At 42.4% G+C, this 136,165-nt stretch overlaps 12 protein-coding genes across 17 annotated transcripts; 6 read left to right on the top strand and 6 right to left on the bottom strand.

Annotated features, from left to right (window-relative positions):
* Window positions 1–6,491: 6,491 nt before the first annotated feature.
* Window positions 6,492–11,774, bottom strand: LOC112895249. The gene is made up of 3 exons (XM_025963190.1): window positions 11,667–11,774; window positions 7,970–8,082; window positions 6,492–7,838 (listed from the first exon to the last, which is right to left on the bottom strand). The coding sequence occupies exons 2-3, from the start codon at window positions 8,078–8,080 to the stop codon at window positions 6,573–6,575; spliced, it is 1,377 nt and encodes a 458-aa protein (XP_025818975.1). The 5' UTR covers window positions 8,081–8,082; window positions 11,667–11,774; the 3' UTR covers window positions 6,492–6,572.
* A 12,129-nt stretch (window positions 11,775–23,903) lies between these two features.
* On the bottom strand, window positions 23,904–25,511 carry LOC112894466 (RNA exonuclease 4-like). The gene is made up of 2 exons (XM_025962192.1): window positions 25,427–25,511; window positions 23,904–25,049 (listed from the first exon to the last, which is right to left on the bottom strand). The coding sequence occupies exons 1-2, from the start codon at window positions 25,450–25,452 to the stop codon at window positions 24,038–24,040; spliced, it is 1,038 nt and encodes a 345-aa protein (XP_025817977.1). The 5' UTR covers window positions 25,453–25,511; the 3' UTR covers window positions 23,904–24,037.
* An 11,688-nt stretch (window positions 25,512–37,199) lies between these two features.
* Window positions 37,200–41,185, top strand: LOC112891716 (serine/threonine-protein kinase HT1-like). The gene is made up of 3 exons (XM_025958652.1): window positions 37,200–38,063; window positions 40,008–40,463; window positions 40,578–41,185. The coding sequence occupies exons 1-3, from the start codon at window positions 37,680–37,682 to the stop codon at window positions 40,869–40,871; spliced, it is 1,134 nt and encodes a 377-aa protein (XP_025814437.1). The 5' UTR covers window positions 37,200–37,679; the 3' UTR covers window positions 40,872–41,185.
* A 946-nt stretch (window positions 41,186–42,131) lies between these two features.
* LOC112895649 (peroxisomal membrane protein PEX14-like) lies at window positions 42,132–46,716 on the top strand. Of its 5 annotated transcripts, none has more exons than XM_025963626.1 (11): window positions 42,141–42,289; window positions 43,476–43,669; window positions 43,770–43,969; window positions 44,058–44,106; window positions 44,575–44,753; window positions 44,839–45,022; window positions 45,121–45,273; window positions 45,491–45,522; window positions 45,617–45,662; window positions 45,788–45,855; window positions 46,062–46,716. In XM_025963626.1, the coding sequence occupies exons 2-11, from the start codon at window positions 43,636–43,638 to the stop codon at window positions 46,488–46,490; spliced, it is 1,374 nt and encodes a 457-aa protein (XP_025819411.1). In that variant the 5' UTR covers window positions 42,141–42,289; window positions 43,476–43,635; the 3' UTR covers window positions 46,491–46,716. The 5 variants fall into 5 exon arrangements, with proteins under 5 accessions (XP_025819414.1, XP_025819413.1, XP_025819410.1 ...); XM_025963627.1 differs by having other exon boundaries at window positions 42,154–42,289; window positions 43,473–43,669; XM_025963629.1 differs by lacking the exon at window positions 43,476–43,669 and having other exon boundaries at window positions 42,132–42,289; window positions 44,617–44,753.
* Window positions 46,717–53,908: 7,192 nt separating this feature from the next.
* Window positions 53,909–60,381, top strand: LOC112893013 (1-deoxy-D-xylulose 5-phosphate reductoisomerase, chloroplastic). Its single transcript, XM_025960148.1, has 12 exons — window positions 53,909–54,176; window positions 55,281–55,462; window positions 55,851–55,937; window positions 56,090–56,215; window positions 56,301–56,363; window positions 57,344–57,493; window positions 57,701–57,768; window positions 57,844–57,955; window positions 58,041–58,145; window positions 58,411–58,532; window positions 59,161–59,307; window positions 59,949–60,381. The coding sequence occupies exons 1-12, from the start codon at window positions 54,089–54,091 to the stop codon at window positions 60,115–60,117; spliced, it is 1,419 nt and encodes a 472-aa protein (XP_025815933.1). The 5' UTR covers window positions 53,909–54,088; the 3' UTR covers window positions 60,118–60,381.
* Window positions 60,382–60,885: 504 nt separating this feature from the next.
* Window positions 60,886–63,364, bottom strand: LOC112893014 (RING-box protein 1-like). Its single transcript, XM_025960149.1, has 5 exons — window positions 63,115–63,364; window positions 62,964–63,014; window positions 62,823–62,882; window positions 61,274–61,345; window positions 60,886–61,187 (listed from the first exon to the last, which is right to left on the bottom strand). The coding sequence occupies exons 1-5, from the start codon at window positions 63,272–63,274 to the stop codon at window positions 61,150–61,152; spliced, it is 381 nt and encodes a 126-aa protein (XP_025815934.1). The 5' UTR covers window positions 63,275–63,364; the 3' UTR covers window positions 60,886–61,149.
* Window positions 63,365–64,704: 1,340 nt separating this feature from the next.
* Window positions 64,705–121,361, bottom strand: LOC112891756 (serine/threonine-protein kinase ATM). The gene is made up of 79 exons (XM_025958700.1): window positions 121,152–121,361; window positions 120,958–121,072; window positions 120,717–120,860; window positions 120,021–120,158; window positions 119,746–119,941; window positions 119,214–119,373; window positions 118,985–119,115; window positions 118,825–118,912; window positions 118,565–118,668; window positions 117,810–117,908; window positions 117,174–117,230; window positions 116,835–116,910; window positions 115,437–115,520; window positions 114,601–114,642; window positions 114,343–114,413; window positions 111,916–111,964; window positions 110,997–111,068; window positions 109,919–110,056; window positions 109,727–109,816; window positions 108,868–109,055; window positions 107,726–108,332; window positions 107,582–107,650; window positions 107,333–107,497; window positions 106,021–106,146; window positions 105,798–105,925; window positions 104,383–104,539; window positions 103,984–104,030; window positions 103,814–103,877; window positions 103,636–103,710; window positions 97,203–97,325; window positions 96,794–96,979; window positions 96,114–96,238; window positions 95,950–96,019; window positions 93,986–94,113; window positions 93,230–93,371; window positions 93,007–93,147; window positions 92,789–92,887; window positions 92,664–92,710; window positions 92,332–92,530; window positions 92,019–92,237; window positions 90,020–90,091; window positions 89,860–89,929; window positions 89,032–89,140; window positions 88,807–88,930; window positions 88,378–88,509; window positions 87,725–87,790; window positions 86,055–86,102; window positions 83,850–83,954; window positions 83,663–83,749; window positions 83,106–83,402; window positions 82,906–83,018; window positions 82,133–82,199; window positions 81,979–82,053; window positions 81,786–81,899; window positions 81,302–81,466; window positions 81,114–81,215; window positions 79,339–79,490; window positions 79,036–79,237; window positions 78,919–78,966; window positions 78,750–78,833; window positions 76,537–76,620; window positions 76,324–76,404; window positions 76,156–76,242; window positions 76,019–76,081; window positions 74,589–74,729; window positions 74,435–74,491; window positions 74,289–74,348; window positions 70,863–70,957; window positions 70,668–70,776; window positions 70,266–70,355; window positions 67,662–67,741; window positions 67,497–67,575; window positions 67,357–67,403; window positions 67,132–67,231; window positions 66,906–67,037; window positions 66,661–66,795; window positions 66,513–66,578; window positions 65,378–65,518; window positions 64,705–65,302 (listed from the first exon to the last, which is right to left on the bottom strand). Exons 1-79 carry the CDS (start codon window positions 121,227–121,229, stop codon window positions 65,225–65,227), a joined length of 8,994 nt encoding a protein of 2,997 aa, XP_025814485.1. The 5' UTR covers window positions 121,230–121,361; the 3' UTR covers window positions 64,705–65,224.
* LOC112891759 lies at window positions 99,592–101,376 on the top strand. Its single transcript, XM_025958702.1, has 2 exons — window positions 99,592–100,271; window positions 100,436–101,376. Exons 1-2 carry the CDS (start codon window positions 99,611–99,613, stop codon window positions 100,477–100,479), a joined length of 705 nt encoding a protein of 234 aa, XP_025814487.1. The 5' UTR covers window positions 99,592–99,610; the 3' UTR covers window positions 100,480–101,376.
* Window positions 101,754–103,423, top strand: LOC112891757 (uncharacterized mitochondrial protein AtMg00810-like). Its single transcript, XM_025958701.1, has one exon. It carries the CDS (start codon window positions 102,146–102,148, stop codon window positions 103,370–103,372), a length of 1,227 nt encoding a protein of 408 aa, XP_025814486.1. The 5' UTR covers window positions 101,754–102,145; the 3' UTR covers window positions 103,373–103,423.
* Window positions 121,362–121,783: 422 nt separating the features above from the next.
* Window positions 121,784–125,287, bottom strand: LOC112895628 (mediator of RNA polymerase II transcription subunit 17). Of its 2 annotated transcripts, none has more exons than XM_025963605.1 (9): window positions 125,149–125,287; window positions 124,854–124,984; window positions 124,552–124,750; window positions 124,346–124,459; window positions 124,078–124,163; window positions 123,605–123,998; window positions 122,992–123,453; window positions 122,589–122,909; window positions 121,784–122,249 (listed from the first exon to the last, which is right to left on the bottom strand). In XM_025963605.1, exons 2-9 carry the CDS (start codon window positions 124,943–124,945, stop codon window positions 121,932–121,934), a joined length of 1,986 nt encoding a protein of 661 aa, XP_025819390.1. In that variant the 5' UTR covers window positions 124,946–124,984; window positions 125,149–125,287; the 3' UTR covers window positions 121,784–121,931. The 2 variants fall into 2 exon arrangements, with proteins under 2 accessions (XP_025819390.1, XP_025819392.1); XM_025963607.1 differs by having other exon boundaries at window positions 124,854–124,979; window positions 125,149–125,275.
* A 788-nt stretch (window positions 125,288–126,075) lies between these two features.
* On the bottom strand, window positions 126,076–129,555 carry LOC112894864. The gene has a single exon (XM_025962692.1). It carries the CDS (start codon window positions 129,171–129,173, stop codon window positions 126,345–126,347), a length of 2,829 nt encoding a protein of 942 aa, XP_025818477.1. The 5' UTR covers window positions 129,174–129,555; the 3' UTR covers window positions 126,076–126,344.
* A 1,808-nt stretch (window positions 129,556–131,363) lies between these two features.
* On the top strand, window positions 131,364–133,082 carry LOC112894389 (chromatin assembly factor 1 subunit A-like). Its single transcript, XM_025962086.1, has one exon. It carries the CDS (start codon window positions 131,536–131,538, stop codon window positions 132,733–132,735), a length of 1,200 nt encoding a protein of 399 aa, XP_025817871.1. The 5' UTR covers window positions 131,364–131,535; the 3' UTR covers window positions 132,736–133,082.
* Window positions 133,083–136,165: the final 3,083 nt, after the last annotated feature.

Genomic DNA, 136,165 nt, shown 5'->3' with positions numbered 1-136,165 from the left:
CCAGCCCACATAGGCACCATGTTGGTGCACCAACGGGCCTGTCGGCTGGCCCAAAGCCGATAGCCCGGCTATTCTGGATTCCTATATATCTTCCTGACGATATTTGTTTACACATCTTCCGCTTTAAGATTCGCAAGTAATGTTATTTTGATGGACGAGATGGAATGCTTAGGCAGATGGGTGGAGGAAGTACGTTCGTATGCGGTCCATGCACGCCAGTACCTAGGCGGAGGTGTGTATTGCTGGACGATTTGTACTTTTGCTTCTCAAATTTCAAAATTGATTTTCTCTCTAGTGATGCATCCAAATTTAATTAAAGAAATGTTGAACAAGATTTAAAGAAATGCTGAACCCAGTGTTTGAAAATCTTTAATATGATATCTCAAAATTTACACATGTTTTCTTTTGAAAAAAAAAGTTAAATACCACCCATCACTAGTTTAGTTTTAAGGATATGACAAGAGCGACAAAGAGCATTAAGAAAACGAGCGACAAAAAAAAGTACTACCTGTCCCTGTCCATGTGACGATGGGCCTTATATATTATATTTATTAGCCGCGGAAGTTCATGCATATTCTTTGCAGTGTCATTATATATTAGCAAACCATATTGTTTTTCATTGCCCACACAGAAACGGCATAGCAACTCTAATGTACTAGTGCTTAATGGGCCGTTATGGACCTGTTAGATGTATACTTGGACCACTGATGGATCAAAGATGTATAACTAATTATCTATCGGAAGATAGATAGGGATCCCCCGCTATCTGCTCAACAGTAACCGACGTGATACTAGAATTGCAATTTCGAGATATTAACATCTATTTTTACATTTTTATTAAAATAATGTTATTTTTTTAAAAAAAAATTGATAATTTAGATATGGAATAATTTATTTCGTTTAATGTCAAATGTTGGATATTGATCCGAATTCTAGTTGGGTTTTAGGGACGCCTTGGCCCGTTATGTTGTGGTCCAAGTAGGTCACGTGTTCCACCGTATAAATACATGTTGTAAGCCGTCGGGGAGAGGTGACGCCTCGTTGTAATTCCTCTATGTTCTGTAAACACTTTCCGATATAGTAGAGTTTTGCCGGCTGGCGCCCGTGGTTTTTTCCCGCAAGGGTTTTCCACGTAAAATCGTGTCTCGTGTTCGATCTTGGTAGTGCATTATTTGCTAACAAGTGGTATCAGAGCCAGTTACGAGATTCACGAGTTAAAAAAAAGGGTTTCGGCCCTGTTCGTTGCTGCCGCCGGATTACGTCCGCCTGCCCGGGCGTTCAGCCCAGGTCTCATCCACCTTGATCTACTGCGTTGCTGCTCCTGCATCGTCGATTTGATCTGCTAGATCACGTCTCGGCCGATTTCATTTTCCGTGCCGATTAAGATCGGCAACTCCCTGTCGAGTCCAAGGTGAAGTTGTCTTCCTGCTGCCATCGTCAGTTAGTTTTGTTCTGGGTTCTCGCGTCGGGAAGAAAAGTTACCAGAGCAGTTCCTCACGTGTTGTCGTGTCCTGTCGTGAGGAGATTTGCCTGAGGAGTTTGGGTGCTGTGCACGCGGATCGAGATTGAAGAGTACTCTTTGCTACGGGCACACATCTGTTCTACTAGGAGACTTGTTTCTACCTGATTTTTGCTACGTGCACCCAGGAAGTGCACACAGGAATTTATTTTCAGCTATTTAATTTCAGCATTCTTCTAGTTATTTTATCTAATGGCTTCTATGAAGTATGATATTCCGCTGCTAGATCATGATACAAGATTTTTGCTGTGGCAAGTTAAGATGCGTGCTGTTTTGTCACAAGCTGATTTGGATGATGCGCTTGATAAATTCGGAAACAAAAATTCAGATTCTTGGTCCGAGGAGGAAAAGAGAAGAGATCGTAAGGCCTTGTCTCAAATTCATCTTCATTTATCTAATAATATTTTGCAAGAGGTTTTACAGGAGAAAACCGCAGCCGCTCTATGGCTTAAGCTGGAGTCGATCTATATGTCAAAGGATCTTACCAGCAAAATGCATTTGAAGATGAAGTTATTTTTGCACAAGCTGCAAGAGGGTGGTTTTGTGCCAAATCACCTGACGGTCTTCAAAGAGATCGTCTTTGACCTTCAGGCTATGGAGGTAAAATATGAAGATGAGGATCTCGGTCTCATTCTGTTATGTTCTTTGCCTAGTTCATTTGCAAACTTCAGAGATACCGTATTATATAGTTGTGACACTCTCACGTTGAATGATGTTTGTGAGGCCTTGCAAGCCAAGGAGAAAATGAAACAGATGGTGTCTTCTAATGGTTCTGCTTCCAATGTTGAAGCTTTGGCTGCTCATGGTCGGACAGAGAAAAAGTCCAATAATGGCTCCAGAGGTAAAAGTTCTAATGGCCACCATAGCCGTTCAAAATCTAGAGGCAGAGGTAATAAATTTTGCCATTATTGCAAGAAGGACAATCATTTTATTTCTGAATGCTATAAATTGAAAAACAAAGAGAAGAGAACTGGCACATATCGAGAGAAAAATGAATCCAATGATAAAGGTAAAGCTTCTATTGCTGTTTCTAGTTCAGAAAATTCTGATGGTAATACTCTCGTTGCTTTTGCTGGATGTGCTAATAATGGTGATGAATGGATTCTTGATTCTGGTGCTTCTTTTCATATATGCATTAATAGAGATTGGTTTATCACTTATGATTCTATTAAATCTGGAGGTTCTGTTAGAATGGGTGATGATAGACCATGTCAAATTGTTGGGATTGGATCTATTCAAATTAAGATGCATGATGGCATTGTCAGAACTTTGACTGATGTTAGGCACGTTCCAGATATGACTAAGAATTTAATTTCTTTTAGTATTCTTGATAGCAAAGGGTACAAATACTCCGGTGGAGATGGAGTTTTAAAAGTGTCAAAAGGTTCTCTTATTGTGATGAAAGCTGATTTGAAATCTGCAAATTTGTACCGTCTTCGTGGTACTACAATTACAGGTGATGCCGCTGTAATTTCAAATTCATTATCTGATTCTGATGCTACTAATCTTTGGCATATGCGTCTCGGGCATATGAGTGAGCTTGGTTTACAAGTTTTGAGCAAGAGAGGACTTCTTGATGGACATAGCGTCAGTAAATTGAAATTTTGTGAGCATTGTGTGTTTGGAAAACACAAGAGGTTGAAGTTCAATACCTCAACTCATACAAGTAAAGGTATTCTTGATTATGTGCATTCTGATTTATGGGGACCGTCTCGCAAGCCTTCTCATGGTGGTTCTCGTTATATGTTGACAATAATTGATGATTATTCTAGAAAGGTATGGCCTTATTTCTTGAAAAATAAATCAGAAGCATTTTCAGCATTTAAACAGTGGAAGGTTATGATTGAAAATCAAACTGAGAAGAAGGTTAAAATTCTTCATACTGATAATGGGATGGAATTCTGTTCTAATGAATTTAAAGCATATTGCAAGTCTCAAGGCATTGTCAGGCATTATACTATTCCTCATACACCTCAACAGAACGGTGTAGCTGAGCGTATGAACAGAACTATCATCTCCAGAGCCCGTTGCATGTTATCTAATGCTGGCTTGAATAAGCGTTTTTGGGCTGAAGCTGCTTCCACTGCTTGCTATCTTATTAATCGTTCACCTTCTATTCCTCTTGATAAGAAAACTCCAATTGAGGTATGGTCTGGTTCTCCGGCTGATTATTTACAATTGAGAATTTTTGGTTGTACTGCTTATGCTCAAGTTGATAATGGTAAATTAGAGCCTAGAGCTATTAAGTGCATCTTTCTTGGTTATCAAACTGGAGTTAAAGGTTATAAATTGTGGAATCCACAAACTCAAAAGGTTGTTCTTAGTAGGAATGTTATCTTTAATGAAACTCCTATGTTATCTGACAACCTGTCTAGTGATGCTCATGTTGAGAGACAGCAAAAAACAAGTGTGCAGGTGGAGCATTTTATTGATGTTGATAATACACCAGAGAATGATACTGTTGCTATTCAAGATGCACAAATTCCTGATAACTCACCAATTGTTGATGATTCGTCTTCTGTTGAGCATTCTTCTCCTGTTGTGCAGCCTCCACAACATTCTATTGCAGCTGATAGACCCACCAGGGCTCGTAAGCCGGTTAGAAGATTAATTAAAGAATGCAATATTGCTTATGCTTTGAGTGTTGCAGAAGATATCGAAGGTAATTCAGAACATTCAAATTATTCTGATGCTATTACTTCTGCTGATTGCAACAATTGGGTGACCGCTATGCAAGATGAGATGGAGTCGCTTGAAAAGAATGGTACTTGGGATTTAGTAAAATTGCTTAAGGATAAAAGCCTGTCTGTTGTAAATGGATTTTCAAACGGAAGGAAGGTATTTTCCCAAGTGAGCCTGCAAGGTATAAAGCGAGGTTGGTTGCTAAGGGCTATAGCCAGATTCCAGGTATTGATTTTAATGATGTCTTTTCCCCAGTTGTAAAGCATAGCTCTATTCGCATGTTGCTCAGTATTGTTGCTATGCATGATTATGAACTTGAGCAATTAGATGTTAAAACTGCATTCTTGCATGGGGAGTTAGATGAAAATATTTATATGGACCAACCTGAAGGTTTCGTTGTTCCTGGAAAAGAAAACCTTGTTTGCAAATTAAAGAAATCTCTTTTATGGATTGAAGCAATCTCCTAGGCAATGGTATAAGAGATTTGACTCATTTATGCTCTCTAATGGTTTTAAGCGGTCAGATTATGATAGCTGTGTTTATTTGAAGACAGCTAATGGTTCAGCTATTTATTTGCTTCTATATGTTGATGATATGTTGATTGCTGCTAAAGAAAAATCAGAAATAGCTAAGTTAAAAGCATAATTAAATAAAGTGTTTGAGATGAAGGACTTAGGTGCAGCTAAGAAAATTCTTGGTATGGAAATAATCAGAGATAGAAAATCTGGTTTGTTATACCTCAGTCAGCGAGGTTATATTGAAAAGGTTCTTCGTCGTTTTAATATGCATGATGCAAAACTAGTGAGTACTCTGTTAGCTGCACATTTCAGATTATTTTCAGATTTATGTCCAAATTTAGATGATGACATTGAGTACATGTCTAGAGTTCCATATTCCAGTGCAGTTGGTTCTCTTATGTATGCCATGGTATGTTCTCGTCCTGATTTATCTCATGCATTGAGTGTTGTCAGCAGATACATGGCTAATCCTGGTAAGGAGCATTGGAGGGCTGTTCAATGGATTTTCAGATATCTGCGTGGTACTTCTAGTGCTTGTTTGCAATTTGGTAAATCTAGAGATGGACTTGTTGGCTATGTTGATTCTGATCATGCTGGAGATTTGGATAAGAGGAGGTCTCTCACGGGTTATGTTTTCACCGTTGGTGGTTGTGCTGTTAGTTGGAAAGCTTGTCTGCAAGCTACTGTTGCTTTGTCTACTACCGAAGCTGAATATATGGCTATTTCTGAAGCTTGTAAAGAAGCTATTTGGTTGAGAGGTTTATAGTCTGAACTTTGCGGGGTTAGTTGTTCTTGCGTTACCATACATTGTGATAGTCAAAGTGCTATTTATCTCACAAAAGATCAGATGTTTCATGAGAGAACAAAACACATTGATGTGAGATATCATTTTATTCGAGGTGTTATTGCTGAAGGTGGCATTAAGGTACGCAAGATAAGCACTCATGATAATCCTGCTGATACGATGACAAAGCATGTTCCTACATCTAAGTTTGAGCTGTGTTCAAGTTTAGTTGGTATTAAAGTTTGAAGTCCTAGTGACTTTTTTTGGAGCTGGTGAAATTTATTATTGAAGAAAAATTATTGTTGATTCTTCATTGCTGCAAGATGGAATTCATCTTAAGGTGGAGTTTGTTGGATATTGATCCGAATTCTAGTTGGGTTTTAGGGACACCTTGGCCCGTTATGTTGTGGCCCAAGTAGGTCACGTGTTCCACCATATAAATACATATTGTAAGCCGTCGGGGAGAGGTGACGCCTCATTGTAATTCCCCCACGTTCTGTAAATACTTTCCGATATAGTAGAGTTTTGCCGGCTGGCGCCCGTGATTTTTTCCGGCAAGGGTTTTCCACGTAAAATCGTGTCTCGTGTTCGATCTTGGTATTGCATTATTTGCTAACATCAAAGAATCCTCAAGACAATTTAGGATATGAAATAATTCATTCCTGAATGAACAACGTTGTCCATGATGAAAACCAAGCTCAAACTCAAGGATAATTAAGTACTCCCTCCTTTCCAAATTATAGGTCGCTTTGGTACTAACTATGCACCTAGAAATATCAAAACGACCTATAATTTGAAATAGAGGAGGACGTCATCTATTTATTTATTGATGAGACACTTACACGACGGAAAATGCAACACACGATTTGATTCCTCCGTTAGTTGATGTCTTCTTTTTGTATCAATAAATATCAAGCTTTGATACTATTGGAGAGGAACCAGAAGTGAGGCCAGGACTGGGATTGATTTGCAGAGGACATACGAAGGGTATGCAGGTGAAGTGAGGAAGGATCTTCTCTTCTTAAATATTGAAAAGAAAAAGAAAAAGAAAAACGATTGGTGACCTGAGCTAAGCCACTTTGAAGGTGCTCCTGAGTTGTTCAGGCTGCAACATCGCCAGGAGGATCAGTAAGAGTACCGCGAGCAGCATGAGGACAACCATGGCGATCCCCGTGACGTTGACAACCCAGGCCTCGTTCCCTTTGTCCTGCACCTCGCGCACGAGGACCATCCGCGAAAAGTTGGTCAGGTGTACGGCAAAGATGAAGAAGACGCCGGCCTTGTAGAGGGCGCTCAACCGCTGGCCGCTAAGAACCGCCGAGTAGGATGCCATCAGCGTGCCGAACATCACCGAGTGGATCCCCAGCCACATAAGCGAGCGCTCGCCCGCGGCGTGGCGACCTTTGGCGTCTGGCCAGCAGAGCGGCACATTCTCAGATGGTTCGCTGCAATGCACCATGTAGAACCAGAAGGCACCAACGGCGACGATCAACACCGTCGCGAACACCACGTACGTCTGCACGACAGTGGCCGCGGCGAAGAGCCCAGCCAGGCTGATGAGCGCGAGCGAGAAGTAGGCTGTCCACTTGAGGAACCTGTTCACGACTTTCTCCCGGGTGCTGCTGAACTCGAGCGCCGGTGGTATCGTGCAGACTAGCATCAGAAAGAGCCCCATGACGACGGCGTACAGGATGAACCCCTCGGTTGTCCTGAAACTGTTTCCCTGAAGGCACCCCGCGTTCTTCATGCTCCCGAGGAGGCTGCCCGACAGCCCCGTCAACGCGTTCTGCGCGACCTCGGAGGAGAGGTCGAAGAAGAATTTGAGGTCCGACTGCTGGCTCTCGTACTCCAGGGCACCCCAGGTGAACTTGTTCCGATGGCCGCACTCGATGAAGATGGCGAACATGACGAAGAAGACCAGCAGTAAGGGGCTCGCGAGAGCAGAGTACTTCTTGTTGACGACGGCCGCGAGGCACACCGCTGTGCACATCAAGAGGATGTTGGAAGCGTACGCGGCGTAGCAGAGCATCTCAATGCGCCGTTTGTGGTTGTCGAGCTGCCTCCTCTGGGCATCTGTTGTGTTGGTGCGACTGTCACCTGCTGGTTGCTTCTGCATCTTCCCCGCGAATAACAGCGGCACGACGGTGAACAGCAAGGAGAGCACGGCGAATACGCTGAAGGCAATGGCTGCCTTCGTGCCGTTGCAGGATGACAGCGGCAGGAAGCCGAAGAGCACCGGCACGATGATCCCCGAGGCCGATTTCTTGAAGTATTGTGCGAGTTGCATATCTAGGCTTGCATAATCTGACGGCGTGTTGAAGTCAGCCAGTCCGGACTACCAGCAGTAAAAGAAGAGAGACCGCTTAGTAGACTGTGTAGCTAGGCGCATGCATATATATTACTTCCGCATGCACTATGATGCGTTTCAAAAGGGGTGAGGCGATGTAATTGGAAGAAATTCATTACCTCAGAGGGTTTTACCACCGTCATCTTTTCTTCGAAAGATGCCGGTGACACCTGAGAAACTGGCGGTCCAAAATCCTTTTCTTGTGGCCTACTTACCTGTGCACTGTACATATCTATCGTACTTTTTAGTAGACCCCAAGACTCAGAAGAGTGTTTATATATACAGATAGATAGATAAATTGCATAGTGCATGGAAGTATGCCGTTGATCTTGGTTATTTCTTTGATAAAGACCTTGATGAATTCTTATACTTTAAGTGCGAATAATTTCTTTATGGATACACAATGGGTCAAATAATTTGCAGCAGGGGCAATCAACCCCACGTAAGGTTGAGCCACTTGCGAGATTCGATAAATAGTTTAGCAGGGTCTGCATGTCATTGACAAAGTTTGTGTTGCCAAAAAAACAGTAAGCGACAAGGACAATTTACTGTGGATAATGATTTCTTCAGGACTGGCCGTAATTTTGTCCATAGGTACGCACCAATGGTTAATGACAACCACTCATTTAGAGTGGCACATGCAAGCAATTTATTTTTTTTAAAAAAACTATAGTTCTTAAACTATCCATCAATTTCAAAATCCAATTGCACAACTGTATCTCTTTCGAAAAGATCTTCAAAATAAGGCCCTATTTGCATATATTTCGATAATATTTTTTAAAAACACATAAATTGCTTTATGCATAGTGGAAAAATATTAAAATAAATTAGTTAAAATGCCCAACTCATCTGCTAAAGTTGCCTATTATTGGTCATGCAATAAAACTTCACATACTCTAATAGACAACAAAGTTGTCTACCCTCGTCCAGTTATCACACCAAGCAATCTATCTTCGTAGTATCAACACTAATATCCAGTTAATTGAAGTCAAGCGTGTGAAGCAACATTTTGTAAAGCCATAAGAAAATTTTGTAAAAATTGTAAGCAAATAAATTGAGAACACTAAAAAGTATTTTTTCTCATAAAAAATATATCATTAAAAGATAGTGGTGTGAGATCTTATTTTGAAGCTCTTATTGAAATAAACACAAAGGTGTAATCAAATTTTAATTTCGATGCTTGATTTTGAAACTACAATCTTTTTATTCTGAAACTACATGCATGTGCACGGCTACCTGTTCTTTTTCTCCCCTCACACATATGCATGATTGCGCTTACATCATTCCTCCTTTTTCCTTCTCTTCTTGCCCCTCACATGCATGCAGCATGCAGACACCCTGGTGTATTGCCGAGGAAAGTTGGTCTGTAAAATTTTTCCTTGTAAAAAAGAGTAGGTCGTACAGATGGTCTATAATACGGCCGGCCGTAAATTATCCTTTACTGCGTGCTGTTTTTATTAAAAAAACATTTTTACAGAAGCAGGCTGGTAAGAAAAATTAAGAATGCAAGCAACTGTTGCTCTCTGACAATCTTCTAAAATTACTAGTGAGGAAACTGAACTACGATATCTAAAAGGCATTTATATACAAGATAACTTTGTTGCACGTATTATTATAAAAAATTGACATCCCATAGATAACTCAAGAAAACCTTACTAAGATAGTTTTAAATGGCGCATGAGATCTCACGATTTGAACCCCACCGCCCCCCCCCCCCACCCCCCCCCCACCCCCGAGTTATGCTTGCTTACCATCTCACTTGCCATTGATTGTTGATGGCAATAGGATTATTTGTTCTGTCCGTAACTTTTAGTGGTACTTTGGACACCAAAATGGCTTCAAATGCTATAAGGTTATAGATCTCCTCAACAGCTATAATTTAGATATTATACTTTTTTATCCAACTAATGAATATTTAGCAAATTTTCTAATACATCAGTACAATCGTACAAACGGGCACGTGCTAAGAGCAACTTAATCATTACATCTATTACTATTTCATCATGTAATTACCATTATTAGAGCAACATCAAAATCTCAATGCTGTTACATGATTTAATGACGTGCATTAAGGGGGTTAGTTTGCCTCTATGATTATGATCAATATAACCTATATATGTTTTTATGATTGTCATGTTTGTTTAAGATTCTATTATTGATCATACTATTTAAAAACCTCTGAACTAATTTTGTATTGAAAATTTTTACAATCTTGTCATAGAGAACTTTGAAAATCCTAATAAGCCCTATAAAAAAGATAGGACGGAGTAACGAGTAACAATGATAGCCCACAACATTGTAATGATCTATTAAGAGGTCGAGCTAGGGAGGTTGTTCATTTGAGATGGAAAAGTGATGAGTTGTAAGTGGAAAAAAAACACAAGTTTGTTCATAACACAAAACCATTTCCGAACACGCATGTTTACAAAAAGAATATCAGAAACTGTCCATGACAAATGGCAAACAACACGAGTTTGTCTACACAAAACCATTCCCATTTCACATAACATATTTCATTGTCATGATTCTTGATACAAGAACCAAATAGCGGCACATAACTTCTTTTTACTTATTATTATTTTAAGTTGTTGAAATAACTCGTGCTAATCATGCTAGGGGTGGTTAGGAAAGAAAAGCTTGGAAATCGAAAAAAACAATCATTGCTAATTGTATATATAGAATATATTATTATCGTAAATGGAAAGAATCTTGTAGTCTGAAAGCATTTTTTGTAACAAATCTATTAGTGTCAATCTTATGTTATCAAATAATTTCAGTAGATAATTTTGGCAAAGCACGATGGACTATTTAGTATAGGCAAATGTGTATTTGTAACTTTGGCCACACACGGACTCTTTACTGCTTCAATATTGCTTTCAAATGAGTTTAATTACTGTCGCTTGCATGTCTCCAAAGTAAGTTAACGCAATATAACTCTGTACAAACACCCAACCCCACACACAAACATACCCCCCCCCCCAAGGAAAAAAAAAATCACACATGCATGCATGCAAGGAGCCTCTACAACTGAACCACGCAGAAATCTGAGCCAATAATACGGACAATTTTCGCCCTAGGATTCTGTATTTTTGACATAGAGCCTAGCAATATCCGCGTAAACTCGTTTGAGAAGAAATCAACCATTTGACATTCTAAAGTAGATACATGGAGCACATGAATCACTGCCTGCTCATGAAATTCGTTCATGAACCGGTCCTACTCCCCTGGAAAAAATGGTTCCTATCTCATGCCGGACACAATTTCGATCACAGGCACGTCGGACTCTTTCTTAACCAAGTTGGCTAACAGATTAGATTTATCAATTTTTCTTATTTGAGGATGTTTCTTATGGAACATGGTTAGAGAAATTGAAACATGGCTAGAGAACTTTATGTAATTTTCTTGGAGACCTTTTTCGGTTCTTGATTTGTAACTCTAATTCTTTCAGTCCTTGTTTAATTTATAAATATACACAGTAGGGAGCAACCCCTCCTGATTACCTAAAAAATGTGTTGCTTATGTTATAGCTGGAAAAGGAACGAAGCACAGGTAGTAGAGATAAAAATCTTCATGTTGTAAATCCAATAATAACCTCATGAGAACACGTAATAGGAAGAGCGCGAGCATGGTGGCATTTGTGTCTACTGCGAGGCCAATTTTTAACATAACGATCTGCAGAAGAGCATGGCTGTGATCGATTTATTAGGTTCATGCCTTAATGGAAATGCAGTGTTTTCTTTTGCATGCCGCATCATGGATTAACCAGCGGACGATCTACGCTTGCATATGTACGAAACCACCGAGCGAGTCACTGACCTGATTTTGAATGGTTACGCTCCCGCCGCCGATCATCGTCCCCGCGAGCGCGAGCAGGCAGAACAGCAAAAAGCTTCAATTCCGTGGGGGAGCGCAGCTGGTCGGAGAGATTTGGGAATGGACTTGGAACCCTGTTACCCTGGCACTATTATTGCATTTAAGCCCCGCGCCTCATCCATTCAACGTCCAACAACAAAGAGACGACTTTCAATTTTTTTAAGCAAAACATTCTGCTGGCGTGCACGTCGAATGTACTTATTAAACAAATACTTTTCCAAGTTGAACTTTATGTTTTTTTATTATTTAAAACACAAGTGACGTTCATACGTACAAAGTATAAGACCTCCTCCAAAGATTAGAGCCAACTGCTAGCTCATATACATGTAAGAGATAGTGCAAGAGATGTGTGTTCCAATAGTTGACACTAGCTCATACGTTTAAGTAGGTCTACATATCAACCTCACTAATTTAGGGTGCATGAGGCTATCTATTGAACAAGAGATAGCTCTTCTTTCTCTCTATTCTACATGGATAAAAAACTGAGATGTGGCATAGTTATGAGCTAGCTAAATCAGTTTTATTGGAGGAGTCCTAATAAGTATACATCACATTGGACTTGCTCAACGGTTCTCGTGATTGGTTAATTTATTAGAGACGCCCTGATCGTTGACGAGCACATTACATATCACCGAATGACAGCGGCGGAGCGTGAAGCAAAATATAGAGAGGGCCAATTTACCAACTTCAAACCAATATATACAAAAGTTCCATAAAAATAAGTTTTAGTTAACGAACTACTGATAACTATATCACAGTTAATAAAATACAAGTATATAAGAGAGACATCTGGACTTGTATGTTGAGCGGATTGCACCTGGACTTGTATATTGAATAGATTTATAACAATCCTTCAGATAGATGTTTGGTGCCCAGGACCGCCGCATTTCTCGGACGTCTCATTTGCGCTCTGGGAGGGAGGTGCAACGGCAGGGTTAGTTCGTAGCTGAACCGTAGACTCGTCCTTCAACAGCATGTGCAGGCCTGCTACCATATGGCGAGTTGCCATGTTACCGGCTGTTGATTGCCAGGCTATATATGTATGATTCCGGAAGCAAGGAACTTGCCCCTCTCGGTTCCGGTCAGCGCCCGCGGCACTCAGCCGTGTGGAATATTGGAACGGAAATGCTTTGCTGAAGAGGTCCGATAGGGATAGCGCAGGTCCCGCCAGGAGCCCAGGAAACATCGGATGCTCCTATGGCCCCGCATGCTGTAACCGGACCCGAAATAATCATATGATGTTTCATTTTGTTGCCGTCCCAAGTCCGATATATACCGACGACTTCATGTCCACCAATGGCACCTGTTGCAGCTCCAAAATCCGCAAATATGGTTCGTTTTCTTTTCTCTCAAGCCCCCTGTCGCTCCCTAACCCTATCCTGACGACTCCCTCCTTCCTGTGTCTGCCCGTCGCCTCCCTCCCCTTGCGAATCCCTCCCTCCCCTGGCAGCGCGAGGGCGGGTGGTCCGGTGGCGCAGCGCGGGGAGGTGGCGGGCAGTAGGCGAGCGACAGCTGGCGTGGGGGCGAGGGAGCGGCAGCAGGCGCGCGATAGCCGGCGTGCAGGCGGTGCGGTGCAGGCGTGCGGGGGCGAGAGTACGACGGCACCGAGCAGAGCCAGCACAGGGGCAGGCGGGTAGCGCAGGGGTGGCGCTAGGCGCATAAGCAGAGACCGGAGGCAAGACGCGGGCCGGGCAGGGGCGAGCGGTCAGCAAGCGCAGGCGAGCGGCGGTCGCGGACGAGTCCCTGCAGAAGCGTACCAGGGGTGGGCGGCCGGCGCTCGAGTGAGCTTGAGAGCTCATCCGTCCACCCTCTATTGTGATGTGAGGAAAGGATAAGGCTCATGGAAAAAAATAAAAATAAAAATAAAAGAGGATGACAAGTGGCTCCCACAAATAACAAATAGAACGTAGTGTACATGATGATATGTGGGACCATAAGTTGGAGGTAATAATAGCAATCCTTCCTGAAAACCCTCTCTTTTGGAGCTGGAATTACTCTTGTAGCCAAACACCCAATCTAGACAGTTTCAACTCTACTCAGATCTAGCTCCATCTAAAGTTTTAGAGTAAAGCTGTTCTAAACAGAGTTGGAGCCATACCTAATACAATCTTAGTTGCCTGTATTCCTATAATCCCATCGGAGCCACTGAGCCACCCTCCACAGATGCAAAATGGAGGTTAGAGTCTGGCTCGCCAGAAACGCAGGAGCGAACGTTTCCAGCGAGGCTGGCTCGCACAGGGCGTTGATTAGCATAGCTAATGATTAAATTGATACGTAATTAATATGTATTAAGTTATATTAATGTAGTTTAAAGAATATTAGTCTATCATAAGATGCATTGAGGGCTATTGGAGTATAAGCATGCAAAATGAAAATCACGATGATGATTATTTAACAAATTTTGTGTTCTATGGGCAACCAAACAACATCTCTTATAGACCAAACTCAAAAATACAACCAATAATATAGCACACTCGCATACACTCAGCCTAGCTGAGGTGAGCTTGGCTCACACATACGAGCCATGTTGGGACATACACGCAACCAATCAGACCATACACGACCCATCAGCTTCATCTCTCATTCTCTCCAATCTCGCCCAACAGTTCATCGGTTGTCGCCTTATCAGAGCTTCCCATCCATCCCATATCTCCCTCCCTTTCTCGCTCTAATCCTCTTAATCCAGTCTTAGTACATAATTTTACTATATTATTACTAAAATTATCATATTAGCTTTACAATCAAATGAGATTGAAACGAACTGAATTCTCGAAGCAAGAATCCGACTTCCTGTACCCTTATAATAATTCTAGAATCAACGGTTATCACGTGTAGAACTCATCTCAACTAAATATCACATCCATACAATGGACAAAGCATCACAAAGATCTAATTATTACAAATCCAAAGAACTGTAGAAAGTTTTATAAATACCCCTTGTGTTAAACGATAAAAAGGAAAATCCAACATAGCGATAACCAAGCATCAACCTTCATCTTCATCTTGGCCACAACGACTCCACAGGCATCCACTTGAGCAAAGCATGGCACCCCTCGGTCGTGCCACCAGTCTTGGTTGTTGAACTTATGGTTTGAGTCAGAGCCTGCAACCTTACGAACTATCCCGAAAAATTAAGATTGGTTCACATCACCATTCGTAATGCGCAAACTATAAGTGTACTATTACTAATGAAAGAATGGATCAAGGTATTCCTATGCGGCAACATCATAAATAGTAATTAAATAAAGTTCAACTCCAATAGATCGGGCCATAAACATCCCAAGCTCCCAATCCACACAGCACCTTCAAAAACATCCGAAGGCGATGTGAGAGTTCCCATCCCTCACACCTCAAATGTCCAATAGTCAAAACCACTACAGGAAGATAGAAAACAAATAATGCTACTCTAATCAACGAAGCCAGTTGAAGGGGTGTCCATGAGCAAGGAAGTGCCTATGCATATAGTTCCTATTGCAAAGGTTGTACACTTGGACCTATTCGAAGCGAAGACAACCGAGATCAACCAACTTCATGATACCCCAACAGTCGAAGATACTAGTAGTTACTACATCATTCTATTTTTTCGAAATTTTGGTGTATCTCTTAGCAAAGAGTCACCCTGTGAAGCTCTCCTACGTGACCAGTTTAGGCCTAGCAAATTAGGGATAATGAAGTTAGCACCTCTTCCTGTTGCACTGATACTTTATTCTACTGCAGGCTTCGTACCACACTTTCTAGCCTCGGACAGGATATAGCCTCATACTAGATGAATGGTGTGCACGTTTAACATAGTTCCAGCACCCGATCCTACTAATTCGGTCCTTACTTGCCGAAGCGAGCATCATCGTTCCAAAAGTATATCCACCGGAATGGTCTGCTGCTGCAGCTTGTTACCACCAACTCCTCAACATCAGAACTAGTCATCAAAAATATACTAGCCACAATTACTCTATAAAATATGTCCAAACACACATTCCCAGCTGCCCAATCCAAAGATTGGGTTGAGTTATGCTCGTCCCTGCAAAACAAACCTATTCCACCGGCTCCTTCGTGAGTAAGCACACTATACTCGTGCCAAGAGTATTCCCAAACCAACACTCATGCAAACGAACTAGCATATCATTTCCAGCATATATAAAGTGTAATAGGATGTACAACATATAAGGTACAAGTAAGGCTATAAACGTTCATAGTCATCATACAAGTGAATAAGTAAAACGCTAGCATACCAATTTACAAGAGGTTTTAACATTTTTGCTCCTGTTTCGAAGTCAAATAGTGATTTTTACCCTTATTTTTTGATTGTGCGATTTTACCCTGCTGTTTACCCCTATTTTTAACCGTTAGTTGGATGCCCCCTAAAAAACTTAATCGAATTGGAAAAATATTTACAGAAATGGAAAAAAGACTATAGTACCCCTAATTTTATCCAAAAACTCTCCATATTCATCCCCGAACTCACACGATTCCTGCTCTCCCTGTTGGAACCCTAGCTACGGCAGCAGCAGCAGGCGACGACAGCAGGAGCGGGCTCGTGCAGCCTCCCAGCGCCGGCGCGGCAGCCCCGGCGAGGGCGCATGCAGCCGCCCAGGCGTGGGCGCGCGCGGCGACCCCGCGCGGCTGCCTCGGCGCAGCCAAATTTATCAAATTTCGCTCATGTTTGGAAATTATAAAAATTTGGTACAAATTTGCTTGATAAAATTCTTTTTAGACCTGTCAAAATGTTGTCTATTTTTTTCAAAATAAGGGAAATCATAAAGTACACATAATAATAGGGGCAAATCAGTATGGGCATACTAGTCTTTTTTATCGTAATTTTAACACTATTAGCTGGCCTTCATGGAACAGGAGTAAACGCTGCCTTCGTTTTTAAAAAGCAGAGGTAAAATCGCACAATCAAAAAAAAGTGTAAAATCACCATTTGACTTTGAAACAGGAGCAAGAACATTAAAAACCCTAATTTATAATGTAATAGATATTCAAGGTTAGAATGATGTGAACCCGACGGCCCTTCTTTTCTTTTTGAAAAGGAAACCTCGCGGCTCTTCAAGCTCCTCAAAGTACTCCTAGTAGTTTTGGTTCTTGGTCAACTCCTCATTGGCAGGTCCTTAGAATGTAAATACAATAAATAAGGGGGTCTACTTACAAAAATTGATGTGTCATAGAATTAATGATATAAAACCCTCTGATATCACCATGGGAAAAGCCCTAGACACAAGAAGCACAACAACAAGCTTGCTGGCTTCTCCGTGCCACTCGTATAAGATCCCTGGTCGAAGCATGCTGTTAATTAAGGTCGTTAGAGGCTTGGGCCTGTTACCTGGATCCTCTTCATCAACCACTTTACACTAGCTTCTCTCTCTCTTTGATTTCCAATCGAGGGCAATGAGAGCAGCCATGCGCTCCGCCGAGCAGCGAGAGACCAAGACGGCAGCAGAAGCTTTTTTTAGCCATGACATCAGAGATGACAACCTCAGCGTGTAGTTTGTGTTGCCAGAAGTAAATCAATTTATTGTGGTATTATTTTCTTATGTTGCGGTAGCTTCTGCCTCGATGTTCCAACAACAATTCGTATTTTTTGCAACATTTATTCTTAGATGTTGAAGTAGTTTTTTCTAGATGTTTTGTAAGCAGATCTGTCTTTTTCATTGTGCAAAACAATCGGATCTATGGAGAATGAGGATATTTTCTGAATGTTGCCGTAGTGTTTATAGATGTTGCGCTAGTTTTACCTGGTTGTTGCAATAAGTTTTTTCTTAATGTTGCAATAATTTGGGTGGCTCAAATTATGATTCTAAAATGGAGAACTCTCTTGTTTTGTTATCAGACTTTTATATAATTTTTTACATTATATAGGTTTGGAGTCAAGTTGTGTCGTCGATGTTCTTCTTAGCAAACGGAAATTTGCCCCTCATGTTACATGAGACACACAAAGATATTGCAGTGGGGTTTTCTTTATATTACCCTAAATATATTTCTAAAAATAAATTTTGGGAACAAACGAGAGAAAATGAGCTCCACAGCTGCCAAAACTGATGTCCAGTATTTTCGTCCGCCCAACACCGGTGGCAAATCAAGCCATATTTGCGCCGGTGGCTAGAGCTCCCAATCCCTGAAAATCTGCAGATGCCACCCAATTTCTTCCTCACGCGTGATTTAATCCCCTGCTGGCAGCGCAGTCGGTTGACCATGGAGCTACGACTACGAGCTCCTGTGCTTCGATGTGCAGATTTGTGTGCCGTGACTTGTGAGTTGTGACCTCGTCAATTCCTTCGTCGAACTGCACCGCGCCCCCATCTCCTCTGACCTCTGGTGAGCGTGACGTCGAGTCCTCGACTCTTCCGACAAGCTGAGTTGTGCTGGTGCCGGTGCGTCTTCTCCTCTGGCGAGTAGGGAAGCCTCACAGCTGCGATCTTGCCTCCTCCGGCAAGTGCGGCGGCCACGAGTGTGATGAGCCGATGATGATCCTAGAGAGATAAAAAATGAGAAAAATGAATGGTTTTGGACTCGCATGACCATGAAATGAAAGGATAAGAACAGGAACCTTCTTTCGTCCGACGAAGACTGAGCGACAATAATCTTACTATTACTGATCGGAGGCTTTTGAAGTCTCCACGTGAAGCCATCTATCTTAGATGGATACTTAAAAAATAGAGAAATTTTAAATATTCTCATAAAAATTAGAAATATCCGACCATCAATCCGACAATTCTAATCTAAGGTCATTGAATCTGTTATCTTTCGTAATAAATTATCCACCTCTACAATTATAAAAATAGACTAATGTAACCCCTAAACATGTATCTAAATTACCCACCTCTGCTATTATTAAAAAAAATTTAAAGTAACCCCTAATCTTAATGTAAATTACCCACCTATGCTATTATAAAAATAATGCAAATAACCCCCTAAATTTGTATATAAATTATCCAATTAAATCATTATTAAAAGTTAAAGCAACCTCTAAATCTGAATCTAAATTATATGATTATAAAAAAATTAAAGTGCACCAATATAAAATTCTAAATTACTATTTCTATTGTTATTAGTTTATTATTTATATAAAACACTATCCACAATACGTGTCACCATGCATTTATGTATGATGGAAGAGATAAGACTACCAATTCACAAACAAATGGTTCAATTAAATATCAAACACATATGGAGGTGTGATGCAAAATAAAATCTATTGAAACTAGATAATGATAAATATATATTTTAGAGTATGTGTTAGAACATTTAATAGATGAAAGAGGACGTGTGATAAAATAATTATAATTACTAGCTATAAATCTTATTTTTATATTTATTCTAATTAGTCCGTGCGGAAGCACGAGTTGATAGGCTAGTAAACAATGAGGAGAACTGCAGAAGCAGACTGAGCAGCACCCTCAAGAGCATTGGCAATTTACCAACAAAAGTCCCTGCGAGATACTTTAGGGCAAACTAAAAGGAGGATTTGTCCATTAAATAATGACCAGTGAAGGCTTTCTTACTTAAACCTTGATTTATAAAAGTTTGGACTTTTAACTTGAGCCTCAATTTGAAAGCTTACATATGCTTAGTGACAACTAGCAAGGTGGCCCGCGCTAATAGCGTGGCTAGAATAGTTTTTGTTATTGTAGTGACAGTTAAGGATATATATTTTTTATCTATGTATTTTCTCTTTTTATTCACAATTATGAGCTAAGTATAGGCTTTTTTGAGTTGTTATTCTCCCAGTGTCAATATTAACAACCGCATTAATGCATCATCTAATTCCATTCCACGCTGAAGACTATAATCTTAGTGCATGTGTAGTCCACGGTATCAATGAAATGAACCCACCCTTCTTCATATTGCAATAGTATTTTTATCCCTTTTTGCTCTACTTTCATAGCTTGTGGCCATCACTATTTAGATCCCCATACCTGTTATTCACATACTCTTTATTGGCTATGTTTATCTTAGCTTCCATATTGTAGTCTTGTGATTTCCGCCCCGCATTGTCCGTCGACACCTTCATATTGTTGTAGCACCTTATTTTTCCACTTTTCACCTCATGTTGTCCTCCAATGTCTCATTGTCCTTGGTATATTTTCTCTATATGGCGTGCACATACTCCATCTTGAATAGCATGGTATTCACATTCATATTTGTCATGAAAACCTTCATCTGTACCTCCATTGTGACGCTCACGTCCTTTTGTAGTGTTTTTATTATGACCAATAGGATTTCCATATCATTGAAAAATCAGCTGATCTTAACATGGTGCTTGGAATTGATCTTAAAGTGCTCTCTTTTGGCTACATCTTCCCCTGCTATTCTACTTCAATACATCATAGAGGAAATATCTAACCATGGTCTTGTTACTACTTAAAGTATCGAACTAGCTCCTATCAAAAGTCGAGTTCAGTCATTCAGACTCCCTAAATTGACTATTGTAGTCATCTGCTCATTTTGCAACTTTATATGTTGTTCTTGGGGGAGCAATGGTATGAGTGCCCCTATATCTTCCCTTCTCCTACCTCTTGTTGATGTTGTTGTCATGCATCTTATCATCTTATATTTGTGATGCATCAATCTCCACCTATCTAGATTAACTTCGGCTCCATGAACCAATCTCATTGAAGACTTTTCCACAGCAATGAATCAAACAACTATAGACTAAAGATATGGTAGGCGAACAGAGACGATAAATCAATAAAAAAGTGTGCCTCCATATCTTCCCTCCTCCTACCTCCTGTTAATATTGTTATCCTGCATCTCATCGTTTTATTGGTGAGGCATTAATCTCCACCTATCTAGACTAATTTCGGTTCCTTGAACCAATCTCACTGAAGACTCTTCCACAACAATGAATCAAACAACAACAGATTAAAGATATAGTAAGCGAAAGGAAGCGATAAATCACTAAAAAAAATCGGTATGCTCCATGGACGGTTTGACACACATATATATTTACCATACTCTTTTTCCTCTTTTAAAGCGGATATGTTACCGGGTGGAGTAGTATTAGATTAAATTATGTGAGAATCTATATCTAGCTATAAATCTTTGTATTCTCACAGCTTGATAAATATTGTCAAACTTATGTAAAGTTCTGTTAATTTTCTTATATATTCTGTCCGAATTTTCTTTTAAATGGAAAGCTGGCGGGTTAGTATATTTTCAACCTGTGCATCCACACAATAGCTCTAGTTGCCCTTTCCTTTCTCTGTTACCTTTTTGACTTGCCAAATATATATGAGTGACCATGGAACATGGGCAGAAACATGGGTTGATGGGTTAGTACTTATAAATATTTTCAAAATGATACAGCTAGATTTGTAGTTTCGTATTGACGCAGTTAGATTTTTGTCGGGCAGAAAGTGTTTTGATGTAAAGCCCACAATAATAATGCTTGCCATTTTGATGCATCATCTAGCGTCTCTGGTTGATTAAAAGCTGGAGTAAGAGAATTAATTCTCCCACAGTAGCAAGCAGTAGCAGTACGTGTAATCATCAACTCATGATGGCCTCTGCAACACTACCACCTAATCCTGATCGATCACTGAACCTCCCATTGTTCCTTGTTGGAATTTTTCATGGCGGCTGATGAGATTGGAGGATCCCGACGCATGGATATGTATTTGACACGGATACATACATACATACATACATACATACATACATACATACATACATACATACATACATACATACATACAATACTACGGATGGCTATCCTTTTAATTTATATATTTATTATTTGGATTAATCTAAATAGTTAGATCTTCATAAAATAAATCTGACGATGTAAATCCTTCTCTTTTTTAGATTAACGTGAGATTTTTAGACCCTCTCGACGAACGTGGTGCTTTTTTAACACTCCCTATTAATATAACTAGCAAGATGCCCCGCGCAATTTGCGCGGGTACCTAGTTTTTCCTCAAATATTTGAATTTTTTTACTTTAAAAGAAATAAATGCAAATAGTTTTATTTAGTTGTATCTTTGTAATAATTTTAATCTAATGGTCCAGATACGGGTGCAAGGTGCAATCATTATTTTTTCCTTTATTTTATTTTGTAGTGTATTTTTATAATAATTTACGAGAAAAATGAATGCTTTATATAGAAACACATCTTTTAGATATTTACTGAAAGTAACAAAATATTTATCTATTTAGTTTAACATAAATATTACTTTTTTAAAAATACTTGAGATGTACAATTTTTCTTGGGTGCTGTAGTTACCGTGCATAATAAACAAATTATCCTTAGACTTGAAGATTGAGGTAAGTGGTTCAATATATATATATATATAACACTAGAAGTATAATGTACTTTCTTTCATTATCCTCCAATCACCCTTTGATATAGTTTGCTCTTATATTCTATTATGTATAGCTATCTTTATTATGCTCCTAAGAATCTTTGCCCGCTATGTCACGATAATCGAAGATGCACAACCTTTCGTTGAACACCATCCGTGGCTTGCTATGGACGGGCATGCATGTCAAACATCGATTTTCAAGATACTTTATTCTAAATCTCGCATCATCACTCTACAATAGTTTTATCATCTAACGGCATCAATAAATGACAATGCTACGTAGCAAAACACCACCGTCACGGTGCTTTTCGTTGTCTCTAGTGGTCATCGTCATGCTTTGGTAATACTTTGGTAATAGAGATAATGCAATCTATATTAGAGTAATCATCATCAACTTGGTGATGGGGCTAAGAGCAATCACCAACTCAAATTTGCATTTTTATTATTTGTATTTGAACTATACTATTTATTTTGCTATTTTCCTTTCTAATTTGCTTCTTAATCACTATACAAATTAACTACTAAATTTTTATTATTTAAATTCTTGCATTTATCTATTTATTAGTCATATTCGATATGAACTCTTTGATCATCTGCTAATTTTATAATATGTTTAGTTTCGAATTTAGCTATTTTGCTATCTTTTTATCAAGTCTAATATTGATTTTTTATTTATATAATTCTAAATTTAGCTATTTACTAATCATATTCTACATGGACTATATGGTTAAGTTCTATTTTTTAAATTTTAGTTCTGAATTTAGCTATTTACTGATCGTATTCGGCATGTACTCTTTGATCGTATCTTCATTTTCTTTTATTTTTTAAATCCGAACTTAGCTATTTATTAATCGTATTTGATATGGATTCTTGAATTAGTTTGGACCGTTAGATCTTCATAAAATTCAACAGTGCAAATCCTTCTAAACCCTCTCAACGAACGTGGTGGCTTCTTTTAACACTCCCTTATTAATTTATTATTTGTATTTTACCTATACTATTTATTTAGCTATTTTCCTTTCTAATTTGCTTCTTAATCACTATACAAATTAACTATTAATTGTTTATATTTAAATTCTTGCACTTATCTATTTGTTAGTCATATTCGATATGAACTCTTTGATCAACTGTTAATTTGATTATATTTTTAATTTCAAATTTAGCTATTTTGCTATCTTTTTATCAAGTCTAATACTGATTTTTTTATTTTTATAATCCTAAATTTAGCTATTTACTAATCATATTCTACATGGACTACTTGGTTAAGTTTTAATTTTTTATTTATTTAGTTCTAAATTTTATTTTCTAATCGTATTCGCCATGTACTCTTTGATCATATCCTTATTTTTTTATTTTTTAAATCCGAAATTAGCTATTTATTAATCTTGTTTGATATGGACTCTTGAGTTAGTTTGGACCATTAAATCTTTATAAGATCTAACGGTGCAAATTCTTCTTTTTTCTAGATTAATGTGGGAATTTCTAGACCCCTCGACGAACGTGGTGGTTTTTTTTAACACTCACTCAGATAGATAGTTTGGTTCTACCTAAGACAGTATTAACAATATGGAAAAAAATTCCATATCTCCGCGGGCATTTACAAAGTATCAACGAATTGACATGAGCGCTGAAACAACCCTAATATGAGACTTTCCAATATCCAATTCCATACTGATTTTGCCTAAGATAACAGATTAACAGTGACACTCGTACTACTTGAACTCGATAAACGGGCTCGGGTGGCCGCGTACACTCTATATATACTGCTCGATCATACACGCGTATATATGGAATGGGTCCAAATTCAGTCCTCCATCTGCCCCCTCGATCGATATACGGATCGGATGGGTCACGCACACTTTATGAGTAGCTACTAGATAGAGTAATTCTTTGAGCCGGAGCTGACGCATGGCTGATCGGTGCAGAATCATATCCGTCCACGTCGGTCGTCGTCTTGGGACGACGTGATAACGATACGCTCTCGATCTGGCTCCGCCGGAGCCTAGCCATGGCTGGCTAGTCGTCGAGGCACCAGCAGTGGTAGTCCGGCGTGGAGAGCCGGAGCAGCTCCTCGGGCGTCATGCGCTCCAGCTCCCGCTGCCTCCACGCCGGGAACGCCTGGTCCGCGCTCGCCGCCGGTCCGTCGGCGCCGCCGCCGCTATTGGGGTGCTGCTGCCGCTTCATCCTGTGGTAGAGGCGCATGGCGGCGACGCAGTCCTCGTAGGGGTGCTGGTGCCCCGTCTGGATGTCGTAGCCGAGGTAGGTGTGCGTGAGAAACCTGAGCGAGTTGCTGAGCTTGCTCGTCTTCATCAGCGGCGGGTACGTGGCCGTGTCGCGCTTGAGGTAGGCCGGGTAGTCCATGCCGAGCGCGTCGAGGTCGTGGTCCAGGCCGTGGCCGACCAGCAGCCGGGCCCTGCCCCGGCTGGTGCGCGCCTTCCACGGCTGCTCGCCGTTGAGCAGCAGTTCCTGCACCCGCCGCTGCGCGCTCTTCACCGTCATGCCCTCGCGGAGGTGCTCCGGCCGGATCCCCGTCGTCTCGTACCGGTAGTGCGTCACCGGGATGAGCGGCTTCACGAAGGCCTCGAATACGAGGCCCTCCTGCTCGTCGACGACGCACACCCGGGCCACCACGTCGAGGGAGCCGTCGCTCCCGGCGCCGACCATCTTGCAGCCCAGCGCCAGCGCCCGCCCTCCTCCCTGCGGTGCCTGCGCCTGGTGATGCAGCCTCGCCATCGGCGGGGTGCGCGAGAGCTCGCAGCCGCGGTGGGCTCGGAGCGCGGCGGCGCTGGCGAGGACGCGGAGGCAGAGCTTGCAACCGCGCGCCGCGAACTCGCTGGCGCAGCTGGCGGCCTTGGGCAGCGTGGAGCCGCCGGCGCCGAGGTGGTCCCTGAGCGCCTCGAAGGAGCGGCAGTGCTTGCCGCAGACGCCGCAGCGGGGCTCGTGCGGCGAGTGCCGCGCCGCCCGCATGTGCTCCACCAGGTGCTCCATCTTGTTGAACTGCCGGAAGCACGCCGCGCACTTGTGACGCCTGCCAGGAGGACAATCACATTTTGCAAAGGGTTGGTTAGGCTGAGACACTGCACAATTAAGCTGTCTAATTGTGCCATCAAAAGCATGGATCGTCAGCATATTTTGTTGCTTTTTAAGATTTCACAGCATAGATTCAAAGCGTAGTATATACGTCACACATTCCGTGCCTGTCAGGCCATGGTAACGTTTGGCTCGAGAATGTGTCTATGACGAGTGGGCCATGCGCCAGATGTAGTGTTCCATACATGATGTATCTTTGGATATTAAGCAGATCCTAACCACACTTTGTTGAGAAACTAATGAAGAAATTCAGAGTGTGAAGATGCAGAAAACGGGGGCATGATCTGAAGAACAGCAGCAGCAGAAGCAACTCACCCATGAGCATCGGAGGAGCTATCCATTGTCAGTTCAGTCAGTTGGTCACCAACAAAACTCTCTGAACCGGTCCACTGGTGGTCGGTCGAGCTGTCGCGGTGAATGCTGCGCACGGGTGCCCGGCTATTTATACGCCGCAGCAGCCGGGTGGAATCGGATCCTCTCTCGCGCCAGTTGTGTTGTCATTGCGATCGATCTGCACATCATATCCGCCGATGTTCCTTGGCTGAATAATCTTTCTTTCTGCAGCGTGTGGCATGCAAACGTTGTTCTTGGACTGCCACAATGCTACCCGCAGCTGTGCATCACACTTTCCTTTCCATGAGATGTAACAGCATTAGTGCCGGCATTATCGAGAAAGTTCGGAGAAAGAATCTGATTACTTGATATCACAGCAGTTCTTTTTCCCTCTCTGTGTCTCTTCAGTTGTGTCCCTTGAATGAACGAACTTCACTGTTCCGGGAAAAGTAAGAAACATCTCTGAAAAATCTGCGCATGCTAGGGTGCACAAGGGAAAACACAGTTTCTCTGCAGGATTTCACGAAGGTAGCTGAATTCATCTGCAAAGCAAAGTGCAGGATACCATGTGTACCAAGCTTTAAGTAAGTGCTTTCTTTCTCTCAACTGAACTGTCGTCAAGAAAGCTCGAGCTGCATTGTGTCAGTCATCAGACATCGCCACCGTTCTTTTATCCTCTCCCTACTTTCTACAAAGCTGCGGTTGATGCTCAGCTACATGCAAAGATGATGAAGGATGCTGTGCCTGTGCACATACGAGTTCAGGGTTTCATACACGGGCTGACAGGCTTAAGTTCATGCATCCGTACTAGCCTTGCTTGTTGATTGAAGTCGTTTGTCTGCAAAAGCGCCCCGCTGTCAGCAGAATTCCGGTTACATATGCCTTTTATCAGTTACTACCCAATTCTCATTATCATGCTGCAGATTCGATAGGTAGTGACAGCTCCAGCTCATCTAGACAGGCAAGCTTCTTCTTCCCCTCATCAGATTGCAAGCTGCTAAATTCAGAACATAGAAGCTGTATTGTCCGCCCCGGCGGATGCATGCAAGGCAGCACAATCTGGGCTGGGAATTCAGGGAGCACAGATAGATCAGTCGCTTTGCCAAGAAACTAAAGGAGAGAGATTCCCCGGTCAAAAGAAGGGTTCGGAAAAAGCACGAACAGGGACGGATCGATCGGCAGATTCGGCAGATTCAGATGCGACCCCCATCGGAAATCCCTTTGGCCCGAAAGGAAAAGCACGGCGAACAATGCCGCTGCGAGAGAAAGAAATCGTTGCCTGGATCATTCTGGCGCCGAGGTAGGGGATATGCCGTGCACATACCCCTGGCTTTGTGACGGGCGGATGGATGAATCCGGATGGGAACGCGGCATATATCTCGCTGCGTGTGCATGCGCCGTGGGTGAGCGGCCGCGTGCGTGCGTGCTGATCGGCGAGGGTGGGGGATGCGATCGAGAGCGCCGATGCTCTCATCGCCCGCTCGCTGCTAGCTTTGCTCGATCGTGCCGTTAGGAATAGATTCAGAAAAGCAGCTAGCGGAGATGTTTTCTCTGATATGATTGCACCACGACGACGTACCCGTACATATTCCATGTCGAGGGACATGCCAAATCAGTCTGGGCATAAAACCCGAGCCCGAAGCCCGAAGTCCGAACTACCCGAGCCCGAACCCGAATAGCCCGATACCCGATACCCGATGGGCCTGCTCGGGTAGCAAACCCCAAAACCCGAACTTATTTCGGGCTTTTTCGGGTATCAGTGGGCGGTACCCGAATAGCCCGATCTACCCGAACTAATTTACTCGGCCCAATTAAGATGGCCGGCCCATGGAGGAATGCGGCAAGCCGGCAAGAGAGTGGTCCAACCCGGCAACCCCCAATCCCCTATCGGGCTATCCCGAGCGAGCAGGAACGCGAGGGCGAGGTCGCGACTCGCGAGCGAGTGGCGGCGCCCTAGCCGTCGCCCGTCTCTCTCCCCTCCGGCGGTGGCGGCGGCGCGGTGCTCGTCTCTCTCCCCTCCGGCGGTGGCGGCGCTCCTCCCTCCGGCGGTGGCGGCGCTCCTCCCTCCGCGGGCCGCAGCGCTCCTCCCTCCGCGGCGCGGCTTCGAGTGCGGCCCGCCCGCCGTGGCCGTGCCCTGCCCTCCGCCGTGGCGCCGTAGCTCTAATTATCATGTACGTCCTTGTTATTGTCATTTGTCTTTGAAACTTGAGATGGAATAATGGTTGATTTGTCATTTGTCTGCTGTAAAATGTTGCTTTGAGACATTGATATTCAGAGTCTGAGAGTCATGTAATGGAGTAATGGCTGATTTTGTTGTTGTTAAATGTTAGTTTGTGACATGTTTACTAAGTTCGGGTAGAACGGGCTACCCGAACCCGAACCCGAAATTTTCGGGTACCCGAAATTTCGGGTAGTGTTCCCAGATACCCGATTTCGGGTAGCGTTTGCAGATACCCAAAATCTTAAAAAGCCCGAAAAGCCCGACCCGAAATTTCGGGTAGCCCGAACGCCCAGACTGAATGCCAAATGCCAAGGCCAGGGCTATGGCTTGTAACTTCATCAACAACATCGGCTAGCTTTCTATGCATGTACTGTGTTTCATAAAAAGGAAGGATGGCACGAAGAGTAAAAAGTGCACCGCGTGTATGAAAATTTGAGTGTTTGTGTAGTATATCCACCAAATTTGAAAATAGTGAAAATATGTTCATTGATCTATTGTGGGTGTGATTTGGTGACTGCCGGTCCACGTGGCATTAATCAGCGGGCCGCTGCCAGCATGGCAACATCAGATGGCCTAGGGTTCATCTGCGCAGCCGACCGTGGGCCTCAAATTTTGCAACAAGGATAAACAAAACACTGTATTTAGCATCATTTGCTCGCTGGTAGGTAATGCTACTACCCAACCGGCCGGACGGAGGTGGAAATATCGGATGCAGGGCCCACACCATACCCTCCCACCGTTTCTCATCTACTCGTTCCCCGTGCATCTCTCTCCACTCGTTCCTACTTGTTCTCATCCACACCAATCTCTCTCTCCCCCCATCTCTCTCATGCGGGCTCGAGTGTCGGGAGAAGATGCTTCGGCCGCCGCTCCCCCACCGGGGGCGAGCCGTGCCGCTATGCGGGCTCGAGCGCCGGGGCGTGGCCCCACACCGACCGCCACTCCCCCGCAGTGAGGGTGAGCCGCGTTGGCCGCCGCTCCCCCACGGCTTTCCCGCGCTGGCCGCCGGAGGAGCTCCGGGCGGCGGGCGGCAGGCGGGGCGCACGCGGTAGGGGCCGGGCCGCCGCTCCCCCACGCCTTCCCCCGCCAGGAGCGAGCGCTGTGGTAGGGAAGCACAGAATGGTTATGTTGCAATAGGTATCTTATGATGTTGCAGTAGAGATTTTAAGATGTTGTAATGGGTACCTCATAACGTTGCAGTAGAGGTTTTTGGATGTTGCAAGTGTTATAGATGTCCTGGGTGTTGCAGAGGAATGCATTTTGCGATGTTGCACGATTGATTTTATGAGATGTTTCGATGTTGTAACAGTTAACTTTTGATGTTTCATCATTTGATTTCCCATGTTGCAATGTTTTGTTCCCATACGAGGCGAACCTAAACCTAGCATACAATGATTTTGTTTTAGAAATGTTGCATGAAACATGTGTTCGATGTTGCGGTAGAATTTTTCCTCGTGGATATGTATGTTTACCTTGAGCTATTTTTTTTTTCTTTCTTCCCATATTGCAACCATGCATATTTTCAATATTGCAACTGTTTTTTTTGTTGCAATAGGTATTTTATTATGGAGCTATTGTAGCCGCTAGATTTAAAATAGAGGGTGATGCATGCGTCCGATTGGAGTTGCTCCGCCGGACGTCCGGACACTAGCAGCTCCGAATCTATAATAGCTACGGCTACGGGCAACGCCACGTTATTATTGCCTGGTGCCCATGCACCAGAGTAATTTTTCTTCACTACTAGCTCACCATTTGCTGCTGCAAACTTTTTTATACTTCTTTAGGTGTGCACCATGGTAAATCTAGTGCTAGCTCCGCCTCTAGCTAGAGGAGGACAAGTGGGTAGGGATATGCATGCAGGGATGCGCGAACCATGAAAGGATGAAGCATGCCATTGCCATGGCATGGCTGGCGAATTTAGAACTGCAAGCGTGACATTGCCCACGGTATGCGCAGAGAGAGAAGCTGCACCATGGACTAGTGGAAAGGGTGTAGACGGGCTCGTTTAGAAATTCTCTGGAGAGAATGAATGGTGTGGAGGCCCAATACAGCCCATTTTCATTGGGCTGCGTACTCTGGACCCGGAGCAGCAAGACCAAGGTGCCATGGTAAGATTCCGTTTGGAGGGGTTAGCCTCTGCGGGAAGCCACACCAAACGTCCGCAGCGCTGCCGCGTTTCTGCGCGGCGTGCTAGAAGAGCCGGAGCTATTTTGCTTGGAGCTCAGGCGGATTCAACAAAAAAGTTAACAAGCTCCGCCGGCTCCAGCCTCGTGAGGAGCCGTTCCAAGGGTCCCAAGAAAAAGGAAAAAGGGATCCGAAAAGCAAATGAAAGGAGTCCTCCAGAAGAACAAAAGAATCAAAGGAAAAGCTAAAAAACACACAAAAAATGCAAAAACAAATAATGAATCCTCTAAGAAAACAAAAGAAAAAATAGGAGGAGCATCCCGGATGGCTCGACGCTGGGGCCGCCGACACGCGTCTCAGACCCCGACCGATCGACCGACACGGAACGTGGTGGCAGAGCAGGACAGGCGAGACGACACGGAGCAGCAGGCATGGCACGACGCATTGATCACTGCTCCTCCATTAAGCTAAGCTGAAGCTTTGCAAAGCTTCCCCGTGACCTCCACGTCAACCTTCCATCAACCCTCCTCCGTTCTGCCCTCCTCTGACTAATCCCATCAACTCGTCTCAAGATAACCAGTACGGCTGCCGGAAGAAGATTAGATTGTATCATCATTTTTCTCTTTTGAAAAGCTGAGATTGCATCATTGTAAAGGTGTTCACCCGACATGCCACAAGGGTGGCTGTCCCTGCCAGGCCATCTCGCTATGTCTCCCTGAACGCATGCGCCGGGCCACCACCTGAATCCGAATGAAATGGCCATCCTCATCACTCATCAGATGCACGTATCATCCAGATCGGCCAACCTAGCGCCGTACTGTACTTGTCGCCGCTGGCCCACAGGCCACACAGCCAGCCACAAACATCACCAATGGGAAATCGTTGAACGAAATGGCCTGTCGGAGTTTTGCCTGCCTGACGATTTTCAGAGTCCAATGCAACCGTGATGCACTTGCCGTGGTGATCGATGATGAGCACTGAATTTTTATTAGCTGCAGGATCACTCTTGCAAAGTTTCAGCAGTTCACATGCTCCGGCTTGCAGTGCAGAACCAAATGGTGGTTTCTTTTCTTTCTACTGGATGGAGAGCAGAGTAGCAGCAAGCTATCCGTGTGCAGCGAGATACGTGTCCTGTACGTGGTTTTCCTGCAGCTCGACCGGAGCAGCAGGAGACCAAACCAGGTGCCAACTATGCAGACATCTCCATCATCGATCATCATCACGGCCCGAGTACGGAGCACCTAGCTGCTAGTAATCAAGCATCAAACTAATAATTGATGATGATAAACAGCTTGTTTAAACAAACAAAAACAACCGACTCGATCGTTCTCGGTGGTGTAGCTATAGGCCGGTGGTGGCGCGTGAGCGAGCAGAGGCAGCAGAGCAAAGCCCCCGTCTGTTCAGTCCGTGAGCACTCCGTCCTCCGGGCTCGCCTTCCACCTGTCCACTTCCGTCTAAACGTGACCATCGAGCTGCGCTTTTGCACATGCAGCCGCCTGATATTCTGATTCTCTGCTGCCATTAGAGTAGTAGAAAAGTGATCAGTTTAGATAAATGTTTCATTTCAAGTTTAGCTGCAGGGAGGTCATCTCTGCAGTTGCCGACACGTTCATCTCCTCGGCCACGCACCGATCGCCATCGCCGTCGTCCCCGCTAGCTCCCTCCATTTAGAGTGCCGCCGGTCTTCCCGTGACCTCGAGCTAGCTACCATCATTCATCATGGGTCATGGATCCCATCCCGGCACCGTCAGCCAGCAGTAACACAACAGCTAGCAGTAGCATTAGCGGGGTCGCTTTGCTGATGATGAGAAAAGATCAGGCACCCCTGCACTTTTGCCGCTCCGGCTTTCCCTCACTCGGCGCGTCCGATCCGAAAGCGATCCGTGCGCGAGACCGTGACCGGGGCCCTGGTGATCGTTTGGCCTTTCTGGAAAGGGAACGAAGCGCGCGGCGCGATCGGTCGACAGGTCAGACTGGTCACACTCCTCGCGCCCCATGTTTTCTCGCGCCCTTTCCGCGTGGCTGCGCTCTATTCGACCGCTGTGAATCAGCCGATCGTGGTGTCAAATTCACAGCACCTCAGTACTGGTGGTTACTAGTAGCTCACAGAAGCTAGCTAGGGTGAAAAACAGTCAGCACAGGGAGCCGACGAAAGCATAGGATAGACTGATGGAGATTTTAGATTTACCATTTGTACTGTAGAACGTACCTCAGTAATTGCTAGTTCACACAAGATAGCTAGATAGCTAGGGTGAAGAAAATCAGCATAGGATGGAGACTACCATCTGCACTGTAACATCGCGCTGTGGCTAGTTTTACGGTTCTGATTGCTTCTGGGGAGGTATCATGCATAAAGTTGTACGTAATAATGGAGATAGAAAGTTTGATACCTAGCTGGAGCAGGCGCTAAAATTTCTCTACCTGTTTAGCTGTAATTTGGTGGTGCTCGCATACCTGATGGCACTTTTTCAAGGACCATAAAAGGGCTCGGTTGCTATTGTTAGATCTCCCTATATACAGCCATTAGAGAGTTTTGTGAGAGATCGAAGATTTTTTAAAATATTAATACCACTCCTATGCTAAAATTCTTCTTTCCTCGTTACATGTGGGCTGCAACTATTTTGATTCTTATTGAGGAAATCCGTTTTAAAACTTTATCACAATGTTTTAGAAGTTTCATTTGTTGGTAAAATGGCTTATTTTGTTTTAGGGGGTGCTAACCCCCACTTAAAAAATAATTATTTAGTTCAAATATCTAAAAAACTTTAAAAGTTCTGGATTTTGTAAAGATTGCATTTTTAAAAAAGTAAAGCTGTTCTACCAAAAATGTTCTCTAGTAGCGGTGTACGGTGGAAAACATAACATTTTACGTGCAATTCAAATGACGTTGTACCGTACCATTCTTGAACTGATAGGTTCTTCGCGTGATGGTATTTTCCAGCTCTGGTTCTTCTGCGATGATATTTTGCAATTTATGAAAGCTGCACATTAACGATATTTTCATCTTTTGCAAGGGAAAAGAATAATGAACCACTTCTCTCTTCTAGTGACATATAACAATGAAAAAAATCATCTGCTACTTTGAAGTTTGGAGCAAAATCATGTCACATGTTACCGTGCGCATACTTGAACTCAATTTGGTTTCTTCTGTAGGCTTTTCTAGTGACGGTACCGTCGGTGTTTTACCGGATGCACATCGAGAGGTATACTCAAGGTGATAAGTTTTAGGTGAGGAGACGTCGAGATCAGAAACTCGAAGGTGCAAGGAACACAAAATTTAGACAGGCTCGGACCGCGAGGTGAGTAATACCCTACGTCCTGTATGGTGGTTTGTATTCCCTTAGCTGTAGAAGTTGTGTTTTGAATGGGTCCCTGCCCCCCTTATATATCCGGGAGGTCATGTTACAAGAACCGTAGTCCAATACTAGATAAGGAATCGTAACCGAATACAACTCGAGTAGATTCCTTCTGTACCGACTAGTTTTATCTCCTATTCATACAGGATAAATAAGAGATAAATGAGGTAAATAAAAGATAAGATGAACTTTATCTCATAAGTCTGTTTAAACTACGTTACGTACACAGCCTCGTGGCAGGTACGTACAATACAAGCCCCTCCCACACTGTCCACTACTTGGAGACATATGTCCACTAGTTTTTAGCTATTTTAACTTTTGCATTGGTCCCCACGCAGCAACTAGTCATATTTGCTATCATTATTAGGTCGATACGTAGTACACTAAAGTTTTTTATTCTTCCGAAATTGTCATGATAATCCGGTTTACGCGCAAATCGTCCCTTTCAAATATTCTTAAGCCGGATATATTGTTTTATATTACGGAAAAGGGACTACATGACACACCCTGCATGTGATTGGTTGGAAGTTTGAAGAATGCTGCACATGATGGGTGGGGATGTCGCGCATCGAGGGATGAGAAAACGACATGCGGCTCCAAGAACTTGACAAAAAGAAATATTCTAGCAAAGATACACACCGGCAATATTGATTGATTGATTGAGAAAGAGAGGGGATTAACTTCTTTTTGGTAACGCATTCAAAAGATTATGTTTTTTAATAACAGGTGAACCCAGATTAAAGTTTAATAACTAGGCAATAAAATTACAACAATCATATATAATTTTTTTTGCAAGATATTATCAGATGTCAATATTCATATGCACGAACTCTACCTTTTATGAGTACGTCTATGAGACTGAGTTGGCATATTTTGAGATTAACAACGTCGTTACCCACCATATGATATTGTCAACGAGAATGTCCCTAATAATATAAAAATAACTAGCCACGAATACAATCACACAGACTCGAATGAAGGTGAATAGATTCCACCACAATGCAAGGAACCCAGCTAAGCTTTTTTTTAAAAAAAGAAACAGTAACATACAAAGTTGATCATCTACCAGAATAGGATCACGATCTCTTAACCGGACCAACACGTAGAAGGGCTCGAAACAAATGGTTAAAAGCTTATTACAACGACGAACCACCAGTGGCGAAAGGTCATTGAGAATGAAAAAAAAAGCGAAAGTAGGTAAGGTGCCTGACGAGGATTCAAAACCGCATTACCGGAAGTGGGCACGATTAATGATGGACCTGGTCAGAGACGGAAGCGTACGTCGAGTTCCGTCCCATCCGTATGCTACGGAGTTACGGACGGGTGGTGGTCCGAGTCCGACACCCGACAAGACAAAATCAAGGCCGGACCACCACCACCGCGAGCGAACCCCCTCCCGCTCTCGCTCTCCATCACCATGTGCCGGCCTCTGGCCCGGCCCGGCCTCGTGTACGCACGAACACACCTCGATCGGCTGCCTGCACGATCATTGATCCGGTCATTATCATATTGCCCCTGCTGTCACGCGCTAGCATACAGTAAGCGGTGGGCCCTCGCAGCTGCATCTTCTCGTTAAGACGATGATGATGACGATGATAATAATAATGATATATTCTTCGATCGATGATCATCGCCCCCACACGCCCGGATGCATGCAGGGCACATGCTCTCGAGTAATCGAGGAGTCCGTTGGGATCTATCAGGAGTTACATTTGTGGTAAGTCTAACTAAGAGTCTATTTTTTACACTAAATTTTAGTCCTATCACATCAGATGTTTGGTTGCATAAATGAAGACTAATTGATACGATGAATCTATTAAATTTAATTAATTCATCATTAGCATATTTTTACTGTAGCACAACATTGTCACATTATGGACTAATTAGACTTAATGGATTCGTCTAAAGAATTAGTCTCCATTTATACAATTAATTTTATAATTAATCTATATTTAATAATATCAAATATCCGATGTAACTGAAACTAGTTAGGATCTCTAAATACCCCCAGACATAAGATTTCGATTCCTGCAACAGTTCATACGGTCGTACCGGTCGTGCTCGATCTGCCTTTTTTTTAGAAAACACAATACAGACAAGATGATGATGACCTATGAACATCGACCATTTAAAGAAGAATTAGTCATAAATTCAGAAATTCAAACCGAAGAATGTGAAAAATCTGCGGTTTTATATTCCAATGGGCACATGCTTAGTATTGGCCGAAATTACCGTAAAAATGGCTTAGCAGAAATTGTTCTCCTCAGCAGGCGTGTGATGTAACCACAGCACCTCCGGGCTCCGGGCGCCACTGTCGGCGTCATCCATGCCATGCCATGCCATGCCATCAGCATGTGGCACTCGGTTTTAGGAGCTAGCTACCGGACAGCTGCAACCCTACCTGCTGCCAGTGAGGACTGGCCGAATGAGATTTGGCAGGGGCAATATAGGAAGTCATGGATGCCTGCCTTTTTTTTTCCAAATAAAATTAGAGCCGCAAAAAGAAATGCGGAGATCAATCATCAGAAAATCGGAAATCCAGCAATGGCAAAGTAGATGCCTATATGCATGCGCTCTTCGTCTTAATTCATACTCTTCCGTTCCAAATTGCACATCGTTTTGGCAAATATAGATATATAAATTTTGCTATGTATCTACACACAATTATATATATATAGATATATAGCAAAATCTTTATATCTACATTTGTCAAAACGACCTGTAATTTAGAACGAAGAGAGTAGCCGACGTCTACTTTATGTTTTACTCTTACCAAACAGATTTATATCTATTTATTTGGAATAATGATATTATTTGCGATAATGAATGCTTTTTGATGATTGGATGATCCTGTCATAAAAAGGGACTTGTTTCTTCTACTTTGCTTCTAACTGTCTTCTTGCGTGGCTCGCTTTCGGAATGACATAGAAAAAGGGGAGCACATAACAGGGCGTCCCTTTCACGTAGCCGTCGGACGATGAAACCAAGTCCTTTTTACACTGTTAGAGCAGTCAGGTTGGAACCAGTTTCTAAGTGCCTGCTAATCCGCATGAAGAAATACTAGGTAATGGAATTACACTACTTAAGGAATCAAATAGCCACATTTTGTGCGGGCCTACCATGTTGCCTTGTTGCTCGATGACTATGATTTGAACGATGTGGAAATATTTGTTGCTTTCATGGTACCTGCATTCTTTTTGCGTTGGAGGAGCTTCCACCTTTCAAAATAAAAAGAAGAAGAAGAAGAAGGAAAGCTTCCATGGAGGAGGTTAAATAACAGATGTCGAATTATTATTGCTGGATGGAGCTGGCTAAAAGTTCACCCTTGGAGTCAGTTTAGCACGTATGGTTTTAGAAAAAAAATTAGCCTAAAAAGAACGTGGTGGATTTGTACTAAAAAGAAACATAAGCACCTAAAATTACTTACTAAGAATTTGAACCTGGATGATCTTGCATTGGTGTACAACTACACTCTCAACCAACCAAAAGCTAGTTCGAATTCCTCAGCCCTCATGGTTTTACTCATATGTTTTTACTGAATTCACGTAGATATTTTTAGTGAGTTTTGCCGACGGCCTCGTAATTTCAAGTGGGACTATAAACTTCAAGCAAATAGAGCAACGGTATCTTTTAATTAAAGTGTGAGAAGAGATGCATTTTTCTTCTTTTAGATATCCATGGTTGTCAAATTGGCGCAAAAAGATCTTGTGTTTATTCGTCAGATATCCATCCTAAGTTGTAACTACGGGTGGTAATAGATCATGATCTTAGGACTCTCCTCACAATTCAACTGATCTTTATATATATTTATCTTAAAATTGAATAAAATTAGAGTCTCATCTTTTTATATCCGACTTCTAGGTTAAAATTTAGAATCCTTTGCCATCTCTAATTTTAACTGCCACCAAAAACAGCTCTGTGTCTAATGGCTGCCCCAAGGAGAAACCGTCACAGGATAATGATTCATCTCCTCCCTACGGTAGTGGCCGTACGGCAATTCAGCCGCAGCTGAGGGTCACTGTCTCTCTCTCTCTGTTCCATCTTCTTTCTCTAGCTCTCTCTCTCTCAACAAAACTCGCTAAATTGCATCGCATGTTATTCTCTCTCTCCCCCAAAACTCCAAACCCATCACTCTCCCTCTGCCCCCTCCTCAATTGCAACGATCTGCCTTGCATCTTCTCCTCCGTCCGTTTCCAGTCCCATGCGTAATCATCTTTCGGGATTGAATCTCTCGATCTCCTGCCGCCCTCAGCGAGTTCGACTCCAGCCAGTGAGAGAAATGTAGGCGCCGCAGATCGCCCCAAAATCCCTGCTCTATCGAAAATCCAATCTTTTTTCAGCCCGAATCCGACTCTTCCTGCAGTAAAGTTTGGATTTTAAGAAGCTTTTCCGACGTGCGAGATTTCTGTTCACCAGTCTCCAGGAAGCCGGTTCGTCTTCACAGACGTTTCGGTTCGTTCGCATTGCTTCAAAGATCCATCCAAACTCTCCGCGCCGTTCGCACCCCGACGAAGCTGCGGTCGCTTGGGGGGAGATGAAGAGTCTGCAGTGCTTCAAGCAGAGCAGCGGCGGCGGGAATGGTTGCGGGCCGGGGAAGCGGCTGGAGCGGCGGCTGTCGCTGGGCGAGTACAAGAAGGCGGTGTCGTGGTCCAAGTACCTGATAGCTCCGCCGGGCGCCAGGATCCGCGGCGGCGGCGAGGAGCTCTGGAGCGCCGACCTGTCCAAGCTGGAGATCCGGGGCAAGTTCGCCTCAGGCCGCCACAGCCGCGTTTACTCCGGCAGGTACTCCGGCCGTGAGGTGGCCATCAAGATGGTCAGCCAGCCAGAGGAGGACGCTGCGCTTGCCACCGAGCTCGAGCGCCAGTTCGCCTCCGAGGTCGCGCTCCTCCTCCGCCTCCACCACCCCAACATCATCTCGGTACGAACTTATTTCTGTGTTTTTTTTTCACTTTTCTAAATTTAAAATCATTCTCTTTAACTTTTACCGCACAATTATTCTTGTCATGGTCTCATGGATTATTTTTAAACCCGCCGACAGCTTTGCTGCCCGGCATGTATTTGATAGAGAAGAGTCGTCATGGATTTAGTTGAGTGCCAGATAACCAGCAATTTTGGGTCATGTCTCTTTGCCTTTGCCGCTAGTGTGACAAACTCTGTCCTGGGAAAAGTGGAATCTGGTGGGGACTCTGAATCTGAGGCATGGAACTATTTTTGTGCATTCGTTCAGCTGAAACTAAATTCATCGCCTGTGATGTATCCTGGTCCCATATGTTCATTTCTAGTGGAGTTTCTGCTTCCCACCCACTGCATGGTCCTCATGAGCTCTCTATGTAAAAACACTTTGTTTGGAAACTGAATTATGCGAACAGAAAAAAGGGAGAAAAAGTTAGTATATGAAGATGCTTGCTGAGTTTTTGCCTTTTGGTTTGGTTGGTTGTTGTCTCTACAACATGCTGAACTATTACTCGTCTGAACATGTTTTTCAGTCTAAATTGCATGTCCCACGTCATTGTTCCTTTGTTGATCCAATCCGTGCAGCAGGCTGTAGGAGTTGTTAGGCTAACTGATCTTCACATTAAAGTTAAACCCTTTATGCTGTGCTTGGATTGGTGGAGGGATGGAGGCAAATATAAGATACCTCTGGTGTGAGGCCATTTGTGCTTACCTACACAGTGACCTGTCAAATGGAGATAACTTTTTCTATGGAACAGTATGAAATTGATATTCGGGATAGTGAAATTATTGACAAATACGTAAAATTTGACCGTAGAATTGTTCAGTAAATACAAATCTTCCCTACTGTGTGTCCTTTGTCATCTTTTATAATCAACCCCTTCTATCCATAAGCAGTGCTGTTAGTTGGTAATAGCACTTCTGTCAAATGATGTCAGTTTGTTTTCAGAATGTTTTCTGGCACTATCTGTACTGCTATTTAGTGGAACCTTGCATCAGTTCACGTAAAAGTTAAGTACATCGGAAACTCCATAAACCCTGCTTCAACTATAGAAGTTGATTGACAAAAAAACTTTGATTTAGCTGTTGTTTGAAGGTACTCTGTGAAATCTCTTATGTCGATGGTGGAATATCTGAATATTTGTGCACAATTGTGTTGCAAAAAATGTCTAATTATTTAGATTAATTTGATTAGTTCAATCGCTATCTAGGGGTACCATTTTACTGGTAGGATGTGTATTGGCTTCAGTGTGATGGATGTTGGGTAAAGAGATCCATGGGCCAATGGTTATATTGAGATTGTTGTCCTTGCTTGATCAATCATGCTATTTACTGCACCATAGGTGATGCCATTAGATGCTTGGTTGGCAAGTTATTGAAACGATGGTGTCTTTCATTATATAGGAGGTGGACCATGGATAACATTAACATCCAAGCTTAGTTGTTTGCGCTTGTAGAGAAAAGTGTATCTTGCTAGCAATAAATAAGGGTGAATTGACACAGAGAGTGATAGTTCATGTACAAATAAGCATCAGTCTAACTTTTCACTTTACAAAGTGCCTGCCTTGTTCACTTGACCCCACAAGTCACATGGGAAAAGGTTTGCTTTATGAAGCCTACATATTTGAGTAAGCTTGAGAATTCAAATGATATATCGATGCAAGTTGCAAACTTGCAATTCCATGTTCTCCAATGGCTGGCTAATCTCTTCAAGTTCTTTTTCAATGAACCTATCATGAAAATACATTAGCTTATGTGAACTTGAGTGGCATGCTGCATATGATCACTTAAACATCATTTGTTTCATGATCTGTCCTATATTGCACCTTTAGTCAATTATGTGAGCTCATTTTGTTAAAACTCTATTGGATATGCAGTTCTGTCTAATATCTTAGTGTTTTTTTTCCAGTTTGTTGCAGCATGCAAGAAGCCACCAGTATTCTGTATCATCACCGAGTACATGGCAGGGGGCTCCCTTCGTAAATATCTGCATCAGCAGGAGCCTCATTCAGTTCCCATCGAATTAGTGCTGAAATTATCTTTAGATATTGCTCGAGGGATGAGCTACCTCCACTCTCAGGGTATACTTCATAGAGACCTGAAATCAGAGAATATACTTCTGGGAGAAGATATGTCTGTTAAAGTGGCAGATTTTGGGATTTCATGCTTGGAATCACAGTGTGGAAGTGGCAAGGGGTTTACAGGAACCTACAGGTGGATGGCTCCAGAAATGATCAAAGAGAAACATCATACTAGGAAAGTTGATGTGTACAGCTTCGGAATCGTCATGTGGGAGATTTTGACTTCTCTGGTTCCGTTCAGTGACATGACTCCTGAGCAGGCTGCTGTTGCTGTTGCACTAAAGGTATGGTTATTGATACACCACCACATTGTTTATCTTCATGTGTTTATGTATCCATGTGGAAAATCGTTTGCAGAAACATTGAAATTCATCTTCTAACTGATAAACCTTGTGCAGAATGCTAGGCCACCACTGCCTGCTTCATGCCCTGTGGCAATAAGCCACCTGATAATGCAATGCTGGGCGACCAACCCGGACAAAAGACCTCAGTTTGACGACATAGTTGCGATCCTTGAGAGCTACAAAGAAGCCCTTGACGACGACCCATCATTCTTCTTGTCATACATACCACCTCCACCGCACCACAGCCATCATCATCATCACCACCACCATCACCACCACCATCACCATCAGAGCCTTCTTCGGTGCTTCCCTCGCTCCATGAGACGATCTGCATCTCTGAAAGTATGAGGCTCGGATACGGCCTTTGTTCGTTGATGCAATGTACAATATGCACCTCTTTTCGAATTTCTTTGTTTCTCTATGCGCGCCCCAGCCCTCTATTATGCGGCATTAGCATGCTATGGTTTAGTTTCTTCTTTTCTCTTGTTGGTAAATTATTTCCGTCATTGATGCCTTGAGTAATGTAGAGATTAGAGGCAGGCAGGCAGCTTCCGGTTATTATCTATGGATGCCATTTGCTTTGAGTGATGGAAAACATGAAAGAGCCTCAGTAACTGTAATATAATTCAGCTCTTCCTTAAACTCTGTTTGTGCTTCTCGAATTCAGTTGTTATGGTACTCTTCGCACTTTGCAAATACGTGTGCAGGCAGTAAATGAGTAGTGTGTGTCTGAATCGATTGGATGTTTGTTCGGAACTGAAAAGCTTGAACTGAGAACACTACGAGAGGCTAATGTGATCTATCTGCCTTTGGCTCAACCACATATATCCACTCCAAAAAAGATTCAAAAAGATAGTGTGAGTATTCTGAATCCTGTCAGTCAAAGAATTTAAAATGAAGGTCCAAATCACTCTCAAACATCTTCACCAGTTCGGTCACTAACGAGTAACGATCGAGCAATGGGAAGTGGGTCGTCCCAAAGTTCAGGGAGGTAAGTTTTTATTTGACATGACCATGACAAATACTGTTGATGATAATGCGGCGTCCCGTCCCATTGCCACTTTGGCAGTTTGCCATCACAGATGCCCTAAAAAATTTGCCACCCAGACTACCAGTTCACCGCTACTATTTACAAGAGCACATTTTTGTCAGGTACACCATAAAATTAAAATGATTCAACTCATCGTGTTCTAAGTAGTCTCTCCATTATAAATAAGATGATTACAGCCCATTTTAAACGTCATATATTTAAAAACAGAGAAGCTTCTAGATTTCAAACATTTCATCTTTCGTTAGTTATCTAATTTATACGCAATGTTGATATCATTATATCTTCATAAGTTATAATTCACTATGTAGTTTTATAGATGTTGCTATTTAAAAAGTTGTATTGAAGAGCATGTTCATGTTCCAATGTTGCGTTAGTAGTCAAGTTGGTAGGGATCGGGGATGGCACAACAATAAAACGGCATAGGCAACATCAGCACGTGTGAATCCTAATTTTTATTTCCGAGAAGAGTAAATAAATCATCCAGTTTTTGCTTCGTTTAGGCGCGATGAATCCAAAAATTGCAGGGAAATATAGGCAACAAAAGATAAAATACATGTCATGAATACACAAGACCGACCTGACTGATACGCACGGTGTCGTCGTCGTCCTCCGACTGTGTGTCCCTCGAGTCGAGAGTTGCCTTTGTTCCTCCATCCGCCATCCACGCAGTGAGGTTCTCCGATGGCGGAGCAGCCTCCAAGCTCCGCGCCGCAAGGTCAGATCCTTTTCCCGTCGCGTCAATTGTTGGAAACAGCTCATAGCCCGTGCGATTCTTGTGCCAAGCCGTGGCCTTTCCTTGCCGTGGGGACTCTAGTGCCGGATTGATTTCTCAATTCTTCCCTGATTAATTAAGTAGTAACACCTTGTTGCGGATTTTATGGGCATCTCGTCGAGTATTAACGGCGGCGAGGGTTTGGTGCCTGTGGCGTTGGTGGAATCCGACAGCTGGGTACAGCGGCTGCCGGCTGGAGGGAGTAAAAGACTAGGGATTCATCGAATTCGTGGAATGGATCAACAGAGAATGGATTCCCAAGGACTGAAACTGTAGGCTAGAACTAAGAAATTGCAGAGATAAAGTGCAGATAAAGGTAGATGAACTAGGGTTCTATGCTAGAATAAGAAAGTAAGAACAGATAATAAGAGACCGTAATATTTTCATTGTTCAGCTTAGAAGACAAACAGTACATCCTGGGCTTATATACCCTAGAGGTCACAACAATAAAAAGGTAAACATAACGGCAGTAATTTGGTGATAAACATGAGTGCATTTTTCATCCCTTAACTATTATAAAAGTGTGATTTTCATCCCTTACATTTTAATTAGTGCAAATCAATCCCTTAAATAACTAAATCGGTGCACAAATCATACACACCTTGGTTTAACAATGGTTTAGTGTCCTCTGGTAGCCAGCAAGGATTTGGGTGGCAATAAAGGGGAAAGAATTTTTTTTACAGGAAAATTAACAAAACCTATTCCCACCGACTGTTATAATAGTTTGTTCAGCTCAACGTACAAACTGAATAAGAATCTATCCTTGTTTCTTATTAGTAAGTGCATGAAGAAGCTTATTTCACTCTAGCAATTATGACATGGTTAACCAGTGATTTTCAAATGATTAAATGTCCTAAACCATTGCTAGATTGCACCAAACAGTTGTTAAGCCTACATAGGAATGATTTGTGCACCGGTTTAATTAGTAAGGGATTTATTTGCACTGATTGAAATGTAAGGGATAAACACTTTGGCAATACTTAAGGGATGGAAAATACACCTTTTCCTAAACATAACTCCCCTCGAATGCTTCTCATATATCTTTATGTATCTGGACCATTGGATCTTCATCTTGATCCTCATATATATTTTCTCTAGTAGTCCTGACATGCCCTTTTGTGGACAGCAGCCTAACAGCTGCGGGTTGTTGCAAGGCTGAGAAATCAGATTGTAAGGCGTCAAACCAAATTGGAACCAGTGCATATCTTGGTCCTAAACAAAAATCAGAAGATGTCGGTAGTGGGACACGACTTGATTCCTGTTTGGAATTTGTAAGCAGCTTTCTGCAAATGGAATGCTGTGGAAAAAGTAGCAGCCCTGAGGGTTTGTGTTGTTCTCTTATTAACGGCTCACTGTGCTTATGCCTTATGCTTCAACTGCTCTCAAAACAAAATGGTACATTCTGTTTTTTCTGGCTCTGCAGATGGTTCTGGTGGGACTGAATCCTTCGACAATCTGGTAATTCAAGCTTCACAGCCGATGAGGGAGGATTACATACAGAATGCTGTTAAGTTTCTTTCACATCCGAAGGTGAAGGGTTCTCCAGTATTCCACAGGCGGTCTTTCCTTGAAAAGAAAGGCCTTACAAATGAGGAAATTGATGAAGCCTTTCGTAGGGTTCCTGTAAGATTTTATTTTCCTGCTACCCCCTACTGCTTACGGTGGATGAAAAGAGGATCAAGTGTTTCTGAACAAAGTTAATGCCTTATAGGACCCTAAGCCAAATGGAACTGAAACTGCATCTGCTGGTTCGCAACAAGGTATTTTATTGTCCTAGATACAGTGTGATCTGTATTGTTTGGATCTTCTGATTATAAAGAGTCCCAGTTATCAGTATACTATTGTTGTAAAGTTGATACCACAATATCAGATCAGATTTTGTTAGAAATCATATAGAAGCTTGATCTTGCACAATTTTCTTTTTCACCTGCACACTGAAGATTTACTTCCTGTTTTCTAAGCTTTGGCAGGAAAACTGACAAACAAATAACACTCGTGAAACTTACAGTAACTGTTTCTGCTTGATGAAGCTACTTCACTGTTATTTCATTTCCTCAATTGCAATTGCTCTTGTTTCCTCTTGATGTATCTATAGGCCTAACTATGATTATTTTTTTTTTGTTGATGATAGTTCATACATTTTACTCCAAACTTTTTGTTGAGAATCATACCATAGACTGAAAAAGTTCTGCTGTTAGTAACTGTCTTGTTTTCTTTGTTTCTTCCAGCAAACAACCACAACCAATCTGTTGCACTGCAACCTTATACAGAACCACAAGCTGCTACTGGCTCTATCACTGCTGGAACTATTGCCCCGCATACGAAGGCACAATTTAGCTGGCTCAACACACTCCTTGGTGCAGGTCTTTTTCTTGGTTTGGGGGCTAGTGCTGCCATAACCCTCAAGGTACATCTGGTGATTATGCAAGGTGCTAGCTTATTTAGAAAATTATTTCAGATGGTTAACTTATTTCCATGTAAATTTTTCACAGAAATGGTTCATTCCTAGTCTAAAATCTTGGACCCGTACAGTCGTTGCTGAAGAAGATGAGAATGCAAAGGATGAACTCACTTGCAAACTCTATGAAGAAATTAGGAAAGCCATAAATGTTTCTGCATCAGCCTATTCTGATATAGCTAGAACAAACCAAGAAGTGCTTGCTTCAAAAGTTGAAGGTTCCAGAATTTGTTTTTGATAATTTATCGTATTTGATGGTACAATATCCATTGTTATTTGAATTTTGTTATCTGAATGATTTATCTCTTTTTTACAGATAGGAAGGTACTTATGAAGTTAACAGAAGCATTTGAGTCACAGGCAGATGTGTTTAAGTCCTTGAACGAGACCTTATTAAATCATATCAGGGAGAATCGGTTTTCACAATACAACCTATTGGAAGAGCATGTTCAGCCTGCACCATGGAATGGTCAGTGTCAAACTTAATGACTGATACATCATACTGAACTGCAGAGATAGATTACTTATATTAGCATTTTGGGGAGAATCATTTGTAAATTTTGAGCTGGTTATGCTCATCAATCCCCTGTAGTGGACCATATATGAATAAACTATTAAATTTCAGGCTTTAAATAACTATGTGTAAACACGGCTCTCACCATGTTGATATTATTTTCTCTGTGTAGGGCTGATTGACTATCAAGGGAGAGCTTCTCAGGTACGATTTGAAGACTTGCAGTTACCAATCCTTTCGAGCAATATTCACAAACTTTATGTTATTTTCTTATCTCACGCAATGTTTCTATTTTTAGCAAACTAATATTTATCCAACACCACCAAACAGCAGTTTTGACCCAGGTAAAGAACTGTGTTGAGCTACCATCTCACCATGAACCCACCAAAGATATTTCTTTTAGCTCCCAGACAAAGGTTTTTGGTCTGTCACACTTGTTACATCTTCACTCATGGTTTATCTTGAACAGGGAGGCATTCATTCATGCCATTGCCTGCAGAACCCACTTATGGATCATATTCTGGATCTTACACTGAGGTAATCCCGGGATCATGCTGACGTAATTAGGAATTTCATATTTGTGTTTAAGTGTCATGCATCAGCTTATCCAAACGTAGATAAAACCTGTTGTCCCTATAGCAGAGTGACGTAACTAATTGGTGGCAAAACTACACTGACTCATGTGACATTTCATTCTTAGTAGAAGGTAGTTGCCTTAAATTTGAGATTTTGTGATCCAACAGCGTGGGCAGAGGCCAGGGTACGGATTCCAGCCCCAGGTGAGCAATGACCGACAGAACCTCGGTTTGCGGGGCAACTACCAAGGGGTTTCGTCGAATCACCACGCCAGCAATGCCATTGATGACCCCACCGCGGTTGCAGTGGAATTCCAGCGCCGCTGGGCTCCCCCACAGCCCCCGGGCGTCATCATGCCAGAGGCCGCAGCCGCCATCCGGCAGCCCAGATCCGTTCCAAGGCAGCAGTCGCAGCCAGCCGATGGTCACCCGAGTACCGATGTTCCGAGACCATCTGAGCACGCCGTGGCGACAACAGAGCAGAGGAACGGCACCCCTGGAGCACCCGGTGGAGAGTTGGCAGCTGATGGCGGTACCGTGACAGCCAGCGCCAGCAGCAGCGGTGGGAGTGAAGAGCAGCAGCAGGAAGCCGCTTGAGGGAATATTTTGGTGACGCCCTTGCATACCTCCATTGCTGAATGGTATATTTGGGTTTTTTGCTGCACCTATTTGTGTTTAGCGTACAGTAGATCTGAAAGTTTATCCATCTCATGTATAAAGTTGCAACTGTATGTAGATATACCACTGCCACTGATCAAGTTTACGTGTATACACTGAAAATAATAATTGGCTGTATGTCTGATCAGGAAATGGATTCGAGTGTGCTCTTGTTTTGGGCCCTGTTGAATTTTATTATCGCGAAAGGATGGGCCAGAGGCATGGGCTGGAAAACGCACTGAAATAAAATTCAGACTTTGCTTTGGTCTGAAACAAAAAGTTCAGATTTTTATTGGGGGCTTGGGGCAACACCAAAGATGATTTTCAGGGCTCGAAAAAAATGTCGCCGGCCTCGTTTTGGTCCCCGGTCGTATTCTCGAACCCTGCACGCAAAAAAAATGGAAACATTCTTTTCCTCTTGGCGTTGCTGCAGCAGTGGCGACTGGCGAGCAACTACTTCGGCACTTCGCTGTCTTGTTTTCCATGCGGATTTTCGTGCGCGCGGGGCGGCGGGGCAGCGCTGAATACCGGCCGTCACAAAAAAAAATACATGTGGCAGGTGAAGGAGGGACGCTCCGGATCGGCGGTCACGTCACATGATCATGAGGAGGAAGAGAATTAAAAAGCCAGCAGGGGCTTGGGATCGGCCGTCACCAAAAGGATAAAAGAAGACAGAAGCAGAAAACTCTGAAGACGACGAGAGGCGGTCACCCAAGGCCAGGGATTTTCCGAGCTCGTGGCACAGGAAGTCTCCGGCCTCCCGTGCCGGGAGACTGCAAGAAGTTCAGACTTCAAACCACATGAGCTGACTTGTCCCCGAGTTGAACATGTGCCGGGAACCGAGCAGGCCGGGCTCGGACTTTCAAACTCGTGGGAGGGCGGAGTCGCTTCGCGCCGCACGTGAATCATTTTGACTCTGGAGAAAGGTCGCCAGCTGAGCTGAAATCAAACCACGCGGACGACGAGGATCAGCACGTTGTTTGTCAGCTTATACAGCTGGATACTCCGACGCAGACTGACTGGATCAGGCCTTGTTTTACACGATGCAAAAAGGAGTACATTCCAAGCCTGAGCCTCTCCCAGCACATCTTCAGGTAGCAGAGTCAGACATGGTAGAGAATTGTTAGATGTTACAGAAACAGACACAGATAAAAATACAGACTTCCCTTGTCGAAAAAGAGAGAAAGATACAGATACTTGGTCTCTTCAGCTACTAGCCGTCAGATGATCTTCAGACGCAGCACCTGAGCCGGTCTCTTTCCTTCCCTCTTTGCCATCAACACTGCTGTGCGACCTAATTTTTTGCATTTTGACCCTTTTTTAAAAAAGTTTTACGTTTGGACCCCTAGGCGAAGTAAACTCAGGTTTGATCCCAGGGGTTCGGCGCCATGATTAATGGCGCCGACGTAACACGTCTTGGCGCCGTGACTCATGACGCCGAGGTGTGATCCCCTGCTGCACGTGGCTGATATGGTGGCGCCTACGTGGCAGGGATCTCGGCGTCACAGATATCGACGCCAAGCTCTTGGCCAAGATCCGTGGTGCCGAGATCCCTGCCATGTAGGCGCCACCGTTTCCTCCCTCGCTCAGGGCTCTCTCTCTTGCGTTCCTTCGCTCCGCACTCTCTTTGCTCGCCTGCGCCTCCCGTGCCCGTGCCCGCGCCCGCGCCGCGTTCTCTGCTCGCCTCCCCATGCCGCCACCGCCTCTCGCGACCGTGCCGGGGCCGGGGCTCGACTCCCCACGCGTCACTCGCCTGCACCACCGCCGCCTGCGCCGAGGCCGGGCTCCGCGCCGGCACCCGGGCCTCCGCTCGCCTCCCCACCCCGTCGCGCGGCTCGGCGCCAAGGCCTCCACTCGGCTTGGCACCCGTGGCCGCACCGCAGGTCGCTCGCGCCACCGCTCGATGCCCATGCCCGAGGCACAGCTCGGTGCTGCTGGCCGTGCCGCCACCTAGGCCCGCCTCCCGTCTCGCCGCAGGTCGTGCCGCCACCTAGGCCGGCCTCCCGTCTCGCCGCAGCTTCCCCTCGCCGTCCACCACCAGGGAAAGGTGAGGTATTTTTTAGTTAAATTAGCTTAGTTAATTTAGTTGTTTAGTTTATATAGTTTAGTTAGCAAATTCATTTGGATAGGTAGCAAATTTAGTTAGATATATAGTTATCCGCCGTAGTAGTCAGATAAGTTAGTTAGAAAATTTAGATTATTATAGATAGGTAATTTAGTTAGTTAGCAAATGTTGCTAGGCAATTTGGTTATTTAGTTTAAGTACTTTAGTTACGTAATATAGTTAGCAAATTCATTTAGATAGTTAACTGTAGTTCGGAGGATTTAGTTAGATATATAGTTAGCAACTGGAGTTAGAAAATTTAGATTGTTATGTAGTTAGATACATAGTTAGGTAATTTAGTTAGTTAACAAATGTAGGTAGTTAGTCAATGTTATGGGTTATTTTTTTATATTGTACTGTTATAACTTTCGTGTTCTGCATACCAACTAGACAGACAATGTAGTCACTAAAGTGTCGAGGAAGATGAGTTTGGGAACGTCAGTTTTGATGGAATGTACAGGGTCCCTCTGATATTCGATGATCGGCCGTTGTTTATTGAATTGCGATGAGCTTCAATGCAATTCAAATGAGGATGCCATATCAGTTTAAGGGGTACTTCACTATGGTAAATTGGGCTGAATTTTTAGGTGGCTGGTCCCAGTTGCATGTGAGGGTGATTGGGAGAAGTATATCAAGACCGTCATGAAGAATGAGTTTTAACGTTTGGATTTACTTGTGTGAAAATTATCAATTGATCGCACACCTCATGTCCATTCACCGTCTAATGGGCATTCACACCCTCGTGGGTCTTTGCAAGAATAAGAGAATATGACGGAAAAAGTTAAACAAAAAATAAAATTCTTACCATCAAACCTATACGGATCTGACGAGGTGTAGGGTTGGATGCATAATTATCACACATCCAATGCCTCTGATTATACGTTTTCTCTTCATCAGACTTGGCTAGCTTGCAAGGATCACCATAGTAGCACATCGGCACAGAAAGACCACTGGGCAACGGCAAATGGGTGAAGGTTGTTCCCGTCATCACCATTGGTTTATTAGATTTACCACGCCTTGGCATTCTACGGTAGCATTATAAATATGAATTACTAAACCCTAAGTAATGATGTACCTACGGTTCAATAATACATGAAATATAGACCAAATTAATGCATAAAAGTTGAGGAAGGGAGAGAGGTTACCTTGCTCATGAAGATCTATGGATTAAATCAAGATTTCCAAGATTCAATATATCGATTGGTGAGGTTGGGCGAGTTGGGGGAAGAGAAAAAAAGGACCCGAGAAGAACAAATGGAAGGAGCCTTGGGCAGGAGAAAGGGTTGCGCTTCTTGATAGGGAGCTCGGCGGCACGGTTTACGGCGCCGAGAGCCGAGCTCCTCCACGTAAGCGCCACGGTAGAATCAAGGCAAACACCTCAGCGCTATGAGTCACGGCGCCGATACATGTTACGTGGGCGCCACCCCGGGGTCCAAACCTGGATATACTTCATCTAGGGGTCCAAACATAAAATTTCTTCAGAGAAAGGACTAGAATGCAAAGAGTTATCGCCGTGCGAGCTCTCCATCTATATCTATCGCGTTGAAGCGAGTCAAAAGGACCTAGCGTAATAACGTATCCGGCATCCCCGTCGCTTTCGGTTGCTGCGCGCAGTGGATCCACCACCCAACAATCTCTCCCTAATCAACCCTCTAATCTGAATATCTGATCACGCTGGGAGCACTCCACTACTAAACGGCGACCGGCACGCAGGCTGCAGGCGCACACGTGTCCACGGATGCATGGAGCCCGAGAAGCAGAGTGGCGGCAGGAACATGCATGAGCCCCCGGATCGGCCACCTGTTAGGTAGCCGGTCGGTCCCTCTGGCCCAGCGCGGCCGACCACGCCTTTCGCCTGCCGACCAAAGGCGGCGGCATGGATGTTAAACCGAAAAACCATGTGTCTAGTGCTGTCCCATTTTATACTATCATAGTGTTAGTACTGTGCCGCATTAAAAAAACATTACCCTCTCTCATACCACAAGAAATGCAATCCTAAGATTCAAAGTTTATGCTAAAAACTACTCCATCCATTCTAAAATATAAAATATTTTAGTTTGTACTAAGTTGACGTAGTCTAAATTCGACCAAATTTATAGAGAGGACTATTAACATCTAACTCATCAATAAATATAAAATATATTTCATAATGGATCTAATTATTCTCATTTGACATTCAAAATACTATTACTCTTTTCTATAAATTTAGTCAAACTTAAAATAATTTGACTTAGGAAAAATCAAAATGCCTTATATTTCAGAACCGAGGGAGTATAATCATAGCTTTCAAACCAATTTAAGATCCACTTAGTCTTTAAACTTCTATACATATACAATTAATTAGAGACACTCTTTCCTCAAAGCATCAAGTTAATTGAGTTCTTTCCTTTAAATTCTAAATGCAACACTCTTCCCTAATAATTACATATGTCGTTTTTCTTCACCATTAGTGTTTTTCATAAGTTCTATTTTTGCATCCTTCATGGGACAGGTACTTTTTTCCTTGTAATGGTCTTCAAGAGCATTGTTTTCTATTAAAGTATATTTATGAATTTAATAAACTTGCAGTTACGGAAATGCCTATGTATCTCAGTTTTATATTTGTATACTAAAATTTTAAAAGTTGTTTGTATATAAAGTTTTAAAATTTTACCAAATAAAACCAAAATACCCAAATAAATTTAAAAGCATCTTGTATTTAAGAATGGGTATTCCTACTGTCACAAAATTATTATTGATACCACATCCTAAAATTCACTCATACAGCCATACACCATGCAAATAAAAAAAGTTGCGGATAACCTTAAATATATACATACTTGTTACTATCATTAGGCATATGGTCCCTTGTGGAAATATAGGGTATGACCCACCTAGAATTTCTCCATTGCCTCTTAAGCCGACAATCCAACTAAGGAGCCTCTTCCATGCCTCTTTGCAATACTCTTCACATCCACATCAATCCCCTTCACCATGTACCTTCCATTGTCAGTGTCAACCACCCTCCTAGGTTGCCATTGCTCCAACACCCTATTCATTGCTAGGCTATTCCTTCAAGTAATTTAATTTATGCCACTTGTATCCACACCCCTCTACCATGCTCTTGTTTAGCCATACTTCCTTGTTGGTTGCCACCACAATTCATGGTACACAATCCCAAGGCAACCCACCTATCATTGTTACCCAAGTCTTACTATCTCTTTGATTTGTTACCAACATCCATGGCTAGATCTAGCAGACCTAGCATGTCTAGCTCGATAGCCGAGAGCATTAGCGGCTAGAGTATCCTAACATTAGCAGGCTCCACTTGTCAGATGGTCCACCTCAGTATTTCTATCCAGCTCAGCACGCCACGTATACAAAATCACTCGGCAAAACCAGGAAAGGGGGCTAAGTGTCTGATTTCGCAAAGTTAAGTATGTTAAATATCCAGTTTTATAGTTTGGGGGGGGGGGGTGAAGTAATCCAGCTGCAATAGGTTGTGGGGTTATGTACACTTTTTTCTCTAGTAGTATTTCTCTATGCCTTAGATTTGTTGACATCTATTTCTATCATTCTTTTGCTAGACCATGTCTCCATAATATGTTGGAACATGTCATGTTATCTTCATTGTGGAAGATAGGATCATGCGTGAAAATGAGTCATTGCTGGTCTTTGCCTTGCGATATTGTCGTTGTTGCTTCACCTTAATTGGTGATTGATCCCTAGACTTACTTCTCGGACACCCACATCACCAGCATGTGTGTACCAATTAGGAAGTGGATGGTTAGTTTGGACTTTTGAGACACCAGTGTAGGATCTAATATTCATTGTCAGAATGGTTCTATAGTATAGTTGGCGGTGATCCTGAGGGTCATGATAACCCCTGATTGGCCTTTAGGGGCATTCTTCATTCTTCAACTAACTTGATGGGTCATTGTGTCGTGGTATGTCTACTGTATCCTTATCTGTTACCTTTGGTTTAAGGTTTCCCACTACCATACATAGTATTGTAAGATCTCGCATCCTTGCAACATCTTCACCTTTATCTTGTGGAGACCATCCTGGCATTAAACATTTCGTGTCATGAGATTTATTTATATCACAAGGTTGTTTAGTTTCTTAGTGTAAATCCTTTTCCTTTTTCGTGCTTTTGATGGTTCTTATCTAGATATCAATTGTTTGCTCAAGTGTTTAATTGTTTATGCCCCTTCACTTAATGAAATACATGCATTGCATATTCTCGAGGAAAAAAAGAAGTATTGAACAAAGTCGGTGATACTCTCTAAAAACACATGATGCTAATAGAGTAGGGTGGTGATGCCATCGATTTTACTGGTTAATTAGTCATATATTAGTATAACAACAATTAGAAACTAGGTACCTAGACTCGTTAGATTGTTGTTTCATGAATGCCTGGTGATGGCCAAAGAGAGATTATGTGTTTAGGGCATCAAGTTATGGCAAATTAGTATAGTGTTGAAAGTTGTGAATAGTAACGTATAGTAGTTAAAGGAGATAAAGGGATCTAGTTTTTTTAAGAGGGACAAAGGGATCTAGTTAATAGTGAGGCGGTTTAGGTTGTCAATAATATCACAAAAAGCCACACGATGCCTAAAGTTGGGATAGAAACGACACTTTGTATCCTTAAGGGAAACTTTTTTTCTCTCATGTATAAGAAAGTCTATACAATCTATGTCCCCGTTTTGATGCGTCATATAAATTATTCAAAATCAACGATGCAAATACTAAAAAAAGAATGATCGAAGATGTATGCTAGAGATTATGTTGATTTTAAACGGAACAAAATAAGAATTGGGAAAAGTACTTGATGCAGCAGTCCGCCCATAGTATCTCTATGTGCCGATCTAAATGTTCTTAAAATAAATATTAGGTTAAAAATAGTTTGACCGTATATCTACTAGCACAATTAATTTTATAAACATGGTATAAACACTAAGTAACCCAATAAGGATCTTTTGCCGTCCCACACACTAGAATTTAAATACTGGGATGTACCATCAGTATATGTACAACGAAAGTAGAAGACTCCAAAGTAGTATTTTTTGACGACTCGGTTATCCTAGTGACACAGTCATGAGTGGCGAGACGGCAGAGGCCTCTAGGCGACTAGCCACTACCACCAGCCCACTATTTTGTCCACACTATTCACAGCTCACAAAGCAAGCAATACAAAAACGGATGGAGAGCGAGAGGGAGAGCGCGAGCATCGGCCGGTTGCCGTGGCACCCATAGGACTCTCAGATTCCCACCTCGTCTTATCTCCTCACATTTCTCCCTCCTGTTTATATAACTCAGCTCAATCTCCCACCGCTCCCTCCCACGGACGACCTCAGCGACGGCCACCACCACGGCACCACAGCTCCCCTCCCTCTCCTCCTCTCCCCACTCCCCCCGCGGCCATTACCGCAGCCTCGCCAACAAGCCGGTCGGGATGGCTGCACTCAAGGCGTCGTTCCCGGGGGAGCTCAGCTCCGTCTCCTTCCTCGACTCCAGCAGGGGAACTTTCGGCCAGCACAAAGGTTGGATCTTTTCCTCTTTCGGTGCCTCCTCTTTCCCGATCGGTGCATGAGCTTATCTTCTTGCTTTTCCGGCCTGATGCCCTCGCCTTTGCTATCCCGTGTTTTCCGGTCATTTTGATGCTTTCATGATCCATTCCGATTGACTCAACAGATATTTTTGGGTTCCAAGAGGATTGCAATGGTAGATAGAGAAATTTTTAGTGTCAGTCAGCAAAGACTAGTCTTTTTGCCGTCCTGTTGTTCATGGTTCACTTCAATGGTCTATTCCCTCCTTGGCGTCTATGCGTCATCTGCAATTAGAAAACACTAATAGTGGTGCAGAAGGTTTGATGACTGTAAGCCTGCAGGATTGGGTTGGATTAGTATAGTTCGTGACTTCTTCTTTGGAGCTATTTTGGGCCCCGTCTCCGTATAGAGTGCATGGGAACTGCGAGCTTTGGAGGGTATAGTCATTGTAAAGTTGCAAACTTTGATTCTAACTGTTATGATTTTGACATCCTAAAAGGTAGAGTTTTTCGGTTCTGAGAAAAAAGTTATAACTCCTTTACTTTAGTTTGAGACAGCAGACGGAATTTTCTCCAACATGGCTTCCAAGGCTGAAATTTCCAGAATGTTATACGACCTTTTCTTGGTCGAGAATCGCTTCTTACGTGTGTCTGGAATCGCTTCTTTCGTGGTCACCTGGGTGCATTAAATTCTGAAATATCTGGGTCTCAACTTGCCCTTTGCTACTTCAGCAGTTGGAATATCTAATGTTCTTAGAATATATTCTCCATAGATTCCAATTCAGTTTATACTTTCTAGTGATTTGATATGATCAGTAGGTGGTAGCAAAGCTGTCGTCACACGCTCTGATAGGCTAATTAGTCTGGTGCACATGGAACTGATATTCACATGAATGAGCACACGAGCTGCATGTCCAACTGGAAGATAAATCGGTCAAAGTTGTGCAATAATTCATGGTTTAAATTTGTTGACCATATTGCAGTCATGCTTGTTTTGCAGTGGTCTTTCTTGGCCGTAGAGACTTATTTCTAGTGTGAATTTTGGTTACTAGCGCAGTTTTGTAGTCTTAAACTCTTACTTTGATCTGTCTCATTGTAGTGGATTTTACATTTCAAAGGAAGAGCAAAAGAGCAATTTCGCTGAGAAGGACATGCTGTTCTATGCAACAGGCTCCACCACCAGCATGGCCTGGGCGAGCTGTTGCTGAGCCTGGCCAGAGGTTGTGGGATGGCCCGAAGCCTATCTCGATTGTTGGATCAACTGGTTCCATAGGAACACAGGTAAAGCGATTAACCGAAGACTTACGGATGAAATTTGTTAGTCAATAACAATGTTCTGGTAGCTGTGCAAATAATGTTGGTAGTTGATACATCAAACATTGGTGAATTGGTGCACATGCATCTGTTTGAAACCAGTAGGATCAGTATTTTTGCATGTTACTTTAGAATATTTTCCCTTCAGACCATTTGTAGTAGTTCAATGTAACAAATTTCTCATCCTTCTGTAACTTGTGGGCTTTATTTAGGTTTCAAGTCTTATGAACCTGTGTTGCTAATAACATTTTATTTTGGAATTAGTGAACATGTCTTACATGTACCTAATGATAGCTATAACTAGGGACAGTGATATTCTGCAGCACTAATATTCCATCTTTTGCATAATGGAAAGACACTGGACATTGTTGCGGAGAATCCTGATAAGTTCCGAGTTGTTGCTCTTGCTGCTGGCTCCAATGTGACTCTTCTAGCTGATCAGGTACAGTGATCTTTGGAGCAGATCCTTCCCTTTTAACCTTTTCTTTTTATCAAACTTGAAAGAGAAAATTTTGCGCTCATTTGAGCATTCAACTTATAAGACAAAATTATGCACTTGTTTGAGTTTTCTGGATGTAATTTACTGTTTAATAGGTCAAAACATTCAAACCAAAACTGGTTGCTGTAAGAAACGAATCATTAGTTGATGAGCTAAAAGAAGCCTTAGCTGATTGTGAAGAGAAGCCAGAAATTATTCCTGGGGAGCAAGGTGTCATAGAGGTAAGACATTTCTAGTTATCCTATATCTGCGAATAACTAAAGGTTTGGTCTGGAAATTCTTAAATATTTAACCCTTGAATAATAGGTCGCTCGACACCCAGATGCAGTTACAGTTGTCACAGGGATAGTAGGGTGTGCAGGGCTGAAGGTAATGTCCCTTCTATTTAGCATATTTATCTTTGTGCTTTCCTTTATGTTGGGTATTCCAAGAATCTACTGTTGCTTGATACTCCCTTCGTTCCAAATTATAGGTTGTTTTGGCTTTTCTAGATAAATAAACATTTGCTATGCACCTAAATATACACTATGTCTAGATACATAGGAAATATTATGTATCTAAAAAAGCTAAAACGACCTATAATTTGGAACGGAGGGAGTACTTCACAAGTATTTCATGAATTTTTTAGCATATAAATGATATTTATGTGCTTGCATATAATATATCCATATTTTAGGTCAATAAATTTTTATCTGCACTAAGCTTTGCCATAGGAAACTTTTTTTTTTTTAGAAAAGAGAAAGCTACTCTGATGTCATTTTGTTGCATGAATGTTTCATTGGGTATAAGCTCAAATTAGTTGACCTCATGGCAAGTTAACTTTTGAAGTTAAGAAGTGTCTAGTAAAAAATGGTCTAGATATTTGAACTATTTTGGGTTGATATAGTTATACAGTTAGAAGGTATTAAAAAGGAGTACAGGTAAAATTACCACAATATCATATAAAATATGAATATGGAGCATTACTTTGTTGCCATACATAGATAGGTATCTTTGGCATCCCAAATTTGATGCAACAACTCAATTGGTAGTGGTCTATATGTCATTATCATATTACCTGTCATATTTGTTTTGTTCGAGAACCAAGTTCCATGGCCCCCTATTTTTATTATACTGCAGTATCAGGAGAAGTGGAGGAATCATAACTAGATGGTTTTACTTTTACTTTCAGACTGTCAAATATCTAAATATTATCTTTGTATTTCCATATTGTTTTGATTTTTTTAATTCTTACATTTTCTTTCTTCTGTTTTGGGTAGAGATGTAAATAAGTGAAGTGTACCCAAATAAAAGATAGCAAGCTAAATTATCAGTAAATCTGTCTGACTCCGTAACTTTTCTTCTCTTAGCCAACGGTTGCTGCAATTGAAGCTGGTAAAGACATAGCGTTAGCAAACAAAGAGACACTTATTGCAGGTGGCCCTTTCGTGCTTCCCCTTGCGCACAAACACAAAGTGAAAATTCTTCCTGCTGATTCTGAGCACTCTGCAATATTTCAGGTATATCACAAAATGATTACTTGTTGCTGCAGCTAGATTTTTCATTACTATATGCATGCTTGGTGTGAGATTAGGAAAGATATGTACTGGTTTTGGATGTTTAAACAAATTGTTATGCAATGGTGGTGTTATCTCTCTCAATGTGTTGTTACATTTTATATTTCTATGACATCCTTTGCTTATTGGAGGCTGCTTCTCTTGTGCCAGTGTATACAAGGTTTGCCTGAAGGAGCACTTCGTCGCATTATTCTAACTGCATCAGGTGGTGCTTTCAGGCAAGTCCATTCCCATATGTGTATATGTACTTCTGGAAACATACGAATCCATCTCATATCAATTGATCATGACAGAGACTGGCCGGTTGACAAATTGAAAGATGTAAAAGTCGCTGACGCATTAAAGCATCCAAACTGGAATATGGGGAAGAAGATCACAGTAGATTCTGCTACTTTATTCAACAAGGTGTCTTAGAGCTCCATCATTTTTTTTTTGAAATTTTACTGAACCTGTATTTTCTCCTATTAAAGTGACAACTTGATTCTTATAGGGCTTAGAAGTAATCGAAGCACATTATTTATTTGGCGCTGAATACGATGACATTGAGATTGTGATTCACCCACAGTCTATCATACACTCTATGGTTGAAACCCAGGTGAGCATCGTTATAAGCTTTACTTAAAAAAGCAAATGTTTAGGTATTTTGCTCAGATGTAGTACTTACACCTGTAACATATCCCTGCTTATTCCTTCTTTGGATTTTTATTTCCACCTGCCATTCTCGCATGCCAGCATCTGAGCATAATCTCAAGTTTATGATTGTTTCAGGTCTTTATGGTACATACAAAATTGTTTCAGTAATGGCTTTACACATGGCTTAAAATTGCTTTTTTAGCATTCATGAAGTTCTATTTTTGCAGGACTCGTCTGTCCTAGCTCAACTGGGATGGCCAGATATGCGATTACCAATCTTGTACACCTTATCTTGGCCAGATAGAATCTATTGCTCTGAGGTCACCTGGCCCCGTCTGGATCTTTGCAAGTATGACATCTTCACAACTCCTTTGCTCTTTGCAATACAGCTTATGCTTTTATTTGGAAATGACCTCCAAGAACTTTGAGTCCTATTTTTCTTGATTAAACTTGATAGATGTGTATGGGTCAGCGGAACCCGAGTCTGCTGTTGGTGTGTGCATTTGTGTGAGTTAAGACTCCTCCTGGGCATTATTCTAGGAAGGTGCCTTGCTTCGAACCCGGGTTGGGACAGGAGTTTCAACTATTCCTGGAGTTCAATGCTCTAAGCGGTCCAGGCGAGAAGCTTGGCTTTGTATGAGTTAAGAATGGATCTAAGTTGGGTTTTAACGAGCAAATATTATGACAGCCACAGAAAATAAATATGCTCATCAAGCTTGGACGTTGACTTAAACTTACTGCAATAATTTCAATTGATCATATGATTTGAACTGGTTGGCTAACCTATATCTGGTTACTACTAATAACCAAGTAGTAACCATGGTTAGGTTGCGAAACAACAATATGCTTCTTTAAGGATGTTGAAACGACAAAAGGTTAAGAAATTAAGGGAACTACAAACAATCAGTTAAATTGTAAGCAGGCCATGTTAACAATTTTTGAGCATTCAAGATTTAATTTCCAATTGGCTAATGCAGGTTGGGTTCACTGACATTCAAAGCTCCTGACAATGTAAAATACCCTTCAATGGACCTCGCCTATGCAGCTGGACGGGCTGGGGGCACCATGACAGGTGTCCTGAGCGCTGCTAATGAGAAGGCTGTGGAGTTGTTCATTGCTGAAAAGTATGATTCTTTCTGCATATTGTCAAGTTTTGTCTGCTTTCTTCTAGATGAAGTGTTGCATGTTTATTGCCATCTTTGGATTTGGTTTGTGAAATATTCTGCAACTTATAAGGCGAGATATGTTATGTTGATTGCTGCAATTGAAAAAAAAACTTTGGGCCAAACAAAGTCCAGACATCTGCTGCACTTTACTTTAAAAAATGTGAGTTGGAAGGAGAATGTATGTCCTTAAAGCTATTATTCTCAAGCACCTTTTGAGCCTACATTATGGATTAGAATAACTCTATAGAATCTTTATCTAAACTATTGTAACAATGGGCTGCCTGCTGTTTCTATTGCCAACCTATAGCCATTTATGATGGCTTGGCATTGAGATATATCGGTCATAGAGATGGGTTTCTCTGTGTGAAAATTGAAAATATATTGATTTACACACATACTCTATTAGGTGGTCATGCTCTAGAATTTAATAAAAAGAGTACTTGATCATGATTTAAAGTACATGGCTTTAGTTTTACGAAATTAGTTCAAATAGGAGAAATTCTGTTGCCGCATTCAGCGCTTCAAGAACGCATGTTTGCTATCATCGGTTTACATATGCATACAACTAATTCATTTCCCCTGTTTCGCATGATTTGCAGGATTAGCTACCTGGACATCTTCAAGGTGGTGGAGCTTACATGTGACGCCCATAGGAACGAGCTTGTAACAAGCCCATCGCTTGAGGAGATTATCCATTATGATTTGTGGGCGAGGAGATACGCAGCGAGCCTACAACCATCATCTGGCCTGAGCCCTGTCCTTGCATAAGTGGATAATACATACGCATGCCTATAGGTTGCTGTGATCATGGTGCACAGTGGGAGCTCTAAGATATGAAGTGTGGCTGGTAGCCTGGTAGGCGACGTGCCCACTGCTCCCGGTTTCCATGGTCAATTGGTCATTCTGGAGCTAGATGAAGCATTAGTGTCCATCTAGCTCCCCTCCGGAATGTAAATCATGCCTTCGCATGAATAAATTGCATGTGTTCCTTATAAATTTTGATGGCTGAAGCGTGGAAAGTCTGGGCCGAATCAGATGCGTCCCTTTAGGTGCAGTATGACGGTGCACAGAATAGCCCCGACGCTCGACCTCAACTCTACACCTTTCCATCTTTACTCCCTCCATTTTCTTCTTCACAAGGCGTATCAAGAGAAGTCTTTAGAAGTTTGCTTTCACCATTAAAAAGCTCTATGGAATGCCTATTGGTATGCTTTATTTACATAAGTTGAATGTGACCATCAATCTCTTACATTATATCATCTGTATTAAAAATTATGAGATACGGATATATAGATATACAAGCTTCATACAAAACATATATATAATTCAACTAATAGATTGTTAAAATTCAAAAGTTGAGTATTGGAGATCCTAGCACATCTAGGCGGCATTCGATAGCTACCATTCCACCGGAATCTGGTATCGTCCCTAAAACGAACACAATCAGCCGAAAATTAGCCGACCCACTTACTTCAAGTCAAGGTAATGTATACACGAATTTTAAGGAAGAGGCAGAAGCATGTAAAAGCACCAGACTTTAGAAATGATACCACAGCACAATTCAAGCTCAATTATGCAGATCCACATAACATTGATAAGAAGGTACTACTATAATATGGTCCTCAATGAATCATCCAAATACAAGCCCAGGATGGACATACTACCAGCGATAATTGACGGGCGATAGATGCAAGCATTGAAAGCAGCAAAAGAACGAGCTGTTTGGCAGACAAAAACACTTAGATTGCAGCAGCAGTGGCCAGAAACAAGCTCCAACGGCACATGCAGGTGACCCAGGCCCTAGTGGCCATATTTCTGGAACTCCCACTCACTGTTGTCTGCAAGATAGTGTGGTTTGTCAGTATGCGATGATCAGAAGAATGAACTACAAGATCAAATCATACACAGGAGGAGCTGCGGCTACCTAATGGGCACACTTGGCGAGTCTTAAGCCACCTGCTGATGCAGTGGAAGTGAAAAGCATGATTACAGACACCTGCAGCATGGAAAATATACCTTATTAGACCTAATGAAGCTGAATAATCAACTAAGCCAAATATCATCATCACAATATCACATAATGCAAAAACATGAGTAAAAAACTTCACTTGACATTAATAAGTAGGAACCATGTCGAATGTTCCAATAATTCATTTGTCCAGACAAAAATACAAAAGCTTTATACAAGCTTTCCACTTTTATTTTTTGAACCAGCATCAATTCTCTTCATGTCCAACTGTGGATATGGGTGAGACAAGTTTCTAACATCAACACTATACAGAGAAAAGTTCACTGAACAGGAGCTCAAGCGGAACATTCAAACATATGAGCAGAGGCTACAAGAGCAAAGCACAAACATTCTGGCGCGGATATTGTGATGGGCTTGCAACGGCCTTAGTTCAGAAAGGAGCGCAGTACATGCATGCAAAGATTGACAGATCCGAGTGTGCATGTTTAATTAGGCCATGTGTGTTGCAAGAAATTGTTGATATGCCATAATACTTTACCAAGATTATACTTCAATTTGAAAGTTCCCAACTAAATCAAAATTTCAACTGATATGCCATAATACTTTACCACTATGTCAGGTATCTAGCAATTTAAGAGATACACATGCTGCCTAGTGTCCAAACATTCGCAGCGTTTCAAGTAAGCTGAGCATGTTACATTAAGCAGCAGTAATTTACTGATAAAAGCCTGATCAGGAATACTAAAAAAAGCCTAATGAGGTTAAGCAACACATCAGCCACTTATCTAAGATTGTAATTAAATGAGAGTTCACTGCTAAATTATTTTTTTCCTAGTGTCCTACATTTGCAGCATTTCAAGTAATATGAGCTTTACATTTCTAAAGAGGCAATTGGGGATGCAATTTTGAGATTTGTCAAATTACTGGCATTGCTTCAGTATGACTATGGAACTAATTTATTGAATTGCACTATGAACCAAATTAAAGTAACCGAGTTCACATAGTAGACTTGTTGGAAAGAGCATTAAACATCTGCAGTTAAAAGGAGTTGAAACCATTTTGTCCAATGAGATTACTCATCAGCTAGAGCAATACCGTAATCATAGTTGTCAGCTACATAAATTGGCACACAAAACTGAGATCCCAAAACTTAGCACAATGAGACATGCAAGTAGTACTATGTGTAACCTACAATTCATTGCTAATTCTTCCACATGACGAGGGGTAAGGATAAGACACTATGGCTATATCCATGTCTTATATTAATGTAATGAGCCAATCCTCTATGCCAGTGTAAGCCTAAACGGTAACGGTAATCTATTTAAACGGGTTAAACGGTCATTAATTAAACGGACACAGCTAGCTATTGCGTGGCGTTTGCACAGGCGAAACGGCCGTGTAGGCGAACAGTGTTCTATACTCCCTTTTCTGTTTGTATTTCTATATTAAGTGGAAAAAAACATAAGCAAATAAAACGAAGGGGTATAGGAGATCGGATTCGTACCCCAAGCGACAGTGCACTCCTCGCTGGTGGCGCTGGCCTGGTTTGCCTGGCACTCGATGCCTGCACCCAATGAACGAAGAAGCTCAAACCCATAGACCCCTAACCCTGACTAACACGGTGCCGAAGGACCCCAGAACTTACATAGATCCATGATGTGGTTGCGGCAGATGGCGCAGTTATCGACGACGATATCTGCAGGGGAGTAGAGGCGACAAACAGCAGATCAGATTGGATCTAAATTCCAATCTACAGGAAGGAAATCCAGGGTGGAAGGAGGAGCGCGCGTGCAAACCCCATGCCCAGAGCGCGACGGCGTTCCACTTCTTGATCTCGAAGCGCTTGTTGGGCTTGCGGGAGGAGGATGAGGACGGGCCGGCCGCGGAGGAGCCCTCGCCGGCGGGGGCGGGGGCGGGCGGCGGCGGCGCGTTGATGTCGGTCTCCATGGCGGACATCGTGCTAGGTCTCGGGAGCCTTCGATTCGACTGGGGGCAAGGAAGGAGCTGGAGGGTGTTTGTTTGGTTTGCGCAATTTCTCTCAGAGGCCAGGGGTTTTATGGAAAAAGAAAATGAAGTGCCCGACGCCTTCCTTCTGAGAGTATGACTCTTCGATGTCGTCATCCCGAGTTGCGCGTCGCAACAGCCGCAGGATCGCTGGATCGCCAAGGTTAGTACTCCCTTCGATCATATTTCGTAAATGTAGAATTTCGACTAATATTTTTATGCATATTAAAAGAACAGTGGAGATCCAAATACTTATATACACGCACAAACATTTACCCCATCACAAGCAAATACGAGTAACTTCGAGAGATGTCAGTCGCAAAATCTGCCAGTGTTTGTGAGTCATTCGACGAAATAATAGGACAACCACAAACCTATAATAGATTATCTGATCTAGGATTTGTGGATTCTTCAAACTTTGATTGTACCATTGACTCTCTACCATTTACTTATTTGGGTTTACTACTGGATTTAAATAAATCAGTCGTTAAAAGATTTTCTCCCACCAGTAAAAAGGTGTGAAAATATAATGTTACTCAGATCAAACTTGTTGTCACAAGGTGAAAGATTAGTTCTCGTGAAGTCAATTCTCTCTTCCTTCCTAACCTTTTAATGTGCACCCTCAAGCTACATTCTATATTAATCAAGCAACTGGAAACGAACTGGATAAATATAGAAAACATCTCTTATGGAGAGGTGCTGATCTGGTAGACAAGAAACCACCGGAAGGCAGCTTGGTAGATGGTCAGCGTACCTAAGAACGAAGAAAGGCTTGGTGTTCTGTTCATAATGATGCTCTTTTGATGAAAAATTTATATAAGTTTTGTAATTAGCATAACATCCCTTCGGTAAAACTTCGGTGGGATAATTACTATATAAATAGCAAACTACTTGGTTTATCAAAGAAAGGGTATTTCTGGTAGGAGTGGGGCTAGGATTTAATATTAAGGGAATCAATAAGAATATAGACAATCATCTAGGAGGTAAATATACCTAGGCGAGCACCTTGAGTGCGCTCCAGCGAGACGAGGCCCTAACACCCTATAAAAGTCGTGCTTAAGATTTTTTATTCCAATTGTCGTGCTGAATGCTCGCACAAGCAGAAATACTTTGATGGGGCATCGTAAGTTTTATCGCTGGCACCATCCTCTACTCGTTCATGACTTCGGTATGCAATACTAGCTTGCTGGAGCCTCATGTAACTTACTACTAGCTTGCTGTAGCGGTGTACCCTGTAGCCAACAAACACTTCTAGCCATGATTAAAATCGAACGAGGTGAGCTTTTGTTGCTTTCCAAACAACCAATGCATATTCAAGACCTTTGAATAGATTTTAAAAAAAGACCATTTTAAATAATTATGGGCCATAATTCTCTATAATGCCATGATGGTACTGACCTACTGAAGTACAGCATCATTCATCAATGATCAAACGAGCACTTTCGATATCCATACCATGATAGTACAACAGTTACATGCATACGCTGCAAGACGGTATGTACAAGTGATGCAGCGCCTATCCCTATGGCTTTCAAACTAGAGATCTTAAACGAATGAAGTTTAGAAAAAAAAAGCGAGACCGTGGCCTCCTTTGCTAAGCAGGCTTGTCGAACTGACTTGGATTACCACCAGACGTCGGTGGCTCTTGAGCACAGGCCTTCAAAGTTCAAACTGCTATCAGCAGTGGTATAACCGTATAACTGTACAACCCATTGACCATCCAGATGTAATGCTTCCCTTCCCAACAATGCTCAGGCACTGAAGGCAGCAAAGTCGTCCCCGTAGAAGGTTGCGAAGGAGGGTCCAAGGGGTTAAGTGGAAAAACAGCCCATAAGAGTAAAGCTTCAAAAATCACAAATTGTTCTTGCCTTTGATCAAAATTTACATCCATTTTCATGGAGCTTACAACCAAGGTCCCCAACCAGGAAACATTTGGCACAATCGATCAACATCTACTGCATCCTGTATGAGTTGTTGGACCTAAAAGGCAAACATAAAGATGAATGTAATTTTGCATTGGCAAAAGTATAAAGATCTTAAGGCCAAGATGGTTACCTGGCCCTGCACGCTTCTCATCTCACCATCTTCGTACCCATCCAACTTCTGTTTAACACGGAGTATAGCACGAGCTGCATCCTTGTTGCCCTCGTAAGCCTCTTGAGAGTCATCCAAGCATGAGTCAGTATCATCTGTTTCCTGCAAAAAATGCATACTAGTTTAATGGGTTGCCTTGCATGAGGATTCTAATCTCTACCAACAGAATATCTGTGTTCAACAGCGTGCTCAAAGACCAGTGTGCAAATATCAGTGGCACAAAAAAAACTTGGGATAAAAACTTATTGTTTTATTAGGTTTCAGATCTTCGAATTTTCTTAGCTTTCAACAGTTCATTTGATTAGAAAAAAGTTACTCCGTCAGTCCTCAAAAGAATGCAACTCTCGCTTCTCGAGGAGTATCATTAGATTATATTACAAAATAAGTATCATTAGATTAATCATGTAATATATTTTCATACTAAATCTATTTGGAGAAATAAATGTTAGTAATTTTTTGTATAAATTTGGTCAATCTTGAAATTGTTTGACTCCTCGGGAAACGAGAGTTGCATTCTTTTAGGGACGGAGGGAGTACACGTCCCTAATATTGGCTGCTAGTGATTGTACTGGTTACCTATCTTAAGTCCTAACAGGCAGCTTCTGCAGAAGGTTAGCCTCCAGGCCTTAAGGCCTCAACCGGGACAACTCTCCTTTGATGACTGGTGGAGCAGAGCAAGCACCATGGCCAACGGCCAGGTGCAGCAAGGCCTCAACTCCATCGTCATCCTGGGGGCGTGGTCTCTATGGAAACACCGTAACCAGTGTGTTTTTGATGGCGCCTGCCGCCTCTCCCAATTTAGCAGGTGCGCTGTTATTAGATAGTGAGGAGATGCTGGTGGAGCATGGCTGGGGCTCAAGGACTTTCTTACTCGACTGCCCTAGTACCTGGTGGGTGATTTTGGCCCAAGGTTGAGGTCGTTTAATATTAGTCATGGGTGCGCTTGTAATTCATGAAAGGTTACCCCAACTCTTCTTTTATAATGAAATGATAGCAGCTCTCCAGCTGTTCGAGGAAAAAACGTCCTAACAGGCACCGGCAGCTTCCAGCTGTATTAACAGAGTGTTATGAAAATAAGTTAAGCAAATTTACTTACCTTTTGACGCTGTAAAGCTTTCAGTGGTGAGAGTGCCCATTTATATAGAGGATCATGAATGAAAACCTGATACATTCAATCCAGTCTTAGGAGGAGTTAAAGTATTGAACACCCTTAAAATTACGAAAAAATTTGGTAATATACATACTTCAATAATAGTGAGCAACGCTTCTTTATTTGCCCTCATGACTGAGAGTGTTTTCTCACAACATCTTCTAAACACACCTTCAACACCAGTAATGCCCATGCCATCTATAATGTCCCTTGTCAGTCGAAATGGAACCTACGAGCAGAGTGAAAAAAAAGAACAGGGTTTCACAAAGGAAGAACTAGCAGTCATTACTCACAGAGGCTCAGAACATACAAATGTAATGGTTCTGGTTCATTACATACCCGTTCAGGTGTTTTAAGCATGAGACCCTGTTCAAATGCAACACCAAGATCAATGTGTACAACCTCGGCTGTGTCTTGGTCAATTAGAATATTCATGGAATGGCGATCCCCAAGTCCCACGATGTATCCTACCTGAACGCATGAAAATAATAGGCAACATGCAGTATTCTTAGTAGTTATCCGAGACAATGATGTGAGTTGCATTTTGAAAACTAAAAGAAATTACCATTGAGCTTGCTGCCACACTTCTTGTGTAAGCAAGTCTACTTTGGAACCAATCAGCAGGCAGCAAGAATCTCTCAAGAAAGAAGTGGTGCATTACAGGCCTGGTTATTTGTAGGAAAGAGGAGAAAAGTGTAAGAGAAACGCATGATATGCTTTATATGTTCCCATCTCGCATCTGTGTACATATCAGATTCTTGGCAAATGGAAGTAGAGATCAAGAAAAGACCTAAAGTTGTTGCAGATTTTAAGAAACGCCCTCCTTTTGTCCTTTTCCTATAAAATATAAATCCTTCAAATTAGGTGTACATTCATCACGATCTATTAGAAAAAATAAAATTTGAAAAACTCCAGAACATTTCAACATACACTCATCAAGTACTCTCTGCATTGAAGATATGTCCAGTCCCCCGTTCCATATCGTCCATGTGCTCCACTGATTCTAGTACTGCATAAACACACAAAATAGCAAATAAATACCAAGTGTTCAGAATACAATTTACATGTTAGAACTGAGATCATGTAAAAAGAGACCTCCCCAGTAGATAATCACCGAGTGGAACAGTGCCATTTACCCATTCAACAACACCAGCACTTGGGGTAAAAGGAACAACCTAAGATACAGGAGCAAGTTGTTAGAAAGTTGTCATATCTCGCAAAACGAGCATGGCTGTATGGTTGGGTATGATTAATAAGGTTGTGATTGGTAGGGTGCATTAAGGGCTAGCCAGGCTTGCATAGTGCATGCCGGTTTGTTTGGATGGGGTGAATGGGGCCCTTAGCCAGGCTTATGTTATGCAAAACGTCCGGTACGGCCTGCATTGTGGGAGACGCATTTGAGCTCCGTCTCCGGTTATGCAGGCTGCATTGTGCCCTGCCTGGCCACCCTCAGACCACCGCGCTCCTGCCTCGCTCGTTCGCCGACACCGCCATCGGCCGCCGCCGTCGCATCTTGCGTACTGTCGAAGCCGCCGTCGCGCGGCGCCGCCCGCCGCTCCCCACCGCGGAGCTCAGAGGTGGCGTTGCCCAGTCGAATCCGGAGGACGGCACCGCGGGTGGCGCGTGCGCCGCGGCCAGCTTGGGCGGTGCCTCTCCGCGCGTTGTCGCCGTGCCGGTGGCTCGTGCAGCTCCGAGACGCGTACGTGTCGGCCATGCTGCGGCTGGCAACCTCCCCCGCCGTCGGGCGCAACGCCGGCGTGTCCTACTCCATCCCCCCGCGCGTGGACGGCCCGACCATGGCGGCACGGCTGCGTTCCCGGTGCTATGATGGCGAGCGACACGAGCTAGCGAAGCCATGAGGAGCAGGAGCTCACCGGAGTTCCGTTTGAGGGATTGGACAACAACGAAAAGGGCCGGAGGTGTCCGGCAGCGGTGGCGGGTGGAGCTCGGCTTGGGCGGCAATGGCGCCGCACGATCTGAAATTCACGGCAAGGGAGCGGCTGAGTTGGAGAGGGAATGCGTCGGGGAGAGAGATACGAAGGTTGCGGTGCTATGGGTGCAAGGGATTGGAGAGATGTGGCCGGAGTTGGCCGGATTTTGACCGCCGGCGGCGGTTCTGCTCGAGCTCGGGATGAACAGAAGGAAAGCTTGGGGAAAGAGAGCGCCATAAGCAGGCAACCAAACAACCCAGGTCCAGCTCCACCAATGCAGCCCAACTGCTAATGCAGCCAACCAAACAAGGCCCAACAGTACTAGCTAAGCCTGGCTTGGGCTGGTCATGCATAACTATAAGCCAGGCTAGGAGTAAGCCAAGTAACCAATCACACCCTAAGGCTTTGCCAAGATTACAAGTACCTGGCACGGTCACCAAATGGTGCCATTATACATTTATAATGTGATTATTCTAAACAGGCTAGAAATATGTAGCTAGTGAGTGCCTAGCAATGTGCTAAGTATATACCAGGAAGTTCAAAAATAAATGGAAACAAAGCATATCGGAACTCGAGAGTTAAAATTGCGAAAAAATAGAAAAAAAGAAAACAGTGTCGTGGAGTTTTAACTCTTTTGTGGCCTTTTGTGGCCTTTGTGTGGCAACATTGCAATGCCAAGGGCCTTGGTGTGGTCGCCCATTTGGCCATGTCAAGGGCCTTGGCATGGTCACCCACTTGGAACCGGTGGAGTGGTCCAATCCTTGCCACTCCAGCCATGTGCCTTGGTGTTGGAGACCAATTTCGCTATGACAAGGCCCATGGTTTGACAAAAAGGGGGATATTTTTTTTTAAAAAAATCTGGTTGGGGAGGGGCTACTAATAAAACATAAAACTAAAAAGTGTTAAAAATAAACAAATACTTCGCTAATAATGGTTGTTGATGGCTAAGAATTTGAGGAGCAAAAAAGTCAAAAACTTCTAGCATACAAAACATCAGGTATCCTGAAAATTCAAAAAATTCGAAGTATGATTGACAAAAGAGAATACCTCGCAAAGCATCTATCCAACTTTAGTTCCACATAACCACAGAAGAAAATAATTAGATACCATTATTGTTTGAATGAAAATTTTTTGATACTTTGTCTTTCAATTAAGGGGCATCTGTAGAAGTTTTGTGCTTTATATAGTGTGAATATGTTCCAAGTTCACAACAATGAAGTTTACGGATACAATAAGACTTATTACACTACCGTGGAGAGGGCCTACGGCTCAATGTACTATAGAAGATAGCGATGTTCCGAGTTCTATCTTTTCAAACGTAATAATTTTACTTCTGCAACCTTATTTCAATTCAACCACGAACCAGTTAGAAGCACATAGGTATTATCATGTACCAAGCAAGCTTTCTACCTGCCATTTTAAGACATCCTTAGGATCCTATATCTAATCTTTTTGGGTCAGAGGTCTTGTGATCATATGGATTCTCTTTTGAATTATAATTTAATCCTTAATTTCCTTGATATAGTCACTTCTGTATGTCTCTCCCCAACTTATATTTCATAAAAAGAACAAGCCATGCACTAGTGATGAGTCATTCACAAGTGCTCCTAGATTAAAGTTCTCACAATTTTCTAGCATTTTGGGTATTTCAACACTCATCACTTCAATGGATCACTAAGCAATGATGAATTTATGACAGACAAAAATATTCAAAAAAACTTGATTAGAAAAGAGAGGACTTTATAAAATTTATGGCATTCACTGCTACCTTATATGTACGGATTCTCAATCTCCTTTGAGAAGTATCTCTGTGATTTTGCAAGAAAGTATTTACCAAACTGAAAAATTGCTCCATCACCTGCAATTTCACATTTGACGTTACTCAGTCATCCCAAAATATCTGCTCTACAAAATAAATTCTCATTTAGCAACTCACTGAGATTCTTTCCTGCCAATTCAACTCACTTGACATTATTAGACAACATTCTAAGGGGAACAGTATCAGATTACATGACATCATAGAGAAGGCTAAGTGAACTTGATGTGACTAAATCATTGATTTGTATGAGAATCTAATAAAGTCAATATTACTTAAATATGCCAAAATAATCTTTATGCCAAACACATCTTGTAGAAATCTCATGATTAAAAATGAAAGAGAAGAACATACAGCATCCTGTCGCAGGTCATCATTTCCAGATTTTGCAAGTTGGCGGTATTTGTTACCATCTGAGCCAAAGCATTCTATAACTTTGGGAGCATTAATACCATTCATTATCCTGCCATAAGAATGGCAACAGTCAACAAAACCCAACTCATCAGGAGCAACGAGCAAGTCATGCTTAAAACATAAAACCCAACTTACATAATAGAGTCAGCCAACCCACTGAAATGTGGAAAGGAACCTACTTCATACCTACAACTAGGGTCGACTGGAACTGTAGCAGTCACAACGGGAACCTGATGAAGCCAAAAATGAAAGAAAGATGCAGACTATAATAATTTGAAATAGGGTTATGAGTCCTATCTAGTGAAATAGGGTTATAATTTTACGTTGGCCTACGACCTGCTGTTAGCGAATACCCTCTTTAGAAAGAGGGAGTCCCATCTAGTGATCTTCCATAGTGGACAATACTCGAGCCAAATCGATTTTTTCCTTGCTAGGAGAGAGGATAGACGTGCCTGCTTAGATTGTAAGATGATACCTGGGGAGTGTGTTGTCCCCCAACACAAGCTTGTGGTGGCGGATTTTCGTTTTCGGGTACGTACCCACCGGGACAAACGTGTCAAGATTGCGAGAACGAAGTGGTGGAAGCTTAGAGGGGAAGAGGCACAAACGTTTAAGGAGAGGATGCTAGGCGAGGGGCCTGGGAAGAAGGAACAGATGTAGATGATATGTGGCTAAAGATGGCGACATGTGTTCGGAAGGTGGCCTCAGAAGTGTTTGGTGTGAGTAGGGGAGGCAAGTAGGAAGTGAAAGAGAGTTGGTGGTGGAATGACGAGGTGCAAAGGGCTATTAAGGAGAAGAAGGAGTGTTTCAAACGCCTTCACCTCGACAAGAGCGCAACCAACATCGAGGGCTATAGATTAGCGAAGAAGTCTGCAAAGCGAGCTGTAAGTGTAGCGAAAGGTCAAGCTTTTGATGACCTTTATCAACGGCCAGGTACGAAGGAAGGAGAGAAGGACATTTATAGGATAGCTAGGACCCGCGTGAGGAAGACAAGGGACATAAACCAAATCAAATGCATCAAGGATGGGATAGATCGACTTCTGGTGAAGGATGAGGAGATCAAGGACAGATGGCGAGAATACTTCGACAAGTTGTTTAATGGAGAAAATGAGGGTCCTACCTTCGAGCTGGACGACTCATTTGATGATACCAACAGACGCTTTGTGAGGGATTCAGGAGGCAGAGATCGGGGAGGCTTTGAAGAGGATGAAGGGAGGTAAAGCGATGGGCCCCGATGGCATCCCCATTGAGGTGTGGAGATGCCTGGGCGAGAGGGCGGTAGTATGGTTAACTAAGCTTTTTAACCTAATTTTCCGGTCAAACAAGATGCCGAAGGAATGGAGGAGAAGTATATTAGTACCGATCTTCAAGAACAAGGGAGATGTTCAAAGTTGTACTAACTACCGGGGGATTAAGCTGATGAGCCATACGATGAAGCTTTGGGAGAGGGTTATCGAGCATCGCCTAAGAAGATTGACAAGGGTGACCCAAAACCAGTTTGGGTTCATGCCTGGGAGGTCGACCATGGAGGCGATTTTTTTAGTACGACAGTTGATGGAAAGATACAGAGAGGAGAAGAAGGACTTACACATGGTCTTTATTGACCTAGAGAAGGCGTATGACAAAGTACCGAGAGACGTCATGTGGTGGGCCTTGGAAAAACACAAAGTTCCAACTAAGTATATTACCCTCATCAAGGATATGTACAAGGATGCGATGACTTGTGTTCGAACATGTGATGGCGATACCAGTGACTTCCCAATTAAAGTAGGGCTACATCAGGGGTCAGCATTGAGCCCTTATCTATTTGCTTTGGTGATGGATGAGGTACATACAGGGTGATATCCCCTGGTGTATGCTCTTTGCTGACGATGTGGTGCTAGTTGACGAGAGTAGGGCAGGGGTTAATATGAAGTTAGAGCTGTGGAGACATACGCTAGAGTTGAGGGGGTTCAGTCTGAGTAGGACCGAGACCGAGTATATGATGTGCGACTTTAGCCTGACTAGGCACGAGGATGGGGACGTTAGCCTCGAAGGTCAAGTGGTGGCCAAGAAGGATACTTTCCGGTATCTAGGATCAATGCTTCAAAAAGATGGAGACATTAATGAAGATGTTAGACATAGAATTTCAGCCGGTTGGTTGAAGTGGTGGCAGCCTTCGGGCATTCTCTGTGACAAGAAGGTGCCATAGAGGCTAAAAGGTAAGTTCTATAGGACGGCGATTCGCCCGGCGATGCTATACGGTGCTGAATGTTGGCCTACAAAAAGGCGACATGTCCAGCAACTGAGTGTAGCAGAGATGCGTATGCTGCGTTGGTTCTGCGGGCATACAAGAAGGGATAGAGTCCGGAACGAAGAGATTCGAGATAGGGTAGGGGTGGCACCTCTCGAGGAGAAGGTGATTCAACATCGGTTGAGATGGTTTGGACATGTACAACGGAGGCCTCCCGAGGCGCCGGTGCGTAGTGGAGTTTTAAAGCGGGGCGATAATATAAAAAGAGGTAGAGGTAGACCTAGACTAACTTGGGACGAGACGGTTAAGAGAGACCTTAAGGAGTGGAATATCGCTAAGGAATTAGCTATGGATAGGAGCGCTTGGAGATTAGCAATTAACGTACCTGAACCGTGACCTTTGTTACTTTTTGTGTAACCCCTAACTCTTCCTTTGGCTTGTGCCCTTTTTGTGTTTCTTATTCTAAATAAATGTTTTCTGTGGGTTTCATCTCTAGCCTACCCCGACTTGCTTGGGACAAAAGGCTAAGTTGTTGTTGTTGTAGGGTTATGAGTCCTATAAGTAAAGAACAAAAATAATAAAGACATATGCTCAATTTATTGTCTTTGTGTAAGTTATGCACCCACAAAGTTTTTCAGGTAAAGAAAATTGTCTTCTTAGTTTATACTTGCTCAGTCCACTTATGTTGGTCGTATTTTATGTTTGAGTTGTCCAGAATGGTTAGGTGTGCTTTGATTCCCAGCGTAAATTTTGTGTTTTTGGTCAAAAATGCTCCTGTGCTTTACATGAGCATGCACGCACATGAGTTGGCCCAGTGAGTTAAACCAGAATGGGTGCTTGTAGGAAGGACAGATTGTGTGGGAAGATTTGCATTGAGCCTCAAAGATGAACATATAGAGTACAAGACTTGCCAGACAACTCCCCGAGATATTTCCTATACTACCAAATATACTCTAGCATAGCATTTGGGCCATTTTAAGAGGGTAATGCACTGGAGGAAAGACACACCCAACATAAGTATATTTAGGGAGTGCAAATTAGACAAAGTAAAATATTTCCACTGATTGAACAGAAACTTTTCTGAAATCGCTTGAGATGGTTTGTCTATATTGGATCGAGTTTTTTAATTACTACAATGTCTGGTTATGTCTTTTATGATTTTGTATCATTACTATCTTTTGGTGCATGTAGCTCCCGATTTGGATTTATATGAGACTACCCTAACTTGCTTGTGACTAAAGGAATTGCTGTTGTAAAGTCAAATGCTCCAATGGTTAGGGATGCAAAAACAAGTTCACAAAAGCATATTTCATAAAAGGTAATCTTACAAGTTCAAGCTGACAAATACTCCGGGCCTCCCTAGGCAGCGAAATTCTTTTGTTAGTGTCCTGACAATAAGTTGGATGAAAAATAATATGTTAACATGATGAATATGGATAAAGTTTTTAAGTTCCTGTTTGAAAAGAGAACTGACTTCCTTCTTGGTCTCCAGTTCAGCCAACTTAATGTAGATCTCTACCATTTGTTTCATCTATAAGATGCGCAAATGAACATCAGGTAACAGCAAATACTTGCCTCACTTCAGCGATAAGGACGTGTCAAAGTTTCAATAGAATAAGAAGTGGAACCTGACAAATCAAAGCTCCATGACAGGAAGATAGCTCCTTTAACAGATTCTCAGCAGCAAGCTTCTTCTCCATGTCTACAATGAAAGAACTTCTACTCCTTTGCTTGTCTTTAACACGATCACCATTTGACAGAGCCAAAAGCTGAAAACCAATAAATCACACAAGATCGAGGCACAACAAAATAGTTAGTTCTAAGTTCTAGAAAAAGGGTAACTGAGATTAATTTAAGACATACTGCAGTTGCTTCACACTACACTACACTAACTGGGGTAATCTGTTAGATCTAAGTCGAGATGTGCACTCTGAATATTTCAGCCTGAGCACATGTATCCTGTCCCACAAAAATACTATGGATGGAACTCAAGCTTATGGATGGGCTTTTTTTCTCAGTAGCCCTCATTGCAAATGAAAACTTATTCACTTCTACATTATGGATCCTTGTATCCTCACGATCTTATGGTGAGTGTTCACAGATATTACAAAAGCAAAACCCCACTTGCACAATACTTCCTGACGGTAGTAGGAGTTAGGACAGTAGCTACTCTTATCTTACATAAACAGAGCAACATACTCGATGCATAATTTTGAGATACAGTAGTTCCATGGTAAACTATATTTGTTCTTAGCAGATAGCCTAGTTATTGACAGTTTGACACTACTAGCAATATTATAGTCATTGTGAAATCGATGAGAAGTTGATTCAACATCGGTTGAGATGGTTTGGACATGTACAACGGAGGCCTCCCGAGGCGCCGGTGCGTAATGGAGTTCTAAAGCGGGGCGATAATGTAAAGAGAGGTAGAGGTAGACCTAGACTAACTTGGGACGAGACGGTTAAGAGAGACCTTAAGGAGTGGAATATCGCTAAGGAATTAGCTATGGATAGGAGCGCTTGGAGATTAGCAATTAATGTACCTGAACCGTGACCTTTGTTACTTTTTGTTTAACCCCTAACCCTTCCTTTGGCTTGTGTACTTTTTGTGTTTCTTATTCTTGTTTTCTGTGGGTTTCATCTCTAGCCTACCCCAACTTGCTTGGGACAAAAGGCTAAGTTGTTGTTGTTGTTGTTGTTGTGAAACTGAGGGAGTAATATTTAGTGATCATTTCTGTTGTGGACGCCTTTGTTGGGCGTAACTACAGGCATCGAGCCAAGTAGGCACTGGTCAGTTAGTTGGGCAGAGGATCAGCAAAGAGGTTAGCATAGTTGGAGTCAATCTAACAGGTTTGGTCTGTTAAGGTTTGTTGGTAGCCGGCAGTATATAAGCTGGGGAGGTCTTGGAGTCTGTATCAAGGAAGTTATCTCTAAGTTCAGAGCCTCTTCGGAGGGAGAACAAGGAGATATCCTTGCCCAAATTTCGATCAATAAAGCTGACCTCGTTAAGCCCATATCAATTTCTGCCATATACATGTAAGGTCTGCAACTAAGGTACCTGAAATATTGTATGATATGGGTGATCAATAGCCATTTTCTTCAGAAGAGAAGCTAATGCAATCTGCTACAGAAAACAACATTGTTACTTGAGAGATTCAGTTAAACCAGAAAATGAATTATAAACCATACATGTACCTGGAAGTTTGTTGAACCCTGAGAATTGGAGCTTCCAAGTCTTGAAGCAATTTGGTAAACTAATGGTATGAATTTGTAGGATTGGACCTATACACCAAGAATGTGACTCTCTTTTTAATGAAGCTGAAAGAAGTACAAATGCAATAAAGAAATGGAACTTAAAATTACGTCTTTTGTTGTTTTCATCATTGCTTTCACAACTTGATCCCTTGAAGAAAGACTAAACCACAGCGAGACCAGCCGGAAAACCTGAAGAGCAAGTGTTCAGGTAAAGTAAAATAAAATTTAATTTCCAGTGAAAATATAGTTTGGTTGATACAGAAAAAATGAATAGTAATGATTAGCACGAGATGTATCAATATCTGGATACAAATAACATACCACTTGTAGGTCGTATTTGCCACCAACAACAAGGGAATGTTGGTACCCTTGAAGCGCTAGATTTAAGAAATTGTCCCGGTCATCCTAACGAGCGAATTCATATTTAGCAAAAGATCAAAAAGGTAAATTGGAAATAATAATGACAAAAGATTAATATTAATTGGGAGATTCTGCAGAGCATTTAACATGTACACAACTAAACAATAAGGTTTAAAGTATGTAATTGGTTTCTTCTTCGATATTCAGTGTTCAGATTATTTGACATCTAAATACAAAAAGTGATTGAGAATTTGGTGCCCAAGTGGAAACTGCATGGCTGCACCTCACTCATAAAAACTGCATAATGCAATGTTCTACAAAATATCAATAATTTTCCTTTCATGTGGTACTTGTAATGTTATGCTAATGCTATCAAGAAAAGTTCCACTCCTGCACCGCAAGAAGAAGAATAAGAAGTCCAGCACAAGTTCAGGTTGATGGCGCAAGTCTGGTCGTTCAGATAAGTTAGCTTGTTAGGTTCATTTGAGTTGAAGTTAGAGATTAGGCAAAGGAAGGTAGTTAGTTAAGATTTGGTTGCTTCAAGAGGCTGCTAGATAGCCAATTGTTGTTTCTTGAGCGTGGGGCAAAAGCCATCAGCCTATAAATATAAAGGCTGTGTAATTGAAACATCAAGCAAAACATCAATCTAGTTCCTCCTTCCTATATTCTGTCAAGCGTGAGAGCATGCGAGGCAACCACCTCGTCCCTTGATCGTCCCTGGTGGCCGGGCTCAACCCCTGGTCATCACAGAAGTGCATTGTATTTTCTGGTACATAGCCTGGAGTAAAGTGACAGTAGAATTTGGCATGTGCCAACAACATGACGTGATATATCTATGGTTTTGTACAAATTTTTAGAATTGTGAAATTATGCACTTCTCAAAAACAAACCATAAATGGAACAATTATTCCCAGTTGGCAGCACAAAATTTTGCCATTTAACTTTGGATATGGTAGCTAAGGGCCTGTTTGGATGTTACAGTTTTCAAAACTACAGTTTCTGTAAACCACAATCCTTTCTTTTTCTTCGAGCACGCAGGTGAGCTGCGTATCTTTGTATTAAGGAGAAGAAAAGGGGGTAAAAGAGCCCCCAAGAGAAAGAAAACCAACCCACACAAACAAACTCACACACAGTTCTTGAAACATCATGCACAAAATGCCACAGTATTTTGCAGTGTTGCGAAAACAACAATATGTTTGGCAGTCACAGTGTTTTAATATATGTTTTCCATATTAAAAAACCCATTAATATTTTGTGTTCGTGTACACTAGCTATTTCAGTTAAGTGATTGTCACAGAACAATTGAACTATAGTTATACTTCTATAATTGATGATCAAGCTTTCTAATAAATTTTTGAGAAAATATCCTCAAGATCCTCTACAAAGTCATCATTACCAAATACCAAGGAAGTGGTTAGTGCAGATAAGTATCTCATGATGTCAATCAAGGCTTCCAGGTGAACGAACAACACACATGAGATCTAAAAGTACCGAGACAGGCAGCATAGCTTCCGTACAGAAAAAACAGGGTGAGAGTGGTCAATTAGAAACTTCAAAACACCATGGTATTGAAGATACTGCACTTTGCAAGGCTATAAAATCTATTGTAACCAAAGTCCTCAAAGTATTCCATACCACGGTATTTTTACAAAACTATCATGTTCCTCAAGATGTTGTGGACGCTTTCTTTGGTCGTCAACACCAGCGCAAGAAGGGCCAAACGTCCACCAGTAGTTAGGCTTTTGGTTTGTTAAGATATTTAGAGATATAGTTGGTTTGTTTTAAGTTGTTGTTTTTTTTTTGGGGGGGGGGGGTGCTCGTTATATAAGAGACCCAGTGCAATAATAGGAGTCAGGGAAGAAGTAGTAGGTTCAATCTCAGAGCCTCCAGCGTGGGGGAGAGATATCTGCCTACCTCAACCTGTATCATCTGAATAATATAGCCATATCACAAGACCCCAAAATTACTTTGCACCGAAACAGGGCCTAAATTATACATGAAGCAAGGATTGTGACAGCATCTGTTACTCTAAACTGGAAGGCAGGCCTTAAAGTTGGATATCGATCAGGTAAACATACAAAAAAAAAGGGGTGTGATATGATTGTATTTATTATTGGTCATGGAAGTGTTAATTTGGTATGCATGTTGAAGCACAGGTAAACCTATGTGCACACCTGAATCTTCTCTGCTTCTTCTCTGTCTAGTGCAAGTTGTTTCTGCAACTCTTGGATTTTTACTGAGTAATCAGTCTTTACACCCTGAACAATCAAAAGAGCATGTGAGTTATCACTAACAGAAGGATTGGAATTTGAAGGACCTTAAAAGTTATGACCAACTACTTGCCTTAGATGAACTTTTCAGTCTTTTAATCAGCGTCTCCAACTCCCTAGTCTGTATTAAGTAGAACCTGTGTTAACAGTAATACAGTTTCAAGTCAAATATTGACGGATAATAGGTTACCTTGTATTTCCTTAGTCGCAGAGCTGCTTGCCACTCATTAGATGAAAGTCTTTCTTCATAGCTTTTGAATAAACTGTATGTATACTGTGCCATATGAAAATGTGTTCGACACTGCCTGGACATGTATCTTTTGTCCGTGGTCGTCTTAAATTCAGTAAGATCCACAGAAGGTCTTAAATAATCCTCAATGATGGTTCTCGAGCTAGTAAATTATCAAGAACATTCAGATTATTACACATGAAAAAACTGGAAAACAATTTTAACACAAAGACCAAATGTGAGCCTTGAAGTGTCAATAGTTACTTGCTCGATCTTGTTTCAGCCAACCACTTGCCAACTAGTCGATAGACATCTGATATGTCTTTCTTGTCAGAATGCTTCTGCAGTATGTATTTCCCAAGACTAATAGCCATATCATGCTGCCCTTGAGCTCTCAGCAGTTTAGCCTCTTCAAGCTGAAGACCAAACAAATGTTGGGTTATCAGAATACAAACACCAATTTTCTTTGTTTTCTTTGAAATGATAATATGAACACCAATATATCACAGACTACAACCACTCACAAGGAGGTGATTAATAAACAGCACAATGTCTAAATATTTACATGACAAATCAGAAGACTTCAAGTTGGAACATCAATCTAAGCTATTGCTTTAGAATGGTGAACAGCAGAATAGAAACACAGCGATTAGTCAAGCTCAAACAAAGATGTAGATTCACTATTTTTCAAAAATCAATACGGTGCATTATTATTAGTACAAAATACAAAATCTCAGAAGTGCTGCTTAGCCCATTCACAAAACTTCATAATGACACAAAAAAGAAAGAGTATATTAAGATTCAAAGAAACTGCTGGAGCCACCCAATGCATGGGTTGCAGTACTATTGAAGCAATATAATTCTATGACTAATCTGGATTTGAAGTCACCATTTAGCTGATTCTCTAGAATTCCTATAAAAAATTAAAAATTCCTTTGTAACATATGGGAGCTTAGAATTAAAATCTATCAAAACAACAAATGCTAAAACAAGTGCTGGAATGGCATCAAAGAAGGCAACTAATAAGAGATTATTTATTGATCTTTTTGCCCCTGACATGATGTTCCTCCAGCGTATCTGCATATTTTGACCATACACTAAGGTTAAGAAAGTTAAAATTTGAGTACTCTATATAGTAAAATACCTTAACCACCATGTATTTCTTTATAAGTGCTTGGGAATACGAGAGATCATATAATGTGTTGATCATGTATAAAATTTTAGGGTGGAGCATGAAATGAATAAGGAGAAAAAATATTTTTGGTAAAATATTGAAAAGAAAATATATTATTACTATCACAGTACCCCCCCGCCTTCCGCCTCTTCTCTTTGACTGTCATTTATTAATTTATTTTGTGCCTTATGTAGGTTTGGCCTACCCCAACTTTCTTGGGAATAAAAGGTTTTGTTGTATAGAAAAGTAATATATTTGGGAAGCCACAGAAAAGAAACCAGTGGGAGTATTATTTAGAACATTGCACTTGGACTCACAGAACCTCAATATAGGAGACTGTATAGTTGTTAGCAGTAATCCTTGTGCCAGTTATCTATCCAACTAGTGTTAGTTTACTCAGGTTAGTGTAGGGTCTTTTCTTCCTTTCCTTAGGCAGCAAGTCTAGTTTCCTTAGGGAGTAAGTTTGGTCATGGCTTGGGCTGCAAGCTTGAGTCAAGTCTTTCTTGGTAAGCAAGCCACTAGGGCTATCGTATATAGTTCCCTTTCAGCTATAAATAAGAAGCAAAGGGGCAGCCAGCTGTAACTCAAAACAAGTCTCTCCTCTCAGCTCCTGCAGTCCAAAAAATCAGCAAGCAAACCTCCCACCTGTGTAGTCCTATAGTTGCAGCTACTCCAACAATAGTAGCATAGACAGACACAATTTGCAACCAAATTTTTCACAACGCTAGGAATAGAATTATAACACAATCCTGCTTTTCTTTTCATGATGAAAAATATAGACAACTGTATCAGCATGGACGCGGGACAATTCAAATAGTGATGTTACTGAACGAGCAGTTTGATGACTGAATGGTGAAGTCTGTACCCTAGAAAGGAAATAAGTATTTGGCATGGTGCCCCCATCTTGGTGAAAACAATGTTCTTTCAGCTCATATAAAGCAGCCGCTGCCAAAGAAAACCTTAATCCCTGTATCCAGAAAAAAGAATCATAATGAAGACTGAATTAAGAAGTACAGTGTGAAACAATGGCCACAATTGACAAAATGAGACTACCTTTCGGAGTGCAGAAGCAGATTGAAATAAATGTGTTACAAGATGTTCTTCACAACCTAAAACCTTAAGCAGGGCACGCCTGAATGCTAGGAAAGGTTCAAAAAGATCAAGGTTATGTTCTGTTTGGAACACAATGAAGTTCCACTCTTTATCCAGCAACTCCAGCTACATAGCAAAAATTTTGATGAAATTAGCCAACCAGGAAAATAGAAACAACTAATAGAGGTATTATAGTAAAGACTATTTCTTTGTAGTTATACAATTTATTTGTTTCTTCAGAGGAAAAGGTGCTTAAGTTTGGCCAAACAAACAGTATCTTGAAGGTACGAATGAAGCAGCTAACGGTAACAAACTGCTAAGTTCGACTGAATCTATGCCCCTATTCCAAAATTCCTGAACTCATCATCTGAAGTGTTAATATAAACTGAATTGCATGCATCTGAAACAGAATGATGGAACTGGCCAAGAGAGATGTTAGTAAAACCTGCATCCCTGTAGGTACAGGAGAAACTTTCTTGGTTTTTGGAAAAGATTCTGATGTTTGATTGTGACAAAGGTTCCAACGCAGGTCCCAAACCATGGTAACATGATCAAGCATCTGTAAAAAACAAGGTCAGGCATAATGCACCTGAGTGATCCACCGACATGTAGACCATCATACAATAAGAAGGTCTAACCTGTAACTTAAGGATGGTAGAATGTATGTATTTTGTGCTTTCCTTGCTAGTATTTGACAAAGCCAACACAAGATCCTAGCAGGGATAAAGTAAACATTTTAAAATAACATCCACAAAAATTTCAACTTATGGCCACAGAAGTTCTGAACAGTACCATCTTGGCTCGAGAAAGTTTTGCATGGAACTCCTCAGAATCACCATTCTCCAGAGATCTTAAGCAACTGAAGCATTTACCAAATAAGTCAACAATATTAGAAGCTACCTAGCAGGTTCCTATACATGATCAAAATGAAGAACATTAACCGCATTTGCCTAGCCCAGCCAGTTTTGGTCCTCACAGAAGTAGATTGTTGAGACTAAATAAAATAAAATTTCGCTACTGTAGTTTTAGGACTTAGTAAGCTTCTGTCCTCAGAACTAGACTGCAGAAATTTAATAAAATAACATATAACTTTTCTTGTAACCCAGAAATAAATAATCACATTTCTTTGTGCATGTTTCAAGAACAATTTCCTACAGACATGAAATAATGAATGAGTTTTAAAATAGGAAATTATAGATAAGAAACAGCCATGCACTTTATGATATAGCTTCTGGAGAGTAATGCTTAAAGCTTAATGTCTACAAATATTCTATCTTAAGAATAGGGCGACTTTTTTATGATGAGAATGATAATGACACCAAAAATATGAATATTTTCTAGTAATTACAAAAATTATACTTGGTCCCCGAGCCTGTCTGGAATGTCAGTTAACTGACGCTTAAAGTCCTCAGTTAATTTTATTCTAGAAGGTCCATTGGCTTGATCAATAATTAGTTAATAGAACTTTAAATTCAACACAATGCTACAGATACTTTTGCCCTTGTTTCAGCTCAAAAGTGTAAAGAATGTTGATTTCAAATAAAGTGTTAATGGAAATTATGAACCTGTGTAAATTTTCATTGAAGAGACAATAACTTTGGGTGCGGGTGGAAGAATGAGATGAATATGGAATGAAAAAGGAGAAATCCCAGTTTCCTGCCCTCCAAGCAGCTTCATACTGCACGGTACATGATAAAACATGGAACGAATTAATAACAAATGGTAATATAATATAACTATGTCATGCGAGACATACTACACTAACTTGTATATCAATGAACTCTGCATCTTGTTGAAGAGACCCTTTTTGGTGCGTTAAACCTTCACAGTAGACATCTAGCACATGACTACATCCAGTTTTCTGCAAGGATCTCATCAGACCTTTGTGCATTTTCCAGTTCAGCATCTTATCTTCTGCTCTAAAAGCAGATGGTCCAGTCATCAGCGAACCCGTTAAATTGCCAAGATGCTCCATTGGCGATGACCTTACGAGTAAATCATAATATTCAAGAGCGCTACTCCATTCACCTTCGTGCTCGTATCTGATGATCTGAGATGTTATCTGCAATGGGACAGCAAAAATAACAGCCAAGTTTTAGATGCATAACTTTCTAATCGTAAAACATATCTGATGAAAATTTAGAAACAAGAAGCATAGTTTCCTAGCTTTGCAGGCTGCAAATATCCCAATTTGTAGGGGATGCATGAAAGGTTATAACAGAAAACGTGCCAGCAGAAATGTCCATAGCCACCTTAAGCATGACCAGTGCTCATGCATAAATATAAATATGAAAATTAACAAAACAACAGTTTAAAGACAACCTCATTGGCTAGTGTGATCCCATAAATGCTGTCGGGTTCATTTATGCGAGTAAATGCAGCAATCAACAAACCAACATGTGGTGGCAGCTGAAAAAAGTGAAAATTATAAATCAACAAGTGACAAAATGACAGAGGTAAATCAAACACATAAATCTTAAACAATGGAGGCATGAAAAAGAGGGCTCACCGACTCTTCATGTGAAAAATCTGGAGGTCCTATTGCCAGCCTGTTGAATTGTTCCTCACACCAAAGTTCGACATACATTAGTGCAGTGAAGTCACATGAGCATCTCTGTGAAGATTCAGAAGCCACCGTCAACACAATCATAAGTAGTTTTTTTTCTATTCAGATTAGATAAGAGTCCGACTTGAAAAAAAAATAAGCCTAAAGTGCAAGCATTTTGCTATTGTTGCTGCAACTCGATCAGGCTGCAGATGATAAGCTTCAAGTCAAACCACAAAGAACATTTTAGATCCCACAGGAGATCCATCATGTATTGTCTATCAGTTGATCATCAGTGTTTGCCAGAAGTGAAGGCTTATTTCTTTTGTGTGTTACCAGTGTTCCTTCCATAGGAGTTCCTTCAGTTACATAGCAGGAAATATTATTCTAATGATTGCGGTATCCTGTGGCAAATGGCCACATTTCACAGTGCCCATCAGCTAAATACAACAGGTGCTGGTTGTCTCATAATGTTTCGCACTGTACTCATTGCGACCCCTATCTTCCTTGTAATTTTTGGATCTGCCTAAATGGCCCATTAAAGCAATTGATAAGATACAGCATGGATTTTTATGGAAAGGACAAGAGAAAGCTAATGGTGGTAACTGTCTTGTTTCCTGGCCAAGGGTCTGTCAACCAATTGAGCATGGCGGATTGGGTATTCACAATCCAGAAATTATGGGCTGGTCTCTCCTTATTCGTTGGTTGTGGCTAGATAAGACAGATCCTGAACGTCTGTGGGCTAGATTGCAGGTGCAGGTCCCCAGCAAAGCCCAGGAGCTCTTCCAGATGGATGCTGATTCTATTGTAGGGGATGGAAACGGCAATATGTTTTGTACGGATCATTGGCTGAATGGACAGACAGTTTCTGGGGTGGCACCCAGCTTTCGTCCTCAGAGATTGAAGGCTATCAAGCAGCAAACTATTGATCAAGCTCTGCAGAACCGTCAGTGGGTCAGGGTCATATTACTGTGCAAGTGCTGGTTGACTATTTGAAAATTATGGGGACCTGGTTGAGGGGGTGGTGCAACAGCCGGGGCTGCAAGATGAGCATGTGTGGAAGTTATCTAGGACTGGTCAATACACCTGCAAATCTGCTTATAAGGCTTTCTTCTCTGATGTGGCCAGATTTGCACCTTGGCGTCATATCTGGAAGACATGGTCCTTGCAGCGTTGAAATTTTTTCTATGGCTTGCAGTCATGAATAGGTGATGGTCCGCGGATTGCTTAGCTAAGCGTTGCCTTCCCCCACCCTGCTCCGTGTCTTCTATGTGATCAAGCGGATGAGGATATCCAGCATATTCTTGTGTCTTATGTATTTGCGAGACAGGTTTGGTTCATATAGAGTTGCAGGATGTGGGTTTAGGGCAGCTGACACCGAGATTGGACACTGCCTGCTTTTCCAGTTGGTGGTGTGGTACCAAACAAGTCCAGAAGAAGGTCAGCAAAGGTTTTCACACTCTTGTCACTCTCATCACATGGGAGCTCTCAAAACACAGATGTGACTGGTTTTAGTGGGAGTGCACCAACAAGGGCTCCCTTTGGTGTATGGCCGGTGCAAAAGGACTTGCAAATCTGCTGTCCTGGGCGCTCACACAGAATTCTTAGCTCTCGCTGGTTTGGTCACTTTAAGGTGGTGTGGGGCGCGTTGTATAACTTTTTTGTTAGAATTATGGTGTGTGTTAGTGTGTTTGGGTCAGGACATCCCTCCTGACCTTTTTTGTACTTTATTTCTCTTCTCCTTAATAAAATAACAGGCAGTTCTCCTGCAGAGTTCGAGGAAAAAAAAAGGGATGTAAAACACATGAGTATTGGTGGTGCGGGACCATAAAAGCCAAAACAGGGAGCAAGCCCTGTGGGGAATCCAACAAATATTAAAAAAGCAAACTGACCGCCAGTTAGCTATCTAGTGGTTGACCACTAAATATCAAACTCCCACAAAACAGCATCAAGGTTCCCAATGATCCAGGCATAAGTTTAAAAAAAGAATAGGAATATCAGTGTAGAACTTAGGGGTCCCTTAGTTTCAAAAAATAAGTTCAATGGAAAGTATATAGACATGTGATGAGCTATAATATGTTGAGAACGGCATATAATAATACAGGAAACAAAAACCAAAATGAATCGGCAGATAAAAATTGATAGTAGCTGAAAAGGGAGCACACTTACACTAGCGGCTCTGGCAGCAACAAGATAATCAACTGAAAGCCAGTACACCTAGAGAATAAACATGTTAGAAAATGGACATTGTATGCAGAAAATCTTCCTAACTACAATTATAGCACCAGAGCTATAAAGAAACAAACATTAGTTTGCATCTGTCAATTGACATAGGAATATAGCACATGCATGTACGAATAAGACATTAAGACTCCATACAAGAGAAAGGTAATAGGACCCCCTTAGCGTGCGCGAGTCGCTATCCTCTAGCAGTTACCGAAGCAGCAGATCTCCTGTTCTTCTTCCTCCTCTCCTCCACCTTCATTGATCATTTATTTCTTCTTCCAACTTAAGTCCTCTCTTATTCCTCCTGTCCATCGTCAAGTCCCCCCATCCCCGCGCCGCACACCTAAGCACTCCTCGGCCCTGCCGATGGCACGGCCAACCAGCTGTCCTTGACCACCCTGTCTGGAGGCGCTCTCGCAGCCTTGCCATGCCGCCCTCCACCGCCGCCGCCCCAGGCCCTAACTCTAAGCCCAGTGGCTATGGATACATCCCGACAACTCCAAACCCTGAAAACCCTAACCCCTCTCTTCTTCTCCATCTCTGTCTACGTGCAGCGCTGCACACGCTTCTTCCGACAGCATCGTGACAAGCACACACTGCTACTACTCCCAATGTGTGCGCACCATATAAGGATTTTGCCTCTGATCTCCTTTTGCTAGTCAGTTGGGACGTTCAACAAAACTAGTTGTTTACATCAATAGAGCCTCCAATTTTCATATTTGGCAATCACTTCTCATAACCTTTTTTCTCTAGATGACAAGCAAATGGTCAAACATGTATGTCCATAATAAATCTACTAGCACCAATTTCATGGGCCAAATCATAATTTTTTTGTGTATCAGTGGTCAACGTATTTATTGACCGCATGCATTCTAAAACAACTATTTGAGAGCGGAGTAAGTATTCTATGCCACCCGTCAGAGAGTCTAGCCTTATATATGCATGAGAAGTCTCATCAGATTATTTTTTTGGAATATCAGACATTGCTGTGGTCTATGTATCACCGATACGCGATACGAGTACAGCGATACGGCGATACGTGGGTTTGAAAAATAACACAGTGGTAGTATAGAGAGAGTATCGGAGTATCGAAGTATCGAAGTATCTGATACGCAAGCATCGGATACAGGTACGGCAGGGTTAGTGAAGTCTCGGTGATTCATAGGCTGTGGTGGACCCCAGTAACAACATTGAAAGAAACAACACAACAGGATAACTTGTCTACAAGTTAGCAGCAGCCAGGCAACATAAATTTGCCACAAATATAATCTTATGTGAATGCTAACATGAACGGATGCACAGTCATCATATGAACACTCGCACACCTGACCCCTTTAAATGTCTAGAAGGCAATACGGCAACTGATCTTAAATTGACAAAGTCCCTGTATGCGACTATGCGTCTCGCTGTTGATGGACATGTCGTCTATCAGGCTACCATTGAAAGAGTAATTAGGCAAAATGGATAGCTATATCCCAGACAACTTGGTGTATCCCTTAAAACATGGATGGCCCATACCCTTGCATGATTGTAGAGAACATGCGCAGAAGTCTTAATTAAATGTGCTATGCTCATTACTGGAATAAAAACTAAATTGTGAGCAGAATGCTTGCCTTCTTCCATGACGATGATGTAGTTGTTGCTGGTGACCGACTTTTTGATCTAACGGATCTACCATCCTGTGAAGATCAAAAGGATTTCAAAAGGTGAAACCAAGAGAAACAACTGTCTCAAGTTCAGAATGTTGTTCTTAGGTAAATTGGCAAATAGACATCTAGGTTAAGGTAGTGACAACTAATAATACCATTACAAATATTACCCGGTCTCTGTATGATGTAAAAAGGTTACATATGCCCCTTTCCTAACAGAGAGGGTCATTAGAAAGTGCTGAGTATACCAAAAAGAATCAAAAGGGTTCTCCTAGAAAATAGTCAAACCTCAAAAGGTCATAACAAGAAAGTATCACAGATGAGTTTTATATTTCCTCCTTGGTGTAAAACATGTCAGGAGTACAATGATGTCTTGTTGATGCTCACATCAATTTCATATTAAATTTTAAATGAACCTACGACTTCACATTTTTTTAAGGGCATCTACAACTTCACATTTTTTTAAGGGCATCTACAACTTCACATTTGATTGTGGTACAAGAAATAGATCATTTAAGCAACTGATTCACTGTGAAACGCTATATGCAATACAAATATGCAACACAAATATAAAACGCATCATATCACTTCATTAGAAATCAACAGTAACAGCATACCTTGAGAGTATTAGAAGGGCAAGTTCTGGATTTTTCAGCAACATAAAAGGATCTAATGACATTCAGTGCATCCAAAAACAGCTGGATTGACTTCAGCGAATCATTGGAGTCAGAAAAAATTATTTCCTCAGCCTACAGAACATTCCAGATCATCAATTGATTGAGATTAACCCTTAATTGTAACTTTGAAGTAACAAATACTCCTTCCATTCACAAATATAAGGGATTCTAGGGTTCAAATTTTGTCCACAAATATAAGGTATTCAGGCCTTAAGGCATTAATTTAGCCTTTAATCGAGTCAATCAGGAGCTCGCCCTAGGGCATTAACATGGGGCATGTGAGTCTTTACTATCCCCTTTAATCTTTCATAAAAATCGCCAAATCCATTATATTTGTGGACAGTGGGAGTATATTCGGATCTAACAAACCTTGGTTGAAATTAGTCTGCAGATGGCAGCATTGGAATCAACATTGCCAGCGATGTTTACGAGAGTGCTTGCAAACAAAAGCTCAGCAGCCTTAACTTTGAGAAAAACAAGACTCCTGCAAAGTCTATAAGAAGAATATAGATGTAAATAAGGGAACAACTTACGGTTTTATTGAAGAGTATAATATTTAAGCTTTGGTCAGTGTTGTGATCACTTTCGTGATACCTCAAGATGATGTCATCGCAATGGCAAATGAGTGAGCTCACTAAGGTGCACAACCATTGCTTGTAAGTTCGACCATCAGTTTGCCACGTGTCTGAATCTTCAAGTGAAACTACAGAACCGAAAACGAAAAGCAATTTAACTTAATCTGGAATAAATGGCTTGATAACACAAATATCCTCCACCTATAAAAATGGCCAATTTTCAAAATATATATCTGATGCACCTTTACATAAGTCTCTTCATTGATGTAGAAAATCAAAGTTATGTTAATACAAAGTATCAAGACCAAAATTCTGCAGATTATATAGAGCCACAAATTCCTAAACAGTGCAGGAGGGACAGCTTGTTCTTTGGTATTCTAATGTACAGATGAACAACCCATGAAATTTGGTGTGTGTACCAATAGCTGAATAGAGAGCACTTTGATTATAAATATCCATCGTCTATGGAGATCAGCAGAGTACAAATCGCAAGTTTTTCAAAATTATAAACTCCTCGTGCAACCTGTAACCAACTATAGTCTCCAATCTCCAGTGGAAAATGCAGAATGTATTTTACCTTGACATAAATAGCAATCAGTCAAACTTTTCTTTACAAGATATTCTCAACAAATTTCAATTCTCAATATATGGGTGGATATTTTATTTTGGTACATCTGGCATAGATCTTCAAACATGCATTTAGGAGGCTACTTTTCTGTAGTGTAGCGAAACAAAGATAGCAAACTTTTATGTCATATGCATACAATTGTGCTGTAGAAAAACTAATGTCACTGAGGAAATTAAAACACAAAGCACCAATATATCACGCTTCAAAACTATCACTCACCACCAGAATACTTCTCCATGCCCAATATACTCTGTTCAACTATCTGGATGTTTACACCTCTAGAATGAACCTGCATGTGCAGCAATTTTGGAGCAGAAACAAGATTAAAGGAAAAGAATGCAATTAACAAAACAAATGAGATACAGAAATTCATGCATACCATCAGTAAAGACCTATCAAGAGAATCAAGGCTCTGCAGAGCATTGAGCCCCTTTGCTGTTGACAGAATACCCTGTGCACAAAAAATGATATTAAAGGAATTGCAGGATACTGATGCCTAGAACCAAAAAAAGAAGCCCTTCAATTTAAAATTCTAAAATACAAGAGTACTTTGTGAAACATAATGATTCTGCTTCATCCAAAAAAAGTAACAGGCAGAGGAACCAGAAACCTTTCCAGGTATATTTTTCAAATAAGAGCATTCAAAACATTTCCTCTCAGTAGTTCCTTTGCGTAAAACAAGAATTTAGGGTTGAAGGCTAGGATGGTGGGAATTAGGATTGGTCAATGAATGATAATTTTTTGATAGCTATTGGTTCACTGTATTTGTCTTTAATTGATGGCTCCTAAATGGAATCGGCATGACCAAAGGTAAGGATGGCAATGGTTCGGTTTCAGGTCGGATATCCGCGGGTTTCGGATCTAGCGGGTTTGGGTTCGGGGATGATTTCTCACCCACGGTTTTAGGGTTCGGGGCCCCGAAACCTATCGGGTTCGGTTTCAGGTTTGGTTTTTCACCTGTGGATACCCAATGGATATACGTTTGGAATAAAAACTCATGTTTTATAGTATACTAATAATAACTTTGTTTACTTAGACTATTAAATTTATTCTAAGTTGACTCAGGAAATTATTTACTATTTATTGCCTCTTGTTTATACATGTGAATGTTATATATATCATGTATATGTTTATAGAAAGTACTTATTGCCCTTACTATGTTGCCATACAAAGCGGGTTTCGGGTATCCAATCAGGTTTCGGGTATCCGTGGGTTTCAGTTTTGGGGATGGATTTTCACCCGAATCGGTGTTCAGGGTGGATTCGGGTTTTAAGTTCGGGTTTTGGTTTTGGGTGCCCAGACACTCCACCCGATCCGAACCCGCGTCGTTGCCATCCTTAACCAAAAAGGAGAAATAACAGGGAATAGCAGATCAACTTAGAACACAAGCAACAAGGTGTTCAACATGTTCACGCACGTAAGTTCAAACTGAGCAACATGTGGAACAAGTTTCGCTATTGTAGATATTTCGGGGATAGTAGAATAGGAGTACTAGTCCTATGAGGCAAGTCAATGTATAAGTGTACTAGAAAATGGAAGAATATTATGCCATATATCTCCCTTTGAATTAAAACAAGAAGAATAAATTAATCTTGTTAGGCTACAGCCCTTCTAGCTAGATGTTTTATCAACTCTGGTTTCTGCTGATCATCAGCCTCGGTGCCATCGCACGACCCCAGGCCTCGAAAAACATGTAAACCCCCCTACAACCAACACAAAAGTGACTCGAGGGCACATCTTTTTTTTCAATTCTACCTGTGTGACCAAGCTTAGGATCAATCATGCAGGATCACATGTATAGAATATCAGTAATGAAAAATTTATTTCAGACACCAAATGAATGAGCACTCAAGGTTTCAATCCAGTGCCATACCGGCACCAATGGGTAAGGTGCTTTAGCAGCCAGCAGAGAATAGCACATAGGCTCTGGTCATTCATGAAATTTAAAACAGGCACGAGTGTAAATCTAGAAACAGGAAGGACAGCTGTAACAAACAATTCTATCTTCTTATTGCAATGACACACAATTCTCCTGCGTGTTTGAGAAAGAAAATGTTTCAGTTCCAACACACACATTAAATGCTCAAAGGGTAAAAAAAAAAAAACTCAAAACTATAAGCTGATCAGAAGAGGGTTTGTGTACCTACAGTATATGGCATTCTAGGGATGCTAATTTATATGACACTACTCAACGTGGTGTTGGTGCACATTAAATCACCATACCACACATTTGATTAGATACATTTTTATGTACAAGCTGAAAGAAAAGGTTATTCTAAAGTGGTATGAAGGCCTAAAATGGTGCGGTGACATTGATGCAAAGTATTCGTCAGAACTTTGCTCAACAATTAACAGGAAATGCACAATTTGATACATACCCTCAATGTTTGTGAAGCAGCATCTATTATTTCTACAGATTCATCAGATAAATAAGTCTTCAAGAGTTTCAGAAGGTCAACTAGAATATCATCAGAAATACCATAGTCCGAGCACAATTTATCATCCTTGGAAGAAGAGCCAATATGTAATTGTACAGGATGCTTTTGAGTAAGGGTTGGCAGATGGAATATTACTTGATGTGCATCAGACAAGCCAGCCTGTATCAACATTAATGAAATCAAATGACTGAGAAGAGAAAAATGCACATAAACAACATACTGCAGCATGAGAAAGGACAGACTGAAAGCACACCCTAGAGATAAAATCAGCAACCATCGGAGAAGCTTCATTTGCTACAGGAGATGAACTACAAAGATCAACAAGAGTCCATACAGCAGAAACAATATCTGGGTCGCGGCACCAGCAGCTAACTATGTCTATATCAGCAGCAGAAGGATCACTTCTACCGATGATATCTCCCAACAATAGCTTGCTGTGATACATACGAAGACTGAAAGTACAAGAACAACGTGAAAGAAGTGATATTAGAAAAATGGTAAAGAAAAAACATAATTTGCACATCTCCAGTTGACAGAGCGCATTTTAAGAAGCACTAAATGCAGAGACGATTAAGTAAATATCACCTCAACAAGAATAGTTCCGGTGGCAAATAAGGAGCCCTATTAACAAACTAGAGGAAGTCAGAAGTAATGAATCAGCTCATAATGAACATTAGAAATAAAAATAAGAAAATAATAACAAGAGAAACCTTTAAGAATTGATCTCTCGAAGCATAGGAGGCAAAAAGTGAAGTGTGAAACTCTCGTATATCTTTCAAGCAATCAAGATCAGGAAGTGGTTCTAACTCCTGCAAAGACATTGAGAACAAAATAAATCGATAAGGAAAACGATCATCAGCTAATGAAAAGAATAACACACAGCTAACAGTAAGAATGCAATTAGATACATAGAGGAGATGAAGCATACTCTTATGTAATCATAAAGCAGAGGATCAGCATCCACTGTCAAGTGCCGAAGTAAAGAAAGAAGCCCTGATGAATCTGCAGTACCACTTCTTTCTTCTTTTTCATTAGTTAGGCAAGCAGTGATCAACTTCGGAACTACGACCTGTAACAGTTCAGTTGGAAGCACCAGTAATCAGAAGTTCATCAAATAGAATTGATATCGGAGAACTGTTTGTGAAATCCACCTGAAGCTGCCTGCCAAGCACTTCCACAGTTCCAGCAGAGGAATTTCCATCAAAAGAAGCCAACAATTTAGACAAAATATTACAGCATTGGCCTTGCAATGGTTTTTGCTGGACGTAGTTCCCCACTATACAGATAATATAGCTGCAGTTGAAACATACAATATCTCAAACGTTCAGATGAAAATAAGACCAGATAAACCCACAATTATCTCTAACACATAGTTACAATGCGCCGTATAATACGGCAATTAATAACTGCACATATTTTTATATTAATCTGCTTGTAATAAAGAAAAGGAAAACAGAAGAGCGGGACCTGCTAAGATGATATTTTTTTTACAGAGGAAAGTGTTCTTGCTTATCTTTCAAAAATGATAATCATTACTCTGAAAGCACTAGTAAGTCATTAAACTAAAGCTCATAGGATGGCACTAGCTCACTGAAAATAAAGTTGAACTAAGGTAGAAATTAGAACATAGAAAAAATAAATGCTATTATATGGCAAGTTACTTGTCCTCAGAAAGCACTGAACAGCATATTTCCGATGGCTGTTAACATGACCAGAATTATAGAGGAACAACATAAAATGTGCAGGGGAGGGGGGCTTGCATTTGTTGATTTTTTTACCAGGGTAGCTGCTACGTGTTTGTTTAGGCAGGTAATTGCATAGTTGTTGTACTAACTGCCAAATCAGCAAATATCTTGCAATCAACTGGCACAAATATTTAAACAGGAAACAGATAAAGAAACACTCACAAGCAAGTGCTCTCAAGAACCACTCTGTGTCCAAGTACATCTATCAAAACTTCAATTGCGCAAAGCCGATGACACATGTGCCTGGGATGGCAAGCATCTGCAACATGCTGATGTATTGCCAGTAGGAACTGCATGAAATTAAGCGGACAGATGGAACTTAGTCACAATCACAGAACAACGCCACAGAAATTGCATGCATGTATCTTTGTAGTATTCATGAGCACCAGCAGGGTACGGACAAGAACATAATATTTATTGCCACAATGTTTGTGAGAATAAATAAGAGACAGTAAGGAAAACACCCTATACCCACAAATATACCAATAGATGCTGAAAAATTATGAAAGATTCATTTTCTAAGAGAGAACAAAATGTGTTTAGTATTCTAATCGCGGTGAAAGCAAATCATACAAATACAGCAATGAATCCGGCAAACATATAAGTATAGAAACAAATTGGATAACAATGGATATGCAACTAGCAATTATTATTGAATCTTATACGAAGAAATTTCATTTCATTGTTCTGAGTTTATCATTAAAGTATGATCTATCTTTTATGACAATTACATATCAGAAATAGCTATACACACAATAGAGTTGTACTACCAGTATTACTGTGTGGGGCAACATGTGACCAGACTGTACAATCAAACTGTATGATAGGTTTGAAGTAGGGATGAGGTTCACACCAGACCCACACAACACTGCTGTCATACAGTCTGCTGTATAGCTATTTCCATCTAATCTTTGCTTTGAACTAGGCCTGTCTGGTCATATGTATAGATGGATTCTTCTATATCCCCTTTTTGTACCAGATAAAAAAATAATTTTAAGGCACAGCAAGGACACTGCAAAAGAATCACCTACATACATCCATGTAACTTACAAGATATGAACAATTATATTTAAGAAACACAAAGTAACTGGCGAACTGCTCAACGGGAAGTTGTCTATGTAACCAAGCCTAACATCAACTAAACTATGAAGTCTAAATCTTGTCACGCATTCCCACCAGTAAGCGACCGTTTGGCAGCGCTCCCTCCGCTTCGCTCCGCGCCAGATTCCACGGAGCGCTGCCAAACGGGAAAAATGGCACCGGCTCCTCCCTTGAATCGGGCAGAATCGATCCACCTGATTTCACGTCGAGTGGGGAGCGGAAAAAACTTGCTCCCCACCGATTCTCTTCCGCACCCCGCATCTGTCCACTCGCGCACCAGCCCGCCTCCGCCTGCAGGGCCGCCGCTCGCTCCCCCATGCCAGGGCGCCGCTCATCCCCTACTCAGAGGTCCGGCAGCCACTCGTGGCCCACTGCAAGCCCGCCGCTCGCTTCCCCACACCCGGCGGCTGCTCGCCCCCGCCTGCAGGCCTACTGCTCGCTTGCCACGCCCGGCGCCACCCACCCTCGCCCGTAGGACCGGTGGCCGCTTGCCCCGCCCGGCGGCCGCTTGATTTGCTGCTCGATGAGGTCGATTCATGGAAGGAGAAGCTCGATTTGCTGCTCGTTAGATCCACTGCGGGCCTGGCGGAGCTGGAGCCACAAGGAAGCGCCAACAAACAGGCTATTCGAGGTGCTACAGCGGCTGGAGAGGCGTGAAGCTGGAGCTAGAGCGGCGGGGAGCAGGTTCAGAGCAGTGCCAAACGCACCCTAAATAGGGTCCCACTTTTCAGTTTTGGGGTAAATTCCAGTACCCAGTGGAAGCATTAATAAGGCTTGTTAGTTGTTACATCTGGTTTTCTGGTGGACGCTAGTAAGACAAATATTATATTAATTTCATTTTCTATTCTTAATTTTCTCATATTTTGCTATTTCCTTGATTCAATAACAGCATTAGTACCTGCATATATGATATCAGTTTTTGGAAACCTTATACTTACAACAGAAGATAAAAGGCATTGCAGCATCTAGGGGCTAGAGATGCATTATCCTTTGGAGATTCCGTATTGAGAAATAAAACAGAATACCTTAAATACTCTGTCAGCACGGAATATATTAATTTTATCAATAACAACTGTGTTAGCCAAATCATCATCCCTGAAAAGTGAAATCAGTCATGAAACTACAGTTCATTGCATTAAAATGTAATGTAGCTATTAGAAATGCACAGGACCAATGAATGAGGATGTACATGGTATCCACAAATCCATCAACAACCGTTTTCAGTGAAAGTGCAACAATCTCCTTGGAGAAATATGGGAATTGTGGCCCATGAGCAGATGATGAAACTGAGAGCAAAAAGGCAACAATTGAAACCTAAAAATAGAAGAATGAATACAATAAGAGGTCAAAGCTTGAAACAGCTTTACACAATCGTAGATAATAAAAAAACACCAGGAAGTTCTGACAGTATGAAAGCCAACCATATCATAATTAAGAATGAAAACAACGAATCAAGAATACACCAGCATTGAGCACAATTTATGCCTTTGTGGTAATGCAAAGATCATCCATTCTTGAAACTTCCGTTTTACACTTTTAGTCAGTAATTTTCAACGATGATAGATGTCAACGGCCAGAATAATATTATCCTAGTAGCTATGAAGATTTGGCTATCCTGATTCGCAGGCCCAGAATGACCTCAACAATTCCAAAAGTTCTGTTCTACTTGCTACTTTTGAATAGTAAATTACTACCATATCAATGGAACAGTACAACACCATAATCAAAAAAAGGATCATAAATAGTGCCACTTCAGTGTCACAGAAATATGATGCAGCATATAACATTATTTTTGGGTGGTTAAAATACTTCCAAGATATGATGACATATACAAGATAAAATACAAGATGTTCTACTCAAGCAGCATACCATATGTTTTTTAATGAGATCATCACGCTCAAGCTCAGAAATTTCCCCAAGCTGCAAAAGCGATTCACATAAGGCAGTTTCTGCTAAGTCCTTCTCTGGCCCTGTGCCACATCTGGCAGCAATGGACAATCCAAAGATTGGAACAAAGTATCTCTTGATAATGACAGACAAAGGCTGCGATAAAATCTGAGCCACAAATTATATAGATAGGATTAAAGCATGGAGACAGCACCCTAAACACAGGAGTTGTAAAAAGCATGGTGAAACTTATTCAGAGAAATATGATTGAATAAAAAACATACTTAAGTCTCTGAAATATTCTTTAACAGGAAAGAGGTGTATCATGTAATTTTAAGATGATGCTACCTCAGTACTAACTAGTCCTTCTGGAATAACAGTAAACATTCACCTTCGATATCCAATTTAGGTCAGCAGCATCACCCCTTAGAATAAGGAAAGGCAGAAGCCATGAGCTACAATGTTCAACGAAATTCTTTGGCTCAGACGAACTATAACCAAACATTTCTTGCACCTATAAAAGTTACATCAACAATATAGGGCATTACAAATTGAAAACAATGAAGTATATTAAGTATGGTAACAACTAGAAATCACTAGCTTATGGACAACATCATGGCATCAAGCATTCAAAACTTAGTTCTCCCAATTCTAAAAGTTAGTAATTTAAACCAAGCAAAAAAAGAAAAACAATGCAATTCAGAGGTGATAGAAAAGTGCAGCCAGGAAAAGTGAGTGGGGAGCGATGTTTTGTAAAACAGCTAAATGTGCTTGTGGATACTAAAAAACGTGACTTGTGACTTGCCAGAATTCTAAAATGTTACACCCAGTTTGGATGTAGATATTGAAGCCCAGAATTTAGAATTGGTATTGGGTACACCTAATATCAGGTGTTTGGATGGATTAGGTATTGGTATTGGAAACTCAGCCCAATACCGAGCGGTATTCGCTGTACAGCCACCCGCTCTCCTGCAATTCCGACCTCCCTTCCTCTGTATTGTCCTGCAATCGTCTTCCTTGTGTCTTTCTCGCGTCTCTCCGTCTCTCACGGGAGCCGCCGGACCCTCACGCAGCCCCTCCGCGGGCGCCGCCGGACCCTCACGCCACCCCTCCGCCAGCTCCTCGCACAGCCCCTCGCGCCGCCCCTCCGCCAGGCGCCGCCGGCCCCTCGCACAGCCCCTCCACCGGTCACCGCCCGCCCCTCACGTCGCCCCCCTCGCGCGGGCAGCCACTCCACCGTGCACGCCTTCGCTCGGTCACGATAAAGAAGAGGAGATGGCTGTGGGCGAGTCCCAAGCTCAATTGCCAGAGCCCTTGCGCACGGAGGAGTGGTGGAGAGGAGTTGGTCGATTCCAAATTGGACAGTATGCACACCAAACACGAATTGGTATTTTCTACCCAGTTGAATTCCATCTATCAATTTCATCCACATCCAAACAATTGCTTTCGTATTGAGTCGATTTCCAAAAGTAGTCTGATTTGGTATTGAACCCAATTCAATGCCAAACCCTCCATTATCTACATCCGAACGGACCCTTAATGTCTTTCAATATTCAGTCCCTGGTGTGGCAAGACAAATCAAACTGCAGTCGATACAGAACATAAGAATAGGAATCTAGCAGGCAGTGCGTGTTCAAGAAAAAAAAAATCTAGCTTGCTGTGTGTAATGCTAAGGTAGTCATAATTGTTTAAGTATGTGCTTCATAAGTGTACTTAGATAGGGGCATACAGGCTTTGACTCTTTTCACCTACAGTGTCATGTATATATTTCCTTACACTATCAATTTTACGTAAAAATTGTTAAGCAGCTGTTCACTTTACTTTAGGCCCATGGCCCATATTCTTCTCTGCATCTTCTCTACACATATACACAAGACTCCACTATTGGGAGCCGTCCCTCATCCACGGTAACATGGAATCAGAGCAGGTAGGGTTAGGGTGAGGAGCGTCACCTCCACATCCACCCGATCCGGTTTTCTTTGGCCCGCCGCCGTCCGCTAGCTGCCTCCCGTGCGCGCGTCACCTCCGCATCCACCCGATCCGGTTTTCTTTGGCCCGCCGCCGTCCGCTAGCTGCCTCCCGTGCACGCGCCGAGCTCAGGGCGCCGCGCGCGGGGGCTGCCTGTCGCGGCCCTCCTGTCCACCGCTCGACCCTCCTGTCCGCCGCCCGTCGCGGCCCTATCATCCGCCGCCTGCCCGTCACGGACCGGCCCCTCCACCCGTCGAGGTTGTGCCGCTCCACCCGTCGCAGACCGGCACCTCCGCTCGTCGCGGACGCGCCGTTCCGCCACTCGTGCCTCCGTCCGTCCGCACGAGCTGCTGCTGCTGCCTGCTAGTTGGCTGCATCCTCTGCTCGTCTGCTGCTGCCTGCTGGTGGGCTACATCATCTGCTTCCCGTCTGCAGCTGGATCCAGGCCGTCCACACGTGGTTCTGCTCTGTTCTGGGAGTGTGCTACTGCCCTGCTCTCTTCTCCATGGCTCAAATCAGTCCCATTGTTATTAATATCACTCTTGATGGTTCCAATTATCCGGAGTAGTCCTTTTGTGTTGAAACTACTCTGAGAGGTCATGGTCTTTACTCCCACCTCACTGATGATCCACCTAAGTCTGATGGCAATAATGCTAGTATTATCACCACATGGCAAATCAATGATGGGAAGGTGATGGCTGCCATGGTTAATAGCATTAAACAGTCCATGATTATGAGTCTCAGAAAGTTTAAAACAGCTAAGCAAATATGGTCTGCTCTAAAGCAGCGTTATGTTCAGGGCAGTGGTGCTCTTCTCTTCTCCATAATCTCATGCAGCAAATTCATGTCATTGAGCAAGGTGATATGTCTATTGATGACTATTATTCTGCTTATGACCGTTTGATGGGTTCATTGACTTCCATGGTGAATGAGTGCACAACAGCCGACTGCCCAGCCCACAAATTCATTGAAAAATTTCTGACATATCGTTTTGTCATGGGAGTGAAGCCAGAATTTGATTCCATTCGTACTCGGCTGCTTCATAATTCATCTACTTTAACCATGGACCAAGCCTTGGCTGAATTACTTGCTGAAGAGACACGCCTGCAGTCCATGTCTTCTTTATCCACTGTGACAATGCCCCATAGTGTGCTGGCAGCCTCTCAGCGGATCACTGTACCTAGAGGTACATCTTCAGAGCCATGTAAGCATTGTGGCAAGACTACTCATCTATCGGCAAATTGTTTTTCTGCATATCCTGAGAAGCTAACTGAGTATCGTGCCCGTCGAGCTTCTCGTGCTGCTCGTGGCCGTGGTACCTCTTCTACTGCTCGAGATGGTTCTGTCTCTGTTGCTGCTGCTTCATCTGTTGATGCCTCTCAGCCGGCTTGGGTTCTTGATTCCGGGGCCTCCTTTCACGTGACATCTGATCAGTCTCAGTTGGTTACTTGCAAGCCAATCACTGACGGTGCCTCTATTCAGACAGCTGATGGTACATTCTGTTATATTACTCACCGGGGTTCTCTTTATAATACCAAATTTTCTGTCCCTGATGTCTCCTTTGTACCTAAGTTGTCCATGAATCTTCTTTCAGTGGGCCAAATTGCTGATCATAATTGTTTTATTGGATTTGATGACTCATCCTGTTTTGTTCAGGATCGTCAAACAGGGATTGTGCTTGGGACTGGCCATCGCCGTAGAGGTACTTCTAACCTCTACATTTTGGACACCTTGCGTCTTCCTTCTTCCGATGCTCGTGTGTCATCTGTTTCATCATCATCTCCATCATCCTTCACGAAGTGGCATCATCGACTTGGTCATCTCTGCGGGTCTCGCTTGTCCACATTAGTACATCAGGGCTATTTAGGTCATACATCTGTCGAGTCTAACTTTCATTGTAAGGGTTGTAAGCTTGGAAAACAGATTCAACTTCCCTATCCTTCTAGTGTCTCTCACTCTGCTAAACCCTTTGATCTTATTCACTCAGATGTATGGGGCCCAGCTCCTTTTGCTACTAAAGGTGGCCACAGATATTATGATATCTTCGTTGATGATCACTCTCGATACACTTGGCTCTACTTTATGAAACACCGGTCCCAATTATATTCTATTTATCAGTCTTTTACTCGCATGGTTCATACTCAATTTTCCACCTCTATCAAAATTTTTCGTTCTGACTCTGGTGGAGAATATATGTCTGATCTTTTTCGCCAGTTTCTGGTTTCTGAAGGCACTCTTCCTCAGCTCTCCTGCCCTGGAGCTCATCCTCAAAATGGTGTAGCTGAACGCAAACATCGCCATATCATTGAAACTGCTCGGACTCTTCTAATTGCCTCCTTTGTTCCCTCTCACTTTTGGGGGGAAGCGGTCTCAACATCTGTTTATCTTATTAATAGACAACCGTCATCCAAACTATCTGGTAAGTGTCCTGGTGAAGTTCTTTTTGGCAATCCTCCTTGCTATGATCATCTTCGGGTGTTTGGATGTACCTGCTATGTTTTGCTTCCATCTCGTGAGCGAACTAAGTTGACAGCTCAGTCGGCTGAATGTGTTTTTCTAGGATATAGTCCTGAGCATAAGGGTTATCGTTGTTATGATCCTTCCACTCGTCGCATGCGTATCTCTCGTGATGTGACATTTGTTGAGGATCGTCCTTTCTTTTACAACCCTTCTACCCATTCATCATCTTCTTCTACAGAATCTACATCTTTTCTTTACCTTCCTCCTATTTTATCTAGTGATGATCCACCTTTGTCTACACCAGCTCCTCTTGATGACACTCCACCACCTTCTAATGACCCTCCACCAATCCCATCTCCACCATGTAAACCACCCATAACACGTGTTTACACGCGTCGCTCTACCACTCATCTACAGCCTCCATCTAGTCCATCTTCCTCGGCCAGTCCTGATGCTCCTGTTTTGGTTGATTCTAATGCTCCTGATGAGTCACAGGTTGGGCCTAGCTACAATCTGCGTTATCGCGCCAATCTTCAGCCACCTGATAAATTGGGATTTCCACGTGCCAGTGCTATTCTTGATGAGCCATCCACTTATCATGAGGCTTCTATCATTCCGGAATGGCAGGCTGCTATGTCTGAGGAGCTCGCTGCACTTGAGCGCACAGGTACTTGGGATATTGTTCCATTACCACCTCATACAGTCCCTATCACATGTAAATGGGTCTTCAAAGTTAAAACCAAATCTGATGGTTCTATTGAGCGATATAAAGCTCGTCTGGTTGCCCGCGGTTTTCAAAAGACTCAAGGCTGTGATTATGATGAGACTTTTGCTCCTGTTGCTCACATGACCACGGTTCGTACTCTGATTGCCGTGGCTGCCTCTAAGTCCTAGGATATCTCTCAGATGGATGTTAAGAATGCCTTTCTTCATGGTGATTTACATGAGGCAGTTTATATGCAGCCACCGCCAGGTGTTAATGCACCTCCAGGATATGTTTGCCGTCTTCGTCGTGCCTTATATGGTCTTAAACAGGCTCCCCGTGCTTGGTTTGAACGTTCTGTATCGGTGATAAGAGCTGCTGGTTTTTCCCAAAGTGCACATGATCCTGCCTTATTTGTTCATCTCTCTCCACGTGATCGCACTTTGCTGCTTCTATATGTTGATGATATGCTAATTACTGGAGATGATGTTGATCATGTTATTCATGTGAAGCAACAACTTGCCGAGCAATTTCAGATGTCTGACTTGGGCCCCTTCAGTTATTTTCTAGGAATTGAGGTCTTGCATTCTTCCAAGGGCTATTATCTCTCTCAATCCAAGTATATCCGAGACCTTATTGCACGCTCTGGCATTACTGACAGTCGAACAGTTGCCACACCCATGGACCTGCACTTGCAGCTTCGTCCTACAGAGGGTGCACCTCTTGAGGATCCCTCTCGATATAGGCACATTGTGGGCAGTCTTGTTTATCTCACTGTCACCAGACCTGACATTGCTCATGCCGTACATATCTTAAGCCAGTTTGTGAGTGCTCCAACTTCAGTTCACTTTGGACACTTGCTTCGTGTGCTAAGATACTTGAGGGGGACATCATCTCAGTGTTTATTCTATGCTCATAATAGCCCGCTTTGTCTTCATGCCTATTCCGATGCCACTTGGGCGAGTGATCCAACTGATCGCCTTTCTGTCACTGGTTATTGTATTTTTCTTGGATCATCTCCTCTAGCATGGAAGTCCAAGAAGCAGTCAGCTGTCTCTCGGTCTAGTACCGAGGCAGAACTTCGGGCCCTTGCTACCACCACTTCTGAGATTATATGGCTTCGATGGCTATTGGCTGATTTTGGTGTTTATTGTGATGCTCCCACACCTCTTCTATGCGATAATACTGGAGCCATACAGATTGCCAAAGACCCTGTGAAGCATGAACTTACAAAGCATATTGGTGTTGATGCTTCCTTCACTCGGTCTCACTGTCACCAAAACACGATTGCTCTTCAGTATGTGCCTTCCGAACTGCAAGTGGCAGATTTCTTTACTAAAGCACAAACTCGAGAGCAACATCGGTTACATATGCTCAAACTCAATGTTCGGATCCTCCACCTCCGCCTTGATTTTGAGGGGGGGTGTTAAGCAGCTGTTCACTTTACTTTAGGCCCATGGCCCATATTCTTCTCTGCATCTTCTCTACACATATACACAAGACTCCACTATTGGGAGCCGTCCCTCATCCACGGTAACAAAAATGATCAGACACTCAAAAAGTTCACATGATTAAAGGTTGGTGCATGGCACCATGAGGATCATTTATAGAACTCTATAGAGACCTCAAAATCATATTTAGAAGCCATGCTGACATTGGAAACATATTCCGAAGCATTAGAACAGAAAGTTACCTCAACAAGTGAAACTAGACTCATCTCGCAAGCAACCCACCTAAAAAGAATTGGACCAATCACTTGGTCCAGATACTGCATACCAGAAAGGTAACCAAATATGTGAACTGTAATTCCAGCAAGTCATTCTCTTTTAGAAAATTATAAGCAAATTATTTCAGAGTCCATGTCCAGTCACCTTGCTTCGTGAAGCATAACCAAGCTTTCTTGAGATGGAATCAAATAAAGCATAAGCTAATTCTCTGAAAAGGAAGTAGCATAAAAGTAAAGGAAGCGTCAAAGCAGTTCCCAGTTATCATTAAAAAATTGTGCATCGTCATAAATACAACTCATAGGTTGTGAAAATACCGCTGAGAAGGCTCTATAGCAGCAGCAGCAGAAATCATGAACACGCTCTACAAAGTCAAAAGTCAAAGGACATAAAGCTCAGTTGAACAACTAAAATATGAATTGAATACATAATATAATAAGCATCACACACAACTGGAACCAATGATTCTGAAACTAATCAATGTCAGTTACTTTGGAAGACCGCACATAGCCAACAAAAAACCCACACATTAATGTCCGTTCTAATACAACATCATATATCAAAATAGGGATTACCATTAATGTTTTTCTTCCACACTAAAAACAGTTGGTACACAAAAAAACATTTATTGTTATCCAAGAACAATCTGTACAGTCAATTATACAGGACAGACTAACATATATTCTGCTGAACAAAACAAGAAGTCAAGAACATACCTCAACTTCAACATCCTCACTATACACAGACAAATGAGCAAGTGTAATGAGGGCTGTTTCAATTACAGGAACAGATTGTGGTCCAACAGCTAAGACTTCTCTAGCTGTAACTGGAGAGTCAATTGAGAATGCTACCATCTTGGCACCAATATTTGAGCTGATATCAAGAAAAAAGATTTGGTAAGTCAGCAATCACACTTATAGTGCTATATCTGGAATTCTGGATGTCAACTATGATTCATGCATATTAACAAATACTCCCTATATCCCAGAATATAGCTACGTTTACGTTTGGCCTAAGTCAAACACTGTTAACTTTGACCAACAATATCAATAAAAATAATTTATTTCGAATAGAAACAATTGCATATTACAACAGTTGGTTTCATGATGAATCTGCTAACATCATTTTTATGCTATCAATCTTCCTTTTTTTTTTGCAATTCATAGTCAAAGTTAAAAGCTTTTGACTTAGGACAAACCTAAATGTAGCTATACTTTGGGACGGAAAATATCACTTTTTCAGTAGTGATTGAACAAAATAGCATGGCATGGAAATAAAGAAAATCAGTCTTGTACAGGGAAGTAGGATAACCTAACCTACTATTGGAGTCTTATGTCATCAATATGGGAAAATATACTGGATCCATGGTACTATTTTTCAGTGGTGCGTATGTATATCTGAGAGAGTCTGGATTGTTTGCTAAAACTTTTTCTCCTTAAAGCAATGACATGCAGCTCTCCTGCGTATTCGAGAAAAAGAATATACTAGATACAAGGTTACACCTATTCCTAGCCAGTTCAATGTTCATTGCAGATAATGATAATATCTCCAGCAGATTGCCAATCCCATTCCAAATGCCAAAAAACATGCAATTTTAAGGGATAAGAGTGCTCCAGCAGATTGCCAATCCCTTCCCCAATGGCACAATATCAAATATTTTTTTGGTAACTAACAAAAATACGCACCCCTCTCCCCTAAATGAAGGGGATGCATCCCCCTCCCCTATTAACTGTTATCCTAGCCACCAGGACATTTCATGTCAGAGAGAAGAGAGAGGAAGAAAGAAACAGGGAGGAAGAGGGGCGATAACCACACTGCCATTGCAGTAGTAGTGAATTAGCTGCAATATAGTATCAGGGAAAAAATAGCAAAGCTCCAGTCATGTAGCAGAGCAGTCAACTATAGAGCCATCTGCTATCGGTTCATATAGTGATCCCAACTGTATTAGCAAATTTTTTTAGCTTAGGCTTAGGTGATGATTTATGGTATGAAAAGCTATAGCTACATCTAAAATACATGTTTAAGATGACTGATAATGAGCTAAAACAGTAAGAAATCATATCAAATATTTATTTAATTCATTTCAGAAATTTGACTCAAGGCCATCAGACAGTAGTCGTCAAATACCTACCGAATATCATAAAATAATTCATTATGCCCTTCCCACGTTTGGAATAACACAACGATTTCCCTGGCCAAATACAACCTGACACGGTAATCGGTATCATGCAGCATGTCAAGCAAACATCCAATCAGAACCTGCAATCATAATAATGGAAACACATTACTAGTAGTCTAGTATATGAGTACATTTCAAAAGGCAGTTCTGATAACAGAAAGAAAATATAAATCACCTGGGCAACATCAGGGAACAGGCAAATAAAGGATGAGATGCAATCAATGAGCTTGATTCGAGAAAACCAATCTGTATAACCTATCTCTGTAGCCTTGTTTACCAAGTCTAATAGGATATCCTGGCTCTGCAGATGATAGGAACATATCTAGAAGTTAACACAAACAGAAATACATATTGCACCAAACATGAAAATAACATTGCAATGATGTTATAGATAGCTATTGCAGGCTTTGCGCAAATAATAAACATATATCTTAGTACCAAATAACACAACAAATATGGTGACTACTACTTCAAACAATCTACAAGAACATATCAGCAACCTGAGTGATTATCTATTGTTACTATAGGTTAAGGTGTTACCAAGTTACTAACCACCTAATGCATCCCTAGCATTATATTAGGACTCAGAGATGAAGGTTACAAAGGAATTAAGCTGCTGGTCTCATGGACACCAGCCGGATGATTGAAACGTATGGCAAAAAGAAAACATTACATTTGTTTGAGTAGAAACAACATGCTTTTGTTGACAAAAAGGGATTATATTCTTATATGCATATCATTTTCTTTTTTCTCGAACACGCAGGAGAGCTGTGTATCTTTGTATTAAGAGAGGATATGCATATCATTTTCATGTCTACATACTGGACACAATGTTGGTCCATCCTACAGACGGAGAGAGATAGACAAAGTATGAAATGGGCATGTCGTGTTCTGGACATAGCTGGACATAGTGGCAATGTAGATCTTCGTCAAGTATGGCTGGCTGTCTTCTAATAGACTTCGCATTTAGTTTGCAGTTTGAGTTTTTACACAAATAACTAGTTAAAATTGCAGGCTAGAAGGATCAATCCAACCAGGGTCCAGAAAAGAATATTCAGAAATGGTGCTGTAGTACAGAAATACATCATGTAAAAATTTAAAACGCCTATAAAGAAGTTGAAGAAGTTCAAAGATAATCAGAAGAAAAAGTGAATAAATTGTACCATAAATAATTGCTCTTCCTTGATTAGAAAGTATTTCATGATTAAAGAAATGAAGGACAGATTCATGACATGATTTATTGTGACTGCTACATTTCTAATGGCTTAGTCTCAGAGATTTTGGTTCAACTAATCAAAATTCTCATCAATACAAAATTAAAATTTGCAGCATACAAAACTGATATTCACTCGATGAAACCTTAAACATTAAATAAAATAGTACAAGACAAAAGCTACAAAATTAAATGTGACTCAAACAAATAAAGTGTGGCATTTAGCAGAAAGTCAACAAGGCATGTTAAATTATACCGCATGTCAAATACCAACCTCGCTGAAAATCCCTTTGCATCCTTGAGGCTGTCCATCGATATTTTGCCCACCATCACGGAGAGTTACCAATGTTCTTAGCAAAGCATGCACACAGGCTAAACACTCTGCAGAGTTAAGTAATGAACATGCACATCTGTCCCTCAAATCATTTATAAGATGGACCTGCATGACCAAAATCAACATTTTAAAATTAAACTCATAAGCCAGACAAGTATAAATTTGGTATAGTTACAAATCAGACAGTACCATGGAAGATACAGTTTTAGATGAACCAGGGATATTTCTGCAAAGATTAAGCAAGATGACCTGACGAACCTGCAAAAAAGAAACCAGATGTTACAAAATAGCATTGCAGTGAAAGAGCATAAGAAGCATGTTAGAAATGTGTACCTTCACATCACTTTCTTTCTCCACCAAGCTGTACAAGATTTCCCATGTATGAAGCGATAAAACAGAGAAAAAAGTTGAAATAGTTCTAACTAGTTCTAGCTTCCACTCCAATGGCCGTAAGAAGTTACCCATATTTCCACTCCCACTAGTCGTGACAGAATCTACTTCACCAGAGTCCATCACATCAAGATCCATATCAGCAACACTACTTTTGCAGTCAACAATAGGATTTAGATCCTCTGAGTTTACACAAGATATTGGCAACACTTTACCGGCATTCTCCCCATCAAAATTGTTAACTAAACTAGAGAGTTGAGAAAACAGCTGAGAAATTGCCACCAAGAGTTCATCAAGTAATTCAGTAACACCCTTGACAACCAAAGAACTAACTCCATTATCAACTCTTGAGAGATTAAATATCGGAGAAGACAGAAAGCTCTTGAATGAGGATAAAGTGGAGCCCATTGTATCCAATGGTAAACTTAGGTTAGTGACACCATGAGAAAGTTCGTCATTCTTCTTCATAACAAATGACACAATATGTTTTAGAACATTCGTGATATAATTTAATACTTCCTGCAGAAGTGAAGATTTATCTCCCATTACCCTGAAAAAACCTCACAGAAAAACAAAGAGATGTTAAGCATAATGATAGATAAATAGTACAAGAATCATGGGTGTTACATGATATTCAAGGTATAGCTTAAGCCATTAAAACAGATCAGGCCATCAGCCAGGACCCATCAGGGCACTACCCACGCATGTGAATCAGAATAAACTGGTTGGTGCCAGTTTTACATGGAACCACTGGAAACCAGCCTATTGAACAACCCAGTTCACCAGCCTGAGAGCCACGTGGACTCAACCAAGGCTGGCCAAGAGCCCAACACTTTGGGCAATAGATGGAATAGAAAATGGGAAGGATGGAGTTCGAACCCAAGATCCTACCAATGGGGCATTACATCCCTAATAAAGTAAAATTATGAATTCAAAGGCAAGAACTATATTGCTATTCAAGGCAAAACAAAATTAGATATGGTACTCAATGTCATCTGGTCCAAGATTTTCTTATAGATGTAAGCATTGTACCAATGACATATTAAAGTATAAATGTGATGAAGAGATGAAAATTAAACATATACCTTGATAACAATGAACAATGAATCAGATTGCAGAGAAGAGAACAGACAAATACAAGAGTAGATAAGTCCAATTTCTCAAACTGATCATTTGAGGCCACAAATCCTTTGATGAAGTCCATGAGCTCAAGAAGCATTGGTTGCTGGATAGTCCCAGGAAGGTGTATGCGGTGGCATTTATCAGAAATAACCTGTTTACCAATTAACCATATTCTGTGACTTTATGGTGGAAGCAATAAAACAGAAATTGCTTTCATGATATTGGTAATCTATCTACAACTACCAAAGTCTGAATTACTGAGACAACGAACCATGGGTTCAACTCTTGCTAAACGATATTGAACTATTCAAAATACCAAACATTTAAGATGGAATGCACCAGTATGCTGGCACTTAACTAATATGCCACAAATAAGCACTGCATAGTTAGATGAACACTCTCAATTCAACTGCTTCCATACTAAATTGCACAATGTGTAATTAGTGCCATGTTTAGTCACAGGTCTGATGGGCCTTTGTGTGAAGAAGGCGGTACAGAAAGAACCCTCCATGTAAAGAGAAAGAACCCTCTAACTCCCAGCATGTACAGAAAAAGTATAAAAAAAGGCATGCAGCTCAAAGCATGCTTCATTTTACATCAACATGTGTGAGGGCTACGTATCATTTCATTGAGGAAGGATATGCAGTTCTAATTACAAATATGAAAAAAACTATTTGTCTGAAAAAGCTTCAACCTCAGGTTCAAACCAAATGGACGAAAATAAGACTACATTGCCAGGAAAAGTGTTTTAACCAATCATGAAGTTTCAATGAACTACTAGCAGAGTAACTCGGAAACAATAAAGGACTAAGAGTAAAGCACCTTGACAGAACTATCCAGAGTGATTTTTGATAAAGCTTCAACTGAGTAGAGCAGTTCATCTTTGAGAACCCAGGTCTTGTCCTCAAGAGACTTTATGACAATCAAATTGGCACAAGGTCAACAAAAGCATAAGCTAAATATACTCAATGTGACCTGGAAAAAAAACCTTGTGACGACTAACTAATAGCATACCTTAGAATTAATTTTACAATCACCAAACAGTTGTAAAGTATCTGATGAAATAATTGGTGATGACGAAAAAGAAGCACACAGTGAGAAAATAGCTTCAGGAATGAGAACAACATTTTGCTCATTCAAGAGAGAGAATTCCTGCCACAAAAAGTGAACCATTCCACCTGAGTTTATAGATGGATATAGTGGTGCATAGCATAATCACAAATACATTATGGAGTCCTAAAAGTGAATTAAAGTCCATTTAGCACTCTTATTCAACATATTGTTAATCCATGTAGCAAATTATAACATTTTTGGGGCAATTACAAGGAAAACACTCATGCACACCCACTACTTCACATCCACTACAAACTCAAAAACCCAGGTGTGCCCTTGTCACACGCGTACAGGGTTAAGTGTTTTACCAGCACCAGCATGTGTGTAAGGGTTCACCACCAGGATTTGAACCTCAGTAGATGGAAACGTACTACCATAAGTTCACTACCCTACCATGCTTGGGTTCGCAATAGCAAAAATATAATCATCACAGCAGCATATAGTGAACAATAAGCCCAAAACTGAAATGCAATGAAAATTAACAGCATTGTATACATATGGCATCATTCATCTGTGTTTTTCCTCGATGCAGAAGCTACATCACAATGAAGTTGTGACGATGCTTATATGTTGTTTATAAATGTCAAAAAATCAAGTTGATGACGATGCTTATACATTTTTTATCCCTTGCCTAAATGTGCCACTATGGCAAAAAGTTCGTTTATCTATCACCCAAAGACAACATGTACCCACATTCTAGGGCATATATGCGGCAAAAAAAAAAAACCCTCGAACACACAGTGGTAGAGACTCTCCACTTGTGGCCTGGAGGTCCTGGGTTCAAACCAGCCTCTTTGCAGAATTTCAAAGGAATTTTGCAAGGTTCAGGCTGTCCGGAAATTCCCTTCCCCAGACCCCACCTTGTGTGGGAACTTTAGCACTGGGTATGCCCCCTTTGGAACACGCAGCAGAACTGCATGTTATTGCATTAAGAAGATAGAACGTTTGTTACATATGCCCTTGCAAATATAAAGCTGACCTTTGAATGAACTAGCTCCAAAGCTGATCTTAGCAGATTCTTCCGAATAAAAATAGAACTGGACAAGTCACCCTGCATAGCAGGACATCAAAGAAAAGGATCATTCTTTTTTGCGTATTTGAAATAAAGAAGATAAATAGCAACTACTTCACAAATGACTGCTGTTGGAACAGCAAAATGTGATCAGAACTAGTGCAAACGAATAAGCTGATTTGGCTCGTTTATTGAACAACACAGGAGAGTTGTGTGTCATTTCATCCAGAAGAAAGTGTACCAAAGAGTACAAAACCACACACTCCAACGCATTCCCAACACATTCACAAGTTCACATGCTCGCCAAACACATTAAAACACAATCGAAATGAACTTTCAGTTGGTTATCAATGCACATTATTGCACTAGCTATTATGGACTGATTTACAATAATCATTTCGACATTGTAGTCTCGCAAAACTCAAGATTAGAATTCTCATCTTTTACTCAAGTTTAATTGTTGGATAAATGTGCAGAGGATAATCAATTGCAGCATAAGTGTCATTAATAACTATGACAACTACGCAGATGATCGTTCTCAAAATAACCAGCAACATGTTGCATGTGATCACTGAGCCATCCGTAAACAAAAATATCAAAAGAAAATCAAGCATCCGCTTGGGGACAGCTGATTCGACTACATAACCAAATCAATTGAAATTATTTTTGAAACAAACTACAGGACTGGGAAAAACGATCTCAGAACATTCTCTCCTGTCTAGTCCTGATGCCTTTACCCTAATTACAGGAGTAAGATATAGGACAACTTATACTTTCAAATAGAACAGTTGCAGTAACATTACGCTAACAATTACTAGCCTAATTTTACCAACGAACCACGGAGACCCAACAGAGTAACAGAAGTACCATAAGATAGCAAACATACCTGAAAGCCTATCCTTGAGAAGTAACAAGCAATGAAATACAAAGCAGACCTGAAAGCACCAATAAGGAGCAATAAAGCCTGTAAGCATAACTTCTGTAGTAAGTAGTAACCAACATGGCATTCTAAGAATTTATTATCACAATAAGCCAGAACATTGCAAATGACTATATGCTACAGCATCCACTTAAGTAAAGAATATTGAAGAAAAGTCAAGACCAAGATGCCGAACATATCCAAAAAAATATATATAAAAATGAATTGCCAGAACTATGCCACCATGAAGATGACTTCAACTAAGAGTGTCAAGGAATCATTGGTTTCCATGTTACTTTTCTGCTCTTGGTGCAAGCAAACACTTGATCACAATATGTTTGCAATTTTAATGTAGGTTCAAATCCTTAAACTTCACTTAATATATAAATGCAAGTAGATGGATTCAACTTTCAGTTTCAGGTTTATGAGATGAAAAAATTCTCGTTCAGTTCCCGTAAATAAAAATATACCCCATTACATACTTGCATTGAACAGCCTAAACAGCTGATATATTAGGCAAGAATTACTTCCTGTTCTCAATCTGTTCCTAATAATAAACTGCGGGATATTTCGTCCGTCTTTGACCGTTTGAGTCGCTATCATGGGCCCGTCTGCTATGTGCTGCATGCTCCCATGAAAAGGCTACGGCCCGGTTCCTCCTGCTGTATTGCTGCCCCTGGGGCTGCCTAGCCGCTACCCACGCTGGCTTCGCACCAAACGGCATCTGCTGGTGTCTTAGACCATGCATCGTCCGCGAGCCAGGCCACGCCGACAGCAAGCAACCAAGCTGCTCCTACATCTGCTGCATGTTAGTGCTGCACCACCGGAACTCATCCGTGTGAGTATGCATGCAACATGTGCACGCAAACACATGAAGTCTTGAACCCGTACGCATCCATCGCCAATTGCATGGCTCGTACGAACACAACAAGCCTGGAGGGTTGTATCTGCCAAGTTTCACACACGATGTGTATTACATGTTCGTGCCACAATTACGAACATGTCATGTCTCCGGTACAGTGTCACCTCTGTATGCATTTTTTTTTCTGTAGGCTGACTGTTTTGTTTCACATCCTTGACCATGTTCCTCCATGATCTTAGTCCCAAAACCTCGGTTTCTCGTGTGGCCATTTGTGAAACGAGATCCTCACGACTCGTATCAGATATAAGAATTAGAGATATGTCGTGTTGTACTCCGGCTATATGAACTCTCTGGCTAAAATAAGAAAAATATAAAAATATAATAAATACTACTTGAGTAGATGGAAATGTACATATTAAGTCAAAATTGTATGAGTTTTCTAGCAAATTTGTGGAGATCCACTAAGTAAAATAAGAAATATAACCATAGAAATAAATAAACTTCACGATAAAGGGAACTGTAGTGAAATCTTTCTTCTTGATTAGCAGCACAGCTATCCCTACTAGATCTCCTATAGTTTGAAGAAAATAGAATATCAAGCCACTTTGTTTGGCACTGCTCTCCAAAGTAGACGTGTTCCTGAACTCTACCTCGTTTGTATTCTTCAAACAACAAGCCCGGGTATTTTATTTCGATATAAATTCCTATATTAATTCTTGTCAAACAGCTTGCGTAGAAGAATTAAATTAAGTGTTTATTTTAGCCATCTTGGTCATATCATCATAAATTTGTGCATGCCATATTCCAATATAAAGTTTAACTGTATTTATTATTCTTTTATTTGTGCAGCGTAAAAAGATAGGTATAGTGTATAATATATCAAACTTTTACAAAAATCATATTTAGAATTATAATGTCGTAATATATACATATGGCCTTCGCTCATAGCAACGTGCAGGAAAATTTGGTAGTCCAACTATAAACACAACTCAGTAGATGTACATATCCGTAGCGATTGGAGGCCATTTTAATCTATCCTTATGAAATGTAAAAGGTAATTCTACAATCTACATAAATGGCTTAACCAGCACAACAATTGTTCAAAGAACTGACATATATTGCAGTCAACATGTAAGCAATAGCGACCACCATTTCTCTAAATTAATGGTCATAAAATATATCTATGTATGTATGTTCAGCAAGTTCACACCATTCTACAGCTAATTAGCTTCAAATATTGTGAACTCATTTGTGTAAAATTTCAATAATATCAGAGTGACTTAAAGCAGTCAGTTTGGACTTTTAACAAAGTGAGTATTATTCAAGAAGTGGAACCCTTCTGCTCCTTTTTTCTATCTGTATATGTCATCATCTATCAAAACAAAAAACAAAGGTGCAGCCCATATGTTATAAGAAAAATCCAATCAATGAAAAGCATCAAAAATGAAGTACCAACTAAGAAAAGTTGTAGCTAAGATATTGTCAGGATTAAATCAATTGATAATAATTACAAAAAAGGACAGAAGGCATACGGCGATGGCAATTGTTTAAATATTTGCAGGTTCCATGTATCTTCTGATAGAAATGATGCATGAACTTGGTCCTGGAAGAAGTGAAAAAGAACACAATATTAGAAACACCAATGCTAGCTACAAGTTTTTTTTTTTGAAAGATCTGGAACCTTGCGGTTCAGCATATATTAATAAGAAGAATGCTAGCTACAAGTTTATTCACAGGTAGTTAGAGCTTCTGTTGAATGGTAAATTGGTAACTGAGGGTGAGAAACTAACCCTTACAATCATTCCACCCAGCAAAATCAGCGCTGAATCAGCCTACAAAAGTACAGTGTACATAATCAAAGGGTAGAAGTAGACAAGTGCCACATGCTGTAATGAGTTAAGAACTGTGTTTGTAAGATGGGACAGACAGCAAAAGACTGCTATTGTACATAAAGAAACAGTTCTGCCTAGAATTAGGCAAACAGCAACTCAAAAATAATGCTCTAGAAGCATCATAACACGTCAAATCTTATAACCTTCCAACTTGTCCCATCAAATAAGCTCATAAGAAAATAAACTGATTATGGTAAAAAGGCTATCAATTGCAGTCCTGATTGGTCTTTAAAAAAACAATGCAATCGACCATGGGTAAATCAGGTAAAGGTCGCAATACAAATGCAGTTTAAAGTAAAACAGTTGTGGCCGAATTTTCAAAGTTTCTAAATTCCCAAATATTCAAATGCAATACCAGTAAAATTTAATTGCATTCAAAAGCAGTGAGACATCATCAGCGTACATAAGCTACGAATACATAACAGTCCATCCAGTATGCGGACTAGCAAAGACATCATTGCATTTGAGACTTTTGAATCCTGAAAAAGTGGAAAATGAAAGAGATGCAAATAGAATACAATAACGAAAAAAAAGTCAAAAGAGCCATGTTACTCTTTCATTTAATTGCCAATTTAATTTATTAGAGTTAAATGCTTGTTCAATAATTCTTCTTCAATAAACACCACAACCTATGGATAGTTGCATACCATTTCGTTAGACTAAGTAATGTTAAAAATATAGGAGCAATACAGCAATATAAGAAAAAGTTCAATATAGAGATAACAGGTGCTCACAACAAGCACAATGCTGCTAAACAAAGGGAGTGCATGAATAAGGGAATTCCATATGTCTTGCCAGCAACCTTCAACAATTGACATCTGCAATAAACAGGTAAATTATTGCACGACATTATCAACATTTTAAGTTCACATTGGATTACAAAAATGGCAAGGCTTGGTTGGGAAAAGCACTGAAGCATGTTAAACATCATGTCATCTTCCAACAAGCTGACAACAATAAGCGAGAATATAGATGATAACCAAAGATGATCAGAAAGTAAGCTATTGCTGAGTAGTTGCATCAAAGAAGAGCTACTATGGGTGTCCAAAATTTAAAATGAACCAGTTGGAGAGCAGTAGTATTTACGTTATCACACATAAAGGGCAGACCCCATTCATGATATGTATAATAATTAAAGGGATAATATGTTCCTAGTACAATCTTCATAAGTTAGATGGTGCTGTTGCAAGCAACAAAAGTTGTTCTTTCAGCTAGATCAAAAATCAAAGGCAAGGGGATATATAGATGAATGTAGTCTAAATGAGGTGCATGCGACTCAAAATGCATCAGCAATATCACTTAAACTTCAGAAGTAGCACCTCTTAAGTAAGCATTGATCCTTTCAAGAACAGATATTTGGAGCAGTTCTCCCTACAAATATACGAAGAAAAATTCCCAACCTACATAGCATTGTGTACAATCTTGCTATCACTCAGTGAATATGTCACCGCGGATCGTGGATGGGTAGTGTCTTGGTCATAGATTGTAGTGGTGGGTATATGAAGGTCGCAGACCCGAACGCTTGAACTTGTGCGGCGCCGTGTTGTGTCGCGCACTCACGCCCAAAGACGAGGCTCAGAATATGTTTGGGGGTAAATTCTTTCTTGATTAACACGAATAGTTTAGGAGCATTATATAGCCCCGGTAAAGACTCCTTACTTGACCCCAAAGTATCTAACAAACTCAAATCTCCAATCCAATCTCCTAACGAACACAGACTTCTATCCTTAACAGACTCAAACTCCTATCTCTAGACCAATCCGGACTCAAATGACTCAAACTCAACTAGATGCTCGACTTCAACTGGCTTGGTGCTCGGCTCCTTGATCTCACGGCGTCGGCATCGCTGATACGGGTGCCCGACTATGACAGGATATTCCCAGACCATTACAGCTTTGTGACTGTTCTCCTTTTGTACATTTACAAGATTGCAAATGATGAGGTGAACTTTTTTAGAGCATGCTTATAGCAATTAGTAGGTGATAAAGGCAGATTATAAGATGAAGATTGATCTTCCGTATCCTTAAGCTAGTTGACTAATGGTTAAAATTCAGACGATTAAGGTAAGCACCAAAAATAACCTGAAGTTCAAAAGGCACATACAAAACAAAATGTGGATTTGAAAATTTAACCTCGCTTTTTGTTAAACAAAATTGTGCCTCCTCCCTAGGATTGAACATGACCACCATGGAGAACTCCTTGAGTGCCCTGTTAAGATCAATGTCAAGTTAACAAATTATAGTGAGGCATAAAAGCAAATATTGCAGCAGTGGATGATCATTTTACTTGGTCTCCATTTACATTTTAAAAATACATTAATGCATATCCATTAGGCAACATAAAACAGCACAAGATGTTGTAAGTCATAAACACCCTCCCCCCCCCCCCAAAAAAAAAAAAAAGACACACCCAAAAAAGGGGGAAGGAAAGCAAAAAGGATGAAACGAGGTATCAATACAACCAAAACAAACCTGAGAAGCCAGAGTATCGAGTCCTGAAACCGTATGGCATTTGCATGGCTCAAGACACTGTACAAACATAGCAGCAGTCAATGAATCATATGTTGCACAACGACCAAAATGATAGAATATATCACTACAAAATAGTAAAACACAACATTCAACCAAGAAATAAACCAATTAACATGACATCTTCTAGGAACCTAGTAACTAATGAAAGCATGTAAAAGTAATCGAACTTTAGACTTTAGAGACATCCACCATTTATTGTTCAATTCAAAATTCAAAGATGTTAGCCATGTTCAGTTAGCACGTTTCATCCATGTTGAGCAGGAGAAACAACGCAAGTGTAACTTCATTCCTTCAGCTTTAATAGAGAAGAAAAATCATGCATACACTGGAACTTATAGCCTCATTTATGAGTTGGTATATTTTTCTCTATACCATTGTAGCATTAACATCAGCCATATGATTTGGAATGCAACATGTCTGGAATGCCTAAACTATACATCTGAAAACCACAAGATCGTAACAGCAGAAGTATTTACTACAAGCAGGCATCAGAAAGCATGAACCAAAGCAAGCATTCACTTTACTAGCTATGGCAAATTATCACGTAAGGGGAAAAAACTATGAAAGTAAAGTTACCTTCTCAAAGCTTTGCAGCTTGCTTCAAACCAACTAATTAGCAAAGATTTGTCCACTCGATATCCATACTTGTGGATCAGAAAACAAACAGAGCCGCTCCTGTGGGAGACCAACATAACAAAAGCTAATAACATGAGAATAAAGAGGAAGAGTTGTTCTCACCACTTAAGCACCACGAAAATTCTTGATAAGTTCTACTACATAACATATCATTGTAGCAGCAAGGTTATCAATTGTAAGGACCATGGAAAACACACAGGCCAATTAAGAGACAGCGCATCACATGCTGGGGTGTGCATAGACGAAACTACCCCAAAATACCAAACTTATAGCAGTTATTGGAACATAATAGAGCCGAAGATTTAGCTGAGGATTCAGGTTGTAACACTGAAATAGAATGACTTTATACATGATGGAACATTTTCTGTTCAGGGAAGAGAGTCTTGCATCAGCTTCATGAAGGGAATAACAAAGCATTTGGTTTATACAGATATATGTGAGAAAATCATATGTTGTTCTTGTCAGAAGAAGATATAGCCACCACACAAACAAGGAACCAACAATTTAGAGTCTTGGAGAAGTACAGAAAAGGAGGCATTTATAACAAGCGGCTCTTGGATCTAGGTACTTACAGCTGTAAGACGGTTGAAGCCTGGAAGGAAGAAAACTAAGGGTGCACACCTTAGATTGCATAATTGACAAGATAAAGTATGTTTTTCATTTGAGGGGGTACAGATGATGAGCGATTAACTAACCAAAACAGAGATCCTTTCGAAAGGCCATCAATGATGAGGTTCAGAATGTTCTCTGTCTTCAACCTTTTCTCCCTATTTGGTGTCTTCAGTGTGCATTTGTGGGCCTAAATGTTTGTAACACGATGATTGTAACCGTGCAAGGATGACATGATGTATTAAGTAAAAGACTCACAAATCTGATTAGTGACTAGTGAGTGATTGCATGATGGCGGTGGGGAGGTCTGTACACATGTGCAAGCATGGGTTGGGCAGATTCATACCAGATAAAAAACAGTAGCAGATAGATCCATCCATTCCTCTTGGAAGCATCTTAAGGACACAGCTTTCTCATCTCGAGGTGCCTCACACCTGCATTAATTGAATTTGATCAATGAAGAACTCAAAATCAGAAAGTGCTGTCAATAACAGAAGTTGCATTACCACAGAAAACCAGGTCCGGTGTTAACATTTTTGTCCAGTTCCTTAATGATGATGTCAACAAGTTTTTCCAAAATCTCTGGAATAGCCCTGGCAAGCTTCAGCTGAACTTTTGCGTAGGTGATGAACAAACTCTGGAACCAGAAATCACTATCAAATAGATGAAGCAGAAAAATGTAACAAAGTTGCAATCCAAACAAAGTTACAACAGTGCAAGTCAGGTCACCAGAACCTTCAAAGCCTGATCAAGAGTCGCCGGCCAACAACGAAATATAAACTCTTGAACTGCATTATGAATCTTCACACATCCGTAACCCAGGTTTGGCCCATCCTTCAGTAAAAAGGTGTTAATGCATTCGATAAGTTTGCGGGTCAGTTTCCCCTCCTCCTCCCTGATTTCACAGAATCAATTTACATATTAACTCCTGCTGATTATTTGTGGTTTATGATGACCAACCAGTCTCCAAAACACATCTTTGACCATAATAAAGTTTTCTATATATATATATATAGTAACTCAAAAATATTATAATCAATACTTAAGTCTTCTCTATGATGAAGTTGTTAATATGTGCAGCGGTGGCCAAAGTTTTAAAGCTGGACTGCACCCATTATAAGACCAAAAAAAAATGTACTTTGGATCAGAGATGGTAATTCACAATACGGAAGTAAAAAAGAGACAGTACGACCAAACAACCATGCTATCGTCTTAGGAAGTGGATGTTACAAAAGAGAAAAGGAAAATTTGGGCACAGACTACTCGCCTAATATGTGGGAAGATTGCACTGAATCCGTTAATAACCTCCTCCCTCATGGTATCAGGATAATCGCCTGGTGGGTTTTCGAGTAGAACATGAAGTGTTAATGTACAACGGAAGGATTCATCCTTGGAGCTCGCCTGGTTGCTGAATTTTGCATCAAGCACAGTAGTGACCTTCTTCATGTAGTGCACTACAAAACCTGAGCAGCATGTGGGAAATATATAAAATAAACGGGTGTTATTATATGAGCACACAGCACCTTGGATAAGGAAACTCACTGATATATGTTCGAGGTTTCATCTGATAGCGGTACTCCTTAACAGCTAAAAGTTGTCTGAGAATCATGCTGTACTCTAACTGAAAGCTGGGGCCATCTTTTACGACCTCCCATACATGACTGAAAAGTTGCCTAGCAACTGAGATCAAAAGTAAGGAATGCCCTGCAATTACAGGTAACCTCTTCTTTAGTGAAATGCAGAATATATTTTTCTTCAAAGATATTAAAAAATGAGAACGTGTGCACATAAGGCGTCTGGATAACCCAGGAACATGATGCTAGAAAGTGGAAAAATATACATCTACAGAAAGAATTTAGTCACCTGCCGTTTCTCATACATTATCTGACACAATTCATGCATAACATGGTTAAAAGAAAATACACGTGTTTGTTGTGTAAATCCATACCATGATCCGGAAAAAACTGACATTCAAGCATGGTCGGGAAATGGTTTTGATCTGAAGTGATAGTGACATGCCAGAATTCAGATCATCACATACTGACATGCAAGAATACCATACACACTATAATATACTGGGGAGATAAAAATCAGAAGCAACTACATATAAGACAGTCACATCATCTCTACTGAACTACAAACACATGTTGGTGAAGTTCAACCAATCACAGCATGGTAAAACACCAGCAAATTATACAGCACTGCAGAAGACGGGAAGCCCTTCAAATCAGAGCAAACCTGATAGCTTGACGTCCTCGGCGCACTGGATGGCGACACGGAGCATCCGGGCAGCGGCGCTTTTGGTGGTGCCGCGCTTCTTACCCGAGATGTCCTCCTTGACGCAGTTGAGGAGCGCCAGGATGAGGAATGGCCACGTGGCGGCTGCAAACAAACAGCATCAGCGATCGTCAGAAACAAAAGCGAGAGGTCATCAGGCAATGATGCGACAAAAGCGAAGGGAAATGCACGAAGTGATGACCTCCCGTGAGGTGGCCGTGGCCGGGCTTGACCCTGGCGGTGTTGCGGCCGAGGAGGCGGCAGAACGAGGCGGCGCGGTCCCCCTGCAGCCATGTCCCCAGCAGCTTCACCCCCTCCTGCAGAACACGACGGAAGCGGTCAGCCGGAAAGTAGGCCGGAACAGTTGTTTGTTTCTGCGAGAGGAGGGGTACTCACATCGCGGACTCTGGCCCGGTCGGAGTGAAGCTTCTGGATGACCTCCTCCACGTCGCGCGCGGTCGCCACGCCCGCCATCGTGGAGGGAGTCGGAGCTAGGGTTTCGGCGGGGAGGCCGCGGCGGATGCCGAGGGCATGGGGGAAGCGGGAGCGGCGAGAGGGGATGGAGATGGCGGAGAGAGAGAGGAGGAGGAGGAGGTTTTGGTTGGGTTTTGGGGACGCGAAGGAAACTGCCGAGAAAAAAGGGGGAAAGCGATCGAAATCGAAGGACACGGGGGAGTGGGGACGTGTGCTGTCGCTTTTACGAAATTGTTATTCCAGGGAAATGTTTTAATTGTTCTCGCTTTTTTACGCGACGATCCCTGAAATTTTGACCTTACTGTAAAGTCTTTTGTGAAATTTTAAATTTTTTCTTGAAAGTCTTTTCTGAGTTCCGTTGGCATTTAAGGATCTTTGTTACAGTTTTACCATTTTAATTAACTGTATTTATATTCGATTTATTGCAAGTTCTTGATTATCTATAATTTCTTAAGGTTAAATATATTTTCGGGTAAGACTGCATCAAGAAAAACACATCGTGAAGGGCTCTTCGCTTTCCTCTTCATTTTCCAGTTGACTGATACCACGTAGCATAAAAAAAGGCTAACACATTATCATTATCACTTAACAAAGGCACACAAAATCCCGAAGATTTACATGCTCTCAAATACAACACGAATACACATCATTTAATCAGCTTAAGTAGATCAAGGGGCACAAATCTGATCGGACCTAGCTGTCTTAGTGCTGGACACCTGTGCTGCACATTTTTATCAGGTCCATCAGGGTAGAGTACAACACTTCCAGAGAAAGGTACCCCAAAAACCTACGCTTATCCAACTCCTGATTATCAGCTGGCATCTTTCCCTCCTCCGTCGGGTGATCAACGGTGAGGTACCAGGAGATGCACCCATAGGCATCATCTGGATCAACATGTGCCACTAGGCCAAGCGTTTCGCCTTGGTCAAGATCGAAGTAAAGGCACAGGAAATCTCTGGTCACATTCATCCCGAGAACCATAGCTTCTTCATGAAGCCAGTGGATCACTTGGCTGGCAACCTGCAGACACAAAATAAGTTATCAAACTGTTCTTTGCAAAATAAGGTTCACTATAGCACTGGAAATAGATTACAGAGATTGGCATGATACTGACAATGGATAACGATTTTCAGATGGGGCATAAGGTAAGATTTTAAGCGCCACGATTCAATACTGCAATTATGCATTGAGTTATGTGGCAAGAGTTTGATCCTGACTCATGGGCAAATGAATCACTATCTGTTTTTTTTAGCTGCTCAACGGTATACAAGTCCAGTGATACTCTACAGGATAATTTCATCACACGACTCTACAAGAAAGAAAAAAGGATGGCTCAAAAGATTGTTACCACACGTTTACCTGCTGCAGAAGCATCATTGGGAGGTCTTCCAAGTCACAATTGTAACAATTTATTAAACGTCCATCAGATGGCTTCCCAGTCAATGATCCAGCAATGCTTGGAGAGCCCTCACCCATTAAACGAATTTGGCCATCTTTCAAGATCACCTTTGTATTAAATTGCGACCTGGATTTGTATTTAGGCTCGTTATTATCTGAAGGCTTTGTGATTTGATCAGCAGCCAGGATAGGCTGAGGAACTTTCAAGCAGAGAGACCAGGAAGATGTTCGAGAATGCCACGTAGGAAGAGAACACAGATGAAGATAAGGAACCCTACTAACCTGCATTAGAGAAAGGAAGTTAGAATGCCAGTCTAAACCCAAACTATGCCACTACTAGTTAACAACTGTAGAGTAGTCGTACCACACTCTCCAGCTCCAAATGTACTTTATTAGAAAATATCTTGTGAGCCACTGTCATGCAGAAATGACCGAGCAGGCCACATTCTTCAGGAGCAGCCAGAGCAGGACTCTGGTAGCGAACAACAAGACGTGATTTCTCCCTGATTTTTCTTACAATGTTCTCATGGAACATATGTAACAAGTAAATTTCTAAACTTTTTGGGTTAGGAAATCTTCTCAAATCCTTGTTTAAAGAATCATGCTTCCCATTTACAGTGGCTACTGCAAGATCTCCAGAATACTCCGTGTCCATATGATCTTCCTGACCTACTGTTTCTGAATCGCTGTTCTGTCCAAAGGGCACAAGTGAAAGACACAATGAACACTCCTGGCCAATTGCTAACTGGAGAAAATCTTCGCACATTCCAGTAACATTGATGCCTTGAGATTGGGTAAATGTCTCGCGGATCACCATATCAAATACCTACATGACATATGTACTAAATTAAGTATGATGGTACAGATACATAAATGAAGCCAAACAGCACAAAGGAGATTCAGTGATTCTTTTCTATTCATGCTGCTCCAGTTAGTCAGAAGATGAATTTGCAAGAACTCACAGGCATTTAACCCACCTGCTCCTCAAATATGGTCTTGTGGATGTCACGAAGGATGGAATGTGCTTGTTTAACAGACTTATTGACATCATCATTCTCCAAAGAATCCTTTTCGGCTTCAGAAGAAGTGCTGCTTAAAGTGCCTTCTTTCTTTTTACTAGCACTGCTTTCTGCGCTATTGGTGCTATCTCCATAAAATTGAAGGCTCAAGGAACGGAAAGACTTCTGTGGAATTTGTACAGACAAAGTGCCTGTAGAGTCTTGATCAATTGGAACTAAAGATAATGGTGATATTCGAGGCATTGTTGTTGTGTCTAACTGATAACTATCGACTAGATCAAACAAGAAACCCTCACTTCCTGGACCACTCCCAACAACCCGTTGCCGCTTCACTTTCCAGTTCTGCTGCAGTCTGTGGACCATCAGCACGTATGTCAAAAGCTTCAATTTTAAAGAGTTTTTAGATTCAAAAATTCAACAACAATATGTACCTTATCAATGAATTATAGAACCTAGTCTCCTTTTGAAATTGTTGCTCCATCGTCTTGGCTGATTGTTTGAAGTACCTTGACAAATGCTGAGAGATCCCAAAAGGCACAAATGAATATTGCAGCAGTAAGCACAATAATAAACAGCAGATCTTCAAATGTCAATACAGAGACATTCTCTACTACAGTTCCTTTCAACTCTAGTTTTGTTATTTGCAAAAGTTGAAATATGCTATCTAATTACATGGGATAGAGATGGCACGGAGCGTACCCGAAGGCGCTGGAGCTTGGTGGCGGCAGAGACTGCCATGTCAACTAGTATTTCATTTGGCTGCGACTTGGGCTTCGTTGTCGAGGCGACAGCCACAGCATCATTTGCCTCAACCTGCAGCATAATTTCAAGCATTGTCAGAAACAGTTGCATGCATGGCATTCACAGAGACTGAAATTGGAATTTGCGAGTATGCATGTATCAACCGTGCCAATGAGGTCAATGACAACAGAGAGCTCCTGCTGTGCCTGCTGCAGGCTCTCCATGAGGCCCTGCCACGGCCATGCCTGCTGAGCGGTGTCGGCCTCAGCTGCTTTCTTGGCCTTCTTGGCATCCTTCTCGATGACCCAGGAGAAGTCAATCCGGCGGATGGCTGCAAGGCGCTGCTCCTCGTTGCTGGTATCCCTGCAGCAGCAGACACCCCCAGCAAGCACAGAGCAATGGGAAAGCGAGTCAATTCTAGAGTGGATTTGAGCGGAACAGCTGAGGGGTTGGCAGGCCAGCTTACGGTGGATAGTGCTCGTTGCCAGCCTCGTCGATGGCCTCCAGGCGCTTGATGGGAAGCTTGTCGAGGTCCACTAGCACGTCCCCTTTCTCCATGGCGCTCCCCCTTTTCCTTGCTTCCTTGAACTTACTTTACTATTCCAACAAAACAAAATGGGACAGATCAATCTCGCGAACTGTAAGACGGGCGGACACAGTATAGGACATGGCCAGATCCGAATACAAATACCAGACGTTAGGGTTTTGGGTGTTCGATTTCGGAGAGAAGGACAGGATGGGAAAGGAATGGGCGAGCATACCCCTGTCGGATGCCCGTCGCCGGCGAAGCGCCCGAGGAGGAACTGGAGGGCGGCGCCACTCGCCCTGTCGTCGCCGCTAGGAAAGGTCGAGACCGAGACACAAAGAGAGAGGAGGGAGAAGAGCGTGGATGGGAGAAGAGAGCGCCGGCCGGAACAGGATGTGTTTGTTTCTACTTCGGACAGGCCCACGGCCCGCATATTCGTCCGCATTCAGCTGGAGCAGAAGGCCCAGTTGGCCAGCGCGCGACAAAGGAGGCCTAGCTTAGTTTTGTTCCGTCGTCTTTCTTTTTTCCATTTATTGATTTTTGTTCCATCTTTCTTTTAGACACCTTTCTTTTAATACTTCCAAGTATTCATTATTTCATAAATATGTGCCTTTCAAAAACTTCGAATGCTTGATTAAGAATTATGTGATAACTGTTTCGACAATTTTTAACATATGTTATACATCTCATGTTCGAAATGTTGAAATTGTAATGTCAAAAATGCTGAAATTGTAAATTCCAAAAAAAATTGACAAAAAATTCCAAATGTTGAAATGAAGATAGATATAGATAGAATAGACTCGAGGGTCTTTTCTTCGCCACAAACCCCTATTTATAAATGTGGAGGGCGCAACGCATTCTATACTATGTGGCATACTGGAGACAAATTCAGAGGCAACCAGAACATTACGACTGCAGTAAGCAGAAATTTTCAAGGTCTAGGACTTTAGACACAAAGTAAAATAACCTGCAAGAAGATGAAATTACTATTGAAATACTGAAATGCATTTTCCATTCAGATGATCGTTTCAGATGCTATACTTCAGTGGATATCATTGTGTTCTTTCGCATTCTGTTCACCCAGATCAACGGCTCCGATACAAATGAACTGTTTCAATATAGCGGAGTGAACTCTTAGGTTGCGACCACAGCAACTCCGATAAATAATAAACACGTGGTACACTATTAACAGAACACAAAATCTGGGCACCAGAAGAAGCTGTGACCTTATTAGAGCATATACAGTACACGAAGCAACGCCTACCATTTACAGGAGTTCCGAACCACAGCTGCTGAAATGGCCAAACAATATAGTTCATCATAAACGTAAGATGCAGTAGCTACAACTAACAGCACAGCCAACACAAACACCCGGACACTAAGTTCTCTAACTACCAAAAGGTTACAGCCATAATCCTCAGAGTGGCAGAGCTAAGGAGCAGTATTAGCAGATGGTTTACTAAGCATCTTGTCAACCTTTGCCAAAAGGCCGTGCATCTCCCCCAGAAGCTTATCTGGGACAGGATTTAGCCCATCTGATGAGGTTGCCTTGTTTAGAGCTGAATGACGGGCTGCAATCATCTTCTCAAGGTTCTTCCTGATATCTGTGAGCGGAGGCTTCGAAGCAAGAGATGGCGAAGGCGAAGGCGATGGTGAAGGAGATGGAGAAGGCACACTCAGCTGGATTGGAGGAAGATATTGGAGGCTTACTGTAGCAAACGGAGCCCCAAACTGGCCAAGAAGTTCCCGGTCACGGTATGCTGCCTCAGCTTCGGTGCTTTTCCCAAACACAACACGAGCATTGCGGGCAGCTTTTACAATTTCAGTTCGAGACTCTATCAAGTAGCCATACTTGCCAAACGTGGAGAGTAGCTCCTCTCTGGAAGGGACGACGACACCTTGTGTGAACTCCACGAGAATGGCTGCTGGATTATAGAAGTCCTGTGCAGTTTTCTTCTTCTTTTTATTAGGAGTAGGATTAACAGGATCAGGGTAAGTGCCATTCACAACTTCACCAGGGGAATGATTTGATGCAGCTCCAGCAGGTAGCTTCACCTTCTGGACAGGTGCTTCGTCCTTTGGACATTCATCTTTGAGTGTGTGACTCAGAGCGACTACATCTGTGCCATTAGTGTTCTCTTTCTTAAGCATTTCTGGCACCAGGGCTTGTAGAGAAGCATAAGATTGCTGGACTGTACGCATTTCTACACTTCCAGGCTCTTTATTTTCATCAATGGGCTGGGCCATGTCTTCATGCATAGGAGATGGTCCACAGCCAATGGGTGCATCTGCAACAGCACCTCCCAGATTCTCAACTATGCGAATATTAGCTTCCAACTTTGTTGCTTCCTTTGAAACACTTCTGTCAGGCACACCTGCAACAGCACTTTGCACAGTCTCATCTACGCTAGCATCAACTTCTGACTCTGTTGCTTCCTTGGAAATAATTCTTTCTGGAACTGCAACATCACCTTGCACATTCTTGTCCCTGTGTACACTAGCTTCTGACTCTGTTGATTCCTTCGAAGCACATCCGACAGGGATGTCTGCATCAACACTTTGTGCGCTCACATCTATGTGAATATTAGCTTCTGATTCCATTGTTTCTGTCTGAACACTTCTGACAGGCACACCTACAATAACATTTTGCATATTAGTTTCTGACTTTGTTGCCTCCAATTTAGCATCATCATTATATTTTGCAGTTTCTTCAGGCAGCGTATTGCCCACGCCCTGAGATTTCTCCAGAACAGATTTATCATTCTCTTGGACCTGCTCCTGCCCTGGTTTTGTTGCCCCAGGAACTGCAGCTGAAATAGGACATTTGAAAAGTGATGGTTTGCTCTTCTCATCCTGAATTATACCCCTTGTGCTGCTTCCTGCCTTCATTAGGGTTCTTATATCTTCTGCTTTCACTTGCCTGATAGGAATCGCAGGGGTAATTGATATACCAGAGCCAAGTGTACCAGCAGGAGAGGTCTTCTCCCGCTTCTTCCTCTTGATGGAAGAGCCACCGCTCCCATCTCCATCTTTTTTTCTGCCCCTCTTTGACACTCGCTTGTCTTGTTCCAGAACAGGATGTGTATCAGAAACCAGACCCGGAGCAATATCCATGCTGGCATTTCTAAAGGGATGCGCCACTGGACACTCATGCGCCTTATAAGACGCATTGTCATAACCCTCTATGAATGTTGAGCTTCTAAATAAACCGAGAAATCCCTCTGCAGCCTCTGGAAAAATGCCCATATGGTGGGGGTCCTTCCCTAAGCCCCGCACCAGCAGCAAGACATCTTCCACAACAATGCTGTCTAGAAATGGCAATACCTTACTGTCATCTTCCGCGGCTTTGGGCACAGATGCCTTTGGCGTATCAACCGGCTTACGGGGAAGCACAACCACGCCCAAGTTGGTGTACGGAGGCGAGAGGTACTTACTCTTCTTCCGCTCCCGCTTCCTGGACGTTACAGGCCCAGGGCTGTCACTCTTGTCCTCATCCTCCCCCACATCCAGCTCCTTCATCAATGAGGTGACGCTGCGCTTCTTCTGCACTGGTGTCTCCTCTGGTCTCTTCAACGGCAGGTTGTCATCCTGAGCGAGCCAATCATCAGCATCTCTGTCTTCGCCGGCGGGCACGTCAAGATCAATCTTGTCCACAAGGTCATCGAGCGGGCGCCGCGGGTAGTGCTGCGCACCATCTGGACCCCATCCCTCCCCGAACGCGCGGGCCCAGCTCTTAAGCCTGGCTCGGTCCACCAGGCCGACGGGGGAGGCGCGCGCGCCCAATGCGGCCGCACGGAGCGCCGCGAGGAACTCCGCGGGCTCCAGGTTCGCGACCCCAACGACGGCGCAGCGCTCCTCCCCGGGCGGCGGGGGCGGGACGCAGGCGCAGGTGAGCTGGGCGCGCAGGGCCGCGACGGCGCTCGCGTGGGCCTCCTCGACGGCCGCGAGGAAGCCGCGTGCGGTGCTGCCCCGGGCCATCGCGTCGGCGTCGGGGTCCGCGAAGCGCCGGACCTGTGCGGGAGGGGCCGGCGTCGCGCCGGAGGAGGCGGCGGCGGGGGGTTCTCCGAAGTAGCAGACCTCCGCGCCCCGGGCGGCGGAGGAGCCGGTGGCGGGGCAGGAGGCAAGCATGCGCGCGGGCCACCAGCAGTGGCGGCGGGGCTTGGAAGGCTTGGCCCAGACGAGCTCACCGGCGGCTAGGGTTTGGGCCACCGCGGCGGCGGCGTCCGCGTCCGCGTCGGGGGCTGGGGTTTTGGCCTCCATCGGTGCGAGACGAGCGGAATGGGGGAGGCGGTGCGGCGCGAGTGGCGTGAGGAGCGGTGGGTGGGGGTGGGGGTGGGCGGATCGGATTCGATTGGGAATGGGAAGTGGGAACGGCGCTGGCCGCGGACGAGCTGGGGTAGAGGGGGACGCGCCGCCGGGCGGGACGGAGAAGGGAATCAGTGGGGGGTCGGGGCCCGCGGAAACCTAGCCGCCTTCACCGCCCCCGGCGGCGGCGGCGCGGCAGGGTGCTGGGGGTCGCCCGTGCGGGTGGGTGGCGCGGCCTCGGGGCGTGAGCGAGTCACGGGGACTGATCGGAACTGAACCGCGCTGATGGAGTGAGTGATGAGTGGCAAATGGAGTGGGGTGGGCGAGGGACGGGGACGAAAGGGCTGGTGCGCGTGCGCCGGCCCCCATTTGTCTGGGGAATCCACCACGGTCCACGTAGTAGGCGTCACGACGCGCATCGTCTCGGCCAGCTCGGGCAGTCGGGCGCGACGTCGGGGACGGACGGCTGCTGGTGGCAATGGCGGCGCACGATTCATGGCAACTGTCCGTGTCGACGGTGTGCCATCGCCGCCGCACAGATCATCACCTCTTTGACATCCCGTCATGGTTCACCTTCGTACCGTGGCCGTGCCATCGCCCCCAACAAAAGTTGATCAAAAAATTTCAACAAAACATGGAGGAGCTTATTGAGTCACTGCGAAGAGATCTTTATCTGATCGATGTACCTTTTCTGCATGGATTGAAATCAGTGCGAAGGAAATAATCTAAAAGTATTTTCAGTCTAGAACTCTCTATCTAAAACAATATACCTTTCTAAGGTTAGAATTACCAAGTCGATATTGTAGCAATATATTGCTTCGATATTGTGCCACGTAACCTCATCCTTCTTATGTCACGCCAATGCTCAAATATTGAGCCACAATTTCATAGTGATCTGATCGAATTTCGCTTTACAAAAGAAGAAAATATGCCGGCATATCTAGAGGCATGCATGCAAATTTTGCAATGCCTAGCACGGAAAAGACTACATATGGTGGTGGCTTGCATGAGGAAAGATCAGATTTGATGACAACTCACTTCATGGTAAGATAAGATCGTGGTTCTATTGTTAAAATACAGCATTGAAGTTTCTAAAACGATATAAGAGCAAGTACATTGCTACACGTCAGCGGTTTTTATAGGCTGTCTCATGCAGATCCACTCATCCACTTGGGATTACGAGTTGTTCTTATCATACTACTCACAATATTTACTTTTTTATTTTACAAATTAAGGGATATGGAACTATTATCGTAAAGGCTGTAGGTTCAGCCGTATTAAGATGATGTGTAATCGTATGAGACCGTATAATGGATAGTTCCAATGTAGTTACCCACAGTGGTACCGGAGAGGTGCGGATGACCTCGCTCGCCGTGAGTTCGGGATCTCTGAGTTTAGCTCGACATCTCCACAAACCAGATAGCGTGCCCACTCTACCATGTCGAGAGTCATTGGCGGTCTTCTATTGTTGTCAGAAAAAAAAGGGCAGGTGCCGGTTCTGTGTTTGGCCCGTGCATACAAACTATACCAGCGAGAGCCTCAGTTGTAGCGATTCTCTGTCACTTCGCATGTCACAGTGAACTGAACTTGAAAATTCTCAAGGAACGGTCTTTCGAAAAAAAATTCTCAAGGAACGACACACAAGAAATGATTGTCCGAATTATAATTTGGAACCGTGGCTATGTTCCAATTAAAAGCATAGTACTGAATCTGTCTGAATAAATGTTGCAAAATGAAAGCACACAGCGCCATCTGCTGAAAAAAAAAGGATGGCAATCCGTATACGAACAAAAGCAACAAAAGTAAAAATATTCCATCCCCTTTTAAACCAGGCCCCGTTGATCTCTGCTTTTTCACCGCCAAAGAGGCGAAATGCCGGTGAAAGAAAGCCGGAATCTTCAGTCCGGAGATCGGAGGAGATGTTCTTGGCCAACGTTGACAGAGATTCCAAATGCTGGCAGCAGGGCTAGCCGCAGAGGGAGGAGCACGTCAACGACCTCAAGCAAGGGACCCACACGTACCCACCCGGCCTCCAGCGACAGATCAACGCCCGCGGAAAAGAGAGAACGCCAGCACCACGATAAGATGCAGACCGAAAGAGCACGGCGAATCAGATGCCGGGAACGATCGAATGCCTCACGAAATCAGTTTCGCAATCACCTGCTGATCTTGTCTTCCTCCCCGGGTGAATGCCAATCCCCTCCGGTTGTTCTATAAATGCAGAGAGGGAGCCATTGCAATTCGCAAGGCATCTGGCCATCGGCGAACCAGCCAAAGATCACCGAGCTCTCAAGATCATCTCCGGAGTGCAGGAAGCATGGCCGACGACCAGCAGCCACCGGCGCAGCGGTACTGGTTCCCGTACTGGACCGCGCCCCCGCAGCCGCCGCCGCCCGTGCCCGCTCCTCGGCCGGCGGTCCGCCCGCAGCTATCGAGGCGGGACACTCGCCCGGCGCCCCCGACGTCGTCGCCTCCTGTAACGCCATCCCCGTCGCGGCGGCAGTCGCACCCTCAGCCGGCAACGACGCCGGCATCCAGAGGCGCTGGTGGTGCCCCTTCTCCGCCGGCTCAGCCGCAGTCGACGCGGCTGTCGAGCAGGCCGTCCCCGTCCCCGTCCCCGGCCCGCGCGCCGCCGCTCTCGCCCATCAGAGAGCCCAACGCTAGTGCAGCTCCGGCGCCAGTTCCGGTACTGGTTGCCAAGGAGTCCAAGCCAGCTGCCACTCCCCATCCAACTGCCCATGAAGTTCCCAAGCAAAAAGACATCATCATCCCGCAGGAGAAAACCATCCGTGAACCGCCTGCAGATTCCAAACACAGCAAGGCAGTAGAGAAGGAGAAGGAGGAGAGGGAGAGGGAAAAAGACAAACAAAAGAAGGAGGAAGACAAAGAGAAGAAGAAAAAGGAGGAGGAGAAAGAAAAGGAGGAGAAGAAGAAGGAGCACAAGGAGAAGGAGAAAGAAAAAGTGCAGGACAAGAAGAAGAAGGAGCACAAGGAGAAAAAAGAGAAGGATAAAGAAGAGATCAAAAGCAAAGAGGCAGCCGGCGAGCACGGCCACGGCAGCAAGCTACATAAGGAGCTCAAGTCGGGCGTCGCGGACATGGTGCACAAGCTGAGTGCCTCGGCGCCATCGTCCGGCGGCGGCCACGGGCGCCCTACCCCGGCCGCGGCAGGGACGACGGTCATCACGCTGGCCGGCGAGAACAAGGGCGCGTCCATGAAGATAGACGGCACTACCGTGGCCGACGGCAAGGCGGACTCGGCGTCCGGGAAGGAGCGCCGCGGCCACAAGCTCAACGGCAGCGTTGCTGGCGGGAAGGAGCGAGCCGGGAGCAAGGGGCCGACGGCGTTCGTCAACAGCAACGTGCAGGTGATCAACAACTCGCTGCTGCTGCAGAGCTCCTGCAACGGCGGCGACCCGGGGGTGCACCTCAAGCTGGCCACCAAGTCCAAGAAGAAGGGGGACGGCCGCGAGGAAGCCGGAGGCAAGAGTGGCTCTGCTGCTGCGCCGAAGAAATGATCTAGCTCCACTCCTCCATCCATCGGCCGCCCAAGGCTATCACGATCAGTGATCAATTGGCCAAATCAACCATCGATGTGCATGCAGGCCGAGTGTTCAAGCCTGCATAGCTCTGATCGTTATGTATTAATCTGAAAACCTAGGCAAAATAATAATTAAGACACCGATGGGAAAAAAAGCATTACTGCGATTCGCAAGGTAAACTTTGACCCAAATGTAAATCAAGGTTCTAAATCTCCTGCTATAGCTGAAACGAACCGGATTCCCAAATCGAGGAATCCGACTCCCTGTATCATTGTGATAGTTCCTGAATCAAGCGCTATCACATACAGAACTCATTCCAGGCATAATATCATAGTCATACTCTGCTTAAGATCAAACATGGGTTTAATTATTACATAAATCCATAGAATTTGTAGTACGGAATTTATTACAAGCCTCTCGGCTAGAATGGTTCAGCCAAAAATCGTAAAGTGGTAGCTAGTCTTCGGGCCGTCCTTTATCTCCGGGACTCTCCTCCACAGGCGACTCGAGCGTAGCACGGGCTTCAGTTGTACCATCTATCATCGTTGGGGTCGAACTCCAGGTCGGATCCTGCATCGTACCAGGCTATCCCCAAGGTATGGATAGGTTCACGTCACCATCCGTATGCAAACTTTGTTGTGGACTACACTAGAGGTATAACAAAGTCCAAGAGGTAAAGCTGGGGTTTCCTATACATGCAATATATGTATATATATATAAGTATACACATCTTCTTCCATCCTCGACTCGGGCTCTTCCGGCATTCCGGACTCCCGGTCATTGCACACCTTCCAAACCACCAAATCGATGCGAGAACTCCCTCTCCTCGCATCTCAACTGCCCCCTGGCAGGAAGTTATTCTAGAGGGAGGTAGAAGTCATGAGTAACACTAACTAATAAGAGCAACAGAGAAGTAGGGATGTCCATGACCGAGGACGCGGCCATACGTATAGTTTACACCCTGCAGGGGTTGTACACCTGGACCCACTCAAATCGACACTAGCCGGAGATCAGCCGACTAATAGACGAAACACCGGTCTACTGAAATGGAACTAGAAGCCATGGCACCATCCGGCTTTCCCGGGTCTTGGGCGCAACCTCCCACAAGAGGTCGCCCCGGGACTGTGAAGCCTCCCATGCGTCTCGGGGAACGTGAGGTTAGCACCTCCTTTCCCTGCACTGATACTCGATCCTCCTACCGGCTTGGTACCGCGCTAGCTAGCCCCGGACCGGGTCCACCCTCACAATGGGTAAGTGGTGTGCACGCTTAACAGATTCCCACAAGTCATAGTTACTCTCACTCGGTCCTTAACTGCCGAAGCGGGCGTCTTCGCCAAAAGCGTCTCCACCACGGTGGTCCGCGACTGCACCCTTGACGGGTGCCTCCAACACCTCAACCTCATAACCAAAATTTGTACCCGCCACAGGTACTCCGTAGGGTGTGCAAAGATACACACCTCAAGCCCTCGATCCACGATCGAGTTAGGTTTGCCCACTCCCGGCTAAAGCCCTAAACACCAACTCCTGAATAGTATAACTTCACACACGCCAAGACTATCCATCCATTCCCACACATACACATTCAAGGATTGACAAGGCATTTCATATAATAAACAAGTGTGATAGGATTGCAAGGAGTATGGGTACATAAAATAGGCCATGCAGGTTCATCTCAATAAAATTACACAAATAGCGACAGCATATTTAGCAAGCAATGCCTAATAGGTATTCAGATCGTAGATGGGTGTGAACCTGGCGTCTCTTCGAAGTCCTCTTGGGCTTCCGGGTAGTCCTGGCCGTCGGTCAACTCCTCGTAGTCGGGTCCTATTCATAAATACGAGTAAGAGTAGGGACCAAAGTGCAAAAATTGAAAGATATCTAGGCCCCTTAGTGGGTTTTGGTGATTGATGACAAAGCACATGTACATTTAATCGTGTTATTAAGTATGTGTGCAGATGCTAAGGGTGACTGAGCAAAGCATATAACGAAGCATGAACCTTCAAAAAGGATATGAAAAGCAGTGTTCTCAAGTGTACTAAAAGACTAGATTTTATTTTTGAAATTGAGTATAGGAACGCTGTACTATCAAGAGGAACTTTGATCCACAAGCGTGGACGTGGTAGTTGTGCTCAAGAGAACCTACAAAAACCATGAGAAACAATCCTACCACTTAAAAAGGGACTTCTTGTGAAATTCACTGTCTAACCCGGAGTGTCCGGGTTTCAGTCCGGAATGTCCGGACGGAGTGTCCGGAGTATCCGGATATATACCCGGAGTCTCCGAGTTACCGTTACCTGTCCATAAAACTCTCTGGTCCGGAGTCTCCGGACATCTATGTCCGGAGTATTCGGACATATACCCAGAGTTTCCGGATACCCCTCTCCCAACGGCTAGTTTCTATGTGAGGGGGTATAAATACCCCTCATACCCCTTCATTTCTTTCTCTCTTGCTCATTTCGACCAGAACTGCCTACAAACAAAAGAGAGCCCTCTCACTTCCCATTTGCTCCATTCTTGAGTGATTTTCTTAGGGGATTCAAGTGAGATTGTTGCAAGAGCTAAGATTTGTGCAAGTAAGCCTCGATTCCATCTCTTGAGCACATCATCCAAGTCTAGCCTGTGGATTCTAGTTTGTTACTCTTGGAGCTTCAAGCTCCTTGATGGCTAGGCGTCGCTTGTAAATGCGAAATTGAGTTGTGAGCATCACAACAAGTTTGTAATCATCATTCCTCTCCGAGGAATTCATAGTAAGTGACCTTGGGTTTGAGCGTTGGTCTAACCTTTGGGAGAGGAGCTGTGACGCCCTAAAAATTTACCAAATTAAATCACGCGCTAGAGTGTTTCAAAAACTGTTCGTCGTCAAAACCCTAGCCCTAACCCCTTCCGACCGACACCGAACTTGACCACTGTCCCATCCCGCACCGCTCGGCGGTCCGACGACCACGCGCGACCACCTCTCCGCGATCAGCGCCGACGCGATTCCCCTTTTTTCTCCTCGCGCAAATGTCGCGCGCGCGTGGCCGACCAGCCGCGGTCGCCGCCGCGAAAATCGCCGACGCGCGTCACCTTTTCTTTCCCTTTTTACTTTCCTTTTCTTTTTCCCCATTTTCTTTCCCTTTTCTTTTCCTCCCCTTTCTTTTTTCCATTTCTTTCCCTTTCTTTTCTTTTTTCCTTTTCCCTCCTCCTCCCTTCTCCTCCCTCCTCCTCTTTCCTTCCTCTGCTCCCGAGCGCCGGTCCTGCGCGCCGCGCACGAGCCCTGCCCCGGCCTCCCTCCGCACGCGCAACGCGTGGCCGCGCGCCGCGCCGTGCCGGCCGCCGCTCGCACCCCCGCCCTGGCCCGCGCCTCGCCGCGTTGTGCGTGCACGCGCGCGCCCTTTCCCGCGCGTGCCGCGCCGCCCGCCGCTGG

This window comes from Panicum hallii, chromosome 5 (assembly GCF_002211085.1).
Source record: "Panicum hallii strain FIL2 chromosome 5, PHallii_v3.1, whole genome shotgun sequence".
Classification (NCBI taxonomy): Eukaryota; Viridiplantae; Streptophyta; class Magnoliopsida; order Poales; family Poaceae; genus Panicum; species Panicum hallii.
This window is presented reverse-complemented; position numbering and strand designations above follow the sequence as displayed.

What these genes read in the sequence shown, in the direction of transcription:
- LOC112895249 (XM_025963190.1), bottom strand. Translation starts at nt 8,080, where the DNA reads ATGTACAGTGCACAGGTAAGTAGGCCACAAGAAAAGGATTTTGGACCG. An exon ending in CGGTGGTAAAACCCTCTGAG is followed by an intron (nt 7,839 to 7,969) that starts GTAATGAATTTC and finishes TACTGCTGGTAG; the next exon opens with TCCGGACTGGCTGACTTCAA.
- LOC112894466 (XM_025962192.1), bottom strand. Translation starts at nt 25,452, where the DNA reads ATGGATAGCTCCTCCGATGCTCATGG. An exon ending in AGCTCCTCCGATGCTCATGG is followed by an intron (nt 25,050 to 25,426) that starts GTGAGTTGCTTC and finishes TCCTCCTGGCAG; the next exon opens with GCGTCACAAGTGCGCGGCGT.
- LOC112891716 (XM_025958652.1), top strand. Translation starts at nt 37,680, where the DNA reads ATGAAGAGTCTGCAGTGCTTCAAGCAGAGCAGCGGCGGCGGGAATGGT. An exon ending in ACCACCCCAACATCATCTCG is followed by an intron (nt 38,064 to 40,007) that starts GTACGAACTTAT and finishes TTTTTTTTCCAG; the next exon opens with TTTGTTGCAGCATGCAAGAA. An exon ending in CTGTTGCTGTTGCACTAAAG is followed by an intron (nt 40,464 to 40,577) that starts GTATGGTTATTG and finishes AACCTTGTGCAG; the next exon opens with AATGCTAGGCCACCACTGCC.
- LOC112895649 (XM_025963626.1), top strand. Translation starts at nt 43,636, where the DNA reads ATGGAATGCTGTGGAAAAAGTAGCAGCCCTGAGG. An exon ending in AAACAGCAGTTTTGACCCAG is followed by an intron (nt 45,663 to 45,787) that starts GTAAAGAACTGT and finishes TATCTTGAACAG; the next exon opens with GGAGGCATTCATTCATGCCA. An exon ending in ATTCTGGATCTTACACTGAG is followed by an intron (nt 45,856 to 46,061) that starts GTAATCCCGGGA and finishes GTGATCCAACAG; the next exon opens with CGTGGGCAGAGGCCAGGGTA.
- LOC112893013 (XM_025960148.1), top strand. Translation starts at nt 54,089, where the DNA reads ATGGCTGCACTCAAGGCGTCGTTCCCGGGGGAGCTCAGCTCCGTCTCC. An exon ending in GCATCAGGTGGTGCTTTCAG is followed by an intron (nt 57,769 to 57,843) that starts GCAAGTCCATTC and finishes TGATCATGACAG; the next exon opens with AGACTGGCCGGTTGACAAAT. An exon ending in CTGCTACTTTATTCAACAAG is followed by an intron (nt 57,956 to 58,040) that starts GTGTCTTAGAGC and finishes TGATTCTTATAG; the next exon opens with GGCTTAGAAGTAATCGAAGC.
- LOC112893014 (XM_025960149.1), bottom strand. Translation starts at nt 63,274, where the DNA reads ATGTCCGCCATGGAGACCGACATCAACGCGCCGCCGCCGCCCGCCCCC. An exon ending in CGTCGCGCTCTGGGCATGGG is followed by an intron (nt 63,015 to 63,114) that starts GTTTGCACGCGC and finishes ACTCCCCTGCAG; the next exon opens with ATATCGTCGTCGATAACTGC. An exon ending in CAACCACATCATGGATCTAT is followed by an intron (nt 62,883 to 62,963) that starts GTAAGTTCTGGG and finishes CATTGGGTGCAG; the next exon opens with GCATCGAGTGCCAGGCAAAC.
- LOC112891759 (XM_025958702.1), top strand. Translation starts at nt 99,611, where the DNA reads ATGCAGCAAATTCATGTCATTGAGCAAGGTGATATGTCTATTGATGAC. An exon ending in CTCTATTCAGACAGCTGATG is followed by an intron (nt 100,272 to 100,435) that starts GTACATTCTGTT and finishes TGTTTTGTTCAG; the next exon opens with GATCGTCAAACAGGGATTGT.
- LOC112891757 (XM_025958701.1), top strand. Translation starts at nt 102,146, where the DNA reads ATGGATGTTAAGAATGCCTTTCTTCATGGTGATTTACATGAGGCAGTT.
- LOC112891756 (XM_025958700.1), bottom strand. Translation starts at nt 121,229, where the DNA reads ATGGCGGGCGTGGCGACCGCGCGCGACGTGGAGGAGGTCATCCAGAAG. An exon ending in ATTGTAAAATTAATTCTAAG is followed by an intron (nt 109,817 to 109,918) that starts GTATGCTATTAG and finishes ATTGTCATAAAG; the next exon opens with TCTCTTGAGGACAAGACCTG. An exon ending in AAGAAGCAGAGAAGATTCAG is followed by an intron (nt 76,621 to 78,749) that starts GTGTGCACATAG and finishes TTCGCTCGTTAG; the next exon opens with GATGACCGGGACAATTTCTT.
- LOC112895628 (XM_025963605.1), bottom strand. Translation starts at nt 124,945, where the DNA reads ATGGAGAAAGGGGACGTGCTAGTGGACCTCGACAAGCTTCCCATCAAG. An exon ending in TCATTGACCTCATTGGCACG is followed by an intron (nt 124,460 to 124,551) that starts GTTGATACATGC and finishes ATTATGCTGCAG; the next exon opens with GTTGAGGCAAATGATGCTGT. An exon ending in TTCTATAATTCATTGATAAG is followed by an intron (nt 123,999 to 124,077) that starts GTACATATTGTT and finishes GATGGTCCACAG; the next exon opens with ACTGCAGCAGAACTGGAAAG.
- LOC112894864 (XM_025962692.1), bottom strand. Translation starts at nt 129,173, where the DNA reads ATGGAGGCCAAAACCCCAGCCCCCGACGCGGACGCGGACGCCGCCGCC.
- LOC112894389 (XM_025962086.1), top strand. Translation starts at nt 131,536, where the DNA reads ATGGCCGACGACCAGCAGCCACCGGCGCAGCGGTACTGGTTCCCGTAC.